General features: G+C 41.6%; 1 protein-coding gene and 1 non-coding gene across 5 annotated transcripts; both read right to left on the reverse strand.

Annotated features, from left to right (window-relative positions):
• Nucleotides 1–29,434: 29,434 nt before the first annotated feature.
• LOC134603901 (small Cajal body-specific RNA 11) lies at nt 29,435–29,576 on the reverse strand. Its single transcript, XR_010090639.1, has one exon. It is a non-coding gene; the product is annotated as a small Cajal body-specific RNA 11 (non-coding RNA).
• An 18,384-nt stretch (nt 29,577–47,960) lies between these two features.
• On the reverse strand, nt 47,961–82,118 carry SOCS2 (suppressor of cytokine signaling 2). Of its 4 annotated transcripts, none has more exons than XM_063447101.1 (4): nt 82,045–82,118; nt 78,578–78,647; nt 76,901–77,224; nt 47,961–51,758 (listed from the first exon to the last, which is right to left on the reverse strand). In XM_063447101.1, exons 3-4 carry the CDS (start codon nt 77,046–77,048, stop codon nt 51,301–51,303), a joined length of 606 nt encoding a protein of 201 aa, XP_063303171.1. In that variant the 5' UTR covers nt 77,049–77,224; nt 78,578–78,647; nt 82,045–82,118; the 3' UTR covers nt 47,961–51,300. The 4 variants fall into 4 exon arrangements, with proteins under 4 accessions (XP_063303171.1, XP_063303172.1, XP_063303173.1 ...); XM_063447102.1 differs by lacking the exon at nt 82,045–82,118 and adding an exon at nt 79,355–79,374; XM_063447103.1 differs by lacking the exon at nt 78,578–78,647.
• Between the last annotated feature and the right edge of the window lie 62,061 nt (nt 82,119–144,179).

Below are 144,179 nucleotides of genomic sequence, written 5' to 3' on the forward strand. Positions count from 1 at the left end.
TCAATAAAAAAATATCTAAAAAAAGAAATAAAAAAGAAATGGTGACGCCATTAGCAGAGTGGAAATACACATTTTCTAAATGAAAAATCACCCTCCCCCCGCCCCCCCCCCCCCCCCCCAAAAAATGAACTGTGTCAACTCTGCTTCAAATATTACTCAGAATGCATTGCGAAGATGGACACAGCATGATAAAAGGGATTACTTTTCTAAGTTTTTCACAGTAAATTCTAAGTATCATTAATGGAGGGTATTCTATCTATCTACCTCTGTCTGTCTTTCTTATTTGTTTTATTGCTAATCTCCAAATGGATTTTCATTTTCAGGGGTCTTTGCATATTCATCTATGGTTAGGGTCAAGTCGCCATGGTTGTAGTAGAAGGTAGGTTTACTTATCTGAAGCTGTCCCTTGTGGCCTCCACCATCTTCTTCCTGAAGACCTTCTTCGGCTACTGGAACTTCGTTTGCAAGAGTACAAACCTAAGGTTTATGGAGGATCCCTTGAGAATGTGGGAGCCTCCATACATCATGTCTCTCAATAAATCTGAACCTGAATCTAAAGGCTGTCCCTTGTGATGGGTGCTAAGAATGGGCAAAAGTTGACAGCAGAACCCAGTCTTTTGTTAACATTAGTCAGCCTCAAGCATTGTCTACTTTGTTTTATGGTATATTTCAGTGAAATTCAAACACAGTCAGCATGAGATAATATCTTTATAAAATAATGGGACGTGACAGAGCTGCTTTGAAGTAAAACAAGTTATTATGTGAAAAACGTCTTTATAAAAGGCATGGTGGACTAAAATGTTAATACTGTAACGACTGTGCTGAAATGAACTTTGAAGAAAACTGAGTGCTTGCCAATGCCTTGACTTCAAAAAAGAAAAATGTAGAGGACTGTACCTTAAATACACAAAATACACACAAATACAATGTATCTCCCCTCCGACTGTCCTGCCCCCTAATGCCTGCCGCACCAAGGCTGTGGCCTTGGTGGCCTTGTGGTAAATCTGGCCATGGGCATGGTATTGCTTAGGAGTTGCAGAAGATTCTACAATCTAAATTGTAGATAGTAGACAAACATGAAACATGGTTTAAATGCGAAAAACAGATTGTTGTTTATAGTCTTCTTCTGACTGATGCATATTTGTTTTGTTTTTGGCTCTTCTTTTCTCTCTATTTTAACAAACTTACATAAAAGATTTTACCCTATCTGGGTGACAGATGGATGCTCCTTTTTTTCCACGAAGAAATCACCTGATAATTTCATTTGAAATATATTTAATCAAGGAAGGAAAATTTGAACTTTAAAGAATAAATTAAATGGTGTACCACTGGGATGAAAGTGAACATTACCTAACAGCAAACACGTGACTCTGCCAGTTAAACTAATAGCTTTAGATGAATCATTAAGCTACAAAGGTACTCAATGCTGTGTCAATATCATTAACAAGGTTGAGCAGCAGTAAGATATATTTAATAATACATTTTCACTTACATCTCATGTCTCTTGAGCAAAGGGCAAATTTATCATAATTCTCCGGACCACCTTTAACAGACTGGTTTATAGTTTAGCAAAATGAAAACATTTGACAGTCAGAAATTACCCAAAAACGAAAAAAATAAACTGACACTAACAATTTCCCCCCAAAAAGAAAAAAAGGTCCTGCACTCACGTACACTCCGATTAATTGTATCTGGATTGCCGACCTGGTCTATATTTGTATCGGGGATTATCATTATGGTCCTGTGTAGACCCCAAGAAGTATTCAATGACCATTTGGTGAGTGTCATCTCTTTTGAGAGAAGAGAGACTTAAAAGAAGTCCCAAGTTTCATACAGTGAATTTAATCAAACCCTCGACGAACAAGGTTATCCGATCTATGATAGAAAAATGAGGAGCAAAATCTTAATGACTTAATCTTAATTACATTGTTGTCTTACAAAGAACAAATACAAATCATGAAAAAAGATAAGATGATGATCAGCTGCATGTAATCTCCTAGTTTAAACTAATAAACGTATTTAAAGCAACAGTAGCAACGTGTGTAGGAAAAAAGGTATTGTCTATGTGGCATCCTACGGTCTCGTGGGATCCTCTTTAGACATCAGTGTTGTACTCTTGAATGTGCGATAGTACAACACTGATGTGGACTCATAGCAGCTGAAGAGGATGGACTGGGTAAAGATGGCAGTGATCACTTGGAACAGGTTCAGGTAAATAAAACTCACCTTTCCCTGGACACTGCGGGCACCAGACACCAAGCAGAGCAGTCACCATAGGAGGGCTTTGCAAAATATGCAAAGGCTCCAGACAGTGAAAGAGCTGAATTAAAGGGACACTATAGTCACCAGAACAACTACAACTTATTGTATTTGTTCTGGTGAGTAGAATCATTACCTTCAGGATTTTTGCAGTAAACACTGTCTTTTCAGAGAAAATGCAGTGTTTACATTACATCTTAGGGATACCTCCACTGGCCACTCCACAGATGGCTACTTGAGGTGCGCTCTGGGGCACTGCAGCACTGCTATTCAGTGTCTCCACCCTCAGCATGGAGACACTGCGCTTTCCTCATAGAGATGCATTGATTCAATGCATCTCTATTATGGCATTACTTACCTCCGCCGATCCGCGCAAACCGCGTGGCACACTGAGTAAAACTCACCTCCCTGAATCCTAGCCGACCTCCACCTGCCATGCGGTCTGACTGAACGACGTGGCCGCATGGCAGGACATCTATATATAGATGTGGACGTGACATCACACCCACTCTTAAAATGACCACGTCATCATTGCGATCCTAATCTGTTTTGAATCGCAGTGATGACGTGGACCTATCAGAACATAGGTAAGTCTTAGGACATAGGTAAGACCATATGTTTTTATCAGAACATAGGTAAGAACATAGGTAAAGATAAAGAAGTGAAAAAGCCCTAATAACTCTTCCCTATTGGGGAATAACCCACGAATAATAGAAAAAGGAGACGGAAAGTATGGAACCAAAGGTTCCTATGTGGAAGAGTTATAAATGTAAAGGGAGTCCCTACCTTTAATAATCCTAAGGGTATAGGTAAGTAAAAAAGACAGGAGGGAAAGATAAGGCAAAGGGACTAGCTGTGTAAAAACACATGCAAATCCAAACAACCACTTAAACAGAGAGATTCCAAACCAATATGGTGAGGTCAAACACCTCTAAACTGGAACATAGGTAAGACTTGTTTTAGTCCTAATTTATTGCCCTATCATGGTTTATGTTAGAACCTCATTTAGTGCTCCTAGTGATTCTTTTGTGATTTCTTGTGTTTAACCTCGGCTTCGTATTTGACTTGTGATTTCTGGTATCCTGACCCCAGCTTCATATTTGACTCATGATTTCTGGTATCCTGACCCTGGCTTTGTCTTGACTCTGAGTATTCCTGTCCTTGATTTATTCTTGACCCTGATTCTTGTTGCTTAGTTACGTTAAGTCCGGCTATTCCAAGGCTCGGTAATACGTCTTTCGGATCCACCTTTTGTGGCTTCCTCTTTCCTGCATGCTGGGTTACGACTCCCGTGACATCTATAAAAAGAAGCTGATTGGCCAGGGCTGTGTTTGACTTGTGCTGGCTCTGCCCCTGATCTGCCTCTTTGACAGTATCAGCCAATCCACTGCTTTCCAATGGGAAAACTTTGTGATTGGCTTTCATCAATACTTCTGATGAAGTCAGCCAAGCAGGCAGATCAGGGGCAGAGCCTGCAGCAGCAGACTGGAATAAAAATAAGATTTTAGTATATTTAGAGGAGCAAGACCCTATAGTGTTCCTTTACTATAAATATTTTGAGGATTTTGTAATAGAGCATCTGTCCCATGTTCATTGATTTTTTCACATTTCAGTTATATTTACTGTGGCGAAACCGACCTCGCCACGTGTCCTTGGAGGGGGCTGATTGCCCGCCTCTTGCCTTTGGACTATGGACCAGACTTTATGGGAATGTGATACCCCAGATAGCCATACCATGGAGCCTATTCATATAATGAAAGACTATGGGAAAGACTTTAGCTCCATGGCAATTGTACTGTGTGAGTAGGATCTGCGCGCTATTCGGTAGTTTTGTGCGCGCAGATCCCAGCTATCTGGGGATAGGTGAAATGTCTGTGTGTTATGTGTAAATGTGACTTTATGTATTTTAAAGTGTTTTATGTCGTTTTGCAACCATGTGGTTAATGGAGTCTGCCTCTAGTCCTGGATAATTGGATTACTTCTCCAATTAACTCCAGGGCAGAAGGGAGGAAACCAGGTTGCATTGTGGGGATGTTTTTCTGCCAGACAGGAGAGACAAAAGATACTTTTAGTAACTTTTGAACCCCTGGTCGGATTCATGCCATTTTTTAATATGTTGTTCCCCTGAATGGATTGATTGTGGATATGTATTTTTATGTGAATGTGATGTATGGTTTTAAAGTTATGAAAGTTGTGTAAAAGTATATTTTACACTGTATGCATAATGGGATTATGTGTCACACTAAGGGGAGGGGATGTGTGGGAGGTAACATCTATGTCATTGGTTCTTTTATGCCTCCCCCTGGGTGTGGCCTGTATGTGTGAGTTGGAAATAAAAGCCAGGCTGGATGAGCCAGTCCAGAGTTCCTGTTTTACCCTCAAAGTGATGTGTCGTCTCATTATTGGGGGGAAGGATTTATTGCATGCTGTTCCAGTTGACTGCTAGGAGTACAAGCCTATTCGTATGGTTCCTATTCAATGGTCTACAGCATTCATATGCTTGGGAGAATTTAAAAGGTTTCTCGGATCCAGTGTTCGTGTGTCTCCAGTCGGGAGAATGGTGTTTGCAGTAGCTGCCTGTGCATCTGGAAAGGGGATTATCGCCTAAACTGGGTTTTATCCTCTTGTAAGTGAAACGGTCCGTTACATTTACTATATATGGCTTCCAAATGGTTAATATGCATCTAAAATTCATAAAATAGTTTTTCTTTATTGGCACTATATTTATAATCTGAAACAGAATTATACAGGTCAAATATCAACAAATAAATACATCTTCCAAGTAAAACATAATTAAATCCTTTTGTGGTTGTCTTTTTACTGAGATTTTTGTACAATTATTGACTTTTTTTGTTTCTTTTGCCCATTGGCTCAAATAACGTTATTGATCATGCATTCCACTGCTTTTACTTTATTAGAGGAAGGAGCAAAATGAGATTCTGTGCAAAGCACGTCTGCTGTCAATAATACAATTCACTTTACTTTTAATACTTTACTAAAAAAATGACTTGCACATAATATAAGTTTGCTGCTTGCTGTTAAAATTGTTGGTGATTTATGAATAATTCAGACAAAAATATTGAAATAAAAATACTTGGGACCCATCAGTTAAGAGCTGTAGCCTCCTTGACAAATGTTTTGTTCTACTTATATGAAAATTTGATTTCTAATATACAGAAGGGGAAGTGAAGAAGACGAGACTGTGGGTATAGTAGAAGGATGTAGTTAGAAAGTCCTGATTTGTTTCTGTACAAATGAATATGTTAGATGGTGTTTAGTGTCACCCTGATACATTCATCTTCTACTACAGTAACCTGGGAAAGTGATGGAGACTTAGGTCATTCGATACATAGATTTCACTACACCATTCTGCTAGACAAATCATGTAAACTAAGAACATGGGGTTGCAGTTATTTCAGTTCATTTGTAAGACAGAGTGCAGTATAAATATTAATAACATGTATATTTTTTTAAGAATCAAAATTGTCTTCAGTCTTGATCCATACAAGGTACACAAAACAAGTCATTATTCTAATCATTATTCCAAAGTGGTGTAGAAAGACACTGAGGGCCAGAGAACCTGACTAAAAGGGTTCACATCAGGAGTGAACACAAGGTTAGCCAAGAGTATGATTGATTTTAAGACATCAAGGTAGACAAATGACCACCCATGGCTCAATGACGTTCCATGCCTTCTGTGTTCTCTAAGTTCTAGTCCAATTTGATTTCTGAGCAAACATAGTAATATTACATAACAGACAAGGCACCTACATTGTACTGCTTTGTAATTAACTTAACAATTAAATAATGAGTTGCATGAGGTTCCTCTTCAGACATCTTTGGGCCCCAGTCATTAATACTGCCTTCCGAGGCTCAGTTTACGTAGCTACTTTGCGAGGTATCATGATGTGGCCTTATGAACAAATAATAATTTCCAGTTGTCAATTGTGAAGAACTTTAACCCAAGAACAAATTAATTTAGTGAATGTCTTACTTGATCTAAATTCGCAACTTTTTTAGTCATAGGGCATTGAAACTTAACTACACAGGAAAACACAAGCGTACACCTGTTGCTTTGTTATAGTTTTTTGTAGCCTTTCCATCATCTTGTTATTTTGTTGTTATTTTGCTTTATTTTACTGTAGTGAAAAGTTTGATTGCTCAAGAAAGATTGTTTTGCCGTTATCCTTAATATACTGAATTAAGGGATTCATATCTGAAACACAAGTTGTTGTTTTTTTGTTATTTCAAAAGTCTTGTAATCCAGCTTCTGCTGATCAAAATGCTGGATGTCTGCAGACCTCAAATGCTGGTTGGTTACAGTCTATACCTGCTGCTTGGCAATCATGGGTCATTGCGCTCCACAGGAGATAAAATGCCCCACAGAGCACATGAAAGTCTATACATATCTATTCGAAAATTCTAGAGCTACACACACTTAGCTCAGTATATTCTATTTTTTGAATAATTGTTTTTGTATGTGTGTGTTTGTTTCATTGATATCTTGTGTTAATATATGTATAATTTAGGACAAATCTGGATCCCGTTATTGCTGAATTGACAACAAACTATGCTGAAAACAGAGAGATATTAATTCATTAAAAAAATGTATTACGAACAAACACAATAACTAGACAAATAATACTTCGTAGAATTCTTCAAATTCTGATATCAATTGTCTTTAAATTAACAATATAGTGTTAGGAATAAAAACACATCCTAACACTATAGTGTCCCTCTGTCCTCACTCCACTTTTTGGATTTCATCACCGAAGTCCCTTTGGTGGTGGGTCGCTCTCCAAGATGGGATAACTATATATATCATTTGATATGGAGATAATGCATCAAAGAGATGCAAAATATAATAACAACAATAAGGATGATTTTTGTTCATGTTGGTATTTTAAACCTCTAGTTCTAATTTCTATGTTCTAACCTCACTCAGACTTTTGTTTTTATCTTTGGAGGCAACTATAACCAATGACCAGGAGAGAACATATTAAGTGGAAGAGGAAAAACAAACAATGAGGGTTATGTATAAAACGTGTTGCGTTCTGAAAAGTGGTACAAACACTGACAAGTGGCTGAGTCAACAACGAAGCACGCATGCTGGTTCCACCGATTTCCATGGTGACTGACACATGTTTAGTACTTTAGAAAACTTTTCAAAGCACAACTCTTTTTAAATATAATTCCCCAACTAACGCAAAACGTTTATTATGCATTCAAAAGAAAATGGAGAATCCAACAGGGGAAAAAAAAGTTTCAGAAATTATTGGTGTTTTTCAATGTTGTATTAAATTGTACGATATCTAGAGAAAGGACAGTTCCCCATAAACCGTGACATCCTAATTCCATTGGCACACTTTCAACAAACATAGATTTTTACTGTGCTATTTGGTCTATATGACAGTAATACGTCAAACATATTGGTCATGTATGCTAACAATTGACCTTACATTGACTTTAGAACTTTATCTCACCCATGGGAGTGATACCTTACACTAAATGTCAGCTGTGCACATGGTATTTATTAACCATTATAGTAAGTAGTCCAGGTGTTCAACTAAGTAGTTATGTTTCCCCTTGTTTTTACATTTATCTTTCTTTTTATTCCTCTATTACTTTGCTATTACACCCTTTATTTTTTATACATAGCTGTTAGTTCATTTAATATAATTCTTAGATTTGAAGAGCTTATTTTCTACAATCTGCATCTTCTGTAGGGATATATGCAGAAACCATTACATCCCGAGACACATCGGTCACTTGTATCTTCCCACTTAATTCATTCGTAGCACTACAAATTACCCATGATCCCTTACTTGGCAGATATTTATGGGGCATAAATGAGAGTTGCCACATTTCTAGTGACACAGTCAAAACCAAGATATGAACTTTATTAAAGGGACAATACAGTCACCTACACAATCTTTGCTTCTGTTTATGCAGTTATAGCCGCCGCACATCCCCTTGCTGTGACTCACACAGCCTGCATGAAAAAGAAAATTGTTTAATTTTCCATCAGATGCTACTTACTTTAAAAGTTCTCATCTCCTGCTCTGTAAATTGAACTTTAATTACATACAGGAGACTCCTGCAGGGTCTAGAAAACTATTTACAGAGGAGGAGATAAACACTTCTAAATTAAACAGAATTTGCAATAAATGAAATGTAAACAATAGAAGACTCTTTACAGCAGGGCTGTCCCCCCAGATGTTGCTGAACTACAACTCCCATGATTCTTTCAATGAAACAGATAGCCGGGGAATCATGGGAGTTGTAGTTCAGCAACATCTGGGGGTGCGCAGGCTGGACAGCCCTGCTTTACATGAAGGGTTTAGGAAGGCAGTGTAAGTCACATGCAGAAAGGTGTGACTAGGGTAGCATAAACAAAGTGATTTAATTCTTAAATGGCAGAGAATTGGGCAGTGAGACTACAAGGGCATGATATATACACTAAAACTGCTTCATTAAGCTAAAGTTGTTTTGGTGCCTATAGTGTCCCTTTAATGAAAAAAAAAACATTAATGGTTCTTCCAGGTGCATGTAGTGTGTATTTTGTGCTTTAATTTCTCTTAACTTACTTGTGAAAGTAGAAGTTGTGGGTTTCGTAAATTTTGCAACAGTAATAAAGCAAGTGACATCCTGCAAACAATCACAATGTGGAAGTTCTGTCAATGAATTCTTACACTTTTGCCATCTGGATTGTCACTTCAAGCAAAGGAAAAACAACAAAATGTGACAGACAAAAAAAATCTCACAGAAACACAGAATATTTTAATAGCTCTTGGTGCAAACCTTTACTTTTGTGCCATGCCTTTGAACGTTTTTACCTTTATTCCTTACCTAAAAATGGCTAACTTCTGTGGTCACAAACAAGTTTTATATTATATTTAGCAAATGTCAATGCAATTAAAACCTTTCAGTTGCTACATAGTAATATAACTTTACAAAAAAAATTAAAGTGTATATATGAACAGCTTATACACAAAAATCAAAAACAAAAAAACAAAAAGCCAAAGTGATTTACATACCCCAAATATTACAAATTACATTGTTTTTTTGTAAACATAAGCAGAGAGAGGTATGTTAAGGGTAGTGATTGGTTAACACTAACATATTATTATTATTGCCATTTCTATAGCGCCAACAGATTCCGTAGTGTTTTACAATATTATGAGAGGGGGATTTAACTATAAATAGGACAATTACAAGAAAACTTCCAGGAACGATAGGTTGAAGAGGACCCTGGTCAAACGGGCTTACATTCTATAGGAGGTGGGTGGTATAATATGTATTTATGAGTGGGTGACTGTGAAAGGTGTTCAGCAATTTATTTGCTTTTTTTTTTTACATTTAAACAAGAATATAAAAAAGAAACATTTGTGCGCATCATTTTTTAAAAATAATGGGAAAATTAAACAGTGCAAGACATTTGTTCTTCTATTCAATATTTATGCTATACTAATAAATATATACATCTATTAATGTCAGTAGACTTGTTTTTCCTTATTATCAGGATCAAATGTTTAAAGCAGGGAAAATCTGAAATCTGATATTAGATGCACTGCTGAAAGACGATATTAAACATACACGTTCTTTATCATTTAAACCCACAATTGACCACTTTTATCGTTTACTTATATAATTATGTCATGTATTGAATATTATACACTTTCAATATATTTGCACACTTTTTCAAATATCGTTGAGCTAAATGTCCAATTGTTTGTTGTTTGTAATAAATACATTGTTGAATCGTGAACAATTTGATGGATGTTCTACCCTTTTTATTCACCTCTTTTGTTTTCCGTTTCCCAGACTTTTTTTTCCTTGTTTTATTTAAAATGTTTGTAAATTAATATACTGAGAATCTTTCAATAAAAGTATTTGACTACATACTCTGGTGACAGGGGCATTGCTAATGGGGCTAAGATTCGCTACAGCCTCGACTGTGGGGCCCTGTAGCCCACATTTTTTTGTCCTGACACACTGCACTGCCCTCGATGCCCCCAATTGTTGATTAGTCGGATGGAAGCACAAGCAGTACAGTGATATAGATACAGGGAATATGACATTCTATCATATTTCTTGCATATCTCTATTAATGTGCTGCTTCCAGACTGGGCTGATACTAACGCAGGGGACTGAGCACAGCGAGCACACAGCAGCCGGGCAGAATGGCCAGGGAACCTGGGTACTGAAGAGCAGGATTGGTGGAACCCTGCCAGCTCTCACTACAGGAGGCTTGTGCCCATTGGCCTGAAAACAGATACAGAACTTGCCTCAGCCTCCCCTTAGCAAGATGATGGCCTACAAAGAATCCAGCGTCCTTTTGCCTTTGTGTGTCTGAATGGGCCTCTGTGTGTGTATGTGTGTGTCTATATGTGTTTGTCTGTGTGCATATGCTTGCCTGTGTGTACCTGTCTTTATCTGTGTTTGCCACTCTCTGTAATTGTGTGTACCAGCCTGTATCTGTCTGTGCCTGTGTGTGTATGTATGCGTCATCTATCTGTGTCAGTGCCCGTATGTGACCATCTGTGTGCGACTGTATCTGTGTGTGCAACTGTGTTCCAATCTGTGAACGTGTACCTATATGTATCTATCTGTAAGTGCTTATGTTTGCCTGTGTATCTGTGTTTTTGTGCATGTCAGTCTATCTGCGTGTGTCTGTAAGTAACTGTTGGGGTTGGGGAGCAGGGATGAGTGTTTGGAAGCGCTCACCATATTTGTTAACCCTAGCTAAGGGAATCAACACAGTAAAGGAGGAGACTGTATTTAAAGGAAAAGAAAACAACCACAACATGAGGATATAGTCTTAAATTAGAGGGGCAAAGGTTTAAAAATAATATCAGGGAGTATTACTTTACTGAGAGGGTAGTGGATGCATGGAATAGCCTTCCAGCTGAAATAGTAGAGGTTAACACAGTGAAGGAGTTTAAGCATGCGTGGGATAGGCATAAGGCTATCCTAACTATAAGATAAGGCCAGGGACTAATGAAAGTATTTAGAAAACTGGGCAGACTAGATGGGCCGAATGGTTCTTATCTGCCGTCACATTCTATGTTTCTACGTTACACCCTGTGACCCTAACTGGGTATTTTATAAACATTATTTAATATAAAATGTATCTATTATGTTAGATTTTACTCTAGTAACTCCCACTGATGTGCATGTCATATTTTGAAATATTTATTAAAATAGCAATTCATGAAGATGACCAAATATATAATCACGCTCAGCAACACTGACACTTCAGATTTTTTCCTAAAAGTGGAATTTTTATGAATAAACTGATAAACACTGAAATGAAATTCAAGTGAAATTCCTACACCATTCAAAAACATCATAAAACAGACTAAGGACTGCTTTGTCATAAGAGCAAGGTGGCTTTCAGCAAAATGTGGCAAACGGCTTACACACTCAACTATGACAAAACGTCAGTATCTCCAAGATAGGAGAGCGGTGATAGATAATTACAGCATAATACTGTACAACTTAATGAGACATTTCTGCATCCACAGGGGAATCTGGAAGGCCAAACGAACAGGAAGTAGCTTGTCGACAAATTTCTTATTTAAACAGCTTACCTGCAGCGGAAGATAAAATCATTATTTAAGGGTAGTCTTTTGATCTCGTATTTATTTCCATAGCAGCCCATGAAATAATCAAAAAAAAACAATCCATAAATTCCAAAGTCACTTCCATAAAAGCAATTGTAGCAGTTAGAAAAGAAACGGTTCTCAAAGGAAAATAGCAAAAGAAATAAAACTTTAAAGGGGAGCCTCGGGCTGGGGAAGACCTCCCTTCGCATGAATGCTTTCTGGAAACAATCGATGGAAACAAAGGTAGGAGGAAAAAACAAGACTTGCAGATTACCTTCATCCCCGCAAATGTTCAGCTTCTGCCAAGACCACATGGCTGGTCCTCTCGTTGTTTTCAAAGAGAGAGCTGCAATTTAGATTTGTGTATAAATGCATGTCCGGTAGATTGAACAAATTAAATTCCCTTTTAATCTGTAAATCAAAAGTAAAGCAATACACAGAGAGCACTATCGGCCTTCTTTTTTCATTGCATATGTCCCAACTCGTCAACACTCTACTGTGAATCACTGCCTGAAGAATATCCTGCAAGTGGGGATAGCATACGACTGCGTGCTGTTTTATCCAGAGCTGGTCATAGCTCTACCAAACGTGAGTTGGCAATTTAGACCTTTTGTGTAAAGTGTAACCCAGTATATTATCATATTGCAATACTGGTCTCCTCCTGTTGTCCCACAAGCACTTTATGAAGATGGAATATTTCTTTACACTGTGTCTTGCTACTTGTTGTTTTTTGTTTTTTTTGTAGTCTTTTTTTATCAGTTAATTATATCAAGGACTAATTTTATTTTATTTCTATTGTGTTTTTAGAGATTTCTCAGACCTCTTATCTCCCTTTTTCTCTTCTACCTGTTTTTTGCTTTACTTTTTAAATCCCTTTCTAGGGTTTTAGAGGGAATCCCCTAAGTTTAGATGAGCTGCCCTTTTTTTTTTTTCATTGATCAATTATTCATCGCTGCTCCACCCCCTCTGTTTTGACCTTTTTAAACTAATTGATCCTTACTGAGTCTTATCCCACAAATATGACTCCACAGGTAAATCCCAGATGGACTGATTCGTTCACGCATAGATTAAAAACAATTTGATTTGAAGTCTACTGTGCATATCTCATGTACTCCTGTCCATCACTGGTAAACTGCCGTAAGTTGTTTCATTCTTGACAAGAATTGAATGACTCTACTTGGCAAGGTAAAATAAACTGCAGTAACTTAATTTTATTTCTCAGTTCTAAGGCAGCAACATTGCCATGATGGATGGATGGATGGAAAAATATCAGAAAAAAGTAGGCCTTTCCTCCCTCCTCTTGGCAGCAAGAACACATTTAGTTTATTTCAAATGTGATGAACAGTATTTCCAGTCCCTCTGCACCACACAAAAAGTGCTAACCAGTCCGCTAATTTGCCAGGTGAAGACCAGTACCTGAGCAGAGGTATGCAGGCTTAATGGGTTAGATTTTTTATATTTATTGCTTTGTATTGTGATACAAATTTAGATTGTGTGTATTTATAGTTTTGGGATGAAGGCGGTTATTCAAGTTAAATTCTCCTGGTTCATCCAAGCTTGAAGTGACCATCTAAATTATTGTTTTGCTGCACCTACACCACCCAAACAAATGGCAGTAAATAAAATATAGCCTGTAGCAAGACTCAATGATCCTAAAAGACCTAAACTACAATACCCACATCGCAAAAATCACATTGTATGCATATCCTACATGGCAGTTCTATACCTCTGAAGCGTCCTTATTTTAAGTCCATATGCATCTGTCCCTCTTTTTGCATCCTAAAGTCCCACTTGGTTTAAAACAGAGCTCCACAGAAATAATACTCCCAGTAATGTGTCTATAGATGTCAATAAATGTGTTTGGAAATCAATCTGTGTAAATAAGATACATTGTTCTTGTTCTGAATTCCATTTTAGTTGAATATTGTTATTAGTCAACTGAAATCTCACCCCCCACTCACACCCTTGAAATTAAAGTGCCCCGCTTTGTCCAATTCAGATGCAAGGCCGTCTTTAGCGCGGGGCAAACGGGGCAGCTGCCCCGGGCCCAGTTGCTCCTGGGGGGCCCCAGAGCAGCTGCTCCGTGGGCCCCGCGATTTGCGCAGCCCCCCTTGGACCCGGCAGTGCGGCTGCACAGAGCCGCACCATCCCGCATGCTAAAGAGGGCCCACGGGTGGCCCATGCACAAAGGGCCACCCGGTGGGCATGTGCCAGCAGGGGCCCAGTCGGGCGCTGTTACGCTTAAACAGCGCGACCGGGCCCCTTCCTGTTTGGCAGCCGGCTGGGAGGAAGTGAGTGCCGCGCGTCACTTCCTCCCACCGGAGATTAGAGCCGCACAGGAGGAGAAAGGCAGGGAGGAGGGGAGTTTCAGAGTGGAACTCCCAACTGCCTCAGCCTGCCACTGGACTCCAGGGAAACCACCCTCCAGAAAAGGTATGGGTGGTTGGAGGGTGGCTAAATGTATGTTAGTATGTTTGTGTGTGTATGTCTGTGTGTGTGTGTCAGTATTTCTGTCTGTGTGTGTGTCAGTATGTCTGTGTGTGTCAGTATGTGTGTGTCAGTATTTCTTTCTGTTTGTGTGTCAGTATGTATGTCTGTGTTTCAGTGTGTCTGTGTGTGTATATCAGTATGTCTGTGTGTGTGTCAGTATTTCTGTGTGTGTCAATACTTCTGTCAGTGTGTGTGTCAGTATTTCTGTGTGTGTCAGTATGTCTGTCTGTGTGTGTGTCAGTACGTCTGTCTGTGTTTCCGTGTGTCTGTGTGTATATCAGTATGCCTGTGTGTGTCAGCATGTCTGTGTGTGTGTCAATACTTCTGTCAGTGTGTGTGTGTGTCAGTATTTGTCAGTGTATGTGTCTGTGTGTGTGTCAGTACATCTGTCAGTGTATGTGTCTGTGTGTGTGTATGTCTGTGTTTCAGTATGTCTGTGTGTATGTCAGTATGCCTGTGTGTGTCAGTGTGTCTGTGTGTATGTCAGTATGCCTGTGTGTGTCAGCATGTCTGTGTGTGTGTCAATACGTCTGTCAGTGTATGTGTCTGTATGTGTGTCAGTATATCTGTCAGTGTATGTGTCTGTGTGTGTATGTATGTGCGTCTGTGTGTGTGTCAGTATGTCTGAATGTGTGTCAATATGTCTGCCAGTATATATTTGTGTGTCAGTGTATGTGTGTGTCAGTATGTATCTGTGAATGTTTTAATATGTCTGTCTGTGTGTGTATGTGTCAATATGTCAGTGTGATTGGGGGTTGGGCGTAATTGGGGGGTTGGTGGATTGAGAGGGCCGAGGGGGCCCAACAAAATTCTTTGCCCAGGGTCCTATTCATATTATAGACGGCCCTGTTGAGATGTTAGGGAAATATGCAGTTGGTGTTGCCACAAGGGGACACCCTACTTTTTAGGGAAATATTTAAATTAAATTATCATTATACAAGCCAAGATAATACAACACAGTTATGGAAATGAATGATAAGTGACATGAAACAAGGAGAAAAGGCATCCTTCAACACAACTTATCAAAGCGCTACGGAATTTGCTGGCGCTATATAAATAATAATAATAATAATAAACAGTGCTCATATCGTGCTTTCATTAGTCTGAGGTTTCATTAATGGAAAGACCAGATGGTCCAGCTGTTTTTTTGTTTTTTTTATCTGATGTCATATTGAGTACGTTATTTTCAGATCTCTTCCAAGAACCGCATGCAGCATACATGATGAACAAATCTATGAGACAACAGGTCTGCACACCCCCCTGAGAAAGATAGCAGTGCTTGCATGTGCTAATATTTCCCTGTACTTGTAATATCCAGTTTTACATTAACTTTGTACTTACCATCATTTTTATGGTCTTTGTTACGTGTACTGTGCAAGCTTTTTAATGTAGTTATACAAATTCATTAATGCCTATATTGGTCTTAAATTAGAATGCATCTTTCAATTCTCTTTGAATTCCTGGCAATATTCAATTTTTTTAAAACAGGAACATGGAAGTGGGAGGTGGGCACCCCACCTGCCCCTAAAGAATAGCCAACACTGCTAGTGAATTAACGTCCATGTTTCTATTTATGATTCTTTGACCTACCCAAGCTAAACTGTATTAAACTTGTCTGTAATCTAGCGCTGAGACTCCTCTCCATAGCCATGTTCTCTGTCAAATCAGCTGCTTCTCACAGAGAAGTATCGAGAGCACACTTTGAAGTCACATGCACAACCATCACCAGAATCCACCAGCGAAGACCTTCTCGGTGAGAAGAATTAGCCATGCTTCACTATGCTGTGTGTGATAATGCAGAACATAAAGACCTTCAGAATGATCTTAAGGAGAAATCAGCTCAAGTGGCTAGATAATCACTAGAAGGGTGGTTTCAGCAAAATGTAAACATTGATATTTCTCAGAAACTGCTTTTTTTTATTTTATTATTGTTACAGAAAAGGAACAGCAGCTATGCAATAAAATCCCTACATCAAGGTATAGTGGTTTTGGTGCGTAGAGTGCCTCTTTAATCTTGTTCACAAACCGCTAACAATTATTTTTTTCTCATAATTATCTTCAGATTATGGATCGGTGAATTTTAAGAAGATGCGGTATTGGAATAAGTTAATATGTGTACTCTATAGACCATGTACACGTCCGATGCGCTCAGCAAATAAACAAGGTCTTCAAAACAATGAAAGCTTTCTTCTCCGTCCTTGGAAAGATAAGATCTGCAGTCTTTCTAAGAAAAGCTTCCCTTTTTCTCTTGAACTTGCATCAGCATAAACTTTGACAACTTCAACATGGAAGCAGTTAAATAAGTGCTTGACAATTGCTCTTTGTATATACCGTAGTTGTTTATTTTTACTTTCAACGTTCAGCCTTGCACATTAACTGTAAAGCACTTCATAGAACTGGCAATCTGCTTCCATTTTATTGTGCTCATAAAACTAACTATAGTCATTTGAAACCAAAGCAGTGTTACATTACGTGGCTACCATGACAGCATTTTCTCTTTTCGATACATGCATTGAAAGGACTCTAACTAGCTTTTTTGCAAGTTCCACTTGTGCCAATTCCATGTTAAACAAGATTGGATTCAGCATTGTGCCAGCCGATGATTCACTCCTGGCAAATCTATTGTTTTACTTATTTTACGAGATCTTCACACTTGTATCATCATCATCATATTTTACAGAATATCCTGATGAATTAACGGAACGTCTTCCAAGACATTGAGTGCTTTGAAGAACCATTGCTACTAATATAAATGGAACAAGGTGTTACTTTATACGGATGTGTCCAATTCTTATTTAAAGGGTCCATCATTTATTTGTCTTAGATTATGTAATCACGGAATGCATTTTTTTTTTTTACAACTTTTTGTGTCTGTTGTATTTTTAAATGTTGGCATTACCCATTCTAACTTAAAAAATGTAAGGCACAGTATGATGAAATTGGGTGAAAGAAATGTGGAATTATAGTTTTGGGGTGTTTATGGGCCATTGCCATATAGCCATTTTCTTCTTTTGTGTAAAGGAATACAGTATATGCTGATAAATGTAATGAGTGAGTCTAATAATAAAACCTTTCTTGATTTAAGTAATGAATACAGCATGAATTTGGACTTAAACATATTTGAGGAGGATAATGTGTAGATGATGGATGTGAGTGGAAAAAATAATAGGCCATGTCTTGCATCAAGACATCATGCAAGGCTTTGATTGATGGTATACTGAGGGGTTCAATTCCTCAAATTTTGAATGGTCTGTTCCCAGAGCAAGCTAAAAGGCTAAGAAATATTTTTTTTCCTTTCTAGTTTTTTTTTTATTTTAACGTTTTACCAAGAAAATTATCAAAAAAAGGTTACGAGTTAGCCATAAATAACTGCAGATCTTATTGTTATAAAACATTGGTGAGAATAGCAATAGCCATTATCTAGGTTGAATCTCTATGTGCGTCAGCATTTGTATCTGTACATGTGTGGCAGGGTTTGTATCTGTGTGATTTTGTGTGTCTATATCTGTATTTATGTCAGTGTTTCTATCTGTGTATCTATGCATCCGCATGTGTGTCAGTGTTTGTATCTGTGTATTTGCATGTATCTGAAATATATCTGGTGTAGAGGAGAAGCAGGGGAACATGGGGCAGGAGGAGCAGGAAAGCCTGGGTAGAGGAGAAGCAGGGGAGTCTAGGGTAGAGGAAAAGGGAAGAAGGACAGAAAAAGATATAAAGTTGAAATAACAGAAACTACAGTTGTGCACAAAAGTCTGCATACCCTTGGAGAATTGGTAATATAGGTACCATTTTTATAGAAAAAACATGAGTGCGCAGACAAAACAAATTTATTTTATTTCTTATGGGATTCATATTCAATGTTTGTTATAACAGAATGGCACAATCATAAAACAAAAATTGTCAATGAAAAAAATGAAATGACTCCCGTTCAAAAGTCTGCATACCCTTAGTTCTTAATATTGTGTATTGCCCCCTTTACCATCAATGACAGCATGCAGTCTTTTGCAATAGTTGCCTATGAGGCCCCTAATTCTTGCAGGTGGTATAGCTGCCCATTCATCTTGACAAAATGCCTCCAGGTCATGCATCATCTTGCATACTCCAGAACCTTCACCTTTTTCTGCTGTAACCACTGGATGCTTAACTTGGCTTTGTGCCTAGGGTCATTGCCATGCTGGAAAGTCCAAGAGCATCCCAATGCGCAGCCTTCATGCAGAAGAATACAAATTCTCTGCCAGTATTTCCTGAGAACATGCTGCATTCATCTTGCCATCAATTTCACAAGATTCCCCGTGCCTTTAGAGCTCATACACCCCCAAAACATCAGTGAGCCACCACCATGCTTCACAGTGGGGATGGTATTCTTTTCACTATAGGCTTTGTTGACCCCTCACCAAACATAGCACTTATGGTTGTGACCATAAAGCTCTATTTTGGTCTCATCACTCCAAATCACAGTGTGCCAGAAGCTGTGAGGCATGTCAAGGTGTTGTCGGGCAGATTGTAACTGGGCTTTTGTGGCATTGGCGCAGTGGGGTTCTTTCTGGCAACTCGACCATGCAGCTAATTTTTGTTCAAGTATCGTCATATTGGTCTCCTTGAAACAACCACATCGTCTTTTTCCAGAGCATCATGTGTTTCTCCTGAGGTTATCTGTGGGTTTTTCCTTTGTATACCGAACAAGTCTTTGTTCAGTTGTGGCTGAACTCTTTCTTGGTCTACCTGACCTTAGCTTGGTATTAAGAGATCCCCGAATTTTACACTTCTTAATAAGTGATTGAACAGTACTGACTGGCATTTTCAAGGCTTTGGATATATTTTTTTATATCCTTTTCCATCTTTATAAAGTTCCATTAACTTGTTACATAGGTTTTTTGACAGTTCTTTTCTGCTGCTCATCGCTCAGTATCTAGCCTGCTCAGTGCATCCACATGAGAGCTAACAAACTCATTGACTATTTATACACATACATTCATTGCAATTTAAAAAGCTACAGGTGTGGGAAGTTAGCCTTTAATTTCCATTTTAACTTGTGTGTGTCACCTTGTATCTATCCTGAAACAAGACCAAACATCAAGGGTATGTAAACGTTTGATCAGGGCCATTTGGGTGATTTCTGTTATCATTATGATTTAGAAAGAAGCCAATCAACTATGTGATAATAATTGGCTTAATATGATCACTATCCTTCAATAAAATCACATTTTATTTTGCATTCAGAATCAATGCCAGAATTTCACAATTTCTGCAAGGGTATGCAAAAGTTTGAGCACAACTGTATACTCATTACAAACATTTTGCTAATATGAGGGGTACAATTTATGGAAATGGGCTATGAAGGGGTGCTCAAGTGAAAAAAGGTTGGGAACCACTGACCAAGAGTATTCTCTTCCCAGTTTATAGGACTTGCTCTCTAGAAAGGATCTCTCTCTGTTCCTTTTATCTCTCCAACCTAGGTTCATTGGCCTTTTGGAAGACAGGAATAAAAAGCCTTCTTACCTTCTGCCGCTTTATGAAACGCCTAATCAAAGACCTTACCAAAAAGCTGATGTCCCTGTAAGGGTAAGACGCAAAGATTTGCTCTGGGTCATAATCTGTGCCCCAAGAATGAAACCGTAGTCCACTTCTATCGGCCATAGATAATGCAAAACAATGTCTTCTTGCAGATTTTTGATCCACACTTTTAATGATCTGGAAACTGAGGTTAGAGCTACCGCAGCGTAAAGGTCAGACTCATAAGCCAGATATACTTTTACCATGTCTGGGTCCAATCTTTTCTCCATAGGCTCCTTCAGATATGCCATGCTGTCAATAGGCAGAGTAGTTTTATTTGTCAATCTTATGACTGCAGCATCTACCTTAGGAACCGTACCGCATGGTTTAGACTCCTTTGGACAAAAAAAGGAAAAAAATGTTGTCACCTTGGATTAAAAGGAAAACCTTTTTTCTGGTTTTGTCCATTTTGACTGGATTATGTATTTAATAGTGGCATGTATAGGAAAAGTAGACCTTGAAAACTTTATATCTTCAAAATAGATGTCAGATGCTAATGATTTAGTGCAGTGATTACACTTTTGCTTCTTCTTCCTTGGTAAAGCATCTTGTCATAATCTAGGCTAAAAATGACAGGGGCATAGGTCAGAAATCTTTGGGCCATCACTGCACTTTTTTGTTCCTACAAATACAGGATTCACCATTCTTCTTTTCTTCTATTATCACTAGCAAGGGAGGTGAGAGAAGAAAAAGTCATCCTTAAGAAAATAAACCAAGGGGGGGCGGGGCCTGACAGCCAACATGGCCGGTCGCATATTGTAAGAGCTCCTGCAGCAAAGAGCGAACTTGCTAAGCTACCGACCGATACACACACATTACCGGCGAACAGGGACCGGTACCAAACGCAGGAAGGCACCAGGACCAAAATGACATCTGTCCGGCACCGGTGTGCCGCGGCACGACTTAGACTGACCGTGCGGCCTAAACCAGAGCCGAGCCCGAGGACCGGGAGAGGCGGCCGATCTCCTGGTGCGGGTCAAGCTCCTAAACGGAAGCCCATCGCAGCCCTGCTACCCCCCCCTCTGGACCGGCGGGGGTCATCCCGGTCCTCGCAGGGGTCGATCACCCCCACAAGCACACCTGACCGAGCGACACAACCCTCAATCCAGCGGGACCTCGTGGGCCCAGCCAAGATGGCGGCGCGGACGAGGCCCGAGTTCCAGCATGCAATCGTTACCCCACCTAAGCACACAAGGGGCTGCATTGACCGGCTACGCAACTATTTCTGGGCATTACTCAAAGCCCGGAGGCAACCCTACAGGCAGGCGATGAGAGAGGTGGCGGCGTGGATACGCCCGACCACCCGACGCACCCTACAGTGGAACCCCCCTCGCAGCACCAGGGCGGCCTCCAGTCTGCACCAGACCCGAAGCTCAACAAGGCGAGAACCGGCGCCGGGCCCCTTGAAAACCGAAAAGCGTGTACAAAAGCCGCCAGACAAGGCCCAAACTACCCCTCACTCAGTGGTCCCAGCAGCCAAAGACCCAAATCATGCGTACCGCAAAAGGAGCTGGCGGGAAAAAGCGACAAACCCCTCGAGCGCTATCTACCCCTCACGCCTGAGCCTGGGTGAGCCCACCCATCGCCCCCTCTCTGCCACCCACCACACGGGACTCCCTGACTCCCGAGCTCCCTACAAAGCGATCTACACAATGGAGGATGGATTTACGACTCGGACCCTTCACGGGGTCGGGGGCGAGAGAGCTGATACACGGAGCCATAGCCCGGATCTCCCCTTGGACAATACTTTCCAGTTTCCGTGCTTGGGAGTAGGATGAAGGCTCTGATCTGAACCCAGGACTGATCAACTGCTACCGAATCCACTTCTTCCTGAGTGCTTCTTTAACCCACAGCTGCATGGTCGGATGGGCAGCCACACGACCTTCATTACGTGCTCAGGTCATGGGCATCCACCTACTGTCGGTCTTCCATCCACTGGCAATGGCGCCTTACTGAACCCCCATGTTCCAGGTCTCGGTTTCCTAGACTTGGGAATTGGCTGACTGAATGCAGATCATGGATCAGTGCTGTCCCTGCTAAGCTAGTGACTTTAATGTCCATGATTTTAATGCCGGTTTTATACAGTATCACTACTCTGTGTATGCATGATTTGCTCTCAAGCTTACTTCTAATATACGTTTTATGTTGCCGCTCATAGCCACTATATATTGAATGTTGATTTTCTCACTGACATGGGAGCACTGTATGTTCACCTACTAGAACAGTATTTTCACAGCTTGCATCTTACGGAGTAAAAAGTAACTACCCACGTACCCAATGCCTAAACTACTGTTTATGTTAATATGTTTATTCTTGTAGCCATGCTAACACACTCTAAGCGAGGTTGTTATCGTCCCTTACCTTGTGCCTGCATCTAATTTCACTCCTGTATTGCTCTTAATTGTGGGCTAACGTTCTATCCATGTGTTACTAATTGCCTGACTTTCATAATTTAATGAGTTACCAACCGGATCTTCTGATCCATAGCATGTAGTTATCAGATTGATGTTTAACAACGAAAAAATTTAAAAACTAAGGCATCGCTATTCTGGAAATGTAACCTCATATTACTGATTGATGTATCAACCCTATACTGTAAAATCACTTGAACATTTCCCCCATTTTCTCTTCTGTACCCCATCTTTCATGCCTTTAATAAAAGAAAGATTGACAAAAAAAAAAGAAAATAAACCAACCCGATAAATATCCTATAAGCAAAACTAAAAGCTATTAAACAAACAAACCGTTGACCTTCAGAGATGCTGCTCATGGCACATGGGTGAAAACTAGGAGTTAAGAATGGGCTGCACTCCCGGTAACTGGTTGGACCAACACACTATATGACCAACGATTAAATAAATCGCGAGGCACATGAGCCTCTATAGATATCCAGAATGCAGGGAGAGGAACAAGCTGGTCCCCTGTGTGCCCAAAAAGGCACTGGACTACCGTGGAAAAGGAAATGGTTGCCGTGACTGATGGAAGGATAGTACACACAGTATTTTCACCCACACACAGTACACCCATGGATGGCCTTAGGGGTGTGGGAGCTGAGCAGGTACCCAGGACACCATGACAAAAGGATACTGCCGCCCCTAATGAAAGGTGCAATTAAATTCATATTTGAATACTGTGTCACCAAACCACTAGGAAATCTGATGTCCCCTCTCCTTCGCCAAAGGTAAGAGACAGGGAGGGATGAATAAACATTATTATAAAATATCTTAAATAAAATTATCTTAAAATAGAGTAGATTCTCTTTGTCTCACAGGGCACGACATTTAAGTTGTCTGGCATATTTTTTTTCAATATTCTTAGTATGTTCTTTAGTAAATGTCATGCTACAGTAGCATCATTCCATTGCCTATTACACTGCACCCTGGTTCACAGAGTTTGCCTGTTCGTTGTGTAACCTGACAGCCTATATCTTTTATAACCCTTGAGCTCATTTTTTTAACGTTTGTCTCCTCTTCTTTACATTGATGTTGGTGTTTTGTTACAATTATATACATCAAATTATCCTTTGTACGCCTTTAAGGAATGTGTTTGTGTTAAATAACTAAAAATAATGCTAACATTCCATCAGAATATTCCTACATTTTCCACATGTAGGCATGCAAGCATTACATTTACTGTATTTGATAGATGCGTTGGTTTTCCCAAAGTCCATCCTATTCTCTAAAGCATAAAAAGATGCAAATTTTTCCATTACTTTTCATATTTTTAGAATTTAGAATTCATTGAGAACAGATGCAATGCTGACTCATCTTTACCACCACCTGAGGCTTTCATAAGCAGCGCTGCCTTTTAACTGAACTTAAAATATCTCTTTCTAGGAATTCAGATTTAGAGGGCGTAAAAATGATTTACAAAAAAAAAAAAAAAAAAAAAAAAAAGATTATTTTTTTTCTTTAAATAATCGCATATTGCTTGGAATTTAAAACCCTTGCCTGTGAATTATATTGTTGAGATAATAGGATCAAAATTATTTTCTCTCATTATTCATTAAAATATGTCTTTCTGTTGACATGGCAACAAGAGAATTAGTTGGAATGATGGGCATTGAATCCTGTGAAGTGTTTTTGTCGCATGAAATGGCAGGTTTTACATATCCGTGTAATAGTAATAAAAGAATTTGATCTATCGAATTAATTCTGTACCCTGTCAGTGCTGAATGGTTTGTGTTTTAAAGCCCACTGGGAAACCAAGATTTCCGCAGGGCATATTATAACTGTTCAAACTAATCAAAAACATTGAAGAACAATCACACACAATGCTTTTTAAAACTTACCCTTAAAGGGACATTGTAGGCACTGTGTCTGCTTCATCTCATTAAACTGGTTATAATGTGTGGAGTCCCCTGGTTCTGTCATTTCATTCTACATTGAGCAGTGTTTAAGTTTTAATGCTAAATGAGAGTCCCCAGCAGCCCATTCCCTCTGAGCTGCTATTGCTAATGAGGAAGTATTAGCCTGAGCAGCAATGGGCAGTTGTGATTGGCTCAGAGAATCAGTTGATGGCTTTTGGCCTATGAGAGCTCCAATTGAAGGTATAAATGGGTATGATTACAAGGAAGTGCGTAATCTCTGCCTTAGCCACACCTCCAGAAGGGGCCAGACTGTGAGTCTCAATTTAGCTGGAAGCTGTAAAATTGGCTTTTATTGTTTCATGCTGAATTTCCCCCTTCAGTACAAAGAGCTCCTATGCTTCGCTGTTTGGCATTGGTATTTTCCATATGAAACAGTTTTGTACTGCAAACGCACATATGGATAGGGTAAAATAATGCTAGTCCTGATTTGATTGAAGCACGGCAATTTGTTAGTGCTTTATGAAGTGCCTGGCCTGCCTAGTACATACTGCCTCCCTACCTATCTACACATGTTATACCTACCTCGTACCTACCTACATATGACCACCTATTGTACCCAAGAGTTCTGTCAGCAAAAACTGTGAAACATAATTCTATCTGCAGACTGAGAGTGAGTGAACTCCGTGTTTGACAAACCGCAAGCTGACTAGTACTTATGCACACAATGGCCTCAGATTATCTATAATCTAAATCCAATAGCCAATGCCATTAACCAGCCAACCAGATGGATCACTGGAGTGGCAAAATGGCTCTTTGAGTTAGTCTATTGCCCTTCCAGTGCCGTATGGCTGGAGCACTATGGCAGTTAGTTTTTTAGTTAGTTAGTGGCGAGTGTATTAGCTATCCAGCCTATATACTGGAGCCAGTAGTGTCACTATCACCATGTCCCCTGTCCTGCATACTGGTGGTAGTGCTGCTCCTGTTAGTGCTGGCTGCGCCACAGTTGTTGTCCCACTGCTGCAGATGGCACTTCCCTTATTGTGTGTGCAGAGATATTGATTATTCCAGATCTGGTGAGGTGACTGAACATTAACCCCCACTAACGTCTTTCCCATACAATCCACACTTTGCTAACCTCTATTCACCTATTCTGTTAAAGCAGACTGTGTGTGGGTAGTAATTTTGCTGATGATGGTAGTACTACTGGACGACACCTGGATGCTGGACGGTGAGGTCAAAGAGCTGGTTGTGCAGGTGGCAAAGCTGGGACTGACTGGTCTTGAAGGCACAGTCAGAAACGTACCTCATGCCTTCTGCTTGGCGAAGGCATCTGGCTGAGTGCAGGCTCTCCCTCCTCTCTGGTTCAATCCTATCTCCCTCTCCGACTTGGCTTGTTGCTTGAAGAAGGAAGAGACTTGTACTCCCTTCCTCCCAACACCACATCTACAAAGGGCTGTTAAAGAGCCACGGCTCCTGACCAAGCCCTAATCATAGATGGCCCTAAGTGCAAAGGGCACCTAGGTCCACTGGCAGTAGTTCTGTAGCAAGTCACAGGCAATGACGGCATAAACAAAGTGATTTATCACCTAAATGGAAGGGAACATAACTGTGAAACTGCAGGGACATGATCTATACACCAAAACTGCTTCATTAGTTTACTTAACAACATTTCAATGGGACAAAGACGGACACTTTATTTTTGGGTGTAGCTAGAGGCAGGGCTGTTCTTATAAATTTTAGGTGTCTTTCAAATAACAAATTATACAATCCAAATGTAATTTAGAACGAGAGCAACGTATTTTACTTCTTTTTTTTTTTTAGGCTGTTTTCAAAACACAGTTATTGTAGTTTACTATTAATATATTGCTGTGGATCTCTGTTATATACTCGAACACACCAAAAATAGGGAGCTCCTAGAAAAGAGGGGCAATATGAGAGAAAAGATTGACAGAGGGATTTGGGCACAAAATAGGGACTGTCCCTCCTAAATAGGAGAACTTGGGAGGTAGCATTAAGCTAAAGTTAATTTGATCCCTATAGTATCCATTTAATTTAAAATAATATATATAGGGGTTAGGGGTAGTGTTAGTTGTACGGTTAGGGGTTGGGGTAGGGTTAGAGCAGGGTTAGGGTAACCCTAACCCCAACTCTACCTCTACCTCTAGACCTACCCTTAACCCTATCCCTAAACCAACCCTAACCGTGCTCCAATCACTAACTCTACCCCAACCACTAACTCCAACTCTCTTCTGTTTTGCCACTTTTCGGAAATCTGAAGCACTTTGGCACTTCTGAAATTCGTCAATTCGGAAGCATCCAAATTTCTATTCGGAACTAAATTAATTGCACAGGTTTACTAAACACAATATTAAGAGTATAAATGTAACACAATCTGGAAGGCTACATTTTATAGAAGACATAAGATTTCCAGACTCATCTGTGGATATTTTAATTAGATACCCCTGTCTATATTAAAGCTGTATTTTGATTGGATTCATGGTTGTCTGAGCCAATTAAAATACACTTTTTTTTTCTTAACCCCTTAAGGACTGAGCCAAATGTACAAGTTGTGAACAAAACAAAACGTAAACAAAACCTGGCATTTGTGCTATATGTCTGTCCAACCGTAATTCACCTCTTTCATATTAAATGCACCCCCCCTTATTATATATCATTTTATTCAGGGGAAACAGGGCTTTCATCAAATATTTAGCTATGAAACATAATTTAATATGAAAAAAATGGGAGAAAATAAGAAATTTTGTTATTTTTTTTAGTGCTACATGACATTTTAACTGTCAATGTCATAATACTGTTTGCTTTTACTGCAATAAAATACACATATTTGTATTCATCAAAGTCTCACGTGTAAAACAGTACCCCCTGTGTACAGGTTTTATAGTGTTTTGGGAAGTTACAGGGTAAAAAATAGCATGTTACGTTTGAAATTGAAATTCGCCAGATTGGTTACGTTGCCTTTGAGACTGTATAGTAGCCCAGGAATTAAATTTACACCCATAATGGCATACCATTTGCAATAGTAGACAACCCAAGGTATTGCAAATGGGGTATGTCCAGTCTTTTTTAGTAGCCATTTGGTCACAAACACTGGCCAAAGTTAGCGTTAGTATTTGTTTGTGTGTGAAAAATGCAAAAAACGCAAATTTTGGCCAGTGTTTGTGACTAAGTGGCTACTAAAAATGACTGAACATACCCCATTTGCAATACCTTGGGTTGTCTACTATTGCAAATCGTATGCCATCATAGGGGTAATTTTCATTCTTGGGCTACCATAGGGTCTCAAAGGCAACGTAACCAATCTGGCGAATTTTAATGTGAAAAAAATGAAACACAAGCCTTATATTTGACGCTGTAACTTTTGAAAACACCATAAAACCTGTACATGAGGGGTGCTGTTATTTGTGTTTCAAAACAGTAAAAAAGTATCGCAGCAATAATATCGTCCGTGTAAGTGCTGTTTGTGCATGAAAAATTTCACTTTTACTGGCGATATCATTGTTGTAATACATTTTACTGTTTTGAAACACTAATATTTGTGTTCAGCAAAGTCTCCCGAGTAGAACAGTACCCCCCATGTACTGGTTTTATGGTGTCTTGGAAAGTTATAGGGTTAAATATAGTGCTAGCAAATTAAATTCCCTATACTTTCGGCTTGGGTTGTCAGGCAGGTCCCGCTAATTGTAATTAATTAAGATACCTAATTATGTAAAAATACTACACATATATATATATATATATATATATATATATACACACACACACACACACACACACACACATATATATATATGATCTAAATATATATATATATTTTTTATTTTTTTTACACTTATTTTAACATTTATTTCATTTCCAGCCAGCAGGGGGACTAACTGTCATTACAGTTAGTCCACCTGCTGGCAATGCCTCAGCCAGCTAACCCGGCCATGTGATTGTGAGGTCCTCGCAAGGACCTCACTCTCACATGGCCGGGGGCTCCAAGAAGACGGATGTGCCGGCGAACGGGTAAGTTAAAAAAAAAACTGAGGCATTTAGAGCCGCTTAAAATAGGGCGTAATAGTACGCCCTCCGGTCTTAAGGGGTTAAGCAGATGTCAAAATACTGCTATGAATCAGGATATTTACGTCATGGCATATATATATATATATATATATATATATATATATTTTCAAACTTTAAGTAGTCAATAAATTGATCAATCATAAATATTTTACTGCCCTTTTGCCCATGATTGACATGTTTATTTATAAGACAACGTTTATTTGTTTTTCACTCTGTAATCCCAAAGAAAGAATAAGATCTAACCACAAACATAGTTATTTACAATGACTGACTGTGGACAATTTATATTTGAATTTTACTTGATGTTTAATGGGAGTTTATTTAGTTTAAAGCGGCACTGTCATGCCGAACTTACCTTTCCTCAATCTCTTCCTCTTCTCCCCCTCTCTCGGGATCTGTTATCCTTTTCTTCCTGTCTTCTTTAGTTTTCTTTCAAATCATAAGACAAAGTAGGGACTCTTTGCCTTATGGAGGATTCCTCTGCTTGACCAGCTCTGACCAGCGGAGGAGCAAAGTGTGCTTCATTTCCGCTGGTCAGAGCAATTTTCCCATGATCCCTAGCTTTCCTCCCTGTTCCCACAATGCTTCCTGTTAGTATTGCCGAAAGTCCTGTCACTTAGACAGAACGCCGGCAAAACTGCCGAATTGCGTACTAACAGAATGAGAAGAGTTTCTCCATTGGTGTTAGGATGCAATTCGGTACTTTGATCGTATCGGAATTTCATTCTAATGAATGAAACTCCGATCCTATTCATTGCTGTGGCTGCATCTTGCAGCCGCTTAGTAGATAACTCCCTAATTCCCACGGTATCAGGGAGCTATCTACTAAAAGGCTGAAAGACCTAAACTGGTCTTTCAGCCAACTTTACTAATACTAAGTAAAGATTACTTAGTATTTGTAAATAATATGCCCCTACTCGCTATACCGCGAGTAGGGGCAAGTCTAGTAAGCAGTGAGCAGCCTGCTCACTGTAAAAAAAAAAAAAAAAAAAAAAAATATTGCCCCCCACCCCTAAACGACGGGTGGGGGCCATAAAGATAATGAGGGGGGGGCGGGACCTACTGTCCTCCCCCCCCCGCCCCCACCCCTGGGCGGCGGGTGGGGGCCATAATAGTAGTAGGGGGGGGACCTACTGTCCTCCCCCTGGCCCCCACCCCTGGGCGGAGGGTGGGGGCCATAATGGTAATAAAGGGAGGGGTACCTACTGTCCTCCCCCCCTGGCCCCCACCCCTGGGCAGCGGGTGGGGGCCATAATAGTAGTAGGGGGGGGAACCTACTGTCCTCCCCCCCCGGCCCCCAGCCCTGGCCGGCGGGTGGGGGCCATAATGGTAATAAGAGGGGGGGACCTACTGTCCTCCCCCCCGGCCCCCACCCCTGGGCGGCGGGTGGGGGCCATCATAGTAATAAGGGGGGCAGGACCTACTGCCCCCCCCGGCCCCCACCCCTGGGCGGCGGGTGGGGGCCATAATAGTAGTAGGGGGGGGACCTACTGTCCTCCCCCCGGCCCCCACCCCTGGGCAGCGGGTGGGGGCCATAATGGTATTCAAGGGGGGGGGACCTACTGTCCTCCGCCCCCGCCCCCACCCCTGGGCGGCGGGTGGGGGCCATAATAGTAGTAGGGGGGGGACCTACTGTCCTCCCCCCGGCCCCCACCCCTGGGCGGAGGGTGGGGGCCATAATGGTAATAAAGGGAGGGGTACCTACTGTCCTCCCCCCCCGGCCCCCACCCCTGGGCAGCGGGTGGGGGCCATAATAGTAGTAGGGGGGGGGAACCTACTGTCCTCCCCCCGGCCCCCACCCCTGGCCGGCGGGTGAGGGCCATAATGGTAATAAGACGGGGGGGACCTACTGTCCTCCCCCCCCCGGCCCCCACCCCTGGGCGGCGGGTGGGGGCCATCATAGTAATAAGGGGGGCAGGACCTACTGCCACCCCCGGCCCCCACCCCTGGGCGGCGGGTGGGGGCCATAATAGTAGTAGGGGGGGACCTACTGTCCTCCCCCTGGCCCCCACCCCTGGGCAGCGGGTGGGGGCCATAATGGTATTCAAGGGGGGGGGACCTACTGTCCTCCCCCCTCGGCCCCCACCCCTGGGCGGCGGGTGGGGGCCATCATGGTAATAAGGGGGGGGACCTACCGTCCTCCCCCCCGGCCCCCACCCCTGGGCGGCGGGTGGGGGCCATAATAGTAATAAGGGGGGGGGACCTACTGTCCTCCCCTCCCCCGGCCCCCACCCCAGGGCGGCGGGTGGGGGCTATAACGATAATGGGGGGGACCTACTGTCCTCCCCCCGCCCCCACCCCTGGGCAGCGGGTGGGGGCACTAAGTAAATTCCCCCCCCCCATCAAGGTGACTAGGGGTCCCCAAGCCCCTAGTCACCCACCCAAATAAAAAATGCCCCTACCTACCCCCCTCACCCTAAAAAATAGTGAGGGGGAATAAAATTGCCAACCTGTAAATTAAAATTAAACTTACCATTCGACATCTTCTTTTTTCTAAAATCTTCATTTTTCAGCCCCAAAAAAGGCCAAATAAAAAACCATCATAGCCGTCGAACTAAAAATAAAATAAAAAACCCGAGCGCAAAAAAAAAACAGACGAAAAAGAAAAAACACGAGCGCACAAAAAAATAATCCATCTTCACCCATGGAGGGCTTCGCGCAGACTGAGCTCCGCAGGGCGGGGGAAGGCTTATAAAGCCTTGCCCCGCCCTGCAATTAGGCTAAGAACACTCTGATTGGTGGGTTTAAGCCAATCAGAGTGCTCTTTGTCATTTTACAAGCGTGGGAAAGTTCTTTGGAATTTTCCCACGCTTGTAAAATGACACAGAGCACTGTGATTGGATGGCTTGAAATTCCAAAGAACTTTCCCACGCTTGTAAAATGACACAGAGCACTGTGATTGGATGGCTTGAAATCCATCCAATCACAGTGCTCTGTGTCATTTTACAAGCGTGGGAAAATTCCAAAGAACTTTCCCACGCTTGTAAAATGACAAAGAGCACTCCGATTGGCTTAAACCCACCAATCAGAGTGTTCTTAGCCTAATTGCAGGGCTAATTGCTTATAAAGCCTTGCCCCGCCCTGCGGAGCTCAGTCTGCGCGGAGCCCTCCATGGGTGAAGATGGATTATTTTTTTTGCGCTCGGGTTTTTTCTTTATCGTCAGGTTTTTTTTGCGCTCGGGTTTTTTATTTTATTTTTAGTTCGACGGCTATGATGGTTTTTTATTTGGCCTTTTTTGGGGCTGAAAAATGAAGATTTTAGAAAAAAGAAGACGTTGAATGGTAAGTTTAATTTTACCTTACAGGTTAGCAATTTTATTCCCCCCTCACTATTTTTTAGGGTGAGGGGGGTAGGTAGGGGCATTTTTATTTGGGTGGGGGGTGGGTGACTAGGGGCTTGGGCACCCCTAGTCACCTTGATGGGGGGGGGGAATTTACTTAGTGCCCCCACCCGCCGCCCAGGGGTGGGGGCGGGGGGAGGACAGTAGGTCCCCCCCCCATTATCGTTATGGCCCCCACCCGCCACCCAAGGGTGGGGGCCGGGGGGTGGAGGACAGTAGGTCCCCCCCCTTATTACTATTATGGCCCCCACCCGACGCCCAGGGGTGGGGGCGGGGGGGGAGGACAGTAGGTCCCCCCCCTATTACTATTATGGCCCCCACCCGCCGTCCAGGGGTGGGGGCCGGGGGGTGGAGGACAGTAGGTCCCCCCCCCCTCATTCCCATTATGGCCCCCACCCGCCGCCTAGGGGTGGGGGCCGGGGGGTGGAGGACAGAAGCCCGCCCCCCCCGTCCTCATTCCCATTATGGCCCCCACCCGCCGCCCAGGGATGGGGGCCTGGGGGGAGGACAGTAGGTCCCCCCCATTCCCATTATGGCCCCCACCCGCCGCCCAGGGGTGGGGGCCGGGGGGTGGAGGACAGTAGGCCCCCCCCCCTCATTCCCATTATGGCCCCCACCCGCCGCCCAGGGGTGGGGGCCTGGGGGGAGGACAGTAGGTCCCCCTCCTCATTCCCCTTATGGCCCCCACCCGCCGTCCAGGGTCCCCCCCACCCCCCCTTATTACCCTTTTTTTTTTTTTACAGTGAGCAGCCACAGGCTGCTCACTGTTTAGTGGACATGCCCCTACTCGCGGTATAGCGAGTAGGGGCATTGGGGAGATTTGAATCTCCCTTATGCTATTATGGGGGTCATATTGACCCCCATAGAGTGAGGGGAGGACCTGGGGGGCTAATGAAGTGGTGGGGAGCACAGCTCCCCACCGCTTCTGTCTTTACATATTGCAAGGAGGGAGCTGCACACCGGTAGCTCCCTCCTTGTAATAAACCGAACGAACAAACAAACACTGATACACAGTGTTTGTTTGTTCGTTTGATTTTTTCTATTCATTCATTCGTCTGTCTGATGAATGAATGAATAGATGAAATTCCCGTTCGCATGTCCAGGTGTTTCACTGGGCATGTGCGGGAATCTCACAGTCTGTGTAGTGTGGGTAGATGACGTGTCCCACAGGGACTTCACCTACCCACACAAAGATGGCGGCGCCCTGAATATAGATCGGGGCAGAAAATAAAGAATAAAAAATAGGTAATGTGGGGGGCTTAGGGGCATTTGGGGGTGACTAGGGGGTTGATTGGATGTAGTGGAGGCGGGAGGGGGGTTAAAAAAAAACGGGATTCGGCATGACAGTGCCGCTTTAAGCAATTTAATTTGGGCTTTTATATATCACAGTTTTGACATTATTTTAAGAAAGGTTGTTTCACATCATCCACCTTTTGATCTCTACGAATTTGTCTTTTACAACAATTTCAGATTGTCATATTCTGGTTTATGATATCTTCTACATACACACACTGATGAAGTAGTGCTAACAGCGTGTAAATAGTGAATAAAAAATACATTTGAAAAATGAGTGAGAAAAGAATCTCAGAGGTGCCATGTACAATTGTGAGGGAGTAGGAGCCACTTTTGACAAAGACTCAAAGATTAGATTATAAGTATGATGAAAAACTTTTCAGAGGCCATCATGTGATCATAAACCTTCAAATATTATTACGAGCATTTATAGAACACAAACATGTTTATAGTGTTTCACAGTTGGGATAATTAACAATTTATTGCAGACAAAAGTGATGTTGACAAGACACAAGAGTTGAAGAAAGCCCAGCTCAAACGAGTTTATAATCTACGATACAAGCTCAGGGATAATTGTAAAGTCATCAGTATATATAAAATAATGAAATTAAATTAACCTTTTGAAATAAAGCTGCACTGTTATGCCGAACTTGCCTTTCTATATTATTTCCCCTTCTCTTCCTCTCTCAGAATCTGTTCTTCTTTTCTTCCTTTCTTATATAGTTTTCAATAAAACACCTTGCTGCCTGGCTTCCCTACTTCTTCTCCTCTAACACAGTGTTTCCCAACCCAGTCCTCAAGGCACACCTACCAGTCCAGGATTTAAGGATTACCCAGTTGTGTCTAAGGTGTTTTTAGAAAAAAAAAAAACACCTTAGACAAAACTGGGTAATCCTTAAATCCTGGACTGGTAGGTGTGCCTTGAGGACTGGGTTGGGAAACACTGCTCTAACATACCATCCCTAATTATCAGGGCCTTCAATATTCCCATTAACCCATCCCTGACCTCAGCAGCCTCTAAACTACTTTCAATTACTTCCTCCCTCGGGCTATCGCAGTGGGATAATTCTTCTATCCACGTAGTTGGCAATACCCTCGACCTTATTTTCTCTTATGCATGTACAGTGTCTAAAATCTCCAACACAGTGGTAATTAGGGCGCTATCTACTAAACGGCTGCAAGATGCAGCAATATGGGATGGTAGTTAGAGTGGGAGGATGGGTTGAGAGATTTTCTCTCTTTTTTTTCAGGATAGGCACTACAGTGGCATGTTTAAGCAGGGATAAGGCCAGAAAATAGAACAGTTGAAGATGTGTGTTAAGAAAGGCACAATACAAGGGGAGAGAGATCTGATAAGGTGAGATGGAACAGGCTCAAGCGGGCAAGTGGTGGGTCAAGAGGAAAGGAGAAGCACAGCAACCTCTTGTTCAGTAGCCGGGGAGAAAGTCTGAGGGGTAGGAAAGGCATGATCTATATGTGGTTGAGAAAGAGAAAGGCAGGGTGAAGATAATTCTTTCCTTAAAAGGAAATGGAGCATTTTAGTTATAAAAAAAGAGGTTAACAAATTTAAACCTCTTTAGTTTGGAAAAACGGCATCCTTGAGGTGATTTATGTCAGAAATGTTACCTGAGATGGGAGTCTGTAACACAGATAAGTATGCTCACCCTTACAGATAGACACAGTCCAAGGTGACCAGGTAAGAAGCCACTTGGACTGTGAATCTGTGCACGGGGGTTGTGCAGGAAAGGTGATTCCAATGCAGCACCAACAAGGACACAAACAGCAGGATAGTTGAGGGATAGCCGAAGTCAAAGGATGCCAGAGGTCAGCATAAATAAATACAGAAGCCGGGGTCAATATGGAGTATAAGTTCAAGAGACTATAACACAGCAACTGAACACATACACCAGGACTTGATCATTTTCCCAGGGCGAGGCAGTGCTTATATACCCAGCTGATGACTGATCAATCTCAGGTGAAGCACAGCAATAGACAAAGTCCAGCCTCCAGTGCTGCAGACGAGCCAGGATGAACAGGACTAGAATAATTCCAAGGACTAGGAACTGCTGTGGCCCAAGACAGCAAAGTATCCAGGTTCAAATCCCCTGTTGGGTACTGTGATGGGGTGGCCATGCCTAGCTGTCTGTCTGGTACGGTAAGAACCGTGACAATATGATAGCATTATACAAATATACTCAGGGACAATGCAAACCATTGTCCAGAAATCTATTCATAAATAGGACTATACATTTATACTACACACATTTAGACTGGAAGAAAGGAGATTTTACAGTAAGAACAATGAGCATGAGGAATTCTCTGTCTAAAGAGGTGGTTTTGTTTAAACAGATGTTTAAACAGCAATTGGATAAATACTTGCAGAAACACAATATATAGGAATATAGATTTTAATAAATTAGTGGGGTAATAACTTATTAATCCAAAGAGATATCTAATCGCCATTCTGGGATCAAGAGGAATTTTTTTCCTAGTTTGTTGCACAATTGGAAGCACTTCAGACTGGGTTTGTTGCCTTCTTTTAGATCAACAACAAAAATCACCGTCGAAAGCCCTTACCCTGCGACCCTCAGTGCCCAGGGGCAGTACGCAGCGATCATCCTGGCTACGGGGCTCAGTATACCGACGGGCGGGCATAGGTTAACTATGCCGCAACCCCAAGGACTCACAAGCCGTCCACTTCACCCAATTTACACGCAAAATGGACGCTATCCTGATTCTTCTCTTCCTCAATGTTATGGGTATTGCAACAGTTCATTCTCGCCAACAGAAATGTATAGACATCTCTTCTACAACCTACTGTATATTTTATTGTATGCTCTCTCTCTCATCTCTATGCTAAGTAACACTCAAACACACATGCAAAGAGACGGATCACTGCACCACAAGAAAAGTTTAATGTACACACCACGAACGTCACCTATACACATGCAGGACGACATGCCACTAGGTTCATACACGCTTCCCACACTCGCACTATGCATTGCAGTACGCATAGGCCATGATCCTAATTAGCCTGCTGCCTGCCTGGCAATTTTCATGTTCAACTCCTACGTCTGTTCCTTCCTCTCCTTGCTTTATATGCATAATCTGTGATGCCCAGACTAGTTTAAACACTGTTAAATTAATTAACGTGCAACACAACTCTTACAACCTGAAAGTTTAAGCTACCAATACTTGCCTTGTAAAGTTACAGAATGTTCTACCTAGCTTGACATCTCTTGTTTTAAAAAAAAAAAAATTATATTTGTGGCAATATAAGCTTGTTTTGTCATTCTAAGCACAATAAAAATAAAGAATTTAAAAAACAAACAAACAAAAAAAAACAAAACAACAAAAATCAATTGTGAGAAAGACTGAACTTGATGGAGGCAGTGGCGTACATACCAGGGTCACAGGGGTCGCGGCTGCGACCGGGCCCGGCCCACCAGGGGGCCCGGCCGCCCCTGCGACCCGGTATGTACCCACAGGGCCAGCCTCTTCTGCTGGGGGGCCCAGGAGCCGGCCACCTCCGGGCCCCCCGAGGCTGGCCCTGCTGTCACCCGGCTGGCGGGCGCGCGAGGGAGCACTGTCCCCTGGGTGCTCCCTCTTCAGCTCCCTCGCGCACCGCACTGAAACCGGAGCCGGAAGATGACGTCCTCTTCCGGCTCCGGTATCAGTACGCGGCGCGCGAGGGAGCTGAAGAGGGAGCACCCAGGGGACAGTGCTCCCTCGCGCGCCCGCCAGCCGGGTGACAGCAGGGCCAGCAACACCACTGGACCCCAGGGAATCCCCCCAGCTCTCACACAGGTAAGGAGGCTGGGGGGATTAAATTTAAAAAAAAAACAGAAAAAACGAGTGTGTGTGTGTGTTAGTGTTAGTGAGTGTGTTAGTAAGAGTGTTAGTGAGTGTTAGTGAGTGTGTTAGTGTTAGTGAGTGTGTTAGTGTTAGTGAGTGTGTTAGTGTGAGTGTGTGTGTTAGTGAGTGTGTGAGTGTGTTAGTGAGTGTGTTAATGTGAGTGTGTTAGTGAGTGTGTTAGTGAGTGTGTTAATGTGAGTGTGTTAGTGAGTGTGTTAATGTGAGTGTGTTAGTGAGTGAGTGTGTGTGTTAGTGAGAGAGTGTGTTAGTGAGTGTGTTAGTGTGAGTGTGTTAGTGTGAGTGTGTTAGTGAGTGTGTTAGTGTGAGTGTGTTAGTGTGAGTGATTGTGTTAGTGAGTGTGTTAGTGAATGTGTTAGTGTGAGTGATTGTGTTAGTGAGTGTGTTAGTGTTAGTGAGTGTGTTAGTGTGTGTTAGTGAGTGTGTTAGTGTTAGTTTGTGTTAGTTTGTGTGTGTGTTAGTGAGTGAGTGTGTTAGTGAGTGTGTGTTAGTGAGTGTGTTAGTGAGTGTGTTAGTGTGAGTGATTGTGTTAGTGAGTGTGTTAGTTTTAGAGTGTGTTAGTGTTAGTGTGTCTGTTACTGAGTATGTTTGTGTGCGTCTGTCACTGAGTGTGTGTCTGTCAGTAAATGTGTGCGTCTGTTCATGAGAGTGTGTGTGTGTGTGTCTAAAGCACTTACCTTTCTCCAGCGCCGGGCTCCCTTGGCGCTGGGGATCTCTCCGTCCCGATCCGCCTCTCAGCTCCGAATGCACATGCGTGGCAAGAGCCACGCGCGCATTCAAACCGCCCATATAGGAAAGCATTACTCAATGCTTTCCTATGGACGTTCAGCGTCTTCTCACTGTGATTTTCACAGTGAGAATCGCAGAAAATCCTCTAGCGGCTGTCAATGAGACAGCCACTAGAGATGGATTAACCCTCAGTGAAACATAGCAGTTTCTCTGAAACTGCTGTTTTCAGCTGCAGGGTTAAAACTAGAGAGACCTGGCACCCAGACCACTTCATTGAGCTGATTTGATCTGGGTGTCTGTAGTGGTCCTTTAAGTGTATGTGTTTATGCATGCACTGGTGTACATACCACGGTCGCACGGGTCGCAGCCCTGCGACCAGGTGCCCGCCCGCCATGTGTTGCGGCCCCAGCCCGCGCAGAGTAAGCGGGGGGGGGGGGCCCACAGATCAGTTTTCGCACCGGGGCCCCATGGGTTGTGTGTACGCCACTGGATGGAGGCATGTCTCTTTTCAGCTATGTAACTATGTAATATTAAAATAATTAATGGGGCGTACATAGGGTGTCCCCCAACCCCCCATCCAGTGAGTGGGGCTCTTAAACTAAACCAGGGGACCAAGTTTCCCCCCTCGGCCCCCCACCTGTTAGCAGCGCGTGGATGCGGTAATTGACAAGGGAGGGGAGGTTTAAGTCCATTAGGTCGAAGAAAAAAAAATAGTTAAAAAAGGGTAAAATAGGGAGCTTAGGGGGATTTGGGGTTGACTAAGGGGACAATGAAATGTAGTGGAGTCAGGAGGGGGGTTAAAAAAATGGATGCAACCGTGACAGTGCCGCTTTAACTCTTTCAAAAACTATAACTTTACAAGGACACTCCAGACCTCTAAAGCAGTTTAGCTTGGTGAAGCGCTTTATGTGTGAACTTCAGATTTCAATAAAAATTTACACATTTATAAATTACCCTGTCTCCTCCCTCCTGGCTGTCAATAAAACAACTGGTCCTGTTACTTCCTGGTTGTTTAGTTCAGTGGAGCTAAACTCAAGAGGCAGACAATTGCCCAGAGAACCTGCCTTGAACAGATTTCTCATTAAGCTGCATTTGTAATTGAACAACCAGAGAAATTCTGGGTTGGAGAAGGCGAAAGCTTGCAAAAGCTCATAGAAAAGCTTTTGCAAGCTGTTTTTAGATATATCCTATTTTAAAAAATAATAATTAAATAAAGACTTATTTGGGGTGGTGGGGGGGAGCTATATCTACTAAATTGTTTTTAAAAATAAATAAATCAATCATATTATTTTTTTTTCTTTTGGAGTGTTCCTTTAACTTTACCATCTGATGAAGTTGCCAAAGACATGAATTAACTGGTTGCAAGTTATCTTCATAGAATATTAAAAAATGTAGACAAGAAATTACGTGGATTGCAAATAAAAAGCATTGGAGTCTTTAGGTTTAAATTCAGATTTTGAGCAGTGCCATAAATATGTTGTAAATTTACTATTTTTCCTTTATCGTTGTAGACATGCATTACGCTTCTTTTAAAGGGACACTCTAGGCACCAAAACCCCACAGCCACTCGGACAGCACTAGTAGTGCTTACTGGTTGCAGTCATGCAACGTCCAGTGTCTGCGTGCAGGAATTTATTCAGTCAATGCATATCTATGAGGCGATGGGGATTGGAGCGAGCATAATCGCGATTGCAGCGCATGCACACTAGCCCCTCTATGCTTCCCCATGGGGGAGCATTGGATTGGCCAAGAACATCAGTACTGACCATCTCAGCGAGCAGAGAAGAAGCGGCTGTGGTAAAATCGAAATTCCGGGGAAAATAAGGTGAGTAAATCTTTTTATTTTATAACTTCTGGAAGGTTAAGCAAGAGTGTTCCTTTAATCATTTTTACAAAGCAGAATTCCTGATATGCATGTTATCAATCAAAATTATGAAACGTGTTAGAATTTGTACACTGCTTTTTAATAAACTATGCAGTGACTTTGATATGCTTGCAGTGAGTAATGATGTTTTGTGGGACTGAAATCATGAAAATAAATTTACATTAAAGGACCACTCTAGGCACCCAGACCGATTCAGCTTAATGAAGTGGTCTGGGTGCCAGGTCCCTCTAGGATAAACCCTTTTTTTTTTATAAACATAGCAGTTAAAGAGAAAATGCTATGTTTATAAATGGGTTAATCCAGCCTCCAAATCCTCTAGTGGCTGTCTCACTGACAGCCGCTAGAGGCGCTTGCGTGATTCTCACTGTGAAAATCACAGTGAGAACACGCAAGCGTCCATAGGAAAGCATTGTAAATGCTTTCCTATGAGACCAGCTGAATGCGCGCGCAGCTCTTGCCGCGCATGCGCATTCAGTCGAAAGGGAGGATCGGAGGCTGAGAGGAGGAGGTTAGCTCCCCGCCTGGCACTGGAATAAAGGTAAGTTTTAACCCTTTCCTCTCCCCAGAGCCCGGCGGGAGGGGGTCCCTGAGGGTGGAGGCACCCTCAGGGCACTATAGTGCCAGGAAAACTAGTATGTTTTCCTGGCACTATAGTGGTCCTTTAAGAATATATTCTTGCCTTTTCCCACAAACTATAATCTCTAAACACAAGGATTATGGATTGACATTTTTAAAATAAAATGTAAAAAAAATTAACATTATATACATATATATATATATATATATATATATATATATATACACATATATAATATATATATATATACATATTTAAATTCTAGGTGTATATTTATGTAATATTTTCACATAATTTTACTAATTACAATTTGAGGGACTTGCCTGACAACACAGGCAGAACGTCCAGAGAATTTGAATTGCAAGCCCTGTAACCCTGTAACTTTCCAAAACACCATAAAACCTTTACATGGGGGGGTAGTGTTTTACTCGTCAGACTTCGCTGAACACAAATATGAGTATTTTAAAACTCACAACAATTATATCATCAATGAAATTGTAGTTTTTATGTAAAAAATGTAAACACAAATAGGAACTTTAACTTTGGCTAAGTGGCTACTAAAAAAAAGAAAGGACATTGTGGGGATATTTATGGAATAATAATAGTAAACAGTTGAGAATTGCCCACTATTTCAATTCTCAGATCCCAAAGATCGTTATCGTGTAAGTGAAATGTATTCCATATCAATAAAATCACAATTTGTTATAAAAATAGATACAATTTATTTTTATATTTTAAATAATAGTAATAGGTAACATGCGTGACAATAATCAATGAAATTTTAGTATAACATGAATATGCAATACAATATGGTAATATATTTTCCAACGGTTAACACAGCTTAGAATCTACAACATTACCTGTCAAGAAGATTTATGATGGGCTTCACAGAGAAAAAGAAAAAGTTTCACACAGAGAACAGAATTCCTCAGAGTGCAGCGTAAGGTCGTAAAAACTTTAGCTGACAGTTAGAATAACCCTTTCAATGCTGGCTAGACCTCCTAAGTAATTAAGATCTATTCTTATGTAATTTTAAATAAAATAACATTTAAACCAGTTCATTAGTCACTTCCTGGAACCATCCAATAAGAGAAATCTATGAAATTCTACAAGCTGAATTTTAATTTGCCTAAACAGATATTTTATCTTATTTAGAACAAATCAATACGCCTGGATAAATATCACGATATGCTAACATGTGATATGTCACATAAATACAGAATTATTGTTTCTATCTGCAGAATAGAAAGTTTAATAATGTACTTCTTATTTAACTAAGATTTCTAAATATCGAAATCTGATCGTGATTTATCCAGTCATATATCATGTTATTAGAAAATTTTAATTAATTTAAATTAATTAAATGAAACCAGTATATTTACCAGTTAAAGAGATGTTCTCACCAGATGTTCTCAGGTAGCTAAGTGTCAAGGAATGTTTCTTTCTCGCTCTGACTCTGCTTGCTTCTTACTTAGCCTTCTTCCGACTTTCTCTGCATTCCCCTGCATTCATCTGCATACCTCCTTGCATACCTCTCTCTTCCCTTTGTCTTTTTAAAGGGAAAAATTCTCTGTTCGTAGACCAATAGAAAAATTGGAGGTGTGGTTACCTTCTAGATAATAATTTAGGTATTTGGTCTATAGAGGGCAGTCTCGTCCCACTAAACATACCTATCCAGGAAAGAGTTAACTTTTCCTGGTGGCTATTTTGACGTCATTTAGTTTATCTATATGGTTGACATAACTCACGTTTTCTGTATATCAAACAGTTTCTTTAAGTTTTGTCCAGACTATGTTTCTGGCTAATTCTGCTATAATTTCTAATATGACAGTTCTTAAACTTAAAATCACCTTTCACTTATAATGGGATCTTGTTAGATATAGAAAGTAAAATTAAATTATTTAATCTTCTCTGTCACAAATGTCTGGGTTTAGAATTTATTCCATTCCATTAGCATTTTAGACAGTCTCTTATCACTTGGTTTGTTTATACTATGCATTCTTTTTGCTCTGGCAAAGTGGTTAGTTTTACAGAAAGGATAGAAATTTTGTGTCTCTTTGTTAACTTGAAAATAACAAAATGGAGTCTGGTCTGTTCAGAGTGACTCAGAATATACACTTTTAATTTCTATCATAGCACAAAATGTCTGCCGATATTATTACCCTGACAACATACCCCATTTTGAATACCCTGGGTTGTCTACTTTTTCACATGGTATGCCATGATGAGGGTAATTCTCATTCCTGGGCTGCCATACGTTCTCAAAGGCAACATAACCAATCTGGCAAATTTCAATGTGCAAAAATGGAAATGGGCAAGTCTTATATTTGACCCTGTAACTTCCCAAAACACCTTAAACACCCGTACATGGGGCTGTTGTTCACGAGAGGCATTGCTGAACACAAATATGTGTATTTTATTGCAGTAAAAGCTAACAGTATTATGACATTCACAGTTAAAATGACACACAGAACTAAGAAAATAAAATTTCTTAATTTCTCACACTTTTTCAGTTTTTATTCCTATAAAATTATGTTTCATATCGAAATATGTGATGAGAAATGATTTATTGAACAAAATGATATATAAGTGTTGGTGCATTTAATATGAAAGGTGAATTACGGTAGAACAGACATATAGGACAAAGTGAAGGTTTTGTTTACATATTGTTTTGATCTGAACTTGTACAATTGCCTCTGTCCTTAAGGGGTTAATAGATTTTTTTTGGGTGGTTTTCGTTTTTTCTACAGTGCTAAATGATAGTGTAAGAAAGAAAGAAAAAAATGTTGTATGTTAAAGCAGAAGTGCAAGCAAATTGAAAGTTGTCGATAATAGTAGTGTTTCCCCATTCACACCAGCCACCCAGTGTGGGTTAGGTGGTTGATAAAATGTCATGTCCAATATCGAATCTGTAGTATTCAGATATAAATTTTGCCCATTATTATACATTTGACACATTTCACACAACCCTCACATCTGGTGTAAAGTATGGTGTATTTTCCTAGGTGCCGTTTCTATAGCGGTTACATATGAGTATGCAGAGTTGGGTTACTTTGGCCACAGTGGTGGGAGTTTCGAGACAATAACCTTTTCTACATATGGTCCCCTGATGATAAGCAAATGTACACAGATAAAATATGTGTTCATGCCCACACATATTCGTGAGTTAAAATAAAAAAAAAAATACAAAATACTGTATAAAATAACAAAAAAAAGCACAAATAAGAGAGGTGGGGCTTCACACCTATGCTGGACAATCACATATCTTCTGATCTCTGCACAGCAAATTGAATTTAATGATATTTTGAAGACTTCCCCTCTGCTTAAAGGGCCACTGTAGGCAACTACACCACTTCAGCTAATTGAAGTGGTCTGGGTGCAGTGTCCCTTTTGCACCGAGTGCTGCAATGTAAAACATTGCAATTCCAGAGAACTGCAATGTTTACATTGCAGCTCTAAATCTGCCCTCAGTGGCTGTCTACCAGACAGCCACCAGAGTGCTTCCGGAATCGAAACTGACTTTTGGTCCGTTATCCGATGCTGGACGTTCTCACGCTCTGCATAAGGATTTTCAGTGTCAGATTTTCCCCATAGGAAAGCACTGATTAATGCTTTCTGGCCGGGTGGCAATGGGGTGCAGAGCAGGGTCTTCTATATGCTGGTAGACTAATAGTGGAGCTGCGTCATTTTAGAGGCAAACATGTCCACATGGTTTGCTGGTGGAGCAGATTCTGCAGCCTAGTTTAGGACCTTGTGGTGGCACTAGTGAGAGAGAAGCAGCTGATCTCTCCACTATACCAGCATATTAAAGCCTCTAATCTCCACCCCATTCCCACCCAGCCTGTATGGGGTATCTAGACACCTATTGCTACTGGGCCACATTTACCCTATGGAGGAGAAAGTTGATCAGTGTATTCAACATTTCAATGTGGTGGATGTCATGCGCTCCTTGACACCCCAAGTCCTGCTCTTCAATAACGGCCTGTCTGGACCAGGTTTTTGCTGATTTTTGACAGAAGCTACACTGTGGGCTTCATCCTTCCTTGCACCAGTGGCAGACCTTACCTTACCTCCATGTCCAACGCAGCTGGTAGTCAGACTATTTACTGCAACTGCTCGAGAGGGAAACCTTATATTATACTGGAGACTTCCTCGCTAAGGCTGCATGGACCCTTCTGCAGAGGGATGAGGATCCAGTCTCTCCGGAAGGCAGTGGTACTGCAGGACTGTGTTCTGAAACCAGTGTGTATCGACTGATCCTGGGTTGGGGACTGGGTTCATACCTTAGACATCTTGCATTAACCCCTTACGGACCAAACTTATGGAATAAAAGGGAATCATGACATGTCGCACATGTCTTGTGTCCTTAAGGGGTTAATCCTTATACCTTTTAATACATACCACTAAGTAATATAGCCTGAAACGGAAGCCTCAGTTACCTCGAAACTTCGAGAGGACTGCAGGTCAGCTTCCTTCCCATTGACTGGGAGGCAGGTACATGGAGGCAATTTGTACTGCTTTCACCCCTGGGTTTTAAATAAAAAAAAATACTGTTGCATATGTATATCTGTGTTTTTGTCTATAGTTTGGAAAGTTCTGATTGCGTTCTATATTTTAGGCATTATCACGTTGCTTGTTCTTCAGTTTGTGTTAGTTCCCTAGGGAACGGTTTGTCCTGTGTGGTTTGTTCAGGGATCATGGTAACAGAGGTTTAGGCCCTAGCTGCAATGGTCTAAGGATCTCTGGGCCTAATTAAGAAGGAGCTAGGCCAGAGAGCCACAATTCCCTTTTTAAGTGTGTTGATACCTGCCTAGGAGAGAAACAGAAGAGAAAAAGGCAAAGGGGACAATACCTGCCTGGAAGGAGAGAGTGCAGTCTGGTCCAGTGGAAGAGGCTTTCACAGGTCCAAGTTAAGCTCGGTGACTGAGTCCCCTGGTGGCAGCTAGGAAGTTGACTTGGTGGAGGTACTCAGAGTATGGGAGTTCTGTCACAAAACCACTGATCATTTGCATTGCTTGTGAATTACATTTTTTTACCACATTATTCTAGCTCTGATATCTGACCCAGTGGAAATCAGTCTTCTTATTAATATTGAGGTATAAATTAGGTATTTCTGAGGTATAAATTAGGTATTTCTATCATATATCCTGCTGTTCTGACATGTCAAAGCTTGCTATTGACAAAAAAGACAGCTAAGATAATACACATAACGAGTTTTGACAACGAAAGGCTTTTTCAAGGTAAGAGATATCCTTGAAAAAGCTAATTTAATTGGCAAACAGTATTATACAGTATTTTATCTATGTTCAATAGATTTTTTTTTTTTGTGGATTATATATTGCTCCTGGCTGAACCTTGCTCCTGATTACCTGTGCTTGGTACATTGGAATCAAACCACCTGGATTCTGGGAACTCACATCTCTGGTGGGGACTATACCACCTACACTAATTCTACAGTGCAACTACATTGCTCCAAAGCCTGCAGTACTCTATTGCTTGTTTATGTTAATATAAAGTGAGCACCGTATATAAGAAGATGCATATTTGTAGATTGGGAATGTGCCGCTACACTCGAGCTTATAAGAACCTCTATACTTGTGAGTGTTTTAACTTTATCTATATTTATAAGCCACATTTTTGAAATTACTACGCTTTGCTTTTCGTCTCAGCCAATTTCCACCTACCACGGCTCCTGCGCCCCACACCACAACCCCTATACCCCTTTCGACACATAACAGCCATCTCCCCCAACACACAGTCCCTATAAGCATAAAACAGCCCCTATTGCCTGCACTACAGACCTGATACTTCCACAGTCTCTACAACTCCAATTTACCTGCGCGCACGCGCACACACACACACACACTTTGCAGCCCCAAACACACTATAAGCCTGCCCCCCCCCCCATCAGGGCCGCCACCAGAAATTTTGGGGCCCCTAACTGAGCTCAGGGTCTGGGCCCCTGGGGGCCCGCCTCCAAAACCGCCCACAGGAATACACACACACATTCACTGATACAAAAGGACACAGATATACACACACACACACACACACAGATACACACACAGATACATACGGGCATACATACTGACACACACATACATTCATACAGACAAGCAGTTACATACATACATTCATACTGGCATACATCCATACAGACACACAGACACACACACAAACAGCTCATTTTCCAGCCACCCTCCTGTTTCTTACCTTCTCTTTGCAGGAGGGTGGATGGCTGGGGCTGATGGGACTGGCAATCTGCACGGCTCTCCCTCTTCATTGTGGGGCGGGCACTCCTCCCGTGCGGAGTGAGCTGGGCGGAAGTGACTACTTCCTCCTAGCAGCACTTGTGCTGCGGGGGCATTTATTTTATTTTTTTTTTAAAAGGGGCCCGGTCGCGCTATACCACGGCCACAGCGCTGACCAGGCCCCTGAAGAGAAAGTGCCCATCGGGTGGCCCTAAGTGCATGGCCCACCCGATGGGCCCCATCAGCGTGCGGGCGCTGGTGCAACTGCACCGCCGGCAGTTCCGCCGCTACACGTGAGGCCCGGGCAGCCGGGCCCATGACAACCATTATGGTTGTAACCACCTGATGGCGGCCCTGCCCCCCATACCACCGAGTACACCTTACAGCCACTATCCCCCCCACACAAACACTACAGCTCCTATTTACATGCAAACTCACATATTGCATTACAAACAGCACTCATAAACATAACCCACAACCACACATGCAGCACCTTCCCCACACACACACACACAAATCACAGAACAAAGAAACACCACATTGCATGCATATACATACATACACACACACACACGGTGTGGCAGCAAGGAGGGTAAATGTGGCTCCATAGGAAGGCTGGCAATTTGTGGGCTGCATCATTAAACCACTCTTCTGAACGTTAAAATGTGTTGGGATGTCTGCTTGCACAAATCTATGGGAGTGAGGAAACAGGAATTATAAAAAGCCATTGGCATCTCAGAACCATGTGGACTAGTGCATGTGCTGCTGGCCTGCACTCTCTAAACTCTCTCTCTCTCTCTCTCTCTCTCTCTCTCACACAGACTTGCTGGAATATTTCCCAGTGGTACCTCGATATCTGAGGCAGTAAAGGATCTAAAACAGAGTATTGTGATCCACACTTGATCGGGCAACCGGACACCAATGAGTATGTATGATACCCATAGGAGTTTTCCCAATGGCTCCAGACTGAGACAAGAACGTGATCATGGCACATAAAATGTTCATGGCAATGAAGTTGGTGGAAAAGTGGGAAACTGAGTGTCTATTCTGCATGCACAATGCTCTATTAAATGTTCCTCAATTCTGTGCTGTCATAGTGATGGAGGTTGTATATGATGGCATACAGTACAACACAAACAGCCTTCATTATTTATAATAGTTTAATGAATTTTTTTTATAGATATACATCTCGAACATACCACACAACTAGGATCATGATCTGTGAATTTTGTACAAGGGAGGAGGGAATCCATTCATTTGTACTTGCCCGCTTTTCCCTCAGCTCAAAGTTGCAGCGATCCACTGATTGGATCTCTGAAACATTATCTGCTTGACTAGTTTTGAATTCAGTGGAGCACAGTACCAATGTCCGACCGGCATTAGCACTAGGGAAACCTGTAATTTCATTCCGAGTCAAGTATTTCTCCTCCTCCTCCTCCCCCCCATCTAAAGCAAGTTATATAAAAAAAATTAAAGGTGTTATGCACCGATTGCCCTAGTTACTTCATATATAGGTCAGGCTAAAAAGACAAAAGATGGTTATGTAAACACTGTGCAAAAGTATATTCATATATAAAAATATTTGAATGCACCTTGCAGATGTATTAATCTGGTGTCCGTTATGAGCAAACAAAAATGAACACAGACTATGCATACAGACTTTATTTACTAGGTTTTCATTGAAATCGTATATAGTTACAACAAGAGTACAAAAACCATGTGAAATAGATAAGTTTGTAATTTAAAAAAACAAAACGTCTACACTGTAGACATGAGAAGCAACTGCCGACGTGCCCAATTCAATGCAACATTAGCTGCATTTAATGAGACATTTTGTATCCCCAAATATGAATAACCAGAATAATATTATACTAAGGGTAAGCAGTGGTTCTGGGAAGTGTCCGCTCTGCTAGTAACATGCAAGGTGTTACCAGTGCAATTGCCAGGCATTTCTTCACTCAATCTTACAGTTATAGTGCGTATCATAATACAATAAATTATACAGTCAGCAATAGAGGGCAGATAATTATGTTCAACCTACAGAACACAAAAGGATAATAGGGATTCCATCTTCTATAGAGTGCACAAAGTCTGGTCTGTTTAGATGGACACCCAAGCATTTCACATCGAAGGGCACTCCAGCACCCTCATGTTTGGTGCATCATGCCAATTAGGCTTCCATTAGTTGTGGTATGTACGGATCTCTTTTCCCCCCTTATAAAGTTTTACTCCACAAGTCCCAAAACTTCATGCACCCACTGTCCAACCAGCTAGACTACTAGAGATAGGTTGTTCTCCTGTACTTAAGTCGCCAAAAGGTAATTTCAGGATCAATATTTCATGACAGTAAATATGAGAAGAAATAAAGGCATAAGTACCATAACTATCACTTTAAAACATTAGTAGTTAAAATTTAGGATTCCTGTACTAATCAAAAAAGAAGAATGTTTTATACCTCTATCACCAGGTTAAACAAAGCTTAGCAGATATTTGCCAAGCTACATTGGTATATTTTAGAATATTGGTACATTTAATCAGTTTTGAGAAGCCCAGCCAAAATAAGGCACCTTAGACAACAAACACATTAGGTAAAACAAAATAATGTTTGTATATAATCTTCACATGTATTAAACAATCCTGTACATGAAAAAATAAAAGAGCAAACCAAGATTTAAAAAAAAAATAAAAAAAAAAATTTGAGCACAGTAACACCCCAATAGCAATTACTGTTCATGGCAATGCGAGCGTTATCACAGCTTATCACTACCTTCAAAAATCAGTTGTGGGAACCTCCCAGGATACCACCACATCGAAGACTGGGACACATATGCTGGCAAAAACCCAAATACAGGACTTAGACCTGTCAAGAAGTGAAAGTTTTGAGGATCACTTGACACTTGCAGATGCCCACAAAAAGCATTTAACAAATATCACTCCGAACCTTGGAATAGGCCTTATGCAACATTTTAGTCACTGGAGCACTTTAACACAAAACATAGGTTTGACACTATTTGCCCCTTTCAATTATTTTTAAATGTCCACCAGAATAAGCTTAATGAGTGAATGAGTCTAATTTTAAAGTTCAGGTCTCACCAAGTAATCTTGTAGAGGTCAGCTATAATGTATCCGATTACATGTGAACTTCCCTTTGACCGACCCAGACAACTGGTCGTCAAGCATGGTTTATGGCAATCAACTGAAGGAGCTTTTGTATAGACGACAAGGGTTTTGTCCCTGTTTAATCTTTCCAAGCCACAATGTATTGGTTAAATTCATAGTTTAAGGTAGATTTTCTAAGTCTGCTCTTCCCTGCTTCAAACAAACTTTATATCAAACTTGAATGGTTGACCATTTCAAAGCGGATTCAACCAAACCTTCCTTTCCAGTTAGGTTACTACCATGATTGGCTGAAATCCAGTATGTTTCTTTTAATTTAATTAAGACTTAATGTAAAGATTTTCACAACAGAAGGAAAAAATATATAAAAGCCACTGGAGTGGTCCTTGGCAGTTGTGCTTTACAAATTCAGAGCTCCACAAAAGCACAGTATTACAAAAGTGGGACATGATACCGAACAGGTTTCACCACATGGTCCACATATATACAGTTTGAGAGCTAGCTTGTGTGCTCTGGCCGCAGAGAGCACCAGGGCTTTGTAGCACTCCCACATGGCATCCTGACTTGGAACAACGGGACTATACACCATTAGACACAAAGGACTGCCACAGACAGCAAAGTTTCTTCGCCCTCCTAGCCACTTTTACAAGCAAAGAGGGGATGATATGGTTTATAAAGGAAATCAGCAAGTGTGTGGCCAAAAGCTTGTATATGAATACATGCATGTGGAGCAAGATCTGCATTTCGCTATTAATTATTTCATTGATGTTTCAGTGATCACTATATGAGTGTTTTTTTTAATAAATCTATGGGTTGCTTGGTGAGAATTTAATATAGCTCTTAACTTGGCACCAGCTCCTAGATTCTTTTCCTCTGGAATATCTTGCTCATTTGTTGATACAACAGCTGTCAGTGCCAAGTATGCAGGTGGGTGAGACAATGTTGGTATAAGCTTTAGGGATCAAAGTAGGGTAAATGATAATAAGGAACAAAAAACAAAAACAAAGCCACACAACACATCACTAGCTCTCAAAGTGTTAATATCAATTGTAAACATTGAGATGTCGAGTGCATTCAAAATTTTTGCAGCATTTTACTTTATAATTTATGGTGTTAAACACAGGATAATTTGGGGGATGCAGTCTAGGATGAATGTTCAGTCACATCCATAGCACAAAATGGGATACTGTTATAGAGGCAAATGCCTTGTCAAGTCACATGGAGTTTCAAGTATAGTACAAATAACGTCTAAGAATGTGGATTTAAAAAAAAAAAAACACACAAAGGTTTAAAACCAAGTACCAATTAAATACACTCAATCCTGGCCTTTATATATTATGGCACATTTGATGCTTACTTTTCAGATCCGTTATTTAATATAAGATGTAGTACATGGGAAGTATAATTTTATTGCAAGTTGGAGTTTTCCATGGGGGAAGGGAGAGAGGGAATGGGGATGAGGTGGTGAGCAATCGAGTGAAACACATTGACCCCCATTAATAACTTGTTTCCACAAACCAATCCTACATTGTATTTGAGTCAGTGTTGGTGGGGAGATTTAGGACTGTAGTGCAATTAATACAAGGCTGTAATATTAGTGGCTGAAAGAGCCCACCACTCTTTGGCACCATGGTGATCTTTGGCCTTTTCAAACCAACTTTTTCCAACCACATCATTCAACATCTGGAAATGGGGGTGAACATTTCTAATACAGTATATAACAGACAAACCGAAGTATAATAGTCAATGTGATTTCAATATAATGAACAGTGAGAAGACGGTCGTAGAATTCAATAAAGTCCGACAATCCTCTTGAAATGAAGTGACGCTGTGTAGAACCTTAACCAGTCATTTTGCCAAGTGAACTTTTGGCTTGGTTTGGAAGCAGATTGTGGGGATTGTTTAACATGCTGAAGTCACAATTAATAAGTGTTATACCTGGTAACGATATTCTGTAATATAACCTTTCAGTCTGGTAGGCAATGGTAATTCGTGAACTTTAGCTGTATATTGATTAACAGTCATTCTGCAGAGATGTTGCAAGGATGGAGTAGATGTGTAGAGTGGCTTCACAAGCCACAGGTGTACTGTCCTATTTGGAAGAGTTTCCGATTCAAGCTTCTTATTCTTGGACAGCAGAACATAATACTGAATAAGATGAACAACACTATCAAACTGCTTCAGCCTGGACCTCACACAGACGACAGAGTCCAATCGGAATTTCCCTTCTCGATACTCAATACGCAAGTTGGTTGGTCCCGCAGATGTTTTAACAGAGATGGTGAGAAGGTAGTCTGTGTGTGAACTGTCTCGAACAAGAAATGTTCCCTCTGGAGCATCTTGCAAACGTTCCTTGGCCTCACCAACACTCATATTTCCCCAATACCAGCCTGTCAAAATAAGAAAATGTTATTAAAAAACAAAATAAAACTAAGATACAAATTGAAAATTGAGGGGTAGAAGGGGACACAAAACCAGAGACAATATTGTAGCTAGTCAATGAATGCAATTTTTTTTTAAATTTCCTAAAATTGGAGTTTTCAGTCTGTCAAGTTGTTGAGAAGAATGACCAGTGAAGGTGAAGCCAAAAACCACCACACAAATAAAATGAAAATTTTAACACTTGAAAAGTAGTCCTCAAAACCAAGAAGGGTTTATGTGACTGGTAGCAACATTAGAAAAATGTGTAAACTGGGGTTGGTTATGGTTCATAATTTCATAGCAGGGAAAACACAAAAATACATGTAGAGAAAAATAAAAGTTAGACAATCTGCATTACAGCGCATTCCTATTCACTGGAATAGACCATGCAGACCAAGATAGAAAAGGTTATGATGCACTCTACTCTGAATGTCTACTACATCAACTCCTGACATTGGCATTATGTATATAGTTCCAACACTTTACATGGAAATTTCAAACCAGCAGTTAAAGGGCACTAATAACTACAAGGTCAGAATTCCCTTGGTGTAATCCCATTTTTGAATGGTTTGACACGTAACTAGATCCCTTGTGCATTTATTCTCCTTCCAGTCTTCTGAGATATTGCTAAAGCAGACATTGACATTCAGTTTTATCAGTATGGATTTTGCCTGACTTTGGAGATCATTAGGTGGCAGAAAGGAGTCAACATCAACAAGAGCTGAAAAAGAGGAAGTGAGGTGGAGAAACAAAAGAGGATGTGCCAGAAGGGAGAAGAGGTCACAAGGTAGACCAGTGAGAGTGAGAGTGAGAGTGAGAGAAGAAACAAAGTGTGCAAAATTACTTAAATTAGAGAGGTATGACCTAGTGCAGTGATGGAAGGCGAACCTTTTTGAGCCCAAGTGCCCAAACCGCAATACATGCCAACTTTTTTTTCCTTAAAGTGCCAACACGGCAATTAAACCTCAATACTGAGGTTTAAGTTTAGAAAAAACAACTCATACTGTTGTCCGAACTAATTAACAACTTTTGTTTTAAAAGAACACAGAGAGTTCAATGATACAAAGTTTAAATAATGATATAAATAGATCAAATTAAGCTCCAACAAATGCAATACATACACACACAGTCTGCTGAATACACACACACACACGAGACTGCTGAATACAGAGACTGCTGAATACACACACACACAGAGACTGCTGAATACACACACAGAGACTGCTGAATACACACACAGAGACTGCTGAATACACACACAGAGACTGCTGAATACACACACAGAGACTGCTGAATACACACACAGAGACTGCTGAATACACACACAGAGACTGCTGAATACACACACATACTGCATTGAGGGGTGTAGTGGATGTGTTTGTGTGTGGTGTGTGTGGTGTGCATCTGAGGGTTGCTGTGTGTGTGAGAGGGTGCTGTATGTGTGTGTGTGTGTGTGTGAGGGGTGCTGTATATGTGTGTGTGTGAGGGGTGCTGTGTGTGTGTGTGTGAGGGGTGCTGTGTGTGTGTGTGTGAGGGGTGCTGTATGTGTGTGTGTGAGGGGTGCTGTGTGTGTGTGTGAGGGGTGCTGTGTGTGTGTGTGAGGGGTGCTGTGTGTGTGTGTGTGAGGGGTGTGTGTGTGTGAGGGGTGCTGTGTGTGTGTGTGTGAGGGGTGCTGTGTGTGTGTGTGTGAGGGGTGCTGTGTGTGTGTGTGAGGGGTGCTGTGTGTGTGTGTGAGGGGTGCTGTGTGTGTGTGTGTGAGGGGTGCTGTGTGTGTGTGTGTGAGGGGTGCTGTGTGTGTGTGTGTGAGGGGTGCTGTGTGTGTGTGTGTGTGTGAGGGGTGCTGTGTGTGTGTGTGTGTGAGGGGTGCTGTGTGTGTGTGTGTGTGTGAGGGGTGCTGTGTGTGTGTGTGTGAGGGGTGCGTGTGTGTGTGTGTGTGTGTGTGGTGCTGTGTGAGGGCGGTGGGGGTGCTGTGTGAGGGGGAGGGGTACGCTGTGTGTGGAGGGAGGGGTACGCTGTGTGTGGAGGGAGGGGTACGCTGTGTGTGGAGGGAGGGGTACGCTGTGTGTGGAGGGAGGGGTACGCTGTGTGTGGAGGGAGGGGTACGCTGTGTGTGGAGGGAGGGGTACGCTGTGTGTGGAGGGAGGGGTACGCTGTGTGTGGAGGGAGGGGTACGCTGTGTGTGGAGGGAGGGGTACGCTGTGTGTGGAGGGAGGGGTACGCTGTGTGTGGAGGGAGGGGTACGCTGTGTGTGGAGGGAGGGGTACGCTGTGTGTGGAGGGAGGGGTACGCTGTGTGTGGAGGGAGGGGTACGCTGTGTGTGGAGGGAGGGGTACGCTGTGTGTGGAGGGAGGGGTACGCTGTGTGTGGAGGGAGGGGTACGCTGTGTGTGGAGGGAGGGGTACGCTGTGTGTGGAGGGAGGGGTACGCTGTGTGTGGAGGGAGGGGTACGCTGTGTGTGGAGGGAGGGGTACGCTGTGTGTGGAGGGAGGGGTACGCTGTGTGTGGAGGGAGGGGTACGCTGTGTGTGGAGGGAGGGGTACGCTGTGTGTGGAGGGAGGGGTACGCTGTGTGTGGAGGGAGGGGTACGCTGTGTGTGGAGGGAGGGGTACGCTGTGTGTGGAGGGAGGGGTACGCTGTGTGTGGAGGGAGGGTAGGGGTAACACAGTCATCCCTGGTGGTCCGGTGGTGGCAAGCAGTGCTTCCGGGTCGGGATTCCCGACCCGGAAGCAGAGTAGGCGCCTGCCGTTTTGGGCAGGCAGGTGCCTACTCTGCATTGATGGCGAACTTATGGCCGCGTGCCCACAGAAAGGGCCCAGCGTGCCACAGCTTCGCCATCACTGACCTAGTGTAATCATCAAAAAAATAAAATCTATCCATATCTCTATCTCTATATATCCATCTATATCTTCTGTAGGAATAAAAAGTTTTGATCTCAGGTAATTTCATAAGTGAAAATCAGAAGTGTTGGTGCCATAGAATAAGAGAAAGTCGATTGCAGAGTGTTGTGATTTAGGAGAATTTATGGAAAAAATTAATTGGAGTGGCTGAGGGGTTTGCAAAGTACAGAATCGAATTCAGAGAAAATGCGGTGTTTACACAGCTGCATATAACCATCTCTGGTGACTCACTTAGTCAGCCACTAGAGGGACTTCCTGGGTTTGGTCCTGCCAAGATTACAGGACAGACGATCAGCATCTCAACATTATACTGATCAAGGGAATCTGAGCCTATGTTTACTCCTGAGGTACTGGCAGCAATTTTAGCAATATATGGCTGCATCGGAGCACCACAGGCACACCTTAAAACATTCAACTAGTTTAAAGTCTGCTTTACCATTCAAGCAGCTTAATGATACTGAAAGGGTTATTTTTAAGCTGTGGCAATGACATCTCCCAAGTGTACCTGTTTTGGAGGGACAATCCCTGTTTTTGGACCCAAATTCTGCTTTTACACCCTAATGTCTCTTTTCTAGGAGCTCCTAGAACTCAAAACCGTTTAAAGATGCATTGGTCTAAATTACATTTTGGTCGTGTATAATTAGTAAGTCACCCAACATTTCTCAGAACAGCCACACACACACACACAATTTTGGAAATGATGTTTAAGCAAATCTCAGATTGGCCGGAAAACAGGGGTCATTTCAGCAAAAAGTAAATAAGTATACAGTGCACACAAATAGTGAAATTATAGAGAACAATTAAAGCAACACTATAGGCACCCAGACCACTTCAGCTCATTGAAGTGGTCTAGGTGTAGTGTCCCTGGTCCCTTACCACTGCCAGGGTAATTATTGCAGTTTAAGACCAGACAGTCATAACATCCGGGCTGTTAGGCAACTTTCGCCTAACTGCAGCTGGATGTCCTCACACTATGCGTGATTACTTTCAGTGTCACCCGAGTCCACATAGGAAACATTGTATAATGGTTTCCTATATGGAAATCCTAACGTGAGCGAAGTTGGAACTGAGCCAGCGGCAAAGTACATAAACGCTGGACTGAGTGGGGGGCGCAAGGAAGTTTGTTTTCCTGGCACTATAGTTTCCCTTTAAATGTCGGGTCTTTCTGCCAATTATGAAGAATTCCGGTCTAGACCATTTAAATTTTTATGCAGATAATAGTTCCATAGTAGATAAATATGCATATGGACGAGGTTCAAGTACACAGAATGGTGAATAAACTAAAGATGCATTTCAAGTGGCTATTTCAAACAAAACTTCCATTACACATCCTACAGAATTTCAAACATTACATAGCGGTGTTGACATTGAAGTCCATTCAGCAGATAATTTGCTTGGAACACAAAAAAAAAAAAAAGTATAGCCACTAATTTGGCTCAATGGGCACTTTCACAGAAAATTACAATGAAAAGACAGGTATAAAAACTATAATTAAAAGAAGTTTACCGCCATTATGATAATTGATGGACAGGTAAGGTGATGGACCACATTTTCAAAGTCTATACATTTGCCATCACAATGTATATATCAATCAGGAAACCTGTGACACAAACTTTAGTGTTAAGACCTATTTGATCATTAAATATTTAGCTTAATCATACCCCTATACCTAACCAAAAGACGCCAAGAGACCGGTTTATGAGCACTGAAGTAGAAAGTGATATCTTTAAGCAAAGATATGCTTATACAAAGTTATGCTCTCTTCTGTGACTGATCAATGTTCCGTACATTTTGTCACAGCTCTGTATAGAAAGTTTGTATCAGTCGGTCATTTACCTTTTCAGGCCATTATTGGCATAGATGGCGATTAGTTTTAAAGCGAATGCACAAGTCTTAAAAACTGACAATTTGTCACCAACACAAAACAAGGCCAGCAGCTCCGCCAGGTTTTCTCGCAAGGTCGGAGCCTTGCTGCGGTTACCATGTTGAGGTTAGGACTCAATCAAATATTCTGTACTCTGCCCTTGGGTTTTTAAGATGCATTATCTTGCACTTATCCACATTAAATGTCAGTTGCCACAACTCTGACCACTTTTCTAGTTTACCTAAATCATTTGCCATTTGGCTTATCCCTCCTGGAACATCAACCCTGTTACATATCTTAGTATCATCCGCAAAAAGACACACCTTACCATCAAGACCTTCTGCAAGATCACTAATAAAAAAATATTAAAGAGAATGGGTCCAAGTACAGATCCCTGAGGTACCCCACTGGTAACTAGACCTTGCTTCGAATATACTTTGTTGACTGCAACCCTCTGTTGCCCGTCACTAAGCCACTACCCATTCAACAATATTGGAATCTAAACTTAAACATTGCAATTTATTGATAAGCCTTCTATGTGCAACAGTGTCAAAAGCCCTACTGAAATCTAGGTAAGCAATGTCTACTGCACCATCCTGATCTATTATTTTAGTTACCCAATCAAAAAAAAAACAAAAAAAACACAATAAGATTAGTTTGGCGTGATCTCCTCGAAGTAAACCCATGTTGTCTCTGATCTTGAAATCCATGTGATTTTAGATGTTCAGAAATCCTATTTGGTTTCCATCACTTTCCCCACTACTGAAGTAAGGCTTACTGGCCTATAATTGCCCGACTCCTCCCTACTCTGCCCAATGTCCCCCTACTTTGTCTCAGTATCTCTATGAAGGACTCTATGAAGAAGGAACAGTAGTTTAACAGATTTACTGTATGCTAAAGCATGTGCTAATGCAGTGGAGTGCTAAGATAGATATAGCAAGTGTTACTAGAATATATCAAAATACATTTAAAAAAAAAATTAAAACTAGTGTGGTCCGGAACGCAAGGTAAAAATCATGTGCAAACTTTATTGGAAACTGAACAAGCAACATTTCGACCTGCAATGAAGTTTACTATGCCAACACCATAGTTTATACAACCTTTATATATAGGGTACATGATTAAACTCCAATTAAAAAGTGAAATACAAATATAATTAGCAGTAATTATAGTGCTAAACACTTTGTTGTAGGATTCAGATCCAAGTCGAGGAAAAAACAAACCAAAACTGCAAAAAAAAAAAAAAAAAATGGCCCCTGGACTTCAGTGTTACTAATGTTTTCAGACTTTAAATCATTAAGATGAATATGATAATGCATTTGTGTCAGCCTCTAGAAATGGAGGACCATAGAGAGAATGTTTTATTAAACAGCAGCCTGGTTTGGCCAGGTGAACAGACAGCTCCTTTCAACAAAGACTACCGAAGGGCAAAACAAAGTGTTCATACTTTGTGTATAGTTTTGTCTGCGGTGCCCTTCATTAGCATCTAATGGCACTTCTCGGGACAATCCGAGTGGGGAGGTCTAATATATAGGATAACAGAGTAGGAAAGGGATATTGAAGTCCAGATCTCCCTAAAATTAAACTTGCAAAAGCATACTCAGAAGAAGATATACCAGTGAGTAGCTGGAGGAAGTTAAACAAAAAATAAATTGATTCAAATTCAAGGAAACAAAATGTTCAGTTAGAAATATAAAAAAAAAAAAACATGTAATTCATGTATATTTTAGCAAAAAAAATTACATTAAAAAAACAAAAAGTAAAAATAAGGTGGCCTCAAATGTCTTCTAGATTGGATACACATTAGCTGTGATTGTTTAGGCAACAAAGAAGATCCCTCCAATGTGCATACAGATACTCCAGCACGTTTCATGTTGAACCAGGCAGGGAACTCAATTGTCTGCTGGTGATCGCATACAAAGCTCAAGGTTTGCACGAGTAGAAGAGGTGTCCAGTGAATGGCTTATTGATTTGAACAGATGTAATAACAGAGGACAAGGGCACAGCAGGGCAAACCTGTGGAGAGCATCTCAGTCCGGATTCAAATTTATCGGTACGATCAATCCAATTTACCATTGGAAACTATACCACTTGCATAAAGGACTTACTAGAGAATAGCCACAGGGTAGCTACATCGTTTTTGCCAGTTCCAATAATTTCTTTGGATTACACTTTTCAGATTTTATTTGCGTTTCTCTGTTAAGAAGTCAAAATGAATTCTTAGCGCCAGGCATTGAGCTGGTATCAAAACTCAGAGCTGTTGATCCACTCTTGTAGGAGGTGAACAAAGCCAAAGTCATGCCTAAAGATACAGATTGACATCACATGCACTACACGTTTTACGGTCACATTCCTGGAGAGTTTCTCCGCCAGGTGATCATACAAAAGAATTCTGTGATAAACCAAAATAAAAATACTTTATGCTAACATTTAAAGTTTAAAATACTGCCTGCATCATTCAACATGCAGAAAAACAGTAGGTCATCGGAAGGTATTTAAAAGCACGGTTGTGCTCATAGACATAGGATCTCTGGTGTTTACCTACCCACCCAAGAGGCATTCTTTAGCAACGACACTGCTCAAAATACAAGATTACCACTTTGATTGGGTAATTTTATTACTTTTTGCACACAGTATGTCAGTTTTCATATATGCTGTACTCCTGTATATTACATTTGCAGTCATAATGCTATTGTTACATAAAATGTTGTTTGTTTGTAAGGCAGCATGAAGCGTGCACCAAGATACCCCAGCTGTAGTGATTATGGTGCTTGGAGTTCATTTAATCAATGCACATAGCTAAAGTGGTGATTACAGGAACACATGACAGAGCTCCTCAGTAGGACTGGGAATATGAGAAAGAGGACGACGAATTATTGTACCAAAAAGGAGTGAATGAGGAAGAGCAAGGAGGCACGGCGCAAGGCAAGAAAGGAGTGAAGGAAAGTTTTGTATATATATTTTGATGACAAATGGTGTCATTTTTGAAGAGTAAGTGTAGAGTAAAATTTTTAAAAAGTTAGTCAACGTGCACATTCCTTTGGTTTCCATTGCGATTGCTCCACATGTAGAACTTTGCAACAAAAATGTACGTTTAACCTTCATAGTGCGGACTTTCCAAACCCAACCTAACCCTCAAGGCACATAGTGCGCCTTGCAACACTCTGGATCGGACATACTGTACGAAACATTTGTGAACTTAACATTCTTTCTTTCTCCAGACTCATACCTGCACCCCGACTAACCTCAAACATTTCCAAAATTCTGCAATATCATCTGCATCCTACATGCAATTAAACAGGTTACATTCAATCAAGTCAGAAACTCCATGCGGTTTTTACCCACCTTCTTCAGTGTCCTCCTACACTTCTGCCTCTACTAGTATAGCATGCCTTGTGACTTAATTTAAGTAAACATTTTCATTATAGATATACAGCTATATATATTTATTAAAGTGGCACCATCATGGCCACATCTATTTTTTTTTATCCTCCCCCCACTACATTTAATTGCCCCCAAATGCCGCTAGGTACCCAATTTCCCTTTTTTTAACCTCTATTATTTCTCCTGATATATTATCTAGGTGTCACATCTTAGTGTTCCCAGATAAAAGCCCTGCCAGACATGTCATCTGCCCACACTAACTCACATTATGAGATTCCTGTGCATGCCCAGTTGTACATCTGGGCATTCGCCCTCGCCCCTGCCCCCCCCCCCCTCCATAATCGAAACAATAACCCCCCTACGTGTTCTTGTGAGGCCTCCTTTCACTATTCCCAAACATTCCATCATATACACATGGCTCCGGCAGGTTCACCGAATGCCCACACAGTTTGTCCATTTGTGTCGAGTGAAATTCTGAACAAAATACCGAATTTCATTAGGAATATGAAATTCCGATCAGATTCTTGTCGCGGCTGCATCTTGCAGCCATTTAGTACATATCCACCAATTCCCACAAGTATTATGGAGCCATCTACCAAGAAGCAGAGACACCAAAGTTGGTCTTTTGTTTTTTTATTCAAAAGGGGGTAGGGGGGGTCCTTTTTTTTTTTTTTTACTCAGTGAGCATTCATTTGTCTACTACTATCAGGGGTCAAAATGTGACAAGATCAGTTTAATTTCATTAAAATTTGCGTTATGCTTGGGATCAATCTTCAATACTGCAAAAAAGTTTACGCACAGACACAACAAAAAAGTTAAATAGAAAATGTAAAGTAATTAAAATGGGCACTACAAAGCTCCTGCTCTCTCTTTTTGAAGACGTCATGAAGCACTTGCCATCAGAATTTAACCCCCGAAAAGTCAGCCCGTTCCAATTCCAGCAACAAGAACGGCCAGTTATACACAGGCTATTTGTAGTAACTGAACCATTTTAGGCCGCATTGAAAAAACAAACACAAAAAAACAAACATGAACAGTAATGACTGTCATTTGTAGCTTTACTAGTTTTCCCCTTAAAGATCTAAAGTAATATATATATGTATGCATATTAGAGTAATAAATTGAAATGTCAGCTTTATTTAGACAGACATTCTTGTGCATTTATTTTTCTTAAGCTTAAAAAAAGAACGAACGAAAAAAAAAAAAATATATAGATTTCCAACGGGCCAGGTAATTTACACCACCCGTTGAAAAACAAATATCCCTTAATCCCACAAACTGTAGACACACAAAAACAAGGCATTTAAAAAAATTTTTTAATCAAAATTCAAAATAACAGTACTCACTATTATCTCCATTTATATAGCGCCAGATTCCGTAGCGCTTTACAATATAATATTATAAATGTGTTTTTTCGTTACATGTTATCCTCTACCATCCGAGTAGTAACTATTTCCACACATTTGTGATAGTGGCGTCCTATTTTGAATGTTTAACTATACAACATCGTTTTTTTTAGAGGGGAAAATCAGTCTGGCGGCGACATTCATTACAGACTGTAGCAGGGCAATACTGTTTTTGGGAAGACCAATTAGGAGAGGGTTACAATAATCCATGCAGGAAATTACTAGAGCATGGACAAGCTCCTTAGTAGCATATTGCTTAAGAAAGGGGCGGATACAGGCTATGTTTTTTAAGATGGAATCTACAGGATTTGGTAACATGCTGGATGTGACGCCAGAATCAAGTATGACACCAAGACAGCGCTCTTGCAAGGATGGACTCATGTGGATATCACTTATTTGAAGGGAGAGCGAAAGAGGACGAAAGACAAGGAGCTCAGTTTTAAAGAGAGCATGAGGACATCCAGTTAGAGATGGAAGAAAGGCAAGCAGTGACACATTGAAGGACAGCAGGGGAGAGGTCCAGGGAGGAGAGAGATATCTGGGTGTCATCAGCGTACAGGTGGTAATAAAATCCAAATGAGGTAATAAGTTTGCCAAGAGAGGCAGTATAAAGAGAAAATAGAAGGGGACCAAGGACAGAGCATGGGGGGACTCCAACCGAGACAGGACAAAGGGAGGAGGTATAATTAGAAAAGGAGACACTGAATGAGCACAGAGTCAGAGACCGAGTGATTGAAGAGTTTGAATGAGAGCAGTATCAACTGTGTCAAAGGCAGCCAAGAGGTCAAGAAGAATTAGTATGGAGTAGTGGCCTTTGAATTCATCTGTGATTAGGTCGTTAGTAACTTTGATTAGAGCAGTCTCAGTAGAGTGGAGGGGCAGAAGCCAGATTGAAGAGGGTCAAGGAGAGAGTGTTGGAATTGAGGAAGGGAGACATACAGGTAAAGACAAGTCTTTCCAGAAGCTTTGTAGAAAAAGGGAGCAGGGACATGGGACAATAGAGGGGGAGGATGGGTCAAGAGATGTTTTTTTCAGGATAGGTACTACAGTGACATGTTTAAGGTCAGCGGGGACAATGCCAGAAGAGCGAGCAGTTCAAGATGTTTGTTAAGGAAGGCACAACACGCGGGGAGAAGAATCTGATAAGGGGAGATGGATGAATGAACAAACTGTTCTAATTCGGTTAGGACGCAATTCGGCAGTTTTGCCGGCGTCCTGTCTAAATGACAGGAAGTTCGGCAATACTGACAGGATGCACCTTGGGAACAGGGAGTAAAGCTTCTCTGACCACCGGAAATGAAGCACACTTTGCTCCTCCACTGGTGATAGATGGTCAGGCGTAGGAAACCTTCATAAGACAAAAGTAGTCCCTACTTTGTCTTGGGTTTTAAAGAAAACGAGAGCAGACAGGAAAAAATTAAGAACAGATCCTGACAGAGGGAGAGAAGAGGAATCAATTAAAGAAAGGCAAGTTCGGCATGACAGTGCCGCTTTAAAAAGGAGGATTTTAAATGGGTCCCCAGCATATGTATATTGAGCTGCATGACTTAAAGGACCACTATAGGCACCCAGACCACTTCAGCTCAATGAAGTGGTCTGGGTGCCAGGTCCCTCTAGTTTTAACCCTGCAGCTGAAAACATAGCAGTTTCAGAGAAACTGCTATGTTTCACCGAGGGTTAATTCAGCCTCATCCCCATCTAGGATTAACCCTGCCTGCTGTAAACATAGAAGTTTCAGAGAAACTTCTAGGTTTACATATGGGGTTATCCAGCCTCTAGTGGCTGTCTCATTGACAGCCGCTTGAGGCACTTCCAACAGTTTTTTCCACAGTGAGAAGATGCCAGCGTCCATAGGAAAGCATTGAGAATGCTTTCCTGTGGACTTGCTAAATGCGCGAGGCTCTTGCCGTGCATGCGTATTCAGCCAATGACGGCCAAAGTAGGAGGAGAGTCCCCAGCGCTGAGGGAGCCCGGCGCTGGAGAAACGTAAGTGTTTAACCCCTTCCTCCAACTTCAGCCCGGCGGGAGGAGAGCCATGAGGGTGGGGGCACCCTCAGGGCACTCTAGTGGTCCTTTAATAGTCAACAGGATGTCATTTTTAATATACTCATTTAGGTAAATATAGAAAGATTTTTTCAAACTTCTGTTCTGCAATCGTTCATTTGAGAATCATCTTTGAAATAAGTACAGACATCCCAAGTCTGCTGGTAGTTCCAGGAGACTCCCTAATTTTGCATGTGGCTCCCCAAGTTATTTATATAGCGCCAGCAAATTCCGTTGTACAATGGGTATAGATCATGTGTAATATCCCGGAAACAATGTATTTTAGATTATGTGTGTTGGTTTCCAGGATATTATACATGATTTGAGCCCCCCTTCCCTCATACTAAGTAGGGGCCGGTGCGGTGCCGGCACTTTAAGACCCGACCATCAGCCGGCAGGGAGGAAGTGATGTCATCCTGTCACTTCCTCTCTGCTTCACAGAGCCGCAGAAGAGGACAGGAGGGAGGAGGCTGCATGGAATCTGCAGAGCCACACAGCGGCATGGAGGGAGAAGAGAGGCTGGAGTGAGCTGCCACTGTATGCTCACTCCCATCAGCCTTAGTCAGGACCAGAGCATCAAGCAAGCCACCCTCCAGGAGACAATGGTAAACCAACAGGAGCAGAGGCGGGCTGGGCCGGGGGGCAGGGAGGCAATTGCCCCCCAGGCCGCCCCAAACCATTTTAAGACCGGCCGCTGCAGCCGCCTGAGCGCTCTGTTAAGAGCCTCAGGCGGCTGCAGCACATCTTCTCCCCTCCCCTGTAGCGTGGCCGAGCTGCTCTCCGGTCCGCGGTGGCCGGCCGGAGTGATAGGAAGGTGCACACTCAGTGTGCACTTCCTGTCAGTCCAGCCGGTTACAGGAAACAGAAACTCCTGTTCCGCGCAGATCGCTCCTGACTCTGTACTCCTCTCATATACGTCGAGTCTGGCCATTCTAAGGTCCGGTAGACATATCTCCCCTCTGTGTTGTCTTCTGTGGAGTTGAATCCTGCGTGTTGGGGTATATTTTCGTTACATCCGGTTAGTGCATGCGCACCCGAGCGTCTGCATCTTTGCCCTGTAACACTTCCAGTTAGCAGCATGGCCGCTCAGCTCTCTAACTGGGGAGCTCTTGGGTCGATTCCCCCTGGCAGCATTCCATGTGCCTCACCATGTAGACTAGTAAAAATGTCACTTTAAACACTGCTGGAACAATATTAAATTGAAGCATTATATGTTCTGCAACTTGGCTCTTCACCAACTGCTCTGTTTGCAAAATATGCTCTTTTATCCCAGTAACGTAAACCTACAAGGGTGTACAATTAAGAAGTTGGTTGGGAATTAAAGAAGGGAGTTAGTGAACGGTTAGCTCATATGATCCAACAGTCAAAAATATTTAATGCTTGGAAATATCAAAAGGAGAAACTTCGGTAGGTGAATCAGAGCACCTTTTCATTAGAATAAGTTAAGGGATATCTAAAGCTATAGCCTTCTTGACTCTTGCAATAGCAGAGTAGAGGTTACATTGTTTCCCCAATTACATGCATCATTCCAGAAAATTAAAAAAACCTATAACTAGTAGTTGCTAAAGAACAGGTGCAAATATGCAAAAAAAAAAAAAAAAACAAGCCACACACACACACACACACACACACACACACACACAGTAAACGAAACACATGTAGATGAAGGAGATATGGCTATGCCCAACTCCTCAGCTAACTCATTCACAATACTCTGACTAATCTGAGCCTAGGACAGGTGTTCTCAACCCAGTCCATAATTTAGGGATTAACCGGCTGTGTCTAATGTGTTTTAGGGGAAGGGGAGGGGACAAACCCTTTAGACACAACAGGGTAATCCCTAAATCCTGGACCGGTAAGGGGGTCTTTGAGGACTGGGTTGAGAACCCCTGGCCTAGGAGGTTTGAGCCTCACTATCTCGGATTTATGAATATTTGAGAAATCGTATCTTGCCATGAACACAATGAGATTTTTCCCCATTACCAAGTGGCACAAATGATAAATCACTGTGGAAATTAGTTCACTATACAGTGACGTAAAAATGTTGAAAAAAAAATAAAAAATAAACCTCGCCCATAGCAATTTCAACTAGATGAAGTTACAGTGTGGGTGTGAATAGAACTAAGCTGCAGCAGAATTGGTGGACTTTTCCTAACATTTTTTAAGTACGATTCAGACTATATACTCCGTTAATTAACACATGTGTAGGTGAAAACAGAGCATTAAAAAAAAAAAAAAAAAAAAATCACATGTGCATTTAATTCTTGGAAAGCCTTTAGCTTGTGAATTCACCAAAGAGCTGGGAGTATGCTCAAGGGAAGGGCAATGAGACGTCAATTTAAATTCTCAATACAATGATCAGTAAGTGATGGTTTCCAGGAAACACTCAGAGCGCTAATAACTCAGTACTTGTAAGGGTGGAACATTTTAAAAGGAGATTCTTATTCAAAGTATCACTTTTAACCTCTTCAGAGCGAACATGTATTTAGTCTTCACAAATTAACCAGAAACTAGTCATTTTCAAATAAATGGGTCTTAATATAGAGGAACAGTGGAATATAGCATTTTATTAAAAGTAACACTATAGTGTCCGGAAAACAAAGAGTTGTATTCCTGACACTATAGGTTTAAAATAGCCATTTTTATCTTTTTTTACTGTGCGGGTGTCATAGAAGCTGGCCACGCCCCTGCCCCCTTGGCGCAGATCAAATTTTATCAGCTCAGCCAATCCGGAGGCCATTATTCATGTGCTGCAAACCGACCAAACAGCGTCAATCAGCACCTCCTCATTGAAATGCATTAAATCAATGTATCTCTAGGAGGAGCATTCATCATCTTAATGCAGAGCGTGGAGATGCCAGGGCTCGGGTCCTGCAAGAATGCGTGGGAACGGTGTTCCTGCACTTTTTCCACAGCAGGATCGCCATTCCCAGGGATGCGCAATTCCGATTGCCCGACACCCAGTACATGCAGTTCCGGACGCCAGGCAAGGCCGGCTTTAGGGGTGTGAGAGCCGTGTGGCCGCACATGGCGCCATGGCAACAGGGGCACCATGGGGCTGACACAGCTTGCAAGTTCTACTGACAGGCAGGCTGTCTTAGAGATTGCAAGGATCCAGGAGGCTCCTCTCACCTGGAGATGGAAGACTAGCTGAGCTCTCATTGCTGTTAGAGTCACAGTGCACACGGGGGATTTCTGACTTCACACTGCCTGCAGGAGTTTCCCGTTGCTGATTGAGTCATGGGAGAAGGAGTTATGCTCTGTCTCTACTCCCATACAGAGAATGTCTGCCTGCCACTGAGGAGCTCTGCGATGGAGTGCACAGGAAGATCAACACCTAACACTGCTGTCCAGCACAAAATAGTACGTAAGTAAATTAAATGGACACACTCTGGGTGAGAGGAAAGCACACTGAGGGTAATAGAGATTGGGAGACAGTGTGACAGAAGGACTTTGATGATTAAGTGGGTGTCATGTGGCTAATAGAGTTTAGAAATTGTGGAGGGTCGGGGGATAATGGAGACAGAAAAGAGGAAGAATGGAGAGACAACAGATGAGAACTGGGGGAAGCACAGGGGGATAATGGGGATATGGGATAAGTGAGAGACAGCTGGGCTAGAAGTAGAGGAGAAACAAAGTTTGGAAAGTGTTGATAGAAGAAGAGACGAATGGGATACAAGATAAATTAGAATTGGTGATGGGAAATGAGGGAGAGAGGCAAGTATGGAGATGTGTGTGCGCAGAGCACGAGTGACAGTTATAGCAAAGAACAGGTGAAAGACACCAGTGACAGTGAGGGAAGGATGGTTAATAGACAAGCAGGAGAGAGATGGATTAAAATAGACAAGTGTGAATATAGGTAGAATGAAAAACACAGGAACTAGATGGGTAGAAACACATTGGGACACAAATACGCAGAAATAAGGGAGAAAGACACGTGAGAATATAATGAGAAATACACCTGTGAGAAAAAGGCAAACTAGTTCAAAAATTTAAATGTACGTACATTTTCAGTCACTGTATTTACACACACACGCACGCCACAACACGCAAATAGTTACAAACATACACAATTTCATCCATATATTTACACACAGAAACGGACATTCCCCACAGTTAGTTACTCACCTACTTTGAAAAATGCACACACAGAATTGTGCAACATAGACGTACTCAAATCACAAAGACTGACACTACAAACACACTGGCACTAGACACAAGGAACAGGAAGTGGCTAGAGAGGGATGTGGCCAGGAGGCGCTGTGAAAATATTTTGTACAGGGCACCTAAAGGTCTAAGGCTAGCCCTGCAGGCAGGTAGTTCTATTTTGCTTTTAGCCCTTCTTCAGGCTAGCAGCAGAGTGATTGGTCGGGTCCTCGGCAGCTTGCCCTGTGTGCTGACGGGTGCGAAGCCCCTCCTGTCTGCCCGGGGAGAGAGCAAGCACAGTCTGCAGCTCTGTCAGGTGTGTGTGATGCAGACTGCGGTATCTCAGGATCTCTGGCCAGAGCGTTGCCGTGGGTTACCACAGCAACGCTTTGACTTCTGGATATCGCAAAATACAGCACAGTCTGCAGCTCACAACCGGCGGAGCTGCAGACTGGAGAGAGCCCACCAGACCACCAGGGAAACAAAAGTTATTACTAACACCTTCCCCAAGTCATACCAGCCCCTCTGTCACCCCCTCCCTCAGCGTATACATTTTTTTTTGGGGGGGGGGGTCCCACATTTTCCCCAGGACTTGACCCCTGGGAGATGCTGAACGTCAATGCAGCACTTCTAGTGGCTGAGTCACTACCATTAGCTGTTCCTAGTAATGGAAACACTGCCTCTTCTCTGCCTTCACGGACACGCAGCAAACACCAGAACAACTACATTAAGCTGTAGTCGTTCCGGTGGCTATAGTGTCCATTTAAAATAACCACTTAAAAGATGGAAAGTCTGCTAATAATGCAATTTAAATTGACTTGTTAGTAAGAAAAAAAAAAACCCAAACAAAAACCAAATAAAACACAAGTGACAATATAACCACAACAGTGCACAAGGGACCAAATGCAGGCAACAAACCCCTCTCCCCCTCCCACCAAAACAAAATAAGGATATATACCACTGCACACTGTATTTACAGGTGATACTCAAAAAATTAGAATATCGTGAAAAAAAGTTTTTATTTCAGTAAAAGTGGAAACTAATATAAGAGATAGACGCATTACATGCAAAGCAAGATAGTTCAAGCCGTGATTTGTCATAAGTGCAAGGATTATGGTTTACAGCTCATGAAAACCTCAAATCCACAATCTCCGTAAATTAGAATATTGTGAAAAGGTGCAATAATCTAGGCTCAGAGGCCCACTCTAATCAGCTAAGTAAGCCATAAAACCTGCAAAGGGTTTCTGAGCCTTTAAATTGCCTCTTAGTCTGGTTCAGTAGGAATCACAATCATGGGGAAGACTGCAGACCTGACAGTTGTGCAGAAAACCATCATTGACACAAAGGAAGTTGGATGTTCCCAAAGTGCTGTATCAAAGCACATTAATAGACAGTTACGTGGAAGGGAAAAGTGTGGAATAAAAAGGTGCACAAGCAGCAGGGATGACCGCAGCCTGGAGAGGATGGTCAGGAAAAGGCCATTCAAATGTGTTGGGGACTTTCACAAGGAGTGGACTGAGGCTGGAGTCAGTGCATCAAGAGCCACAGCACACACACGGATCCTGGACATGGGCTTCAGATGTCGTATTCCTCTTGTCAAGCCGCTCCTGTACAACAAACAACGTCAGAAGCGTCTTACCTGGGCTAAAGAAAAACAGACCTGGTCTGTTGCTCAGTGGTCCAAAGTCCTCTTTTCTGATGAGAGCAACTTTTGCATCTCGTTTGGAAACCAAGGAACCAGAGTCTGGAGGAAGAATGGAGAGGCACACACTGCAAGATGCTTGTCCAGTGTGAAGTTTCCACAGTCTGTGTTGATTTGGGGAGCCATGTCATCTGCTGGTGTTGGTCCACTATGCTTCATTAAGTTCAGGGTCAACGCAGCCGTCTACCAGGAGATTTTGGAGCACTTCATGCTTCCTTCCGCAGACAAGCTTTATGGGGATGCGGTCTTCATTTTCCAGCAGGACTTTGCACCTGCCCACACTGCCAAAAGCACCAAAGCCCGGTTCAATGACAGGGATTACTGTGCTTGATTGGCCAGAAAACTCGCCTGACCTGAACCCCATAGGGAATCTATGGGGTATTGCCAAGAGAAAAATGAGACATGAGACCAAACAATGCAGAAGAGCTGAAAGCCGCTATTGAAGCATCCTGGTCTTCCATAACACCTCAGAAGTGCCACAGGCTGATGGCTTCCACGCCACGCCGCATCGAGGCAGTAATTGCTGCAAAAGGGGCCCAAACCAAGTACTGAATCCATATGCATGCTTATACTTTTCAGAGGTCCGATATTGTTCTCTGTACACTCCTTGTTTTATTGATTACATGTAATATTCTAATTTACTGAGATTGTGGATTTGAGGTTTTCATGAGCTGTAAGCCATAATCATCGCACTTATGACAAATCACGGCTTGAACCATCTTGCTTTGCATGTAATGCGTCTCATTAGTTTCCCCTTTTATTTTACGTTGCATTACTGAAATAAATGAACTTTTTCACGATATTCTAATTTTTCGAGTATCACCTGTAGTTAAATGTAAAAAGTTATCTTTAGCCCATCAAATATTTAAACTTAAACCACAGTGAGAAAATTACTTCAAATAGAGATACAAATCCAGATGTCTTATTGCACAAAGAGAATAAGTATTATACTTATAGCACATGCAAAGACAAAAAAAAACTAAACATAATTTAACGTAAAGAAATGACAGGAGTCATTGAGCAAACACTCAACATTTTGGCTATAAAACATCTCTTTTTATGATTCTCTCCTTCTTCCCTCCCCTCCCCCCTCGAAATTACAATGTGTGAATATTGGATATCTTGCCAAAATAAAAAGCAGCCCACTCCAGATTGGTAAAAAACTTGCTCAGTTTGATAGAATATCTGGGTTTTTTTTTTTTTCAAATAATTTTTATTAAAGTTTTACATATTTGTATTTTTTTTTTTTTTTTCAAATAATTTTTATTAAAGTTTTACATATTTGTAGAATATCTGGGTTTTTAACAAGGACACTGTTGTCACCAGAACTACAACTTAATGTTGTTGTTCCGGTGTCTATAGCCTATCCCTGCAGACTTTTAAATGTAAACATTACACTGCCATATCAGAGAAACACCAGAAGAAAAGATAACCACACTACAATGACAGAGAAAAGGCAGTGTTTACATTACAGCCTAGGAACACCTCCAGTGGCCGTGGCCAGTGGCTTCCTAGGTATAGTGGTATAGTGATGCATGGCTTAGAGATGCATTGATTCAAAGCATCCGAGTAGAGGATTGGTGCATGGTGTCATTTTGCGGTAATTGAGCAATAGCCTCCCAATGCTTTCTAGGGGAAAGCATTGGATAGGATGAGATAGTCAACTTTGATGATCTCAGTCAAGGAGGTGTAGTGGGGCAGGGCCAGCCACAACAAGATCCACACATCACTGGAAATCAGGCGAGTTTAACACCTTAATGTTTTTAAAGCTATACGGTCAGGAATACACGTTTGTATTCCAGATACTATGGTGTTGCTTTAACTGCATATTTTTGCTTAATATAATTTTTAGTGTACCTGTAGCTTCAGGTGTACTCCTGCTCATTGTACATTAAGGTGGGGGAGGGGGGAGTATTACTTGCCTTTCTTCTCTCGCCATGCTGCTCTCTCCATGGCCACCTGACCGCATTGCCCAAGGTCATCAGGAAATCCAAAGCTTCACAACAGGGAAGCATTTGGAGGTTAGTATGCATGCACAGCAAGTCACCATGCTGCATTAATTAAATGCAGCTCAAAAAGACAGCCTCTAGAGATGTGTTAACCCTGCAAGGTCAACAAAATAGCTGATTTACATTGTAGAGTTAAAACTACAGGGCACTGCACCAAAACCACTTCATTAAGATGAAGTGGTCTGTGTGCCTTTAGTGGTCCTCTAAGGAAAATGGAAAGTAAGGGGACACAACAGTACTAGAAGGGGAAAAAAAGTCACATTCAAGAATCCAGAACAGGAATATATAGGAATATGCGTGCGCTCGCACACACCCCTTTGCAGACATCAGTAGATGTTCGTGTTAAGAACATGCTCTAAGCTATGGTCAATGTCGCACCCATAAAGTCTCAAGTAATTACATTTTATTGTCAATAATCAAGGACGAAAAAGAGAAAAGCAGTCTTCGCAAAACTGCGAAGCCTCCATATAATTAATCCTGAGGTAGAGCCAATAGGATGCAAACTCTTCAGTTACTTTAGTCAGTGGTTCATCACCCACAACACAATGCTATGGAACACATTATGTTCTAGAATCTGAAGACCAATGGTTTGTTGAAGGACTCTTACCCTTCAGTCTACGACATGCACAGTAGAGTAGTTCCAATGACGGCTACATTTATGCTTCCCTTCTGTCTGACCCTATTGACCATCAAAGCCATTACTTTATAGAAGGCATCCAGTTTTTCCCGTTTCCACATTTCACTTTTTCCTCCTGCTCATTTCATCTCCTTCCACCCCAATTACCATTATCCTCCTGCACATCCAGACTCTCCAACCCACAATCTTCTTACCATCTGACACAACCAGAAATGGAAGATTATCTACTACAAGCCCTTTCCATTGCCTTTTTCCCATTCTCTGTCTACCCTTTATACATCTCTGCCTTAAAGCCAATTAGTCATCTGTGATTTCTTCTTTAAAAAACATTCCTTTATTAAACTTCACCTTTCATTTTGAAGGACAGGGAAAGCATAACAGTCTTCTCCTTAAATGGAGATAACCCGTTCTCTGCTATTTCCCTCTCAACACTGCTACTGGGACAGAACTACTCATCAAATTCTATTACCAACATCTTGTGTGATTTTATGGAACTCTATGCATGAGCTTCATAGTTCCTAGTCCCAATCAGTTGAAGGTCTATTAAAGACCCTGAAGTCTACTCATCTTACTTTACTACTCCGTTTATTCCCTGCTCTCTACCCTTATTAACTTCCACCCACCTTGTCCTTGGCCTAGCAGCCACTATTACCTTGATCTGATTCCATCAAACTAGATGTATGTGCTCATAACTATATAGCAAGAATCTTAGAGAATTGCTTCTATTGCTTCTAACAAAAAAAAAATACAAAAAAAAAAAAAAAAGGGAACAGAGATTGTAGCTGTATTGTCCAGAGACTCAGATGTAAAACAGAATAAATTAGTATTTTCTAATACCTTTATTAGAAGAATAGACGTTTGATAAGGCAAACTTTTGGGAGATCCTCCCTTTCTCAAGTCTAAAGTGTTCCGGTGCAAGACGACACATTGAATTCAAAGAGAATGTGTGATACAGAGGTTAAAGTGACATGCGAGCAGATAATATACAGTTCTGATTAGGGCAAAGGGGAAAAAACAAAACAAAACAAAAAAAAAAAATATATATATATATAAAAAAATTTACACACATTAAGAATGCACGTACTCCCTTTCAAGAATGCAGAATAGCATATATAGAACTACGTGCGAGCTTTTAAAGTCGGAACGATTATTTTTTATATTTATTCATTTTAAACAGCAAGAAAAGGATTAAATGTCGACTTTGGTTTCTGGTCCCACCACCAAAAACAAAAAGCAATCAAAATCTTCCCTTTCTATAATATGTATCCAGACGTTAAGAGGATTTCTAATGTACTATACATGCAGTTATAATATTGCCAATACTCAACATAATCTGTAAACATATGCTTTCCCATACTTGGGTGCATTTGTGTGTGCACATTTACATGTGTATATGTAGGTTCTATATATGCCTTCTTACTACATTCTGTATATAATCTGCTCTCAGGTCCTTTTAATCCCTGGATCACAGCTCAACTTTGAATTCTGTGTCGTCTTGCTCAGAAATGCTTTACACATGAGAAAGAAGGATCTCCAGAAAGTTTCCCCATTTTAAAAATCTGTTTGAATCTTAGAATACCTTTTATATTGAACTTATTTCAGCTGCCATCTTGCATCAACAAGATTTTATACACACACACACACACTTTTAACTTGAAGGTTTAGTAGAACCAAAAGGCTCCTTTTGCCTGAAAATAGTAAATGGTTGTTTTCCACTGTTCATAATTGCAGGTCTTGGCTCTTTTCATTTCTAGGAACAGAAAAGACTTTGAAAGAACACAAATTGCAAATGTTACATTCCTACGGCCATACCAAGAGCTGAAGGAAAGTGCTAGGAAATTAAAATAAATTTACAGCACTGTTCTAATCCCGGATGGTGAGGAGTTCTGGAAACCAAGCAGCAAGCAGTTTGCCAGAAGTAATTAAAACAGCATCTTTGAAAAAGTAAAAAAAGAAAAAAACGGAAAGAATGAAAAACATGCAAATATAAAACACCTTGCACATGCATTATAGAAAATAATGGGGAATTAAAAATAAAATAAAAAAATAATAAGAATCCTCCCACAAACATTAGAAAGTGACAGTTTAGTTTAGTTCTCCACTGTAATTTTAGAGCAGGCAAAGTATATTCAGTAACACTGCAGTTACAGCCCCCAGTGCAAGTGGTAAACTAGTATCTGTTTTTGGGTTACAGTGAACTTTCGACAGGAACGTATAACGTACTAGGTTGGCAACCTATTTTTATAGAATGAACTCCATGACCCAAACTTTAAATTGTAATATGCTATATACAAAAAATATTTTAAAATAATCTTTAGAATCTTGAAATCAGTTCATTACACTGAGGTAGACAATGCAGTTAGAGCACTAAATTCGAGGGAAGCGGTCTGTTCAATAAGGACCCACTAGAAGAATATTTTTTATTTTCGATGCCCTAAACTCACGATACCATCTCCAAAACAAAGAGGGGGAAATGGAAAGGCAGGAGAAAGTTTAAATAAAAAAATAAAAAAATTATAATAAAAACAACACATAAACCAAAGTCACTTATCAGGGCTCTCTTCATCTCTAATCTCTACCCCCTGCAGAACAGTAAAGTTGGCACAATATAAAATAATCAAAGGCAGGCTACTGAAATACGTACTTTATTTTGATGTCACATAGTTGCCAGTTAAGCTTCTAGAAGCCGGGATTTGCTATGCTCTAGCACTTGTCAAACATTTCCTAAGTGACATTTTGAAGTTGAAAGCAGGCTTGAAAATGTCAGAAGTAAATAAAGGCATCAGACGCAGAAACAATTCCAGCACAGACAAACTGACTGCTAATCTTCAGAAGACATTAAATGTGGCCTGATTTATGCAGTGAGCTTTGTATGGTTACATTTACCAGTTTTTGGACTATGTTCACTTTTGCTGCTCGCCAAATATAACACTTTCCGTAACAGACTTAACTCTGCAGAGACTTCTAGATATTTTTGGGGGGCCTTCCATTTTCACAGGCAATGCAGTCCCATGTCACACATACACTTTCCCCACAACTTTAACTCTTTAAATAGAATGATGATGGGGGGGTTCACTGAACTCAGAACAGTAACTATGGCAGAGATGGAAGTTTTTGTTTCTCCACTCCCCAGATCAGGAGTTTCGTTAATAAGCTGCATTCATTTAAAAGCTGTGTTTGTATATTGCATGTGAGATGTGTGCATGTTTATGTAGTTGTACGTACACACACATCCCACACCCAAATCCAACGCATACTCTGGAGCTGCCTTCCTTTCAGTCTATTCTTCCCTCAGAGTTAAGCACCCATGTAGTAGTTGTGCTCACTCCCAGCAAAGAATATTCAGGGATGAGGAATGATTTGAGCCGTAGTTGGGAGGTTGCCGAGGACTGTGAATACTTAACATTTGTATTTAAACTATCTGGGCCCCTAGGCACTTGCCAAGATTCACCTTTTGGTAAATTGAACTCTGTTAATAGTAAATCGCTCATCACAGGCTGTAGCAAGTCACTTAGTTGCTAGTTAAACATACTGAATATTAGCAGGACATTGGTTGAGGAAATAATGCACCAATGGTAAAAATATTAAAAAAGTAGCAAAGTGCAAATCGGAAATAATGAAACCAGTTCGAAAAGTCACATGCCCTATTCAGAATACAAAAACATTACACAGCTCTACAAAACAGATCTATCTGCCAAAAGGACGAGTAAGTCACAAAGTTAACAAACATGGGTTACATGTGTGTGGCAGGATATGTATACTATATGTAGATACAAAAACATTGTATCTGGACTTTATGTATAAAATTACCAAGGTACTCTTTTCAAAAATAGTAAAGTGCTCTGGATAAGCGCACAGTACAAGAACGGTTAATACATTTGACAATGTAAGTCAAGAAATTACATTATTCTGTGGACTATTAAAAAAAATACAAAGGCAGAGTCCTGCTTTCACATGCAGCAATATTAGAATATATTACATTGAATTTAATGCAAGTTATTTACAAAAAAAAAAAAAAAAAAAAAAAAAAAGCTAAGAGTTCAAAGTTAATTATAAACAAATATCAGCTTCTCTGCCAGTGGTATGTAAACACATTACCAGTTTTATTTCCGAACTGAATATATATATATATATATATATATATATATATATATATATTTTTTTTTTTTTTTTTTAAAAAGCCAACATTTAGGGAGTTCTTAAAGCACCCAATATATGTAAGGAATTAGTTCTCCCTGCTAATCAATGCACAGGGTCTTAAAATTCAGGTCAAAAGCAACACTGATCAATAACATTCCACTACTCCATACTTCTTTCAAACACTCCTGTTATTTTGACACAATATACATCTCCAATATCTCATTATACACAATACATTGTCGTTTTGTCTTTTTACACAAATTATTGCAGTTAAAAAAAATAAAAATAATAATAATTAATAAATCCACCAAAAAAAAAAAAAATACCAAATCATGTATCAGCACATTACACTGATCCCAGGTTGAATGAAATCTGGAAATTTATAAGAACTTATGTTTTACAAATACATTTGCAGAGGAAAAATTATTTTCTAAACATACACACACACACACACAGTTACAACTGTATTAAAGTTGCCTATAGCAAAATGTTCAGGATTCTGTGGCAATAATGTGATAGATAATGGCTAACTGTAACTTGCAGCGTTGTGGAATTAAAGCCACTTAGCCTGATGCTGACACTCACTGTTGGGCTTATCAATAAAAATAGATATTTTGTCTTTCCTTGTACCCCAACGAGTTCTACGAACCAGTGATATCTGCCCCAGAAGCAAGAACCAAACAGTCCATATGCACTTGCACACCCAGAGGGCTAGATTGGGGTACCCTTTTATAGCTCACCCAGAGGGCTAATTGGGGTACCGTACCCCTGTATAGCCCACTTGCACTGAAATAATTAGATCAGTTTGGGGGATAGAGAGTGCGCCGCTAATTAATAAAGTCTTAATCTAAGAGCATCAAGCCCAGCTTTTGGGGAGACCTACCTGACTTCCTGAGCTCCCCCATGGACACAGCGACAGGATCCTCTCTGTCAGGGTCCACCTCGGGGACCACATGCGGGGGTTCCCGGGGCCCGGAGCCGTCTTGAATAATGCTGGGATCTGCCGACGTTTCGGGCGATCTCAGAGTCATTGGAGGGCCCTGCGGTACGCTAGGTCTTCACTCTGCTGCTGCACCGCTAGGACAAGTCGGCCGATAAACCCAATCGCAGCTTCTATCGCCTGTTAAAGTGCATGACCCCTATCCTCAAAAGATATCACAGCCAGGCGACAGGACACCCTCTCTTACTATCCAACGATCCCACCTTCCTGCAAAGGGGAAAAACAGGGGAATTATTGACCTGGGAAACTCCCTCTAAATATAGGAATAACGATATTCAGTATAAGACAATCAGTTTCATGCACAATAATAATAATTAGTATTTAAATTATTTGAAGGCAAGGGGATCAGTAAAAAAGCAATGCATCACGAAATTAAATATGTCTATTAAAATTACTCCTTTCCCTCTCCAAACATTGACGGCTATGTATAAAATCACTGGATGTATTGAAGATCCAGGATAAATAGAGGAGAGTATGTTGGAATTTATAATAGTGAAATTAATTAGCCATCACCCCCCCAAAACTAGCAGCATAAAAATTGGGTGCAACTCACCCAAAACTTAGCTAGAAGATTAGGGCTAAATTATCTGATGTCTACATTCCTCCTCCCTCCCCCTCCCCATAATATCTTCAGTGCATCACATAAATAGGGCTCTTACAGAGTCAAAACGAAAGTACAGGTGTATTATGTCATTTCACGAAATACAATTATTCTTCTTCATATCAAAACAATGAACCAGTCGGTTTTGCAAAGTAACTTATTTTAAGCCATAAAGAGTTATTAAGCAGATAGTATCGACTCATAGAGAGATACAAAAGATAAACCAATTATACTAATAATCACAATAGTGTTCTGTTGTAAAACCAAACACCTATAAACAGAATAACGTATAAATTAGGATTTTACGCTTGCCATGTGTTCAATAAAAGCAGGATAGGTAAAAAAACATTAAAAAGAAAAAAACACAATATATAAAACTTGGCAGGAAGATTCAGAATTTTACAGTTATCCATGTAATAAAATGTCTCAATATAGTTTTTTCTGGTTTGATCTATTTTTTGGAAGCAGGGGATAATTAGAGTATAGTAGGTACAGATTTGTGTCGGAATTTACACTCAGAAAATCTGGATCGCAATGGATTTTGGCAAACTAACAGTGTTTAGTTTTATAAAATGGTCGATTAGAATCTACTGATCGAGTTTTAATTAAAATAGCACCTGGTTGGAGATCGAGCGGATGGAACGTCGAACGTAGACAAAATAAACAATCACGTTTTAGGATAACGAATAAACGGTTACAGGGTCTATAGGTGATCACTGGGATACAGCTACCTATATGACCACATGGAGAGCTGGCCAATACATGTGTTTCTTCTATGATATTAGAATGCATTGTTGCTAGAAAGGAGAATAATCGTTCTAACCAACTAGAGGTGTTCTGGTCTGTCTAGGAAACTGACTGCTCGACAGTAACCTTCCCAGACACCTTTAACAGGATTTCCCATATAAACCCTCCCAGACACAATCAAGGATCGATATATATGCACACACAGACATTACCTTCTGATCTCTTGTCATTGGTTTTACCCGCTTTGAGAAGAAGAAAAATCCAGAGATCCGCATTGACTTCCTTTTATTAAAGAGAAAAAACACAAATGCTACAAAAACAGCCAAAGATGTGACTTAAACCCTAAATATGTGGCTGAGGGGGTGCATATCCTGGATCAACCCCTTGCTCTAATCTCATTGGGCTGCTTTTCCCTGAAGGTCTGTGTTTTGATTAATACCCCCCAATTCCGGTTCAGTTATAGCGGTTCATGTAAAGTTGAGGTGCGGGGGAAGCTTGTACAGCCTCCCCAAAATTCTGCATTCCTTCTTCAGTCACAAATAGGATATGGGGTTTCTCTGTATGTCCCCCAAATACTGTCTTCCATCTGAAGTCATTGATAAGATTTGGGATTCTCTGTGTCCCCAAAAACCCCAAATACTGTCTCTTTCTGCAGTCAGTGATAGGATGAGGGTGGAGGAGGGGGATTGTCTGTGTCCCCAAAAGACTGCCTTCCTTCTAGTCACTGAGGGGTTTCTGTGTGTCCCCTCCAAACGACTGGGGGGGGGGGATATCTGTGTCCCCAAAAGCCCAAATTATTGCCGTCCTTCTTCAGTCATGCTAGGATTGGGGGTTCTCACGTCCCCAAAAGGCTGCATTTCTTCTGCAGTCACTGATATGATTTGGGAGGGGGGTTCTCCGTCTCCTAGAGCTCACTTGGGCTTCCCCCAATGTGGGGTGATCTGTGATAGGGGGAGGTGAGAGGGGGAAGCAGTCTCATACATACACACACACACACAGAGCAGGCTGGGCAGCTCCTCAGTCATTGCACTGGCTCCCCAAGCACGGCAAGACACACTGCAGCGGCACGCAAGGTGAATTAAAGCTGTACACCATCCCCAGCACTATCATCACATCCATCAGCCACCCTGGAGGAAGACGAGCCGTCTGGAGTTAAACGTGGCTTTTGTGAGTGTGTTGTTGTAATTGTGGGGTGAGAGGGGGGGAGCCTGGTTTCACCCCCCCATCACTCGTCCATGTCTCTGCTTCTCGGTCTCCTCCACTCCCTCCCAACTCGTGTGATCGGCTCTCCTGTCTCTCCCTCCTTTCCTTCCCATATCTGGTAAATGCAAAAGGCGGCTTTCCAGGAACTTTCCAGGAATTGGAACACGTGACCCAGGTCTCAGTATAAAAAGAAAGAGAAAAAAAATACTGAACTCTGCTGCCGCCCTTCGGCGGCTAGGCGTACTGCAGTCTCGAGTTAAAACAAGGGCTACAAAGACGTGCAATGCTGTTTTGTTCTGATATTGTAGGACAGGGGTAGGCAACCTACGGCACTAGTGCCGTGCACGGCACTTGAGGTGTCTTTCCACGGCACTCAAGGCTGCTAGAGCCAAACAGGCTCTGGCCTATCAGGCGTCTCAGCGATACTTCAGATATCTGCTAATGCGAAAAGGTGGTGAAGGAAAATCCTCAATTTATGCATTGCAGAACGTAGAGGAAGTGACCTCAGATCAGTTCCTCCCAGCACTTGTGAATGGGAATCCACACTGCAGTAGAGCAGCCTGCAGCTGCTGTTGCAGCTCCTGTCTTTGACCTGTACCTGGCCAGCCTGGTCTCCACTGGAACCCAGGGAAGCCACTCACACTGCTAGATATAAACAGACCTGCAGAATAAGCCTCCCCTCATACAAATAATAAACAGCCCACACACAAACATACACACAATCCCCACTAACGCAACACCACTAACAATCCACATACATGCACACAATCCCACATGCAGCCTCTCACATGCAATACCCCAAACAGCCCCCACACACTACCAAAAACGCAATGTGACATATCCATCCACACACAATTCCACAAGCAGCCCTCATACACAGCCCACATTCATATGTATCATACACGATACCATAAACTACTAATGCACATACAGGGCTGCCATCAGAAATTTTGACAAAGCACAAGGTCTGCCCCCACCCCCCGGGCCCGCTCACACCCTGCTTTGTCCGCTGACAATGATGTAGGACTGAATGTGGTGTGTATAGTGGAAGTGAATTAGAATGTGTGTAATAGATGTAGTGTTTGTGTTTGTGCAGTGAATGCAGAGTGTGTGTTTGTGTAGTGGATGTAGTGTGTGTACAGTGATGTAGTGTGTGTGTAGTGGATGTAATGTTTGTACTAGATGAAATGTGTTTAGTGGATGCAGTGTCTGTAGTGGATGTAGTGTGTGTAATAGAGGCAGTGTCTGTGTATCGTGAATGCAGAGTGTTTCAATTTGTGGTAGATGTAGTGTGTGTACTGTGAATACAGGATGTTTGTGTAGTGGATGCTGTGTGTACAGTTAATGCAGAGTGTGTGTCAGTATAGTGAATCCAGAGTGTGTGCATAGTTAGTGTATGCAGAGTGTGTGTTAGTGTGTAATTAATGCAGAGTGTGTGTTAGTGTGTAGTGAATGCAGAGTGTGTGTTAGTGTCTAGTGAATGCAGAGTGTGTGTTAGTGTGTAGTGAATGCAGAGTGTGTCAGTGTAATGAATGTAGTGTGTGTGTTAGTGCAGTGAATGCAGAGTGTGTGTAAATGTATAGTGAATGCAGAGTGTGTGTAATTGTGTAGTAAATGCAGAGTGTGTGTAAGTGTGTAGTGAATATATATATATGTGTGTGTTGTGTCAGTGTATGTATGTGTGTGTGTGTGTTGTGTCAGTGTATGTAGTGTGAGTGTGTGTTGTGTTAGTGTATGTAGTATGTGTGTTGTGTCAGTGTATGTATGTGTGTGTGTGTGTTGTGTCAGTGTATGTAGTGTGTGTGTGTGTGTGTTGTGTCAGTGTATGTAGTGTGTGTGTGTGTGTGTGTGTAAATGTGCAATCTGGTGGGGAGGGGGAGGGGGAGGTAGGGGCATTTTCACATACATTTTTTTAACATGTTTTAAATTTAATTAAATGTTTCTCCCCCCTCCCTGCTTACCTGGGTCCAGGGAGGGGGGAGATTCCAACCCTGGTGGTTCGGTGGGGGGGCCCCGGCTCCCTGTTACCGCAGAGGAAGCCCAGGCAGCACACAGCTTCTTCTCTTCTCTCCTCTCTTCCAATAACTCTCGCGAGACCCGCGGAGCGTTGCCCTGGCAACTGGGTCTCACGAGATTTAATAGAAGAGAAGAGGCTGTGTGCTGCCTGGGCCCCCGATATTCGCTATCTATGTGTGCAGAGAAAGAAAGTGGGGCCCAGGACTGCCAAAGCAGTCCGGGCCCCCCTGATGGCAGCCCTGTGCACATATACAATATAATAGCTCATATACGCACAAATACAACGATACAAAGCAATTACAGTAAAAATAACACAAGCAGAATACAGCAGCATACACACCTCAATTTAAAAAAAATAGGATCGGCACGCTACGGGACATCACAATCCTATATCGGCACAGTGCTGCTAAAAGGTTGCCTACCCCTGTTGTAGGATATAGAGGATTCCATTTTTAAATACCTTGTAACAGGAGACACTTCGCTCTCACAGTGAGGAACCTTCCTCCTCCCGAAGCGATGGAGAGATACAATGTAACTGCTCTGGAGGGAGCTGTGCTTGGCACTGATGGGGTTTGCTTTGTACTTTCTAGATAACAGTGCACCCACTGGGGGTGTGGTTGTTGGATAAGTTAGTGAGGGTGTGGCGGCGATTGGCAATGCATGGTGCTTATTGGTATACAGCCATGGTGTGTCAGTGTACTGCAGCTTTAAATGAGGTCTTCTCTTCTCTTCTCTTCTCTTCTCTTCTCTTCTCTTCTCTTCTCTTCTCTTCTCTTCTCTTCTCTTCTCTTCTCTTCTCTTCTCTTCTCTTCTCTTCTCGTGGAATGGATCTTGTAGATGTTAGAATAACTCATTTTGTATAGACAATATGTCTCTAAGAGTCTGGGGATTTGTTTATATAGAAGATGCCATTCACTAAGACTGAAGGAGGCTTTACCTGCAGCAATGGAAATATACAGGGAGTGCAGAATTATTAGGCAAGTAGTATTTTTGAGGATTAATTTTATTATTGAACAACAACCATGTTCTCAATGAACCCAAAAAACTCATTAATACCAAAGCTGAATATTTTTGGAAGTAGTTTTTAGTTTGTTTTTAGTTTTAGCTATTTTAGGGGGATATCTGTGTGTGCAGGTGACTATTACTGTGCATAATTATTAGGCAACTGAACAAAAAACAAATATATACCCATTTCAATTATTTATTTTTACCAGTGAAACCAATATAACATCTCAACATTCACAAATATACATTTCTGACATTCAAAAACAAAACAAAAACAAATCAGTGACCAATATAGCCACCTTTCTTTGCAAGGACACTCAAAAGCCTGCCATCCATGGATTCTGTCAGTGTTTTGATCTGTTCACCATCAACATTGCGTGCAGAAGCAACCACAGCCTCCCAGACACTGTTCAGAGAGGTGTACTGTTTTCCCTCCTTGTAAATCTCACATTTTATGATGGACCACAGGTTCTCAATGGGGTTCAGATCAGGTGAACAAGGAGGCCATGTCATTAGATTTTCTTCTTTTATACCCTTTCTTGCCAGCCACGCTGTGGAGTACTTGGACGCGTGTGATGGAGCATTGTCCTGCATGAAAATCATGTTTTTCTTGAAGGATGCAGACTTCTTCCTGTACCACTGCTTGAAGAAGGTGTCTTCCAGAAACTGGCAGTAGGACTGGGAGTTGAGCTTGACTCCATCCTCAACCCGAAAAGGCCCCACAAGCTCATCTTTGATGATACCAGCCCAAACCAGTACTCCACCTCCACCTTGCTGGCGTCTGAGTCGGACTGGAGCTCTCTGCCCTTTACCAATCCAGCCACGGGCCCATCCATCTGGCCCATCAAGACTCACTCTCATTTCATCAGTCCATAAAACCTTAGAAAAATCAGTCTTGAGATATTTCTTGGCCCAGTCTTGACGTTTCAGCTTGTGTGTCTTGTTCAGTGGTGGTCGTCTTTCAGCCTTTCTTACCTTGGCCATGTCTCTGAGTATTGCACACCTTGTGCTTTTGGGCACTCCAGTGATGTTGCAGCTCTGAAATATGGCCAAACTGGTGGCAAGTGGCATCTTGGCAGCTGCACGCTTGACTTTTCTCAGTTCATGGGCAGGTATTTTTTTTTTTTTTTAATTCTTTATTTTTTGTTGTGCAAGATATAACATCAACACTTGGTCTGCCACGACAGCAGGTGCAAGCGGAATAATGTCAACATATTAAAATACATGGTATGGCATGTGTGAAAACGGCACATTTTATGAGCATTGTATAGATTGCAAACCAGGCCGGTGTATAATCTGGTTGTAGGAGCAATGAGAGCTGGATTGTACTGCCTGGTGCTGTATTTGTTAGGCCTAGCGCCTCGTACGTGATAGTGAATGGGTGTTGGTGTGAATTATGCGAGGCGGTATAGGCCTTTTGCCTCTTGGTGGAGTGGATAGGGGAGCGGTTGGTGGCTTCCTATTCAAGAGGCTGTCACCCGCTGGGTATCGTGATGGCCTTGGTGTAAGAACAAAGGGCGGTATGGGGGGGGGGAGGGGGAGGGATGGTTAGTAGTGCATCCCTCCGTTTAGTAGATAAGTGCAATTAGGCATCATCTGGTGTTACGCTTAGTGACATGAGTCTTCTTAGCTAGCGATAGAGCGACCTTCCAACATTGAAAGTAAACAAGAAAAATAAACATGAAAACATATAAGCAAACAGTAAACATTATAGTAATATTGCGGTTTTCAGGGGACAGCAGCTGAGTCGGCGTTGCTTCGTTTGGCGGCCGGTACAAATGGGCGAACCGTGGCTGGGTCCCATGTGTGCAAATGCGACTTCTGTGTTGCCGGTAAGGCGCCTTCCGGGTCCGAGTTTAGTCCCAATTGCTGGAGGGTCTCAGTGATGTGCGAGGCGTCTTGGACTTTCAGGTTGCCAGTGTCCCGGGTTATTAGCAGGCATTTTGGGGTGCTCCATTTGTAGGGTATTTTGTGTTGGATCAACACCGCTGTCAGCGGTTTCAGGGACCTCCGCCACTCCATGGTTGCTCTGGAAAGGTCCGGGAAAAAAGCTAGCTTGTGCCCTTCAAAGGGATACGGTGATTTGTTGCGCACCGCTGTCAGGAGCATTTGCCTGTCTGGGCCATGTTGAAAACGGACGATGACGTCCCTGTTTGCCTCGGCGGAGTGTGGCGTGGGCGCTGGGAGTCTGTAGCAACCGTCTAGGGCCATCAGTTTGGCCTGCTTGGCCGAGAAAAGCTGCGTAAATAATCTACGGAGCAGGTGAGGGATTTCGGCTGTACCGATCTGGTCCGATATGCCCCTTATCTTGACGTTCTTCCACCTCCTGCGATCTTCCATTGCTGCCATGCGGCTCTTGGTCTGGGCCTGTTCTCGCCGTATCTCCCGTAGTTCTTGTTCTAAGTTTGTTATGCGGGTTTCATGTGCCGCTGTAGCATGCTCCGTGTCATGGAGGCGTCTCGACACCCCGCTGATCTCTTCCTTGAAGGAGTTGATGTCGGCCGCTAAATTACGGCGGAGGTCGTCCAAGAGGGCCTTCAGGGTCCCCTCAGTCACTGGAGAGCTCTCCGCTCGCGTGGTGGGTAGGCGGGTTCTCGGTCCGTTAGGGTTGGTGTCCAGCTCCTCCATGTCTGGGAGGGACGTTTCGCTGGAGGAGTAGGAAAGTCCGTCTGATAGAGGCGCCATGACAGGCTTCACCGCACCTTGCGGCCTCCTCAGGAGATCGCCAATATCGGCGGTTGTCGGGATCTTATCTGCTTTGTATTTTTTAGATTTCCGCCCCATCTCGAGTATGATCGGTCACACTTGTCTGGCGATGATGTGCCGTGTTGGAAGGGTTGATTTTTGGGGTTTTTTTTCGTGGGCTCGCTCGGAGCTCTGCAGATGTGCGTCCGACCATGGGCAGGTATTTTGCGCCTTGGTTTCTCCACACGCTTCTTGCGACCCTGTTGACTATTTTGAATGAAACGCTTGATTGTTCGATGATCACGCTTCAGAAGCTTTGCAATTTTAAGAGTGCTGCATCCCTCTGCAAGATATCTCACTATTTTTGACTTTTCTGAGCCTGTCAAGTCCTTCTTTTGACCCATTTTGCCAAAGGAAAGGAAGTTGCCTAATAATTATGCACACCTGATATAGGGTGTTGATGTCATTAGACCACACCCCTTCTCATTACAGAGATGCACATCACCTAATATGCTTAATTGGTAGTAGGCTTTCGAGCCTATACAGCTTGGAGTAAGACAACATGCATAAAGAGGATGATGTGGTCAAAATACTCATTTGCCTAATAATTCTGCACTCACTGTAAGGTGCTTTACAACCAGAGCAATACATGTTTGGGATTCACTGTCCAGAAAGGGTGAGATGTTCTATTCTTTTCTGGACAATCCCCTAAAGTGGGTTAGATTGTCTTTTTTTTTTTATTTATTTAAATAGAGTAGTTTATTAAACTACATAGCTGTTAACACATGCTATTGAAATGATCCTTTCATTGTTCTGCCTAATGCAAGTAGTAAAAATTTAGCCGAAACACTTCGTTTTGTAGTAACTTGCTAATTATGATACCTCCAATATAAATTATCTTATTTATGTATTTATTTTTATAGCTAAGCTTGTGACACAGCACAGCATATAGTTCTTTATATATAAAACCATTCCATTCATGTGATAACATTTATAACACCCATTTAGCAGGGCTCCCTTGTAGACAATATGGGTAAAGGGTAGAGGCTGTTAAGTCTTTTTGTTGCTGACTGGAATATCAGAATCATTGTGACTTATCAAAATAGTTCATTCTGCCAATCAGGGGAGAAATTTACTGTCTTGTAAACATTACAGAATCCACTTTAAGTCCATTAACACCTTCAGGACCAAACTTCTGGAATAAAAGGGGATCATGACATGTCATGTGTCCTTAAGGGGTTAAACAGAAAAGCCTAATCAGTTTCTGAAAGTGAATAAGAACAGGCAGCGCTACATATACACTTTGGTAAACACAATTTTAAGATCACGTTTGGTTCCAAGTGTCTGAACTGGGGTGGACCATTTAATAATATACATTTAATAATTCTAAACTTTATTAGAAACAAAATTTAAATTGAATACTTTGCATTGAAAACCTTTCCCCCTACTATTTTCATCTATATTAGAATTTTCCAAGCAAACTACACCATCCTATCTAATAAATGTTGCCACATTACTATTACTTCATTATGGAACACGATAAAAAAAAAACAGAATCTGGTTTATGATCCAATGAAAATCTGGGTATATACAGCAGATTTCATTGGGGTGGACACACATGGATTATTTCAATAAATGAGTAATATTTATTGAAAACCCAGTCATTTCTATTCTCAAAACACATTTAAGCAATACAATCAAAACATTTTTAATATCTCTTTTCGTCATTTTCACATATACATCACACACAATATGGGCAAAATTACATTACAATTTTCTGTATCAGTATCTATTCATAGACACGAAATACATGTATCCCTCATAATTCTAAAGAAAATATTTTTGAATTTCTTTGTTTTATATTAAAGGCTCATAAAATAACAATACGGAAAAAACAATAAAGTAAAAAAATAATGATTTTTTTATTACTCCTCTTTTTTCCTTGTCTTGGTAAAAAAAATAATTGTCACTTGATCTGTGAACCAAATGGCAGGAAAATGCACAAATCAATGTATTGCAAAATATAAACATTATAAAATATATTTATATATTATATACACACATTTTTCTGCTGAAATATGTTGTTGCAATACCAGCAGAAAGCATTGTTAAAAATGTTTTTTGTATCAGGGGTATTCACTGAAGTAAGAATTGCTGGAAAATCTAAGAAAATGTAAACCTTAACGGGACACTATAAGCACCCATATCACTTTATCTCAATGAAATGGTCTGGGTGCAGTGACCCTGTCCCCTTAACCCAGCATTGTAAAACATTTCAGTTTTAGAGAAATTGCAATGTTTACATTTCAGGGTTAAGACTGCAATGATTTCCAAACAGCCACTAGCGGTGCTTCTCAATACACAGAGTTTAACTTCGTGACGAGACACTTTGCATGAGGACATTCAGAATCTTAAACGCCCATAGGAAAGCATTGATTCAATGCCTATGAGTAGCACATTAGCAGGGCTCGAGTCCTGCAGGAACGCATGGGAACGGCGTTCCTGCACTTTTTCCAAAGCGGGAACGCCGTTCCCGCTAGTGATCCTGCAGGACCTGCCCTGCTACCTGCACACAGGGGCCATCACACACTGTGTTCCCTCTCCAGCTCTATCTCTCACGAGACCCGCGGCTGTCAGAGCGTTGCCACGGGTTACCATGGCAACCCTCCGCACAGGCGAGTCTTGCGAGAGTTAGAGCTGGAGAGGGAACACAGCGTGTGATGGTCCCTGTGAGCCGAGGACTGGCTCCCTCCACCGGACCACCAGGCGATCTCCCCCATCCCTGACAAGGTAAGAAGCAGGGAGGGGGGGGGGGAATAAAATAAAATAATATTAACACATAAAGTAAAAAAAAAAAACGCTTCACCCCCATCATGCAGAACACACACACGCACATCATCCAGCACACACAGACACACATCATCCAGCACACACAAACACATCATCCAGCACACACACACACACACACACACACCATCCAACACACACACACACACACCATCCAGCACACACACCATCCAGCACACACACACCATCCAACACACACACACCATCCAACACACACACACATCATCCAGCACACACACACATCATCCAGCACACACACACACACATCATCCAGCACACAAACACTTCATCCAGCACACACACTGCATTTATTATACACAATCTGCACTTACTAAACACACTACATTCATTATACACACTCTGCATTCATTACATACACACTCTGCATTCATTATACACACTGCATTCATTATACACACATTGCACTCACTACAAACACACTACATTCACTATACACACTGTACTCAACACACACACTACATTCACTATACGCACTGCATTCATTATACACACTCTGCACTCACTACAAGCACACTACATTCATTATACACACTGCACTCACTACAAACACACTACATTCACTATACACACTGCACTCACTACAAACACACTTCATTCATTATACACACTGCACTCACTACAAACACATTACATTCACTATACACACTCTACACTCACTACAAACACACTACATTCACTATACACACTTTGCACTCACTACAAACACACTACATTCATTATACACATTCTGCACTCACTACACACACTACATTCATTATACACACTCTGCACTCACTACAAACAAACCACATTTATTATACACAATCTGCACTCCCTACAAACACACTGTATTCATTATACACACTCTGCACTTACTACAAACACACTACATTCATTATACACACACTGCACTCACAACAATCACACTACATTCATTATACACACTGCCATCACTACAAACAATACATTTATTATACACACTGCACTCACTACAGACACACTACATTAATTATACACACTCTGCACTCACTACAAACACACTACATTCATTATTCATACTCTGCATTCACTACAAGCACACTACATTCATTATACACACTCTGCACTCACTACAAACACACTATATTCATTATACACACTCTGCACTCACTACAAACACAGTACATTCATTATTCATACTCTGCATTCACTACAAACACAGTAGATTTATTATACACACTCTGCCATCACTACAAACACACTACAATTATTATACACACTGCACTCACTACAGACACACTACATTCATTATACACACTCTGCACTCACTACAAACACACTACATTCATTATTCATACTCTGCACTCAATACAAACACACTACATTCATTATACATGCACTGCACTATATGCATAGGAGTGTAATTTTTTTTTTGGGGGGGGGGGAATCTTGGGTGAGTTCTCACACTTTTTTCCCCAGGACTTGACCCCTGCACATTAGGTTCCCCCATCTCCATGACGTTGTGGGAGGAGGAGATCGATCCAGTGCAGAGGGAGCTCACCAATGCAATCTGGTAAGTGAAAGGAAGGGTTTTTATCCCTTTCATGACTGGTGGGAGGGGTGTAGAGGCAGAGGGACACTATAGTGTTCCTTTCAGTCCAAATTAGAGTATTTTTCGTTAAACATCTTCTTTTTTTTTTTTTTTCTAAATATATATTTTGCCCTAAATTTTGAAATTCACTTCAAATTCGTTCTGAATTCCCAGCAATTTACACTTTCGTGAATAACCCTGCAAATGGGATTTCTGACACTGTATTAAAAGTATTAAGATAATTACTTGCCTGAAGACAACATTTACATTCTCCAGAACAGGGACATCTAGCAATGTTTGTAGTCACCCTCCATAAACAATGGTCACACCTGCTTCCATCCATTTTTAATGTCTATGTTTGCGGTTTTTCCACTGATGAGGCATTAAATAAGCCGTGTTGATCTATTGATGCAGATGCAAACTAACAGGTTACTGCAGTATATTCTAGTATATTTTCTGTGGATAAACAAAAAAAAATTGAATATATCAGGTTTATATAAATCTGCTTAATAATTTATAAAGTGATTAACTCCTTAAAGCTTATTGTGTTGATTTGATAAAGTGCACATAAATATTACCACACTTATTATTTTCAAAATTCTATTAGTTAAAAAAAAGGGGGGTGAAAGGGTATAGGCAGGCAAATAAAAAGAGAAGTATGAAAGCGGAGTCCAAATGTTGTGTAAATTCTTTGTATAAATAATCTACCATCTGCTTCGGGTCTCTTAGCTGATCCAATAAGAACATTGGGGGTATCGTCAAAAGCCAATGACAATGCTTCAGGATAGAGTTTTTTTCACTTTGAAATTGAGATATCACAGAGTAAGATCGTGCATGTGGAACTGCTTGGGTCGTTCCATGAACCTTGTGATATTCCACTAACATGGTTGAATTAAGGGACCCTGTAACTAAGTAATTTGGAAGCAGATTCGTGAAACACAATTTTACTTAGATGGAAAGATTGAACTTGGTTTCCTGCTTCCATGTAAAATATAGATGGGAAGTCTGTAGAGGAAATCCAAGTACATTAAACTGAGGACAGGTTGAACTGGAGAAGTGGATATGTTTTCATATGTTGGTGTCTGGAGAAAGAGGAGAGGAAGGAAGTGGGACATCTGGTCATAATGAAAGCAGTTCTATTGGATTTGTATACTACCCATAGATAGAGATGGCAATGTTTGCATCTTCCCACTGGAGCTGATGTGAAGTATTGCAGTGGTCTAGGCTAGGGTAGGGGCATGTCTGATATAAATCCATCCCTGTCAGTGGAAGTCAGGGATACTATTGAGCGGTATGTGGATATTCTTCATTCCTTTTAATAGATTTGGTTTTCCAGACTTCCATAGTACTATAGGTGTTAGAAAGGGCTGGACAAGAAATACAAATCAGCCCAGGAACATTTTTTATATCCGCCCTTAATTGCTGTTTAAACTTTAGCTGTTAGCATGTTGATATAGATTCTCTAGCCTGTGTCAATTAGGTGGTTCCAACAGTGTTAACTAATTCTGCTTAAAGATACTAATCTTTTGTACGCATGTTACTTAATTTTCAATTTTATATCTCTTTTGTTTCCGCATGCCTTTGTTTTCATTATTCTAACCATGAGAAATTTATAGCCAATATACATGTACACACTATGGTTACACAATGGGCTAGTATAGATTAATATGTGGGTTGGTATTTGTGACGAGACCAATCTCGCCACATTGCATTGGAGGAGCCTGGTTGCCCGCCTGCTGCCTTTGGACTATGGCCCTGGGAGATTGGGCCCTTTAAAAACAGTGTTCGGCACCTAAACTATGGTACTATAAATGGACACTTATCTGCACGAACACTGCTGAGCCGTCCGTCTCCTGGTTCCCATTCGTGAGGATGTAGCTGAACAGCCATACCTTCGGTATTTCTATGTGAACTGTGGTAACCCAGATAGCTATGCCATGGAGCCTATTCGTGTGATTAAAGACTTTGTCTCCATGGCGATTAAACTGTATTCGTGTGGTCTGGGTGCCATTCACCTAATAATGTGCACCCAGACCTGAGCTATCTGGGGATATGTAACATGTCTGTGTTTGGTGTAATAAAAGTGACTTTATATATTTAAAACATATTCCTGTATTTAGGTCCCCACATGTGTAATGGAGTTTTGTCTTTGACCTGGGAGATAATTGGATTACTTCTCCAATTATCTCCAGGGCAGAAGGGAGGAAACCAGGATGCATTGTGGGGATGTTTTACTGCCAGCCAGGGGGAACAAAAGATACTGTTACTAACTTTTGAACCCCTGGTTTGATTCATGCCATTTTTTAATATGTTGTTCCCCTGAATGGATTGATTGTGGATATGTATTTTTATGTGAATGTGATGTATGGTTTTAAAGTTACATAGTATGTGTGGAAACTGTATTTTTACTGTATGTATAATGGGATTATGTGTCACACTAAGGGGAGGGGATGTGTGGGTTGCACCCGTGATACTATTGGTTATTTTATGCCTCCCCCTGGGTGTGGCCTGTATGTGTACACTTGTAACAAAAACCAGGCTGGGTGTGCCAGCACCTGAGACCACTGCTTGACCCTCAACACGGAGCCTTGTCTCGTTCTTGGGGGGGATTCACTGTATGCTGCTGGAGATTGATTGCTAGGAGTGTAAGCTTTTCCTGTTCGTCTGCTAGCAGCTATTCGTGAGGTTTCAGTTTGGAGTGCTATTTTGTATCCAGTTCGGGAGTTTGGTGTTCTGCAGTAGCTGTGCCTGTATATCTGGAAGGGGAAGATCTACTAAACGGCGGTTTGACCCTTTTATGCCTGGGGGTGCCGTAACAGTATTTATTGTCAATATGTCTTTATTTGCATAACAGTTCCAGGGTGAATGATTGTGTGTATAAAGTTTTTATCGTGGAAAGCAGGGGTATATTGTAAATTCTACCATGCTGGAAATAAAATTAAATGTGCATATTTGCACCACGGTCCCAAGCCTACTGGTTCATGACTATATACAGTTGTGTGTGATTACATACATAAGATAAGTCTTACAAGTTCATTTAGCTGGGTCCCTATAAGCAACTCTAGAACCCGTGAAGAATTGTAGGATCGTGGCTTGAAAAAAGAAGTGTGTAAGCGGAACGTTAAGATATTATTTGTTGTCCACTGAAAACTTCCCTTACATCATAATCTGTGAATATTACCTAAGTCTAGGCAGGTCAGTACTGTAACGAAGCTGTCATTAAGACACAATTTATTGCCATTTTGTGCAATTTTAAGAGCATTCGGACGAGACAGCCAAATTGAGTTAACAAGTATGCTCCTTTGGGAAAAATCCAAAACAGGCATTTTATTTTAGTTATTCGTGTAGTAATTCACTAAACTGGGAATTGTTAAGTATTAACTGAAGAATTTCACATTTCAGACCAACATAATGAGCTGGAAAAATACCCTGCTCTGAGAATTTTTCGATACTCTCTAAAAACAAGGTTGAAGTGGTGTTTAAAACAAACGTACGTGTTTCCAACCCCTTTAAAACAGATGACCTTTCAGGACAATAGTGAAAGTGATACAAAGTGATTTGTCAGAAATTACTTTATATTTCCTGGCTAATCATGACAGCATTTAACATATGGGTTTAGCTCCAGGGCTCGAGTCCAGCAGGAACGCATGGGAACGGCGTTCCTGCACATTTTCCCTCCACCAAGATTTATCAGAACAAGACTCCCTGTCGACAGACAAAAAGAGAAGTCTTGACCCATTATGTTGCCAATCTATTTCTAGAAAGGGTCATTGTTCCGGTTCCAAGGGTTCTATTCTCCCCTGTTCTTAGTAAAGAAACCAGGAGGAAAGTGGAGACCTATTCTAGATCTACACCAGCTCAACATCTTCTTAAGGATAAGAAAGTTTTGCATGGAATCCATCCGTTCCATCGTGGTGATACACCACGGAGACTGGTTAATCTCAATAGACCTAAAAGATGCCTACTTCCATGTTCCTGTCACAGAAAGACATCAGAAGTTTCTTCGGTTCTGTATAATGAAGGAGCACTTCCAGTTTCAGGCTCTTCCATTTGGGATAAGTACGGCCCCGAGAACCTTCTCGAAGATACTGGTCACGGTAATTGCTTTCCTGAGGAAGATGGATGTAGCCATTTACCACTACCTCAACGACATACTGGTAGTGACCTCAGACTTCGAGATGTTACTCCAACACAGACATCTAGTACTCGAGACTCTCTCTCAGTTTGGGTGGCTCATCAACCACGAGAAGAGTCATCTACAACCTTCGAGGAAGCTGGTGTTCTTAGGAGCAAACTTCAATACCCTCAAGGCGATGGTATCTCTCGCCCAAGAAAGAAAGTTGAAACTGCAGAATCGTATTCAGGTTTTTCTTCAAAAGGCTTCTGCTTCCGCAAGGGAATTTATGAAACTCCTGGGTACCCTGACCTCTACTATAGATCTGGTCAGATGGGCACATTGGAATCTTCGTCCACTTCAACAGTATCTCCTGAAGAATTTCAAAACCAGTTCAGAGGACTGGGAAAAACAGATCCACATTCCTCTCACCCTGAAAAGGAAGCTTCATTGGTGGATGAAAGAAGAAAACATCTCCAGAGGTTTTCCTTTGAAGGAAGTCGACTGGGTAGTCATCACGACAGATGCCAGTCGATTCGGTTGGGGTGCACATCTGGGAAATTCCTTCGTCCAGGCAGAATGGTCTCAGAATGCTCAGTGCCTGCCTTATAATATAAGAGAATTGAGAGCAACGTTTCTGGCTCTTCTTCATTTTCAGCATCTGATCAAAGGAGCCTGGGTAAAGTTGAGAGTGGACAACAAAGCGGCTGCCGCATATATCAACCATCAAGGGGGCACCAGGAGTGTCGCACTGATGAAGGAAGTGACAGCAATCATGACCTGGGCACAAATACATGTGGAAGGTCTACGTGCGGTCTATCTTCCGGGAAAGGAGAATGTCTTGGCGAACTTCCTCAGCAGACACCAGGTAGAAGCCACAGAATGGCACCTGTCAAGAACCGTGTTTCAGCAATTGGTCCAAAGGTGGGGTCTTCCCCAAGTGGATCTCATGGCTACGGCTCAGAACACTCAAGTTCCTTGTTTTGTTTCAAGGAGATTCCATACGAAGGCGCTGGATCAGGATGCTCTGTCAATCAACTGGCATTTTCATCTTGCATATGTCTTTCCCCCAGTTCCTCTCATTCAGGCTGTTCTGAGGAAGTTTTCCAGAGAACATTGCAAAAGTGATTGCAGTGATCCCCTTCTGGCCAAGACATCCTTGCTTTCCTCTTCTGAGGAGGTTGGCAATGGAGGATCCTTGGGAGATTCCGGTCTCGGAGGATCTACTGACACAAGGTCCGGTGGTTCATCCAGAACCTTACAAGCTCAGGCTTCATGCATGGCTTCTGAAAGGCAATCCCTGATGAAACAAGGCTTATCGGAACAGGTGGTATCTACACTTTCATGTTCCAGGAAGATCTCCACTTCTTCTACTTACCACAGAATATGGGAAGCCTTTGCGGTATGGTTGGACTCTTCGATACAGAACATGGGTCCTCCTACTGTCTCTCAAGTCTTAGGTTTCCTACAAGCGGACCTGAAGAAGGGTCTCAGACTTAACACCCTGAAAGTTCTCTGCTCAGCTATCTCTGCTCTTTCTGGCATTCGATGGGCGCTTCATCCTATGGTGGTTCGTTTTTTCAAGGCTGTTTTACGTATTAGACCTCCTATCAGACAACTGGCGTCTCCTTGGAATTTGCCTCTGGTGCTGCAGGCCCTAACGGAGCCTCCCTTCGAACCTATTGGGAACATACATATGCAAATCCTTTCTCAGAAGACACTATTGTTACTGGCTCTTGCCTCTGCCAGAAGAATGTCTGACATCAGAGCTTTATCAGCCGAGGAACCTTACACTTCATTCTTCGATGATAGGGTCGTTCTCTGACCAAGACCTGAATTTCTTCCCAAGGTTGTTACATCTTTCCATCTCAATCAAGAAATTATCTTGCCTGCCTATTTTCAGCATCCTTCTACCCTGAAGAATCAAGGTGTCATATGCTGGATCTTCGTAGATGTTTACTGATGTATATAGAGCGCTCTGCTGCTTGGAGGAAATCCTCTCAATTGTTCGTTATACCATGGGGTTCTCGCAAAGGTGAAGCCGCCTCAGTCTCCACTCTTCGTTCCTGGACAGTTTCTGCTATCTCCAGGGCTTATGGAGCGTGTGATGTTCCTGTTCCGAAAAACATCAGGGCTCATTCCACAAGATCCATCGCTACTTCATGGGCTGCAGAGTCAGGAGTTCCTGCAGAGAGCATCTGTAAGGCTGCCAATTGGTCATCTCTAAAGACCTTTGTGAATCCACTACAAAGTGGATATTGCTTCTCGTTCGGATTCGGAGTTTGGCCTGTCGGTCCTGAACTCCTTTAATCCGCATAGCTGATTTCTATATTAAACTATTTTTGTAGCATGCATTTCTCTCCCTGTGTTATTATTGCTTGGGGAATCCCATATGTTAAATGCTGCCATGATTAGCCAGGAATAGGGAAAATGTATTCATACTTACCATAATTTTCTTTTCCTGGCTATTATTCATGGCAGCATTTGGTTTCCCACCCTCTCTTGGATTTACTTCTTGTTACTTGACTGAGGTGTGATGGCTGCTGGGGTTCCTATTATACCAGGGGAAGGTATGCTTAATTGTTTAATTGTTTGTTTTTCCTGTCCTGAGGGTTAGAGGGAGGAGCTAAACCCATATGTTAAATGCTGCCATGAATAATAGCCATGAAAAGAAAATTACGGTTAGTATGAATCCATTTTCCCTAATCTGCCCCTTCTGCATGTGTTGCACCTCCCCATTTTGTTCCTTTGAATGATCGCTAATGAAATGGTCTGGGTGCAGTGGTTCTGTTATTTTAACCCTGCAGTGTAAAACATTGCATTTATTTTACAAACTGCAGTTTTAGAAATGGGACAAATGGGAGGGGGGGAGGTGACCAAAGTAATGTCACCGCTTTTATGGATAAGCACTACTCTCGCAGTCTTCCAAAGTTTGGGTATGTATCCAGACACCAAGGATTGGTTAATTAGGGTTGTGACAGGTTTAGCAATTGCCGGCGCACTGAGCTTCAACAGCATTGCTGGGATTTGATCAGGTCCAGATTGTTTTTTCATTTGTAGATTATTAAGGTGTTTCTTAGGTACAAGTCTAAAAATGAACTTGTCTATATTGGGCCTTTGCAAATTAAGTGGGACCTGATCCACATTTGTAGTTTCAGGATGCGTGTCATTTATTAGCTTGGCAATCAGGGCAGTAGATCATCCGACAAAATAATTGTTAAAGGCATTTGCTACTTCTAATGGAAGTTGCAGGGTTTGGTTATCCACTTTGACAGTGGAGGGTTGTGAGTGGATTGGGGGAGTTGGGGAGTGGATTGGGGGAGTGTGTATGTTTGTGGCTGCTTGTGGTATTGCATGTGAGAGACTGCATGTGGGGTTGTGTGCATGTATGTGGATATTTAGTGGTGTTGAGTTTGTGGGGATTGTGTGTATGTTTGTGTGTGGTATTATTTGTATGAGGGAGGGTTATTCTGCATTTTTGTGTATATCTAGCAGTTTGGGTGGCTTTCCTGAGTTCCAGTGGTACCAGGCTGGCCAGGTACAGGTCAAGGACAGAAGCTGCAGCTGCAGGCTGATCTACTACAGTGTGGATTCCCATTCACAAGTGCTGGGAGGAAGTGATCTGAGATCACTTTCTCTACATGCTGCAATGCATAAATGTAGGATTGTCCTTCACCACCTTTTCGTATTAGCAGATATCTGAAGTCTCACTGGGACTCCTGGTAGGCCAGAGCCTGTTTGACTCTAGCAGCCTTGAGTGCCGTGCAAAGACACCTTGAGTGCCGTGCATGGCACACGTGCCATGGCCCATAGGTTGCCTACCCCTGACCTAGTACATGGGGTGCAGGGGTGAACTGAAATCAGAGCCACGGATTACCTAATAAGTGGGGTGCAGGGGTGAGACAGTCAGTGTTGCAGGGGATAACTGAGATCAGAGCCAGAGATTACCTGTGGATGAAAGTAGAGGAGTGCCAGATTTGTTTACATTAGTCCAGGTGTGTGGAAGAATTGAAGATGCTGTGTTAGTTCCCTTGGTAAACTCCAAGAATTCAAGTAAAAGTTGGCACACAGATGGAATGTGGCCTGTAAAATTCCAAGGAAAACAAGCAGATCAAAATAGCCATATTGAAAAACAAGCTCCAAATTAGAATTTTTAGGCTTAAAGGAAACCTGTGTGCATCATAACAACTATAGGCCTCTTTGTGGTTATGGTGCCAGGAGTGCCTGGCGCCCCCCAGTGTATGTTTGCAAACAATTTTCTGACTGTTTGACTTCCTGTTTGGAAGAGAAAATAAAGACAAAATATGTGAAACACAAACCTAATCTTATAATGATGATTATTAATGTGTACAAAGATAAGGGCAAAACGCTGTCTATACCTATAAAATATTAGCAATACATAGTGAAGACCATAACAGACATGTACTATAAGACACGCTATCAGATACACTCACAAGATGTAGATAAAGAATGTGCATTCAAAATACCACCCTACCAATACCTACTCCTGTAGGGGGGTTACAGCTGGATCCACTGGGTGCATAGAATTCAAAGATCCGGAAACCAAAATGAGAGCAGGAACAATAAGTATGGTAAAAAAATTGATATATTTATTGGTAAAAAAAAGGCACTGGTCCAACGTGTTTCGTTCAATCAGAACTTCATCAGGGTCCTCTTAGGTTAAAAATAATAACACCAAATGAACAATTTCCATACAAATAAAACATTCCCGCTATACCCTCCCTCATCCCACAGTCCCAATATATAGGGGAACCCCAAATCCTATTGGTGGTCTAGTGGGTGTGTTCAGGCTTGGTTCCGGATCCATCATCAACTTGCCGCAGGAACAGCTGATCGTAATGAATTTCCCGCTTTCTACTTCCTTATACGTCACCGGAAGTGATGTCAGCGTTTCAACCGGCACCTCCGTGCGTTCCAGCAAAGTCTCTTCACGTCAGAACGTGTATTAACTTTTATGCGTTACCATAGTAATATATGTGCATGTGCAGTCGGCAAATTGCTATACTTAGAAAAAAAATCAGCATTAGTCTTACAATCAATTGTTAACATTAAAAAAGAAAAAAATGTCACCAGATGGAATATACTAGGTGACAATATACAATTATTAATCAAATATTAGTGAAAATATATTAAATATTTAAAATGAAAAACAAATACATAAATCATTATTAAAATAATTATATATAGAAAATATAAAAACTCCACATATCTCAAAAAATAATACAAAAAAATAATATAAAAAAAAGACCTATACTAAAGAAAACAGACCAAATCTATGTCCACATTTAACCCATTCGGTTCCAATGTCTGCAAACGGTGAATCCAATAGGTTTCCTTTTTAGTCTATCACCCCCTCTCCAATGGGGGGGAACATGTTCAATGCCCATACATAGAATTTTTTTTTAAATCAAACAGAGGACATGATTGGCAGTGCAGAGGAACCGAATAGTGAGACCTCTTTTTATATTATTAACCCCTTAAGGACGCAGGACGGTTCAGGACCATCATCGGCATTTTTCAATTGCCGACCGCTGACGGTCCTGAACCGTCCTAACTTTAAGATTTACTTACCCGATTGCCGTCGTAATTTTGACCGTGACTGATAGGTTCTCTAAGATGGCACACTTTATTCCACTCAAAAAACTACCTTCTGCGGTTCAGTTGGCTCGGGTGTTTGCCAACGAGGTTTTCCGCTTGCATGGTATACCACAGGATATCGTATCCGACAGGGGTCCTCAATTTGTCTCTCGGTTTTGGAGGGGCTTTTGTGCTGAGATGGGGATTTCCTTGTCATTTACCTCCTCCTATCATCCACAATCCAATGGAGCTGCCGAACGGGCGAATCAATCTGTGGAGTTGTATTTACTCTGCTTCACAAATGCACACCAGGACAACTGGTCTCACCTCCTTCCCTGGGCTGAATTCACCAGAAACACTGTGACTCATTCGTCCACTGGCTTAAGTCCTTTTTTGGTTGCTTATGGGTTCCAACCCTCTGTCCTTCCCAGCGTATTCTCCGACAAGGGAATACCCGCTTTGGACGAGCACCTAACCTCCTTACGGAAGATGTGGGATCAGGTCCATGCTACTCTTTCTCGAGTGGCTGTTACTCAGAAGAGATTTGCTGATCGTCGTAGAGGTGCTGCTCCTTCTTATGTTCCAGGTGATAGGGTTTGGTTGTCCTCTACGAATCTCCGCCTCAGGGTCCCCTCGATGAAATTCGCACCCAGGTTCCTTGGGTTAATCCTGTGTCCTACTCCCTGGCCTTACCTCCTTCCATGCGTATTCCTAACACTTTTCACACCTCCCTTTTGAAGCCCCTGCTCTGTAATAGATTCTCTGGTCCTCTCAGGCGTCCGGATTCCCTCCGCGCTGTCTCTAGTGACGTGTACGAAGTGGCTGCCCTACTTGATTCTCGTTTTTCTCGGGGTCGCTTGCAATATCTGGTTGACTGGAAGGGATACGGCCCTGAGGAGCGGTCCTGGGTTTCTGCCTCTGGCGTGAACGCGCCCTCTTTGGTCCGCTCCTTTCATGCGCGGTTTACTTTGAAGCCTTCGGCTTCCCGCCCGTTGGGCGGTCCTCAAGGGGGGGGTTATGTCAGGGGTTCGCGGGCGGCTAGGAGGGGAGGCTGCTCGCAACTTGCAGCACTCACCCTCAGTCCATCGCCGCCCGCGGTCTCCCCTCCTCCTACCTGTCGGCGAGCGGCGTCTCCTCTCCGCCGCTCGCATCCTTCACGCCTCCCAGCGGCAGCATGTATAACGCTGCACGCTGGAAGGTCGTTAATTTATGCAAACGCCGGGGTCACGTGAGTGACCCGGCGTTAAAGCAACAGTACCACAATCACAGTGGGAGGCTTAGCTATCTCCCACGTGTGATTGTTAATTCTGATTGGAAGTTATCCAATCAGAATTAAACCTAGGGTATTTATACTTACCTTTCCTGTTCCTCCCTGCCCTGTTGAGGTCTTTGCTGTATAGTATTGATTCTGAACTTGTGATTTCTGGTTACGTACTCTCTGGCTTGTTAAACTGACTTTGTGACTTTCTCCTACCCCTTTGACCTCGGCTTGTTTATCGTTATCCTGTCTTCTGGTTCCCCTGACTCGGCTTGTCTCCTGACTATTCTGTGTGTGTGCTTAGCCCGGCCACTCTAAGGTCCGGTACGGCACCTTTTCTGTGTGTGTGTATGTCTGTTAGCGTGTTGGGTTCCCGGAATCGTGACACCTCTCAATGCTTATGTCCTATTATATCTGTACTTGTCCTCCCAATTTCCTTGCTTTCATAGTTTTCACCTCAGTTTGTTTAACATGCTCTCCATTTACATGCATATGTATACCAACAAGATTTAGAGAAACTGCACTCTTTCCATTTGAGCAGGTATTGGGCAAGCACAATCCCTAGGTCCAGGCACGCCAGAGCTCAGAGAGGCAAATTTATTGGAACAAAGTTTTCAAAACATTTGACCCTACAATGAGGTCTTGGTCAAGTTGCGGTGTTTTTTTGCAAACTGGTGAAAAATGTAATTGTCATAATTGCTTTCCCTGACTCTTCATAATTAAATCACCCCACTTATATGATCTAGATCTTCTCATCCCACCAGCATATCCATCACCCTAACTTCTATCTGTCTTCCTCCAGCTGTAATATCAAGATCTGATCACTTGTTTGAATGATAAACGTGTACTTATTATTCATTGTATTATTATATCAGATTAGTCTCGCTCCACCTGATTCTGAAGTTTATATGTCCTGATGATTTGTATATTGTTTTAGTGTTTTACGCACGAATTGGCTGTATTACCAATCTAATCCCACATTCCTGCGCATGTTGAGCAGGGAATAATGGGAGAATTCTGGAAACTTGATTTCTTAGAATTACTGTGCCCACGGCACACTTTTCTTATTTGTGAAAAGTAGATGATGCACAACAGTAAATTTTGAATATATCTATATTTAATTACTGGAAAAATGAATTGTATTGGACAACAATATGCATTATGTTCTACCTTTTAATGGCCATATTATTAATACCTTGTTACAGAAAATTATTCTTTACAGTTTGTGGAGGATTAATTAAAAACCCAGATTTGGGGATTAAAGGGATACTATAGTGTTAGGATTTCAAAGTTGTTTTCCTAGCATTACAGCTCCTTCGCAACTCTTCTCCCCCTTGCAGTGTATGGGTTAATAAACCCTTACTGTACTTACCCGATTTCAGCGCCGATGTCGACCAAATTACAGCGCTAGGAAACTGCTATAATTTACATTGCAGGGTTAAGGGGACAGAGTCACTGCACCCAGACCACTTCAATGAGCTGAAATGGTCTGGGTGCCTTTAGTGTCATTTGAAATCAGTTTTTTTCATTAGTTTCCTTTAGTGTAATGTGTGTGTACCAAATCCAACTGAGCTGAAAGCACATTAACACCATTACCTACAACTCTGCTATTTTGATTTAAAATCTGCAATTCTGTTTTTAACGTATGGTACGGTGACTAAACCCAATGTAGTGATGAGATCTTTAATAAACGTCTTAATTATGATTCTTCCAATAATCATTTGCATAAAGAATTATGTTCCATGCCGTCAATGTTTATTAAAATGCATATTCTCTGGGGGACTTTTCTTTACTTTTAATTTTATTTTACAGAACTTTGAATAACTACGTACTGTCAGCAGGCAATAATGTGTCACTTCTATTCACCCATTACATATAGTTTAATGTGATGTCATCTATATTTAGTTGTGCCTTTGTTCTTGGCAGCGACTGGAAGCGCATTGCCATAAAAAGCCCCCTTTCTGGCTTAGATAAAACTGAACATAAACATCGGGAGGGAAAAAAAAGTCTTTGCTCTTCTGGGAATTCCTTCCAATCTAATTAAGACATATGCTGGCCAGGCCTCTGATAATATTACTTAGTCTGAACATTGAATTAACAGAATGAATGAATGTGAGTTTCTCTTTTTATTAAAAATGTTTTCTAGGAACTGTTTGTTAGTGTTGGGAAAAAGCCACCCATGACAGCGTATACTGCTTATTTCCAATAGGTTGCTAAGTAATAGAGTTTGGGAAAAACTGAACTGTTAAAAATACACATCCGTTCTTGAATATAACAAATTGCAGAAGGAAAAACTGAGTTGATGGGTGAATTGTGGAGAATTGAAAATGATTTTTTTGGCCATAATAGTTTATAACAATATGTTTTCAAGCTCATTTAGTATGTGCAATTTCTTTGCAAGCTCTGCACTATTTTCGGTTTAGTCAATAAACCCTGTGATATTTATCAGTTTCGAGAAACAATGTAAGTACCATAAAAAAACAATTCTCCTTGCGAAGGCTACGGTGCACTGTGTCCTGCCACAAATGTGTTTATAAGCACAGAGATTTGCAAAACTCAATGACCTATAACCCCGCCTTCTCATTGACTGATGTCACAGTACTAAGTTCTGCTTCCTTTCCTGTTCGCCCAAAGACTTGTACAGCCTAAACTCACAGAGTTTTTCACTAAAGTGAGAATTCAAAGTGAATTTCCAATTTAGCACTGCTTAATTAGATTTGATATTATGTAGAATATATGGAATTTGTTAGACTGTCTTTTAAAAACAGAATTTTGTATTTTAAGGGACACTCTACTCCCCAAATAAAAAAAGTTAATAAGTAAAATGACTGTTTACTAGATACTAAAACAGCTTGCAAAAACTGCAGATCTCTTGTCTGCAGCCTTTGCAAGCCCTCCCCTGCCCCTCAGCCCAGACTTTCTGCGACTGTCCAATCATAGACTTTCCAATGCAGCTCAATGCAAAGTCTTTTCAAGGCAGCTACTCTGAGCAATTGCTGCCTCTAGAGTTTAGCTCCACTGAACTAACCAAACCAGGAAGTAACAAAACCAGTTGTCTAAATGCCACAGCAGTGTAACTAGATTAAATTCTAAAAATGTAAATTTCTATTGAAATTTGCACTTTTTATAAAATAAAATAAAAGTACACACTCTTTTTAGTGCTTTATGGGTCTCCAGTGTCCTTGTAAGGTGAAAATAACTGACCTAGAGTTTGGCTACTGTGATCTTAAAGGAACACTGACACTACAATCCTGGTTTCCCTTATAAATTTACCCCCATCCCATCTGTACAAAAAACAAACCCTGAAAATAATGCTATGATCTCTTCCTCAGGTTGTGTCATCCTGGAGGCATGCCCCTAGGATGATGGGCCAATCCAATACTATTCATGGAGGAGCATTGGAAAATGTAGGTGCATGTGCAGCATTTGCTACAATGTGCCTACAATTCCTTCATAGAGAATCATTGTATTCAATGATTCTCTATGGTTGACTGTTAACCAGGCTAGCGGTATTCCCGAGCGTGACTCGGGGTTAATTTTCGCTGCCAGAAGCGGTAACCCCGAGTCACACTCGGGGTAGATAACAGAGCTGGCAGCGGAGTCTCCTTACCTTCTCCTTGCGATCCAGCGATGTCCCCGCGCTGTGATTGCCGGTGAGAGCCCCGGCGGATGCCTCCATCTGACTTCCTGGTTCCGTCTCTGTGAGCCGCAGAGGCTCATGGGGGCGGAACTGGGCGGGTAATTCAAATGTTTCAAGCATAAAAGTGACACACACACATAAAGTTAGGTTATACAGTGAAATCCTGTCAGATTACATTGTATCACCTCAGATTTGACACAGTATCACCTCAGATTTGAAATTTGATCATCCTTCACTGCCCTGCCTGTCCTTTTTGCTGTAATTTCTGCCCATAAAATAAAATTTTTACCATGGCATCAAAGCGTCACTTTAGCATCTCCAAAGCGGGTTTGGATCAGATGAGTGACAGCGGCAGCGACACAGAGCCCCTCGCAGAATTGAGCGACTGCGATAGCGATTCGTGGCAAGATTCGTCATCCGACTCTGACAGTGACCAGAGAAGTGGCGACAGCGACGATTCTGCACCCGAGCTCAGTGATGTGCGCACTTGGTGCATTATTGATTGCGGTATGGATGAGGTACCGCCGCCAAGATTTCCGTTTACTGGATCACCTGGGATGAAGGTAGACGTTGAGCACAATGATCCTTTGGCATACCTAAAATTATTTCTCACAGATGACGTCATTGAAAAGATTGTCACGGAGACAAATCGCTACAACGAGCAGCAATCAGCTACTCTGCATAGCAAGTTTTCCAGGAACAGAAAATGGGAACCGGTATATTATTTATTAGATTATAATTCATGATTTTATGTTTCGAACTTTATCACATCTGAGAGTACTTTTGGTCAGGTTTAAGAAAGTAATTACTGGCCTACAATACATAACACCAAATTTCCATGCAAAAAAATGGTACCGCTTTTGGTACAAAATTCCTGACATAATCATACCGCCAGGGAGGTTAAGGCACTGCGCATGCACGCGTGATATGGCTCCGGTATAAGATTTGGGAAGTAACAGTCACGGCTCTCATAACCAGAGGGATTGGGGGCGTGGCTTGAATTTGTGCTTCCAAGCTTTCAAATTAATTTAATATTGGGTTTTGAGGGGGCAGGACTGCACACACTATAACTTCAATAAGATAAAGTTGTTAAAGTGCCTACAGTGTTCCTTTAAATTTGATATTTGCAATGAGTTCACCTAGAATTCTCACTTTAGTAAATAACTCTGAGTACGGTAAGTTGCCAGTACATACCCAGGTGCACTTTTCTTGAGAATGCCCACTTTTAGTGCAATATGTGTCAAAGGAGGTTGCATCAGTACTGGGAATGATCAAAAATGTGAATAGATGGTGTGCTCAGAGGCTTCTTCTGCCAGCAAAACACACAAAATTTAGCCTTGCACACAAGCTCCTACTATTTCTGGGTGTGAGCAAAGGCTAACGCCGGCAGCAAGGGAGCTGGTACAACACTGGTAGGAGGAGCGGAATACCTTATATTAGCTATATTCCTTATATCATGTACCTTCTGTAAGTTCTTTTGGCCAAGGCTCACATTTAAAAGTCATTTTTTGTTTAGATATTTTGAATATCTTAATTAAAAACACAACAATTCACCATAGAGATGTTCCCTATTGATATGAGTCTAACTTGAAACGGTTATGAAACGTTCCAATTTACTTTGGAACTGTAACTACTTTGCTGGAGCCCTTCTAGTGGTTATTACATACCAAGGGTTTTTAGTACACTACATTTTTAGCACTGCATACCTCCAAACAATTGGGTACTGAATTAACTTTTTTTTATTCAATGAAAGATTTTACAGAAAAATCATTTCTTTTTTTGCATAGTATTTACAATGCTTTAAAAACAGGGTCACCTCCCTACATCTGATCCCTTATCTCTATAATTTTTTGATCTCACCGGCTAAAACAAAACACTCACGAAATATAGAGCTCTATGTGGCAGTGAGTTTTGAGTCTCCTTCTCTCCGGTTCATTGGCAATCGATCTATATACATGACCCCAAATGCTCGGTATCCTCTCTAGACAAAAGGAAACCGCTTGTTAAATTGCTGCTAAGATGGCACCGAACACTTCCGCTATTCCACCGTCTATTTCCAAATTTGGGGGATAGATGCATGAGGTGGTGGGAAGGGACTTATACCTATATTTGGTGGTCATGATCTAAATTACCATTTTTGGGGGGAACCATCCAAACTCTCATTTTGAATGTATTAGACATACATACAGTGCCTTGCAAAAGTATTCACCCCCCTTGACTTTTTACCTATTTTGTTACATTACAGCCTTAAGTTCAATGTTTTATTAATCTGAATTTTATGTGATGGATCAGAACACAATAGTCTAAGTTGGTGAAGTGAAATGAGAAAAATATATACATACAACTATTTTTTTTTAAATAGAAAACAGAAAATTGGCATATGCGTATGTATTCACCCCCTTTATGAAGCCCATAAAAAGCTCTGGTGCAACCAATTACCTTCAGAAGTCACATAATTAGTGAAATGATGTCCACTGTGTGCAATATGTGTGTCACATGATCTGTCATTAAATATACACACCTTTTCTGAAAGGACCCAGAGGCTGCAACACAAAAGCAAGAGGCACCACTAACCAAACACTGTCATGAAGACCAAGGAACTCTCCAAACAAGTAAGGCACAATGTTGTTGAGAAGTACAAGTCAGGGTTAAGTTATAAAAAAAATATCCAAAGCTTTGATGATCCCCAGGAGCACCATCAAATCTATCATAACCAAATGGAAAGAACATGGCACAACAGCAAACCTGCCAAGAGACGGCCGCCCACCAAAACTCACAAACCGGGCAAGAAGTAATCAGTGAGGCAGCACAGAGACCTAAGTGGAGTATCTGTACATAGGACGACAGTAAGCCGTACGCTCCATAGAGTTGGGCTTTATGGCAGAGTGGCCAGAAGAAAGCCATTATTTTCAGCAAAAAACTAAATAGCAGGTTTTGAGTTTTCGAAAAGGCATGTGGGAGACTCCCAAAATGTATGAAGGAAGGTGCTCAGGTCTGATGAAACTAAAATTTAACTTTTCGTCCATCAAAGAAAACGCTATGTCTGGCGCAAACACATCACATCACCAAAAGAACACCATCCCGACAGTGAAACATGGTGACAGCATCATGCTGTGGGGATGTTTTTCAGCAGCTAGGATTGGGAAACTGGTCAGAGTTGAGGGAAAGATGGATGGTGCTAAATACAGGGATATTCTTGAGCAACACCTGTACCACTCTATGCGTGATTTGAGGCAAGGACAGAGGTTCACCTTCCAGCAGGACAATGACCCCAACACACTGCTAAAGCAACACTTGAGTGGTTTAAGGGGAAACATGTAAATGTGTTGGAATGGCCTAGTCAAAGCCCAGACCTCAATCCAATAGAAAATCTGTGGTCAGACTTAAAGATTGCTGTTCACAAGCGCAAAACATCCAACTTGAAGGAGCTGGAACAGTTTTGCATGGAGGATGGGCAATAATCCCAGTGGTAAGATGTGGCAAGCTCATAGAGATTTATCAAAGCGACCACAAAAGGTGGCTCTACAAAGTATTGACTTTCGGGGGTGAATAGTTATGCACATTGACCTTTTCTGTTATTTTGTCCTATTCGTTGTTTGCTTCACAATAAAAAAAAAAAAACATCTTAAAAGTTGTGGGCATGTTCTGTAAATTAAATGATGCAAATCCTCAAACAATCCATGTTAATTCCAGGTTGTGAGGCAACAAAACACGAAAAATGCCAAGGGGGTGAATACTTTTGCAAGGTACTGTATAAGAGGACCAGCATTGATGTTTGTTTGTTTGTTTGAGTGCTCAACTCAAGATTTAGTTGTGCGTCACTTAATTAATGCAGCCAAGGCCCCAATTCCTCTGCATTGGAGGAATGATACTCCAAAGACAGTGGGGGAATGGCTGCATTGAGTGAAAGAGACTACATCTGCAGAACTAATGGTGGATTCCTCACTCTCAGGGTAGATCGGATAGACTGGCTCTGATATTTTACCTATGGGACTTCTTTATTGAATTGGAGTCTTATAAAGCAATACATTTAACAGAGAAGATCTAGCTGATACAAACACTATTCCCTAGAGTAGTTCGTATACATATCATATACCCCATTCTTTGCTATAATTGGAGGCTAATGCCTGCATTATAGTTTCTCATCTCCTTCTCTCTCTCTCTTTCCATTGTGCTGGTGGAGGGTGATGACCCCGCACTTACTCATCACTTAATAGTAATAACTTCTTGTACATTATCATTAATTATATCTTATCTCTTATGATCATTCATTATCTCAGATGCTTACTTGATGTATGAAGACTGTGGAGAATATATGTTATTTTCATTGTTTTGGAATATGCTTATCCATACAATTAGGTTTTCAAGCCTAGAAGTTTTGCAACCAATCTACCGTTTTGTAGCAATAATGTGAATTATTCTAACAAATATTTAAAAAATAAAGATTGGATTTGCAAAGAAACATTTAGTAGTATCTTGAATGTTTTCAATCATGGATGGACTTAATACAAAGAATTAAAATGTTACATGTGTAGTATTGCATTCCATGTATGAGTATTTTCCACTGTGCAAATGGTGTCTTGCACAATATACATACCGCATTTTTCCATGTTTTTCCCCAATTTTTTTTAGTCTAAACTTGGGGGTCGTCTTATACACGGAATTTCACTGCTGGGCTTAAAAAAACAAAATAAAATTGTGTGTGGGGCTTAAATTAAGATGGCGTTAGCTGCATTTCACTGTGCCATGGCCCACACAGATGCTTGGCCTCCACATCAGGTATACTCTTAGCAGACATTTAGGTGCACTCGAAGGTACAGCCTTAGGGATTACTTATCGCTAATTTATACCTTAGCTCCACTCTGCCTTATCTTGTTGTTCTTTGCACTAGGTACCCAATGTTTCTTCTGCTACTCACCTACTTATCCTAACATTGCTCTATCTATACTCTCATAGTATATTTGCTTTTGCTAATTTATAAACTGCTACTAGAGGGATATAGTCCCTAGATTTCAATTTTTCAAGACTTTTAGGTGTTAAACCCCTTCTTTGAGGTTCACCTGGTACCATTTTTTTCACTTGCTGTAAACAAGATATGTGGTAGCTGCATTGATTTTCGTTATAGATTGCTACCTTGTTTCTATGTTGCATTTCCTATTCTGGGACCTGTAAATTATAATTTTTTCGTTACAACATATCTCCAATATGGCAATCTAGCAGTATATATTTATATCTATAATTCTAGTGGCTTTACCACTCAGATTGATTTATCTATATAGCAATTGTACACAGCAAATTCTCTACTAATTTTAGATTTTTCCCACCGTGTTTTTTCTGTGTCCTTTAGTCACTCCAATTTTAACTGAACCCATTAAATGTTATATTTTAACAATTTTGTCTATGTAAGTGGTACTATTAGGGTAGATCACGTCTGTTTGTTTTCCAATTTATTATTAGGAAGTCACCTAAAATTTTTCAGAACAGCCTAATTCCCCCCCCCCCCCCCATCCCAGCCACACCCCCACTCACACCCTTGAAATTAAAGTGTCTCTCTTTGGGAGGTATGACACTGAGAGACAGTCTGGCCTCAAATACTTTCTGGGACAATTTGCCTTTCCCATGTCATCCAAAATATCTCATGTTTATGGGATACACATCCCCCTCATATGACATCTCATATCGGGTTAGGGGGCATACGGCTTCAGAGAGTTCTTGCAAATTGCTGCAGCTATAAAGAATGACAATTACACAATATGAAATGCATGCAGCATTAGTGGTTATGGTGACTGGAGTTTCCACTGATTTGTGGTGATATTTTTACAATAATAAAACTGCACCCACGTTTGTTGACTTAACTATTGAGATAGTGAACATAAATAAGAATATATTTACAGTTTCTTCGATATTCATTTACCCATCTGTTTTGACATGATTGATTTAGCAGGAAACCCATAACACCTTTCTTTGTTTACCTTGGACAATTATGTAAATACACCAATGCCATTTATTTTACATAAAGTGTATATATACATATTTTAAATTTTGGTTTATAGAAACAAACTTGGATTAGAAACTGCACTCTTTACACTGCAGGATTTAATCCAACACTAGTGGCTGTCTGCCTGACAGCTTCCAGAGGTCTAAGGAATACTACAGTGTGCTATAGTGGTTATGGTGTCATGAGTGCCCTGGTGCCCCCAATGGATATTATTAAACTGTTTGCTAAAGTTTTGACTTCTTACCAGGGCTCTGCCAGACCTGCCTCTGCCGGAAGCTTTCTTTACTGAGATAAGTCCGGAGGTGTGGGTCTTAGCTCACTGGCTGAGAGCGATCAGCTGACGCACTCAGTCCGTGAGCTGGTCATGTATGGGAGAGTAGAAAGTGAGTGCAACCCGATGGACCCCAGCTACTTACATTACATGGCACCATGATAGAGCTCTCAAAACTTACTGTAATGCTAATTGTGGTGAAAATAACCTCACCATGGGCTCTTGGAGGGGCCTGCTGGCCAGCCTCTTACCAAAAGACTATGGGACCTTTAAAAACTTATGTGATTTATTTACTTTTGTGCTCTAGAAAGAGAGACCAACCATTAACCGTAATTCCCAGGAACTGTTTTGGGCATAGGACCATGTGCACGGTCAAAAGTATGACTTCCATGGAAATCCCGAACCCCTGAACCGATCTGGGTGATTTTTCGATATATTGATCCCCCAGATCGGGGCTATCGGGGTATGTAACTTTTGTGGGGTTTCCATGTGTTTCGGGGGTACTTTTGGGAGTTTATGTTAAAATGTATGTTTTCTGTGCCTGGAGATAATTGACTTTAGTATAGTTCCTGACTCAATTATCTCCCAGGCACAGGGGAGGGATTACCCTGTTTTGCGTGGGAGTGTCCTGGACCTGGGAGCCAATGTAATCATGTGTATATTTTTGCTGTAGTATGCTCTCTGGTCCAGTGGGGAATGCCCCTGGAATATGTAACTGGAAACCCCTTGCATGGGGACCTACATATAAGGCCAGTTGTGGCTGCCATTAAAGGAGTTCCTCTTCACCCTCAACATAGAGCCTCGTCTCTGTGTTGGAGGGGACAGCTATATTTACTCTGGGGATTGCTATACTCTTATACTCCCTTGGATTATAATCACTAGCTCTTGTAAGAGCCACATTGCTATACCTGCTATACTCTCTTGGAGGAGGGGTTTTCTCACTGGGAGCTGGATCTAGGAGTTTAGTCCTGGGTAAAAAGGGACGGTGAGACCCCAGCCAAGCGGCGGCATTAGCTAAGGTGCTTATGGTGTCCGGTGCGGTGCTTATGGTACTCAACGTCAGCTAGGAAGCAGGGATTGGCGGAGGCACCCAGTCAGGGTGCCAGGCAGTCCGTCACACTAATAAAAAAAGATTCTTGTCATACCCTTTTATTCAAAGTACCAAGCACTGCAGAGCAGAAATTGCTGGGGCTACTATAATAAAAAAGGGTCTGTTTTTTTTGCTGATGGGATGATTTGTTGCAGATGGCCATCTGGTGGTAAATAACGGTACTAAAGAAGACTGGCCACAGTATGGAGGGCTAGAAAACAAGTGGTCTTTTATCCCCCTAGTCAAATCCAAGAGCACAGCAGCAGCAAACAGTACTTTTCTGTTGGCCACACTTATGCCAACTTGGTATATTTTACTACAAAGTAGCTACTATGTATTCAGTTTAGCAATAAATCACTCTGCTTTCCAAGAATACAGGGGGTGACCTTTATATTTGGAGCGAAATCCTGATGGATATAGGGACAACCTTTATAAACTGCACATAGCTCAGACTGAGAAAATGAATAATTAACTCTAAGCTATCCTGTATTTCAACGTCTTCCACAAACATACACTGCTCAAAAAAATAAAGGGAATACAAAAATAACACATCCTAGATCTGAATGAATTAAATATTCTTCTGAAATACTTTGTTCTTTACATTCCTCAATGTGCTGACAAAAAAATAAAAAAAATGGAAATCAAATTTTTCAACCCATGGAGGTCTGGATTTGGAGTCACACTCTCAAAATTAAAGTGGAAAAACACACTCCCGGTAGCGCCTCAATGCTCTGGACATTTCGCTGACAGACACAGCAAACCTTCTTGCCACAGCTCGCATTGATGTGCCATCCTGGATGAGCTGCACTACCTGAGCCACTTGTGTGGTTTGTAGACTCCGTCTCATGCTACCACTAGAGTGAAAGCATTGCCAGCATTTAAAAGTGACGAAAACATCAGCCAGGAAGCATAGAAACTGAGAAGTGGTCTGTGGTCACCACCTGCAGAACCACTCCTTTATTGGGGGTGTCTTGCTAATTGCCTATAATTTCCACCTGTTGTCTATCCCATTTGCACAACAGCATGTGTAATTGATTGTCACTCAGTGTTGCTTCCTAAGTGGACAGTTTGATTTCACAGAAGTGTGATTGACTTGGAGTTACATTGTGTTGTTTAAGTGTTTCCTTTGTTTTTTTTGAGCAGTGTATATTGATGAATAAAACCAATAGACAAACTATTAAAATAAACAAATGTAACAATATATAATATACACTGGCTAATTTAATATTAATCCAATAACCAGATGTTAATTCCAATATCAACTAAATGCACCCCCACAACATTGAAAACGTCAAACCCAACGGTTTACCTAGCAAATATAACTATCTGTAAGGGGATTGGTATGAAAATAAATAAAATATCTCTTTAGAGAATCTTAGATCAGAAGTGTAATGGCACAATGCGGAGGCGTGCACTGCGACTGTAAATTCGATTGGATTGTAACATTTTTAGTACAAAATATAAAATCCAAAATACTTGATAATTGTCTTCAAAAGCTCAGGGTTGTTTGAAATGTCATACAGCCATATGTACCTATAAAAAGGGAAATGCATAGTATAAAACCCTTTATTACACACACAAAAATATTAAAACAAATAAAGTTTATAATGAAGATTGTACACATTGTAAATGGTGAGGAGAAATAGAAACATCACTTAATGTCTCCACTTCTCTGCTTGTTTTCTCTCTCCTAGTGCAAATGAGAGAGCTAAATACCAAAAACACTAGGAAAGTGACAATTCTCCTTTCAACGGACACTATAGTAACCGTAAAAACTACAGCTTATAACCCCTTAAGGACTGGGACGTTCTATGCCGTCCTTAGGGAACCGGCTCTAAACGCCGGAGGACGGCATAGAACGTCCCCGCCATCCTATGTACTTACCCGGTCGCCAGCACTCGCGGTGTGGGGACTCACCTGGGAGCCCAGGGAGTCCCCCTCCCTCCTCTTCGGCCCCCCTGGGCCATGTGATCGCAAGGTCCTTGCGAGGACCTCAAGATCACATGGACGGCATAGCCATCCAAGGCAATGTAATGACAGGTACTCCCCCTGCTACCTGAAAAAAAAAGTTTTAAAACAGTGTAAAATTAAATAATATATACTTGGATCATATATATATATATATATATATATATATATATATATATATACACACATAAACACATATACACATACACTGTCTACGTGTATTTTAATATTAATATTAATATATATATAATTATATATATTAATATCAAAATACACGTACAATGATATTGATTAAATATATAATTATCATTTTATATATATTTATATATAATATAAAATAAATATATGTAAATACATTAAAATATAAAATTATAAAAATAATAAAAAATAAATATATGCGTGTAATTTCGTTCTAACTGTATTTTTAAATTAATATATATATATTGATATCAAAATACACTTAGAACGAAATAATATATATATCTATATACATAAGTATATACGTATATATCACTATATATAAATAAAAATAATTTCAAAAAATGATATATATATATATAAATATACATATATATGCACACACATATATGTATATATATATATACACACACGTATATATATATATATATATTTATATAATTCTACGTATATATTTATGTAATAATTTTACATAATTAGGTCATTTTATTAATTACAATTAGCGGGACCTGCCTGACAACCCAGGCCGAAAGTCCAAGGAATTTAATTTGCTAGCACTATATTTAACCCTGTAACTTTCCAAGACACCATAAAACCTGTACATGGGGGGTACTGTTTTACTGGGAAGTCTTTTCTGAACACAAATATTAGTGTTTCAAAACAGTAACATGTTTTTGCATTTTTCACACACAAATGGCACTTACACAGACAATATTGTTGTGATACGTTTTACTGTTTTGAAACACTAATATTTGTGTTCAGCGAAGTCTCCTGAGTATAACAGTACCCCTCATGTACAGGTTTTATGGTGGTTTAAAAAGTTACAGAGTCAAATATAAGGCTTGCGTTTCAGATTTTTCCCATTGAAATTCGCCAGATTGGTTACGTTGCCTTTGAGACCGCATGGTAGCCCAGGAATGAGAATTACCCCCATGATGGCATACCATTTGCAAAAGTAGACAACCCAAGGTATTGCAAATGGGGTATGTCCAGTCTTTCTTAGTAGCCACGTAGTCACAAACACTGGTCAAAATTGGCGTTTAAATTTGTTTTTTGCATTTTTCACACACAAACAAATATTAACACTAACTTTGGCCAGTGTTTGTGACCAAGTGGCTACTAAAAAAGACTGGACATACCCCATTTGCAGTACCTTGGGTGTACTTTTGCAAATGGTATGCCATCATGGGGGTAAGTCTCATTCCTGGGCTACCATATGGTCTCAAAGGCAACGTAACCAATCTGGCGAATTTCAATGTGAAAAAAACTGAAAAATTTAACATTCTATATTTGACCCTGTAACTTTGTTAGATGAGAGACATCGCTGAATACAAATATGTGTATTTTATTGCAGTAAAAGCAAACAGTATTATGACATTCACAGTTAGAATGTCACGTAGAACTAAACTTTTTTTAAAAAATTTTTTGTTTTCTCCCATTTTTTAAATATTTTATTCATATTAAATTATGTTTTATAACTAAATATTTGATGTTAAATGAAAGCCCTGTTTCCCGTGAATAAAATGATATTTAATAAGTGTGGGTGCACATAATATGAAAGAGGTGAATTACGCTCGAATAGACATACAGCGCAATTTCAAGTTTTTGTTTACGTTTTGATCACAACGTGTACATTTGGCTCAGTCCTTAAGGGGTTATTGTAGTGGTAATGGTATCTATAGCCTGTCCCTGCAGGCTTTTCAATGTAAACACTTCCTTTTCAGAGAAAAAGCAGTGTTTACCATGGTGCCTAGTAACACCTCTACTGGCAGTCACTCAGATGGCTACTAGACGTGCATCCTGGGTCAGTGCTGCACAGTGTGCATGAGGGCGCTAAAGTTACACATAGAGACGCATTAAGGTGCAATAGCTTCCCAAAGCTTTCCTACAGAAAGCATTGGATTGGAAGAGATCATCAAAACCGATGATCTCAGCCAAGGAGGCGGGGCCGGTGCAGCGTGGGGAAAAAAGGTGAGTAATTCACCTTTTCAGAGTGACCGGGGACCTTAACAGCCACAAAGGCACTATAGTGTCAGGAATATTAGTACTAGTTTGTATATGACACTATACCGTTCAATAAATATAATGTATTACAAAGTATGTATAAATCTACTTACGACAAAATTATTTTTCAAGCAATTTTATATGCCTTGAAGTCTATTAACATCACAGGGGTCATGATTTAGAGAGAGGCAGTAGTGAGATAATGGATTCTGAGAAAAATATCAGCACACAGAGCTCAAGATTAAATCATTTAATTATGTCAGCCAGGAATGTAACACTGAAACTGCTTCAGCTAAAGGGATCCTGCAAGAATCATTTTCTTCATTTTCTTTGATCTTAAAGTTTAATGGTAACCACCCCTCCTCCTTCTTTGTTCCACGGATAATGTATAAAAAAAATATAGATTTTTGTTCCTGTCTGTGAATGCCTCAATTTTCCAGGTTTTCACAGAGACTGGAAATAACTCTTCTCAAATCAGCAGCAAGAGGAAAGTAGCTAAAATAATTAGATCGACACTACAGCCACCAGAACAACTACAGCTTATTGTATTTGTTCTGTTGAGTATAATCAGTCCCTTCAGACTTTTTGCAGTAAACACAGTCTTTTCCGAGAAAATGCAGTGTTTACATTACAGCCTAGGGATAACTCCACTGGCCACACCTCAGATAGCTATTCGAGTGCTTCCTGGGGCAGTGTCTTCACTCTCTGCATGGAGACACTGAACTTTCCTCATAGAGATTCATTGATTCAATGCGTCTCTATGAGGAGAGGGCTGTTTGGCTTGTGCTGGCTCTGTCCCTGATCTGCCTCCTTGACAAGCTAAGCCAATCCAGTGCATTGTAATTGGCTTTGATAAACACTTCTTGTAAGCCAAGCAGGCAGATCAGGGGCAGAGCCAGCAGCCGCAGACTGGAATAAAAGGTAAGATTTTGCTATATTTAGGGGCACCAGTGGGACCAGATGGTGGTTTTAACACTTTAGGGTAAGGAATATATGTTTGTGTTCCTTTAAGTCAATTAATGCACATCCGTAAAAATGAGAGAAGTGGTGTACTTTCATGAGTGACACTGAATGCTTTGATTCCTAATAAGAATCAATGAAAATCAATCCTATTTGTAGTACAAAACAATGCAAAGTGTGTTTTACTGCTAGGAGTGCTTCCTGTGAATTTATTGGAAAGTCTCCTTTTTGTATGCACATAGCAATACCATGCTTTTTTTTTTTTTTACTTCTATTGAATTTATGTTATGGATACTGAGGCAGTGCAAGATCCTTTAGGTTTATCATGCTGCATTTTTATTCAAAATAAGGATATTTCTTATAAGAAATGCCATAACAAAAAAAAAACTTTTAATTGTCTGACATTTCTTTATTGTTTGGGATTCTTTGTGGAGAGGTAGTTGTATGTAGAGGAGTCACCGGTCAACTGGATATTTCAATATGTGATGGTTTCCTTTCCCAGAATATTTAACTCGTGTATATAGGCAGGGCCGGATTAACATAGGGGCTGATGGAGCTGCTGCTCCATGCCCATGCCCATGGAATAGGCCGATTTTATTTAAAAAAAAAAAAAGATATATATATATATATATATATATATTTTTTTTTTTTTAAATTTACTACTCTTCACATGCTCTTGCTTAAGTATGGAAACTTAAGAGGGATCTAGGGAAACAAAACTTGGACTGGATGTCAATGTAATTAGTTCTACACTCACTACATACACCTTTTCTCTGTGCCAGACTGTATACCAGGAGCGTCTGCGTGCTAGTAAGGAGAGGAGCGGACAAGTGAGTGCTAGGGGACAGTCCTTAGAAAGTGTGGAGCGAGCGGATCATTAGATACATTTTTGCTGTCTGCATAGTATGCCCTTGGTTGGTCATCCTGCATGATTGGCAGGCAGCCTGACATGTATTCACACCAGGCTGCCCTACTAATTCTTTGGGCAGATACGTCCCCTTTTTGGGCATGTTCGACCCTTAGGGTGGTTCTAGTTACATGACTTGCGCCAGTGGCCCACCCTTTTATCCCACCCACCGACATGATGCTTCACTGGACACTGCTGTTAGGGGTTATGGATTTACTTGAAAGATGAAAGCTAGAGATTACCATAGGTTATGTGTTTTCTGATAGCGATAGCTATGAGGAGAAGGCAAGGAACCGAGGTGAAGTCTGTTCCTTTTCAGGGAGTGAAGAGTAAACATGGTCAGGATCAAAGCCAGAGGGTTCGGTACACCGGAATTCACTTAGAAACAATCCGTCGGCAAACAGCAACAAAGTAGCAGGTAATCGAGAGGCACCACAATTGGCAACAACACACAAAATTGATTGGATGTGGTCGTGGCTTCCTTTTTGAAGGGAAGCGCGTGACATCAGACACATGGGCGGGGACAGATCTGCGAAACCCGGAAGTCATACAGGTAATGCTGATCGGGCCGAAAACAATATGTGGCTGAAAAACAACATGGAGGAATTCCGAGTAAATATGGAGGAATCCTGACACCTGTACAGAAACAAATCCTTCCTAAGCCCTACAGTAAAGAAACAGTGCAACAAATGCTAGTGCTGGTAAGTTTTTATTGGGATGGAGTGTATCACCTGCATCGCAAACCCACCTTCATAAACTTACTACGTTATATAAATAATTCTGCCGCTTTATACTAGAATGTAATTACTTGATCCACCATTGTGACATGTTAAAAGAGCTAAACTGGCTATCGCTGGAATCCCGACGCACTCTTTATCTTTCCAGGCTTGTGCATACAGGCTTTTCTGGGAAGCTCCCATCCAGGGGTGTATTTGCCGCGAGGCAAACAAGGCATTTGCCTTGGGCGGCATTTTTCAGGGGGCGGCAAAAAAAGCCGCCCCCAAATGCCCAGGGCAAATGCCTTGTTAGCCTTGCGGCTAACAAGGCATGCTGGGCGGCCGGCGGGCTGCTGGGAAGTGCGGGTAGGTGGGCGGCCGGCGAGGGAGCACTTCCTCTGAGCGGTCTGCTCAGCTCCCTCGCAGGCCGCAGAGTGAGGCTGGGAGCCGGAATATGACGTCATATTCCGGCTCCGCCTCCCAGCATCACTCTGCGGCGCGCGAGGGAGCTGAGCAGACCGCTCAGAGGAAGTGCTCCCTCGCCGGCCGCCCACCTACCCGCACTTCCCAGCAGCCACTGGACCACCAGGGAGACAGATATCCCCCCCCCCCAGCTTTCCCAAAGGTAAGGAGGCTGGGGGGGTTAAATTAAAAAAAAAAATGTATTAAATATGTGAGTGATTGAGTGTGTTTGTATGTCTGTGTATGTCTGTTAGTGTGTGTGTGTATGTCTGTTAGTGTGTGTGTGTGTGTGTATGTCTGTAAGTGTATGTCTGTAAGTGTGTGTATGTCTGTTAGTGGGTCTGTGTGTGTGTCTGTTAGTTTGTGTGTGTGTTTGTGTGTGTGTATGTCTGTTAGTGTGTGTATGTCTGTTAGTGTGTGTATGTCTGTTAGTGTGTGTATGTCTGTTAGTGTGTCTGTGTGTGTGTCTGTTAGTGTGTGTGTGTATGTCTGTATGTGTGTGTGTGTGTGTGTGTATGTCTGTATGTGTGTGGGTCTGTGTGTGTGTGTGTGTATGTCAGTGTGTGTGTCTGTAAGTGTGTGTCTGTTAGACTGTGTGTGTGTCTGTTAGACTGTGTGTGTGTCTGTTAGACTGTGTGTGTGTCTGCTAGTGAGTGTGTTTCTGTTACCTAGTGTATGCGTATTTGTCAGTGAATGTGTGTGTGTGTGTGTGTATTTAGAAGGCGGGACGGGGGAAGGGTTCGGTGGGGGTGGCGCGGGTGGGGGGGGGAGGGTTGGGTGAGGGTGGCGTGGGTGGGAGGGGGGCGCCTGAGTTTTGTCCTGCCTAGGGCAGCACAAAACCAGGATACACCACTGCTCCCATCCTATCTGAGTAGAATGTATCTTTCCTGGTAAAATATTTTATAAATAAATCTGAGTAGAATGCTCTCCCCAGTTGTTCCCACCTCCTATAACCTCCGATCCAGAACCAGCACAATATTTAGCATACCGCAATACAAAAATAAAGTAGCTTGATCCTCCTTTTCCTACAGGTCACCACAATTATGGAATAACCTCAGGGACACAGTCAAATCTTCATTCAATCTGAAATCTTTTAAGAGACCTATTGCAATATACCTCAATACAGAATGCACCTGTCATGGTTAACAATATTTATTACCTATTATGTGTTAAATTTATATATCTGTGTATATATATATACATATAATGTTTGTATATTGTATTTTTCTGTAATAGTGTACCCGATTGTAACAATGCAATCCTTTGTGGACCCAGGACATACTTGAAAACAAGAGAAATCTCAATGTATCCTTCCTGCTAAAATGTTTTAGAAATAAATAAATTTCTCCAATATTTGCAGGACTTACGTTCGCCCAGCGTGATCCAAATGCTCCTGTGGTACATGCAATTCAAAGCTTACACCTTACAGTGGATTAAAAAATAAAAATCATATAATAATGGCAAGTATTGTGTATTTTGAGGGGCTATCCCAGCTCCGCTAGATTCCTTTGACATATAAATAGTTTCAGAGGAGCCTCCATAACTTCTTTGGCAAGACATTTAAGCTATAACCTGTAATAGGCTATTCATCTGTTGCATTAAGGTAAACCCCAACATGCAGGGTGTAACCTACAACTAAAAAAGTTTAACATATTATTAAACCTTAACGGGCTTAACGTGGTAAAGAAATAGAATAGACAAAGAATAGCAAAAATACAAGGGCGCCAGAAATCGGGAGAATGTTAATGAATAGTCGAGTCAGGGACATCAGAGAACAGGAAAGTCAAAGAACAAAATCCAGGTCAAAAACCAGACAAATAGACAGAATGTAGCACTATAGGGAACAAGGTATTGAACCAAAACATTGCACTGTACAAGGCAAAATATGCTCTTTTTTCTTCTTTAAGACATGACCCATGATAGTTCTACATTCTGGTCACAAATCCAGTCATACATACTCTAATTAAAACGTCCCTTATTCATCTCTATGAAAAATTATTCAGAAAATAACAAAAACCAACAATATGTAAGTGTATGTAGATCAGCTTTACTAATAAAATGTAAATACAACCAAAACTGTTTTAGTAAAACAGTTTTTGGTTTTGGTAAGCTTAGCTGGAGAAAGGAAAGGAAGAAAGAATAAACCTACCTGCTATCCTACGCCAAGGCCACAGCGTGGGTTTATTCTTTCTTTTTCATGTTCTTCCTCCAACTACGTCACTCCCCCTTGCTGCAGATGGAGGGATGCCCTGGAGACAGGCTAAGAGGAAAATGTATGAGTCATGAAGAAGGAAGCGTTCTACCATTGGTTGTTTGTGGCCACATTTATGCTGATGGCATGCTGGCACCCCGCACAATATGGTGGCTCGCTCTTTCCTCTGTGCTGCCCATGTCCTCTTCTCAGCCTGAGTCCCTCCCCTCTACTATGGTGAGTTTAGTTTAGTTTTATATAAACGCTGGTGTGTGGTTTGAGTAGCCCTTTAGTATAAGCCAGCCTGGTTAGTTAATGACACTGCTGGAGGTGGAGATACAGCAAAGTACTTTAACTCTCTATATCCTGAGTTTCCTACTGTAGCACTGCACATACAAACTCCAATACCATGACCACCTCAAATAGATGAAGTGGTCATGGTACCAGGACTAAGCCTTTAATACAATAATTGTATTTATAATACACAGGTAAAGAAGTACAAGGAAGACATGACATTACATTATTTGCTTTTATTGCACACATAAGTCCTACTAAGGTTTTACAACTGGCAGTACAAATAGTGGTTTCATTACTGCAGTTTGCCCAAAGAGTTGATGAATCAGGGAAACGTCAAAATCCACAATCTGCCAGAAGTGTTTTCTTTGTTTATCGTCGTCTCCTGTAGTGCTGTGTGCGTCTGCGTCTTTGCCCTGTGGAAAGTTTAGATTAATAATGATAGATTAGCATCCATCGACAGTTTTAGTTTTATTTACTGAAGATCGCAAGCCAAGCAATAGATGAATCTGCATTTAGTATAATCAAAATATTTTGAATTACCTCCTCTCCTGCGTCTTTTGATCCTCCTTGCTGGTGACCTCCGTCCACTACTGCTTCTGCGCCTCCTTCGATACGCCATGATTTCCTGATGTTTCTTGCTTTAGGAGACAAGGTGTTATGCTCTGAGAGGCTCCTGCAGCATCATTTATACCTGCTGGTGTTTGTGACATTTAGACTCAATCATTTTGATGACTACCATATATGGGCATGGTCAAATTATGTCATCTAGGTCCTAGATGAACCCATTTGACCATTTCCATATATGGTAGTCAGCAAAATTACTGTGTCAGAATGTCACAAACACACACATATATGGTCAACAATATGATCCTAGATTCTATGTATGACCATATATGTGTGTGTTTGTGACATTCTGACAAAATCGTTTTGCTGACTACCGTACAGTGCCTTGCAAAAGTATTCACCCCCTTGGCATTTTTCGTGTATTGTTGCCTCACAACCTAGATTCTAGGACAAAGGGGTCAATACATCATATTGTTGACAATATATGTGTGTGTTTGTGACATTCTGACACAATCATTTTGCTGACTACCATACAGTGCCTTGCAAAAGTATTCACCCCCTTGGCATTTTTCGTGTTTTGTTGCCTCACAACCTGGAATTAACATGGATTGTTTGAGGATTTGCATCATTTAATTTACAGAACATGCCCACAACTTTGAAGATGTTTTTTAAAAATTATTATTGTGACGTAAACAACAAATAGAACAAAATAACAGAAAAAGTCAATGTGCATAACTATTCACCCCCTAAAGTCAATACTTTGTAGAGCCACCTTTTGCGGCAATCACAGCTCCAAGTCACTTTGGATATTTCTCTATAAGCTTGCCACATCTTACCACTGGGATTTTTGCCCATTCCTTCTTGCAAAAATGCTACACCTCCTTCAAGTTGGATGGTTTGCGCTTGTGAACAGCAATCTTTAAGTCTGACAACAGATTTTCTATTGGATTGAGGTCTGGGCTTTGACTAGGCCATTCCAACACATTTACATGTTTCCCCTTAAACCACTCAAGTGTTGCTTTACCAGTGTGTTTGGGGTCATTGTCCTGCTGGAAGGTGAACCTTCGTCCTAGCCTCAAATCATGCAGAGTTTTATCTCAAGAATATCCCTGTATTTAGAACCATCCATCTTTCCCTCAACTCTGACCAGTTTCCCAGTCCCGACTGCTGAAAAACATCCCCACAGCATGATGCTGCCACCACCATGTTTCACTGTGGGGATGGTGTTCTTTGGGTGATGTGATGTGTTTGCGCCAGATATAGCGTTTTCTTTGATGACCGAAAAGTTAAATTTTAGTTTCATCAGACCAGAGCACCTTCCTTCATACATTTTGGGAGTCTCCCACATGCCTTTTCGCAAACTCAGAACATGCCATTTTGGTTTTTGCTGAAAGTAATGGCTTTCTTCTGGCCACTCTACCATAAAGCCCAACTCTATGGAGCGTACAGCTTATTGTCGCCCTACGTACAGATACTCCAATCTCTGATGTGGAACTCTGCAGCTCTTCCAGGGTTACCTTAGGTCTCTGTGGTGCCTCACTGATTACTTCTTGCCCGGTTTGTGAGTTTTGGTGGGCGGCCATCTCTTGGCAGGTTTGCTGTTGTGCCATGTTCTTTCCATTTGGTTATGATAGATTTGATGGTGCTCCTGGGGATCATCAAAGCTTTGAATATTTTTTTATAACCTAACCCCGACTTGTACTTCTCAACAACATTGTCCCTTACATGTTTGGAGAGTTCCTTGGTCTTCATGGCAGTGTTTGGTTAGTGGTGCCTCTTGCTTAGGTGTTGAAGCCTCTGGGGCCTTTCAAAAAAGGTATGTATATGTAATGACAGATCATGTGACACTTAGATTGCACACAGGTGGACATCATTTCACTAATTATGTGACTTCTGAAGGTAATTGGTTGCACCAGAGCTTTTTATGGGCTTCATAACAAAGGGGGTAAATACATACGCACATGTCAATTTTCTGTTTTATTTTTCTAAAAAATAGTTTTATGTATATATTTTTCTCATTTCACTTCACCAACTTAGACTATTGTGTTCTGATCCATCACATACAATTCGGATTAATAAAACATTGAACTTAAAGGACCACTATACAGGGAGTGCAGAATTATTAGGCAAGTTGTATTTTTGAGGATTAATTTTATTATTGTACAACAACCATGTTCTCAATGAACCCAAAAAACTAATTAATATCAAAGCTGAATATTTTTGGAAGTAGTTTTTAGTTTGTTTTTAGTTTTAGCTATTTTAGGGGGATATCTGTGTGTGCAGGTGACTATTACTGTGCATAATTATTAGGCAACTTAGCAAAAAACAAATATATACCCATTTCAATTATTTATTTTTACCAGTGAAACCAATATAACATCTCAACATTCACAAATATACATTTCTGACATTCAAAAACATAACAAAAACAAATCAGTGACCAATATAGACACCTTTCTTTGCAAGGACACTCAAAAGCCTGCCATCCATGGATTCTGTCAGTGGTTTGATCTGTTCACCATCAACATTGCGTGCAGAAGCAACCACAGCCTCCCAGACACTGTTCAGAGAGGTGTACTGTTTTCCCTCCTTGTAAATCTCACATTTGATGATGGACCACAGGTTCTCAATGGGGTTCAGATCAGGTGAACAAGGAGGCCATGTCATTAGATTTTCTTCTTTTATACCCTTTCTTGCCAGCCACGCTGTGGAGTACTTGGACGCGTGTGATGGAGCATTGTGCATGAAAATCATGTTTTTCTTGAAGGATGCAGACTTCTTCCTGTACCACTGCTTGAAGAAGGTGTCTTCCAGAAACTGGCAGTAGGACTGGGAGTTGAGCTTGACTCCATCCTCAACCCGAAAAGGCCCCACAAGCTCATCTTTGATGATACCAGCCCAAACCAGTACTCCACCTCCACCTTGCTGGCGTCTGAGTCGGACTGGAGCTCTCTGCCCTTTACCAATCCAGCCACGGGCCCATCCATCTGGCCCATCAAGACTCACTCTCATTTCATCAGTCCATAAAACCTTAGAAAAATCAGTCTTGAGATATTTCTTGGCCCAGTCTTGACGTTTCAGCTTGTGTGTCTTGTTCAGTGGTGGTCGTCTTTCAGCCTTTCTTACCTTGGCCATGTCTCTGAGTATTGCACACCTTGTGCTTTTGGGCACTCCAGTGATGTTGCAGCTCTGAAATATGGCCAAACTGGTGGCAAGTGGCATCTTGGCAGCTGCACGCTTGACTTTTCTCAGTTCATGGGCAGTTATTTTGCGCCTTGGTTTTTCCACACGCTTCTTGCGACCCTGTTGACTATTTTGAATGAAACGCTTGATTGTTGGATGATCACGCTCCAGAAGCTTTGCAATTTTAAGAGTGCTGCATCCCTCTGCAAGATATCTCACTATTTTTGACTTTTCTGAGCCTGTCAAGTCCTTCTTTTGACCCATTTTGCCAAAGGAAAGGAAGTTGCCTAATAATTATGCACACCTGATATAGGGTGTTGATGTCATTAGACCACACCCCTTCTCATTACAGAGATGCACATCACCTAATATGCTTAATTGGTAGTAGGCTTTCGAGCCCATACAGCTTGGAGTAAAACAACATGCATAAAGAGGATGATGTAGTCAAAATACTAATTTGCCTAATAATTCTGCACTCCCTGTAGGCACCCAGACCACTTCAGCTTAAAGGGAAACTCCAGTGCCAGGAAAACAATCCGTTTTCCTGGCACTGCAGGTTCCCTCTCCGTCCCATCCCCCAATCCCCAGTTGCTGAAGGGGTGAAAACCCCTTACAGTTGCAGGGTTAAGAGTAGTGGGAGTTGGCACCCAGACCACTCCAATGGGCAGAAGTGGTCTGGGTGCCTGGAGTGTCCTTTTAATGAAGTGGTCTGGGTGCCAGGTCCCTCTAGGATTAACCCTTTCTCCTGTAAACATAGCAGTTTCAGAGAAACCCAGAGGGTGAGGGGGACACAAGGACCCTATAGAGCTATGAAAACGAGTATGTTTTTCTGGCACTATAGTGGTCCTTTAAGGCTGTAATGTAACAAAATAGGTAAAAAGTCAAGGGGGGTAAATACTTTTGCAAGGCATTGTATATGGAAATGGTCAAATGGGTTCATCTGGAGCATAGGGGTCAATACATCATATTCTTGACCATTAGTGTTGTCGCGAACCCGAAATTTTTGACTTCAATGGGCAGGCGAATTTTAAAACCAACAGGGACTCTTTCTGGCCACAAAAGTGATGGAAAAGTTGTTTCAAGGGGACTAACACCTGGACTGTGGCATGCCGGAGGGGGATCCATGGCAAAACTCCATGGAAAATTGCATCCATGGAAAATTGCACAGTTGATGCAGAGTCTGCTTTTAATCCATAAAGGGCAGAAATCACCTAACATTGACACCTGTCCTCAAAGCCCTGCCCTGATACACACTGACACAGAGCAGAATAGAGACTGTTCCCCGTCCTCAGAGACCATGATACACACTGACACAGAGCAGAATAGAGACTGTTACCCCTACATAGGGTCACTTGGCAGATATGGCGGGGTCGTGGGAGGGGGAGGATGACTTTCACCTCTTCCCCTGTTAGATTCCCGTTGTGCTGTGACATCACCCTTATACGCTGTGTAAAGCATACTATTTAATTTGATCAGCATGGCCACTTGAGTTTTTATAGTTTTCACGCTGCTTGTAGTTTATATATGGTTCACAAAAATCAAACAAACGATAAAGTAAACGTGTAAGGATTCAGAATATTCTTTCAAACCCTTACACATTGTGTGTACGTATTTTTTGTCTTAAGTTTGTGGCTTTAAAGAGGTTTACGTTGTTTCTATGATGTGCATAACATGTTCTTGTAAATGTTTGTTAAATTTTTCCTGGAATTGTAATTTTTCAATCTGAATAAAGATAGTCAAATCCCTGATACACACTGACACAGAGCAGAATAGGGACTGTTCCCCCTACATAGTGTCACTTGGCAGATATGGATTGACACCTATCCTAATGATCCCTGATACACACTGACACAGAGCAGAATAGAGACTGTTCCCCCTACATAGGGTCACTTGGCAGATATGGATTGACACCTGTCCTCAAAACCCCTGATACACACTGACACTGAGCAGAATAGGGACTGTTCCCCCTACATAGGGTCACTTGGCAGATATGGATTGACACCTATCCTAATGATCCCTGATACACACTGACACAGAGCAGAATAGAGACTGTTCCCCCTACATAGGGTCACTTGGCAGATATGGATTGACACCTGTCCTCAAAACCCCTGATACACACTGACACAGAGCAGAATAGGGACTGTTCCCCCTACATAGGGTCACTTGGCAGATATGGATTGACACCTGTCCTCAAAACCCCTGATACACACTGACACAGAGCTGAATAGGGACTGTTCCTCCTACATAGGGTCACTTGGCAGATATGGATTGACACCTGTCCTCAAAACCCCTGATACACACTGACACAGAGCAGAATAGGGACTGTTCCCCCTACATAGGGTCACTTGGCAGATATGGATTGACACCTGTCCTCAAAAACCCTGATACACACTGACACAGAGCAGAATAGAGACTGTTCCCTGTCCACAGAGACCATGATACACACTGACACAGAGCAGAATAGAGACTGTTCACCGTCCACAGAGACCATGATACACACTGACACAGAGCAGAATAGGGACTGTTCCCCCTACATAGGGTCACTTGGCAGATATGGATTGACACCTGTCCTCAAAACCCCTGATACACACTGACACAGAGCAGAATAGGGACTGTTCCTCCTACATAGGGTCACTTGGCAGATATGGATTGACACCTGTCCTCAAAGCCCCTGATACACACTGACACAGAGCAGAATAGAGACTGTCCCCCCTACATAGGGTCACTTGGCAGGTATAGATTGACACCTGTCCTCAAAGCCCCTGATACACACTGACACAGAGCAGAATAGGGACTGTTCCTCCTACATAGGGTCACTTGGCAGATATGGATTGACACCTGTCCTCAAAACCCCTGATACACACTGACACAGAGCAGAATAGGGACTGTTCCCCCTACATAGGGTCACTTGGCAGATATGGATTGACACCTGTCCTCAAAACCCCTGATACACACTGACACAGAGCAGAATAGGGACTGTTCCCCCTACATAGGGTCACTTGGCAGATATGGATTGACACCTGTCCTCAAAACCCCTGATACACACTGACACAGAGCAGAATAGGGACTGTTCCCCCTACATAGGGTCACTTGGCAGATATGGATTGACACCTGTCCTCAAAACCCCTGATACACACTGACACAGAGCAGAATAGAGACTGTTCCCTGTCCACAGAGACCATGATACACACTGACACAGAGCAGAATAGAGACTGTTCACCGTCCACAGAGACCATGATACACACTGACACAGAGCAGAATAGGGACTGTTCCCCCTACATAGGGTCACTTGGCAGATATGGATTGACACCTGTCCTCAAAACCCCTGATACACACTGACACAGAGCAGAATAGGGACTGTTCCTCCTACATAGGGTCACTTGGCAGATATGGATTGACACCTGTCCTCAAAACCCCTGATACACACTGACACAGAGCAGAATAGGGACAGTTCCCCCTACATAGGGTCACTTGGCAGATATGGATTGACACCTGTCTTCAAAACCCCTGATACACACTGACACAGAGCAGAATAGAGACTGTTCCCTGTCCACAGAGACCATGATACACACTGACACAGAGCAGAATAGAGACCGTTCACCGTCCACAGAGACCATGATACACACTGACACAGAGCAGAATAGGGACTGTTCCCCCTACATAGGGTCACTTGGCAGATATGGATTGACACCTGTCCTCAAAACCCCTGATACACACTGACACAGAGCAGAATAGGGACTGTTCCTCCTACATAGGGTCACTTGGCAGATATGGATTGACACCTGTCCTCAAAACCCCTGATACACACTGACACAGAGCAGAATAGAGACTGTTCCCCGTCCACAGAGACCATGATACACACTGACACAGAGCAGAATAGGGACTGTTACCCCTACATAGGGTCACTTGGCAGGTATGGATTGACACCTGTCCTCAAAGCCCATGATACACACTGGGGGGAGCTACTGTCCTCCCCAACCCCTGCGCGGTGGGTGGGGGCCATAAATCACAATGGGGGGACCTACTGTCCTCCCCCCCTCGGTCCCCACCCCTGCGCGGTGGGTGGGGGCCATAAATCACAATGGGGGGGCCTACTTTCCTCCCCCCGGCCCCCATCCCTGCACGGTGGGTGGGGGCATAAATCACAATGGGACGGACCTACTGATAGGAGTGGAGTATTGTTCATATCAGATGGACCCTTGCCCCAACACTGTGTGCCAGACATGCCATGACTACCTTTTGCACAATCGAGTACAAGTTGGGGATTGCCTTTTGTGAAAAGAAATTCCGGCCGGGTACCTTCCACTGCGGTGTCCCAATAGCTACAAATTTTTTGAACGCCTCAAACTCAACCAGATGGTATGGTAAAAGCTGGCGGGCTAATAGTTCGGACAAGCCAGCTGTCAGACGCTGGGCAAGGGGGTGACTTGGTGACATTGGCTTCTTACGCTCAAACATGTCCTTGACAGACACATGACTGTGGGCAGATGAGCGGGAACTGCTCAAGGCGGGAGACGGAGTGGCGGATGGTTGAGAGGGGGCAAGAAGGACAGCAGTGGTTGACGTGGCTTTAGATGCTAGACCAGGAGGAGGATGGCGACTTAGAGTAGGCATGCTGCTTGTACTCATGTGTTGATCCCATAGGCGTTTGTGATGTGAGATCATGTGCCTACGCAAAGCAGTTGTACCTAGGTGGGTGTTGGACCTCCCACGACTCAGTTTCCTTTGGCACAGGTTGCAAATGGCATCGCTGTTGTCCGAGGCAGACACACAAAAAAAATGCCACACTGCTGAGCTCTGCAATGACGGAATTCTGGTGGTGGACACAGCATGCGTTGATTGGCTTGCTGTCGGGCTGACCCCGGGTGCCAATGCATGCTGTCTGACTGTGCCACTAGCTCCTTGCGACGACCCCCCCCTGCTTCCAACTCGTCTCCTCCTCCTCTCTGTCTCCCCATCTGAACTTTCGCCCTGTTCTTCTTCTTGCCGAGCGGGCACCCACGTGACATCCATGGACGCATCGTCATCATCAACCGCTTCGCTTGTATCTGACAACTCACAAAAGGAAGCAGCAGCGGGTACAACATCATCATCATCATCATCATCACACCGTACCTCCATGTGTTTAATGCTGCCTGCCTGAGACATATCCCTGTTATCTACATCCTCTAGCAATAATGGTTGCGCATCACCGCTTGAAGACAAGTAACTGCTATTCAATCTATAACAGTGAAAAATAAATTTTGGTTTTAAAAGCACGCTATAGAGACACCAGATATGATTGGCAATGTGCACTGGAACAGTTCTGCAGAGCACACGCTGAAGGAAGGACTGACACACCCGCTTGAAGACAAGTAACTGCTATTCAATCTATAACAGTGAAAAATAAATTTTGGTTTTAAAAGCACGCTATAGAGACACCAGATATGATTGGCAATGTGCACTGGAACAGTTCTGCAGAGCACACGCTGAAGGAAGGACTGACAGAGCCGCTTGAAGACAAGTAACTGCTATTCAATCTATAACAGTGAAAAATAAATTTTGGTTTTAAAAGCACGCTATAGAGACACCAGATATGATTGGCAATGTGCACTGGAACAGTTCTGCAGAGCACACGCTGAAGGAAGGACTGACAGAGCCGCTTGAAGACAAGTAACTGCTATTCAATCTATAACAGCGAAAAATAAATTTTGGTTTTAAAAGCACGCTATAGAGACACCAGATATGATTGGCAATGTGCACTGGAACAGTTCTGGAGAGCACACGCTGAAGGAAGGACTGACAGAGCCGCTTGAAGGACACTGACTGGCTGCTATTAGCTTACACTAGAAACCTTTTTTCTTTGTAAAAGCACGCTAAAGAGACACCAAATATGATTGGCAACTGTCAAAGCACGCTGGAACAGGTCTACAGAGCACACGCTGAAGTAGGCCTGACACCCAGACGCTTGCAGACAACTAACTGCTCTTCTATTACAGTGAAAAAAAAATATTTCTTTTAAATCTAAAGCTTAAGCTATTGTAAAAACAGATATGAGTGGTGGCACTGGGCAAGAGGGCACAGTATCCACTGTGAACCTCACACAGAAGCTGGCAGGCAGGCAACTGCTCTTCTATTACAGTGGAAACTAAATTTTGGTTGTAAAAGCACGCTATAGAGACACCAGATATGATTGGCAACTGTCAAAGCACGCTGGCACAGGTCTGCAGAGCACACGCTGAAGTAGGCCTGACACCCAGACGCTTGCAGACAACTAACTGATCTTCTATTACAGTGAAAAAAAATGATTTCTTTAAAATCTAAAGCTTAAGATATTGTTAAAACAGATATGAGTGGTGGCACTGACTGTGCAAATGGGCAAGGCATCCAACCTGACACAGAAGCTGGCAGGCAGGCAACTGCTCTTCTATTACAGTGAAAAAAAATGATTTCTTTAAAATCTAAAGCTTAAGCTATTGTTAAAACAGATATGAGTGGTGGCACTGACTGTGCAAATGGGCAAGGCATCCAACCTGACACAGAAGCTGGCAGGCAGGCAACTGCTCTTCTATTACAATGAAAACAAATTATTTATTTAAAATCTAAAGCTTAACCAATTGTTAAAACAGATATGAGTGGTGGCACTGGGCAAGTAGGCACAGTATCCAATGTGAACCTCACACAGAAGCTGGCAGGCAGGCACCTGCAATTACATTACACAGGAAAAAAAAAAAAAAAAGCAGCCTGATGTTATAGCCCTAAAAAGGGCTTTTTTGGGTGCTGTCCTTACAGCAGAGATCAGATGAGTCCTTCAGGATTGTAGTGGACACTGAATACCCTAGCCTAGCTATCAATTTCCCTATCTAATCAGCAGCAGCTAAACTTTCCCTCCTCTCACTAAGCATGCAGCTTCAGAATGAATCGAAAATGGATGCTGGGAGGGAGGTTGGAGGGTGTGGAAGGGAGTGCTGCTGATTGGCTGGAATGTGTCTGCTGACCGAGAGGCACAGGGTCAAAGTTTGCCCAATGATGATGAATAGGGGGCGGATCGAACTGCGCATGTGTCCGCCCGCGGCGGCGAACGAGAACACGCTAAGTTCGCCGGGAACTGTTCGCCAGCGGACAGTTCGGTACATCACTATTGACCATATATGTTTTGTACATACAGATGGTACACTGAGAAGATTAGTTTTGGCATTTTTGCCGTGTTTTGGTTTCTTAGTTAATCAGAATTTCCCTATCTCAATCTTTCTTATTTAATCACAAAAACATATTCATTGATTTAACCCCTTAAGATCGCAGGGCGTTCTATGCCTTCCCTATTTGGATGGCTCTAAATGGCGCAGGGCGGCATAGAACGCCCTGGGCGGTCTTACCTCCCATGCGGCCGGCGGCATTACCCCGCTACAGCCTGTCACTGCAATCAGAGTTACTATGTTTTAGCCTATTGGCTGACACATAGTAACTGCAGGCAGGATACCCCTGCAGATCGGCACTCCCCCTGTGGCCAATTACCATGATCTGCAGGAGGTGATCACAGTGACAGACAGTCACTGTGATCACTGATCCTGTGTGTCAGCCAGTGATGTGAAATCACTGGCTAAAACTGTCTCTGCCCCTCTCCTCCCCTCTTAACCCATTAATGTTACAAAATAAAATAAATTACAGTTAAAAATAAAATATACTTAGATCATTTATATATATATATTATATATATGATCTAAGTATATATATATATATATATATATACACATTTACACATACACTAAGTGTATTTTAATATTAATATATATATATATATATAATTATGTATATATATATTAATATCAAAATACATGTAGAACGATATTGATTAAATATATAATTATATATATAATAAAAAATGTAATATGTAAATACGTTAAAAAAGAAAAATAATAAATAAATAATTAAATATATGTGTGTGTAATTTCGTTCTAACTGCATTTTGATATTAATATATATAGATATCAAAATACACGTAGAACGAAATAATATATATATCTATATACATAAGTAAAACAGTAGAAAATCCTTGCACACAGGCTGTATATTTAACAAGTACTTGCCGGGTGCTCAAACATGGGACTTTCAATATCCAAAAAGAAGTAGTAATGGTAGCACTCACGGTCTTCAATTTAAAATATCTTCTTTATTTTGCAAGAATTAAAACATAGGCTCCAGGATCAACGTTTTAGTCCTCTCTCAGGACTTTCATCAGGATAGAAAAAAAAATAAGTATATACGTATATATCACTATATGTATACCTATATATAAATAAAAATAATTGTAAAAAATTATATATATATATATATATATATATATACACACGTATATATAATAATTTTACATATATATTTATGTAATAATTTTACATAATTAGGTCCTTTTATTAATTACAATTAGCGGGACCTGCCTGACAACCCAGGCCGAAAGTATAGGGAATTTAATTTGCTAGCACTATATTTAACCCTATAACTTTCCAAGACACCATAAAACCTGCACATGGGGGTACTGTTTTACTCGGGAGACATCGCTGAACACAAATATTTGTGTTTCAAAACCGTAAAAGCCATCATGGGGGTAATTCTCATTCCTGGGCTACCACACAGTCTCAAAGGCAATGTAACCAATCTGGCGAATTTCAATGTGAAAAAACTGAAAAATGTAACATGCTATATTTGACCCTGTAACTTCCCAAAACACCATAAAACCTGTACATAGGGGGTACTGTTTTTTTTTTTTATTCTTTATTTTTGACGTGCAGGTGATTACAAAGCATAGACATACGCCACAACAGCGTGCTTTTATATTTAGACATAGGCTAAACAGTGGCATGAAGGGTTTGCACATTTTTTGTTTTAAAAGAAACATAGTAAGCTAGGCACATGTGTCTAATTAATTATAAACTATTTACATTAACTGCAATGGGTTTTCGACAGTGTAGTAAGCTAGTCAGCTTTGTTTAAACAGTTATGCATTGACTACATTGGGTTGTCAACAACATAGAAAACTGAGCAGTCATGTCTAAACGATATTATACTATTTGCATAAACTACATTGAGTTATCAACAGGCTGTAAATAGAAAGTCGTTAATACAGTGAGCGTCACACATTGTGATAAAGCCCCCCAATGGGCCCCCGGGTATGTCATAAATGTACCCTTCAAGGGAGAATATAACCACAGAGAACATCAGAAATATACTCATCAAGTAACGGTAGGGGTAGTGGTATGATGACAGTCAAGGAAATTTGCAACGCTCGGCCCCCTGGTCAGCCAATTCCCCGCTGGGGTGCTTCTGAGTCCAGCTTTGAGAGACTTGTTGTCCGAAGACAGCCAGGCAAGCGGGGTGAGCACTGCTGGTTTAGTGGTTTCTGTGAGGCTATTCCCTGGGACCTCTGAACCCAGAGTGTGTCGGTGTGTTGGATGCCTCGATGCTGCTCGTGTTACTGTGCCGGGCGGGAAGGGGGTACTGTTTTAAACGTGAGGCATCGCTGAATAGAAATATGTGTATTTTATTGCAGTAAAAGCAAACAGTATTTTGACATTCACAGTTAAAATGTCACGTAGAACTAAGAAAACATTTTTACATCTTATTTTCTCCCATTTTTTTTATATTTTATTCATATTAAATTATGTTCCATACCTAAATATTTGATGTAAAATGAAAGCCCCGTTTCCCCTGAATAAAATTATATACACTGCTCAAAAAAATAAAGGGAACACTTAAACAACACAATGTAACTCCAAGTCAATCACACCTCTGTGAAATCAAACTGTCCACTTAGGAAGCAACTGTAATGCTCAATTGTTGATAAGATGGAAACAACTGCAGATTTCTGAGTTTGATAATGTTTATTACTTTAAATAAAAAAGATAATCAAATTGAACTGTCTCTTTAATTCCTGGCAGGTTATAAACAGCAGCGGTGTTGAAGTTGTTTTAAGATAAGGTAAATTTAACACAACCAGCGAGAAGTTCCAAATTAGGATGCAGATAATTAATAAGTAGGTGTTGAAAACAAGGTTAGGAGTTGATGTGGAGCAGATAGCGAACCACTTAGAATTAGGATGGTTATATATTAAGCTTGAGCCAATCTGGTTTACTTAACTTATAAAGGAGCGATAATCCAAATTGGTGATAGAGATTCCACAGAGAATCGAGGTTGCAGCAGGCAAGAGAATATCCAAAAACAGTCCGAGGTCGTAGGAGAGGAGAAGGAGGGTAAACGATTAAACAGTCCGGGTCCGATACACAGTAGAAGTAAATATTCAGTTTGAAGTTCGCGGGAGCTTTCGAGTTGATCCAGCACTGTGGTGTTGACGCGGTCTCTCTATGAACCCTGGGAACGACCACGTCATAGGGGGAGTGGCCGCGCTCCGAGAACCCGGAAGTCCACGGTTAGCGAATGCCGGAAGGTCTGACAGAACCCCCCTCATAAGAAGCAGCCACCGGATGCTGTCAACGAGGTCTGGATGGGTAGCGAGCATGGTACGCATTGATAAGTCGACGAGCATGCACCGCGGAGGACGACACCCATGAGTCTTCGTCAACTCCGTAGCCTTTCCACCGGACAAGATATTGTAAGGAACCACGATGGATTCGTGAGTCGAGAATCCTCTGAACCTCGTATTCCTCTTCACCTTGTACCAGAATGGGATCAGGAGTGGTAAGAACATCCCTCATGAAAGGGTCGGAGTGGTGTGGTTTAAGCAATGACACATGGAAGACTGGATGTAGTTTCATGGTAGGTGGAAGTTTCAATCTAACCACGTTTTCGTTGATGAGCGACAATATACGAAAAGGGCCAAGGAAGAGTGAACTCAGTTTCTTTGAGGGACGGTTGGTGACAATGTTTTTTGAAGAGAGCCATACTAGATCACCAACCTTGTAAGTAGGGGAAGGTCGTCTACCAGTATCGAAAAACTTTTTCTGAGCAGATGATGCATTTTTAAGGTTATCACGTAACCTGAGGAAGAGGGCAGACATGAACGAGTTATGGTTGGAGACGTATGGATTAGAAGAAGGAAGTCCTTGATCGGGGAATGAAGAAGGATGGAATCCAAAATTTGAGAAGAATGGAGTCATTTTGCTACTAGTGTGTACCGAGTTGTTGTATGAGAACTCTGCCATTGGTAACCACGTGATCCAATCATCTTGTAAATGAGAGCAATAACACCGCAAGTATTGTTCAACACATTGATTAACTCTCTCTGTTTGTCCGTTGGTTTGGGGATGATAGGCTGAAGATAATTTACGTTGAATGTTGAGGGAGGAACACATCTCATTCCAGAATTTGGAGGTGAACTGTGTTCCTCTGTCTGATATGATTTCTTCAGGAAGACCATGGAGTTTCACGATGTTGTTGATGAATACTTTTGCAAGTTCAGATGAAGAGGGTAATTTCTTTAAAGGAATAAAATGGGACATCTTGGTGAAACGGTCTACCACTACCAGAATGGTGGTATGATGTTGCGAAGGAGGGAGTTCTACCAAGAAATCCATTGAGATGGACTGCCAAGGTCTTTCTGGAACAGGTAGGCTCAGTAATTGACCGAATGGTGGATGATGGTCAGATTTTGATCTCAGACAGGTTGGGCAGTTTTTGACATAAGATTCTATGGTTCTGTCCTGGCGAGGCCACCAGTAATATCTTTTAGACAGCTCCAGTGTTTTCCTTGTACCAGGATGACCAGCCAGAGGGGAATCATGAATCAAGGAGAGTATTTTATTCCTAAGCAGGGGAGGAATGTATAACCTGTCTTTGAAGTAGTACAAACCGTCCTTTTTTGATAGATTGCCTTGTTTGGGAAGTTCAAGATCTTCTTCTTTAAGATGTTTAATATCATCAATTAATGACGAAATAATACCTATGAATTTAGGAGGTTGAGTTTCGGTTACAGGAAGATCTTGGTGAATTCTGGACAGGGCATCGGCCTTTTTGTTTCTGGATCCAGGTCTGTAAATGATTTGAAAATTGAAACGGGAAAAGAAAAGATTCCAGCGTACTTGTCTGGCAGAGAGTGTTTTGTTGGAATGAAGATATTCAAGGTTCCTGTGGTCGGTATAAACAATTACAGGAGTGCGTGTGTCTTCAAGTATGTGACGCCAGTTTTCGAATGCAGCTTTAATACTTAATAATTCTTTTTCTCCTACAGGATAATTTCGTTCAGCAGGAGACAAAGATCGTGAAAAAAAAGCTACTGGATGGAGAGGATCTTGAGGCGTTTGGTGTTGAGAGAGGACAGCCCCGATAGCTGTGTCAGAGGCATCCGTTTCCATGACGTAGAGAAAAGCAGGATTAGGTAGTTGAAGAATGGGAGCACTTGTGAATCTCCGTTTTAATTCATCAAAGGCTGCTTGAGCCTCTTCGTTCCAAGCAAAGGACCGTTTACTGCTATTGAGCAGGTTGAGGGGATGAGCAACCTTGGAGTAATTTTTAATGAACTTCCTATAGAAGTTGGCAAATCCCAGAAAACGTTGTAAGTCTTTAGTATTAGTAGGAGTAGACCAGTTGACAATGCAATCTATTTTGGAGGTATCCATACTTATTGAATGAGGGGAGATAACATATCCCAAAAAAGTGATTTCATTGACTTCAAATATACATTTTTCTGGTTTTGCGTATAATTTGTGTGTTCTTAATCTGGATAATACCCATCTCACGTGTTTTCTGTGTTCTTCAAGGTTGTTGGAGTAGATGAGAATATCATCTAAGTAAATGATGACACAAACGTCTAGGAGATCTCGGAAGATATCGTTAATGAAATGCTGAAAGGTTGCAGGGGCGTTACATAGCCCGAAGGGCATGACAAGATATTCGTAAAGACCATATCGGGTTCTGAACGCCGTTTTCCATTCATCATTGGCCTTGATTCTAACAAGGTTATATGCCCCACGAAGGTCAAGTTTAGTGTAGATGGTAGCTGTTCTTAATCTTTCAATCAACTCATTGATCAGGGGAAGAGGGTAACGATTCTTGATAGTTATTTTATTTAAAGACCTGTAATCGATGATTGGCCGAATAGTCTGGTCCTTGTTTCTTACAAAAAACATGCTGGAAGCGGCTGGTGAACAGGAAGGTCTAATGAACCCCTTACGGAGGTTTTCATCTAGGTATTCCTTGAGGGTTTTTAGCTCTGATTCAGAGAGAGGATAAATATGTCCAAAAGGGATAGGAGCACCAGGAACAAGGTCAATCGGACAATCATAGGGTCGATGAGGAGGAAGTGTCTCTGCTTCCTTTTTACTGAACACATCAGCGAACTCTGAATAGCTGGAAGGTATAGTGGATTCCCTAGTAACATGCAAAATGGGGATGTGTTGTAGACATGTTCCCTGGCAATATGCAGAGTTAAACGTGAGAGAGAAAGGAGCCCATGTAATAAGTGGGTTGTGAGTCCGTAACCAGTCTATCCCTAATATTATTGGATAAAGAGGAGAATTTATGACATCAAAAACAAGAAATTCAGAATGGACATAATTAGTAGTAGTCCTTAAAGGGACAGTTTCAAGGCGAATGGGCCCCGAGGAGATTAAGGAGCCATCAATAACTCTGACAGAGACGGAATTACGTTTTTGAACACAAGGAATTTTATTTTTTGTAACAAAGGATGAGTCCAGGAACACCCCATTAGCACCGGAATCAATAATGGCCTTAGTCGTAATTCTTTCTTTGTCCCACTGTAATATGAGAGAGACAGAGGAGAAATGAGAGGTTGGTTTAGAAGGAAGTACACTCATTACAGTCGTGGTAGAACCATGCTTACCGCCTCTTGGACGTTTCAATAGGGGACAGTCTGGGACCACATGTTCTTGCGAAGCACAGTACATGCAGAGGTTCAGTTGTCTTCTTCTGGTTCTCTCTTCTGGAGTAAGAGGACTTCTCACAACCCCTATTTCCATAGGTTCAGCGGGAGTTATAGGTTTCTCCGGTGCCTTTGAAGAGGTGAAGGGTTTTTTCCATAGAGAGCTAGTGAGTGATTTCTCAGCTTTTCTTTCCCTAAGTCTTCTGTCGATACTGATTGACAGTTGAATAAGTGTATTTAGTGTAGTAGGTAGTTCAGTTCTGGAGAGCTCATCTTTGACAGCTTCAGATAACCCAATACGGAACTGGTTACGTAGAGTTATGTCATTCCACTGAGTTTCTGGTGCCCATCGTTTGAATTCAGCAATGTAATCTTCAACAGGCCGGTTTCTTTGCTGCAGTGTTCTAATGGTTAAATCTGCAGTCGCTTGTTTGTTTGGGTCTTCGTAAAGGAGAGACATGGCTTCAAAGAATTCATCCAGAGAATCCAATATGGGATCATCATTCTCAAGAAAGGAATGAGCCCAGGCCATGGGTTCACCTCTCAAAAATGAAATAACAGAACAAACTTTAGATCTTTCAGTGGGATATGATCGGGGTTTTAATGCAATCAACAACTTGCAAGAATTGATGAACTCTCGGTATTGGGACCTGTCTCCAGAGAATTTTTCGGGGTTGGAGACAGCAGGGTCACTAGCCGAGTGTGTAACTGTGTGAGGAGTATGGGTTTGCAAGTCCCTTACATAAGTAAGGATTCTTTCATTGGTGATCTGTAGATCTTGCATGCCTTGAGTGAGAGTATCCACTCTTTGGTTTAATCTGGTGATTTCAGAAGTGAGATCTGCTGTATCCATTAATTAGGCTGGATCAATCTGTAATGCTCAATTGTTGATAAGATGGAAACAACTGCAGATTTCTGAGTTTGATAATGTTTATTACTTTAAATAAAAAAGATAATCAAATTGAACTGTCTCTTTAATTCCTGGCAGGTTATAAACAGCAGCGGTGTTGAAGTTGTTTTAAGATAAGGTAAATTTAACACAACCAGCGAGAAGTTCCAAATTAGGATGCAGATAATTAATAAGTAGGTGTTGAAAACAAGGTTAGGAGTTGATGTGGAGCAGATAGCGAACCACTTAGAATTAGGATGGTTATATATTAAGCTTGAGCCAATCTGGTTTACTTAACTTATAAAGGAGCGATAATCCAAATTGGTGATAGAGATTCCACAGAGAATCGAGGTTGCAGCAGGCAAGAGAATATCCAAAAACAGTCCGAGGTCGTAGGAGAGGAGAAGGAGGGTAAACGATTAAACAGTCCGGGTCCGATACACAGTAGAAGTAAATATTCAGTTTGAAGTTCGCGGGAGCTTTCGAGTTGATCCAGCACTGTGGTGTTGACGCGGTCTCTCTATGAACCCTGGGAACGACCACGTCATAGGGGGAGTGGCCGCGCTCCGAGAACCCGGAAGTCCACGGTTAGCGAATGCCGGAAGGTCTGACAGCAACACTGGTAGCATGAGATGGAGTCTACAACCCACACAAGTGGCTCAGGTAGTGCAGCTCATCCAGGATGGCACATCAATGCGAGCTGTGGCAAGAAGGTTTGCTGTGTCTGTCAGCGTAGTGTCCAGAGCATTTAGGTGCTACCAGGAGACAGGCCAGTACATCAGGAGACGTGGAGGAGGCCGTAGGCGGGCAACAACCCAGCAGCAGGACCGCTACCTCCACCTTTGTGCAAAGAGGAACAGGAGGAGCACTGCCGGAGCCCTGCAAAATGACCTCCATCAGGCTATAAATGTGCATGTGTCTGCTCAAACGGTCAGAAACAGACTCCATGAGGGTGGTATGAGGGCCCGACGTCCACATGTGGGGGTTGTGCTAACAGCCCAACACCGTGCAGGACGTTTGGCATTTGCCAGAGAATATCAAGATTGGCAGATTCGCCACTGGCGCCCTGTGCTCTTCACAGATGAAAGCAGGGTCACACTGAGCACATGTGACAGACGTGACAGAGTCTGGAGACGCCGTGGAGAACATTCTGCTGCCTGCAACATCCTCCAGCATGACCGGTTTGGCAGTGGGTCAGTAATGGTGTGGGGTGGCATTTCTTTGGGGGGCCGCACAGCCCTCCATGTGCTCGCCAGAGGTAGCCTGACTGCCATTGGGTACCGAGATGAGATCCTCAGACCCCCTGTGAGACCATATGCTGGTGCAGTTTGCCCTGGGTTCCACCTAATGCAAGACAATGCTAGACCTCATGTGGCTGGAGTTCCTGCAAGATGAAGGCATTGATGCTATGGACTAGCCCGCCCGTTCCCCAGACCTGAATCCAATTGAGCACATCTGGGACATCATGTCTCGCTCCATCCACCAACATCATGTTGCACCACAGACTGTCCAGGAGTTGGCAGATGCTTTAGTCCAGGTCTGGGAGGAGATCCCTCAGGAGACCATGCGCCACCTCATCAGGAGCATGCACAGGCGTTGTAGGGAGGTCATGCAGGTACGTGGAGGCCCCACACACTACTGAGCCTCATTTTGACTTGTTTTAAGGACATTACATCAAAGTTGGATCAGCCTGTAGTGTGTTTTTCCACTTTAATTTTGAGTGTGACTCCAAATCCAGACCTCCATGGGTTGAAAATTTTGATTTCCATTTTTTTATTTTTGTGTGATTTTGTTGTCAGCACATTCAACTATGTAAAGAATAAAGTATTTCAAAAGAATATTTAATTCATTCAGATCTAGGATGTGTTATTTTTGTGTTCCTTTTATTTTTTTGAACAGTGTATAATAAGTGTGGGTGCACTTAGTATGAAAGAGGTAAATTATTGTTGAACAGACATAGTAAAATTCTGTGGTTTGTTTACTTTTTTTTGGATCACAACTTGAACATTTGGCTGCGGTCTTAAGGAGTTAAAGGATAGGTAGGGATTTCTTTGGACACTGTTCAAATATTCGTAATGTATGACAAAACAATGTAGAGATCATGGATAGGCTAAAAAGAAAAGGCACCATAACTGGGATTTCACCACACATCCCATACCCACTCGACACGACACTACCTGTCCGCCACGATACACACCACAAATCATACAATAGACGGAAGCGGGGCTACCACACCCCGACACCGAAGGACGAATACAGCATACTGGACAATATTACCTGAGGCAACCCAAAAATGTCATACACCACACCATCTAAGGGGATGAAACTAACATACACCTCCTGAAACATACACCAAACATACCGCCTGTCCTCTCCAATCTAACACCATGCTAGGACCCAACACGCCCTACAAACCACAGCTCCGACGTCATGACACACCACACCGCCCCGTAGCACCTGACCTCAACACAATGTTTCCGCGATACAGCGGCCCCCAACTTTCACTTCACCAATACCCCAGCTAACCTACATGATACAACTTTACTCTACCACACATCACATCTTCCCCCCCCCCATACTAATCAATATATAGCACTATCTAAGCCCAATGTATGACCTTTGCTAGAGATCTGAGGACCCCAGAGGGAAGGAGGCCTCATACGCGACATATATCTACTGCACCAACACTGAACCCGATGGGTCACTCACATATAACACCTTCCTTCACTGATACACTACGTAACCCCGCCCCCAGGTTACCTATTTGGAATAAATGTCCTTATACCTGATTGACAAAAACGTGTATAAAAAAAAGGAAACAAGAACTGGACATAAATTTAGGTGGATACGAATATGTATGTATATATCTGCAGCTATTTAGGAGTATGTATAGACTTACGAAGAATGTAATTGCGGAACATAACTGAGGGTCAAACCCGAACGCGACTAAAGCTACCAAGTTTGTATTGTATTTCGGGCTTGTTGAATCCCACTCTTTTTTTTTTTCTGTACCCCCCCCCCTTTTAAAAAATCCTAATAAAAATTCTTGAACAATAAAAAGAAAAGGCATTTTTATGGATCAAATGCAGGTGCACCCTTTAACCCCTTAACGCCGTTACGGCGTTCTATGCCGTCGCGGCTTTAAAGGGCTTTAAAGCCGTTGCGGCGGCATAAAACGCTGTAACGGCTGAAGCCCCCAGGAGGTAAGCTATACTTACCTCCGCCGCGATCCTCTTCTGGGGGTCTGCCTGAGAGCCCAGGCAGCCCCCCTCCGGCAAATGAGGCCCCCGGGGGCCATGTGATCGCTCTCAAAGAGCGATCACATGGCCCCCTATAGCTGGCTATGGATCTGCCAGCAGGGGGACTGTCTAAAATATTAGAGAGTCCCCCTGCTGGTAGGTAGTGTAAAAAAAAATTAAATACACATGTTAAAATAAAATACAAGTATTTATATATATATAATATATGTATATATATAATATATATACATATTATATATATGTAACGTCATACGTAATGTATTTTAATATTAATATTAGTATATATATTAGTATTAAAATACACTTAGAATGACGTTACATATATAATATGTATATATATATTATATATAATAGATCTACATATATATATTATATATATATACGTATAATTACAATAATAAATAAATAAAATAATAAAATAAATAAATAAAATATTGAAACAAAATTTAAAATAAATTATATATTCATATGTAATTTCATTCTAACTGTATTTTGTTATTAATATATATATATTGGAAACAGAATACACTTAGAATGACATTCTATATATATCTATCTATATATAAAATACAAATAACCGCAAATATATATAGATAGATAAATACATATAATTACATGAAAGATTACATTAGTATACACGTAGAATTTAAATACCTATAAATGCATATATATTAAAATTCTACGTGTATATTTAAGTAATTTTTTAACATAATTATGTCATTTAATTAATTAAAATTTGATTGACATGCCTGACAACACAGGGAGAAAGTGCAGAGAATTTAATTCCCAAGCACTATATTTGACCCTGTAACTCTCCAAGACACCATAAAACCTGTACATAGGGGGTACTGTTTTACTCGGGAGACTTCGCTGAACTCAAATATTAGTGTTTCAAACTGGTAAATTGTATTACAACGATGATATTTTAAGTAAAAGTGACGTTTTTTGCATTTTTTACAAACAAACGGCACTTTTATGGACTATATTATTGTTGTAATATGTTTTACTGTTTTAAAACACTAATATTTGTGTTTAGTGAAGTCTCCCAAGAATAACAGTACCCCCCATGTACAGGTTTTATGGTGTTTTGGAAAGTTAGAGAGTCACATATAA

Source organism: Pelobates fuscus, chromosome 3 (genome assembly GCF_036172605.1).
Source record: "Pelobates fuscus isolate aPelFus1 chromosome 3, aPelFus1.pri, whole genome shotgun sequence".
Classification (NCBI taxonomy): Eukaryota; Metazoa; Chordata; class Amphibia; order Anura; family Pelobatidae; genus Pelobates; species Pelobates fuscus.

Bases quoted from the DNA above. Each gene is read 5' to 3' on its own strand.
- SOCS2 (XM_063447103.1), bottom strand. From the start codon at position 77,048: ATGACTCTGAGATCGCCCGAAACGTCGGCAGATCCCAGCATTATTCAA. The intron at 51,759-76,900 runs GTAGGTCTCCCC...TTATTTTGACAG, and splicing joins GGGGGAGCTCAGGAAGTCAG to GCTGGTATTGGGGAAATATG.